Source organism: Sitophilus oryzae, unplaced genomic scaffold (genome assembly GCF_002938485.1).
Source record: "Sitophilus oryzae breed Bouriz unplaced genomic scaffold, Soryzae_2.0 scaffold_1393_pilon_pilon, whole genome shotgun sequence".
NCBI classification, from domain to species: domain Eukaryota; kingdom Metazoa; phylum Arthropoda; class Insecta; order Coleoptera; family Curculionidae; genus Sitophilus; species Sitophilus oryzae.
The window spans coordinates 1,751,395-1,895,573 of NW_022146052.1; the positions used below are offsets into that span (position 1 = coordinate 1,751,395).

The 144,179-nt window shown below is 33.2% G+C and overlaps 4 protein-coding genes and 1 long non-coding RNA gene across 13 annotated transcripts in view; 3 read left to right on the forward strand and 2 right to left on the reverse strand.

Moving 5' to 3' along the window:
* The window catches only part of LOC115875628 (collagen alpha-1(XVIII) chain-like), a 955,759-nt gene extending 949,394 nt beyond the window's left edge, over nucleotides 1–6,365 (forward strand). For all 9 annotated transcript variants that reach the window (XM_030891132.1, XM_030891136.1, XM_030891133.1 and 6 more), the window contains one exon: nucleotides 3,422–6,365. In XM_030891132.1, coding sequence (XP_030746992.1) covers nucleotides 3,422–3,482 — 61 coding nt within the window. In that variant the 3' untranslated portion in view covers nucleotides 3,483–6,365. The remainder of the gene's footprint in view (nucleotides 1–3,421) is intronic.
* Nucleotides 6,366–17,883: 11,518 nt separating this feature from the next.
* On the forward strand, nucleotides 17,884–45,024 carry LOC115875634 (F-box only protein 32). The gene is made up of 5 exons (XM_030891145.1): nucleotides 17,884–18,087; nucleotides 33,384–33,486; nucleotides 36,254–36,533; nucleotides 39,932–40,274; nucleotides 44,166–45,024. Exons 1-5 carry the CDS (start codon nucleotides 17,918–17,920, stop codon nucleotides 44,368–44,370), a joined length of 1,101 nt encoding a protein of 366 aa, XP_030747005.1. The 5' UTR covers nucleotides 17,884–17,917; the 3' UTR covers nucleotides 44,371–45,024.
* On the reverse strand, nucleotides 31,742–33,369 carry LOC115875633. Its single transcript, XM_030891144.1, has one exon. It carries the CDS (start codon nucleotides 33,077–33,079, stop codon nucleotides 31,856–31,858), a length of 1,224 nt encoding a protein of 407 aa, XP_030747004.1. The 5' UTR covers nucleotides 33,080–33,369; the 3' UTR covers nucleotides 31,742–31,855.
* An 88-nt stretch (nucleotides 45,025–45,112) lies between the features above and the next one.
* Nucleotides 45,113–45,652, reverse strand: LOC115875635. Its single transcript, XR_004049037.1, has 2 exons — nucleotides 45,520–45,652; nucleotides 45,113–45,456 (listed from the first exon to the last, which is right to left on the reverse strand). It is a non-coding gene; the product is annotated as an uncharacterized LOC115875635 (long non-coding RNA).
* Nucleotides 45,653–46,741: 1,089 nt separating this feature from the next.
* LOC115875632 (AFG3-like protein 2) lies at nucleotides 46,742–72,649 on the forward strand. The gene is made up of 17 exons (XM_030891143.1): nucleotides 46,742–46,928; nucleotides 47,131–47,278; nucleotides 47,364–47,478; nucleotides 47,533–47,676; nucleotides 47,732–47,825; nucleotides 47,905–48,043; nucleotides 48,110–48,275; nucleotides 48,329–48,447; nucleotides 48,498–48,679; nucleotides 48,736–48,975; nucleotides 49,031–49,103; nucleotides 50,011–50,130; nucleotides 50,193–50,308; nucleotides 64,464–64,664; nucleotides 67,661–67,780; nucleotides 67,842–68,064; nucleotides 72,356–72,649. The coding sequence occupies exons 1-17, from the start codon at nucleotides 46,842–46,844 to the stop codon at nucleotides 72,415–72,417; spliced, it is 2,349 nt and encodes a 782-aa protein (XP_030747003.1). The 5' UTR covers nucleotides 46,742–46,841; the 3' UTR covers nucleotides 72,418–72,649.
* Nucleotides 72,650–144,179: the final 71,530 nt, after the last annotated feature.

Genomic DNA, 144,179 nt, shown 5'->3' on the forward strand with positions numbered 1-144,179 from the left:
AAATTTTATTTTGGGATGTTTTCTAATAACAATTCATAATAATCGCAACCAACAAAAAATGCCACGAGTTCAGTACAAATTAGAATTTCGAAAAATAAACTCTTACGACTATTCTGCAAAACAATTGATAAACTGATAAAGGGTTGTTGTGATACATACATACAATTTGCACCAAATTTAATGAGTTTTATTTTTTACACCAAATATAATAATATTCCAACAGCGCTTTCAGATGGAGGGAAGCGTCCGTGCTGTTCGTCCACGTGTTTTTTTCAAGATCGCCATCGGACGAAATCATCCGGACGGAGCATACACGACTTATGTGAAATTGTTCATATAAACTCATGGTACTTGCTCGAAGTCGCGGACGGTCCGCTCCATCTGAAATGTTGTTAATATTAACAAAATGATGAATGTGAATAGATGATATATATTTTCTTATTTTTTTAATCAATTATTCAATCTAGACAAATGGCGAATGCGCTAATAAAACATTTTTAATTTTGATAAATTATTAAATCTTGACAAAATGGTAATATCTTGACTAATGGCGAATACGTTAGTAAAATATTTTAATATTAGCACAGATATTAGTCAATCTAGACATACTGGTGTACTAGACAAAATGGTGAATGCGCTAATAATTAAATATATTTTTAATCTAGACATAATGATAAATGCTTATGATCTGTATCTTGACAAATGGTGAATGTGAAAATAGGTTTAGGTTATGGGGCAAATTATGGGGCCTATATGGTGTTGGGAGCGAAGCCTGTGGAGACAGTATACTTTGAGACAGCATTAAATGGTCTTGGCCCCCTTCAGTGTCCTTGTTTGGTGGGTAATAGGTGACAGGTCTAACAAACGTTTAACGTTTGACAGATGATGTATGAAATTGACAGACGACGTATTTGACAATTGACAGATGACCGGGTGGATTGCCGGATGCTTAGAGAAATGCGCCGTTGCGAAATGGTAGATTTAGGGAATTTACATATACCCCATATTTTTAGATTTACATTGAGTGGGTCGCTATGGACATAAAAATTTCCCTAAATTTAGAGAGAAAATAGGGTTGACCTTAGTCTAAAGGGACCCTATATCTACTATAGGTATAAGGTAGAAAATAAGTATAGAAAATAAGTATAGGTAGACCGATACGTATTGATATATCCATAATTTTGATTTTATCGTTAACTATCGATAGTTATTGATATATCGGAGAAAAATCCAATTTATAGTGGCCATCACATCATGTCTGTTGTATTTTTGAAAAATCATGGATGTGACATTTCTTGATAATATGGCAGCATATGTAGTAGATTAACTTTACAAGTAAGAAAACTAACATTTTTTTTAATTTTCAAAGTTACATTTCAAAATAACACAACTCGGTTATTTTGGACTTACTTGAAAAACGGTAAAGGGGAAATATGTTTCTTTATTTAGATCTAGTAGCTCTAAAAATATTTGTACTTATTAAATACTCACCCTGTATATCCTCATTTTACAATAACCTATATCTTTATTTTCTAAATAATATCTATACTTTTGTGATTATTTTGCCACTGAAACAGAAATCCCAAAAAACAAAAGAAGAAGGAGAATTATTAAAATTATTCTGCAGGGTGGTCCGGAAAAATTCCGGCATATTCTGCAGATAAAAATAAGTAAAAAAGTTCGTATAAATGTATGTCCTAAAATTTTAAGTTTCGGAGATAGAGGGTGTAGAAGTTTCATTTTTATTTCGATTTTTTCCAAATAATTTCTGAAGTAACGTCAATATTTGGATGAAAATTTGTATCTGGGAGTTTAATTCTGATGTTAATATAACTCCTATTTGTAGGGGGCGCCACCTACATGTGTTTTAATTTTTTTAGAGACTTTTTGTCCGTACCTGTATAAAACTCCTGAGTGAAAAAATATACATTTCCGTGACTTTTTACGTAAAAAATGTCCCTTGGTAAAAATCGCAACCAGCAACCGTTCTCAGGATATTTAGATTGGAAATAGTCAATACCTGTCATTATTGACAAAAAATAAACACGTAAGTACACATAGATAGATAGTTATTTGACTGAAATAATAAATTTGGGAAATTTTTATTTTTTTAAATTAATCATAAATTCCTTGCGGAAAAATGATGACAAAAAACAGTTCCTGTTGAACTTTTGACACAAAAACATTTCAAATTTATGATTTCAGTCTAATAACTATTTGGTCAACATGTTTAATAATAATTTATGTCATTGATGACTGGTATTGATAATTTTGATTCCAAATATCTCGAGAACCATTACTGGTAGCGATTTCTACCAAGAGACATTTTTTACATAAAAGTCACGGTAATGTATATTTTTTTATTTAGTATATTTATACAGGTACGGACAAAAAGTTATTACTATTCAAAACAGTTAAAACACATGTAGGTGGCGCCTCCTACAAATAGGAGTCATAATGACATCAAAATCAAATTTCTCATGTCAAAAAACTCCCAGACGCCAATTTTCATCCAATCATGGACGTTACTTCAGAAATTATTTGGAAAAAATCATTGGAAACTGTTCATTCAAATATTCACGAACTCCTCTTCTGAAATTCGGTGGAGCTCCGTCATGTAGAAACCACATATCCTGCCTTTTATATCCAACATTTATTGGAACATCTTCTAATAATTCTGGCAGATGGTGTCGAAGAAAATCTAAATAAATGTCACCGGTTAGCCGAGCTGGAAAAAGTATGGTCCAATAAGGCATGCCATTTACTACACCAGTCCAAATATGTAATGAAAATCTATGTTGGAAATTAGATCTTATTACGGCATGCGGATTTTCTACTGCCTAAACATGATTGCTGTGAAAATTGTGTATATCATTTCGTGTAAATGTGGCTATATCTGTAGCTAAAATTAGTTTCGTAAAATCTTCATTTCGGTTCAACTGTTGTAAAAAGCACTGGCAAAATTCAACTCTTCTAGGATGATCTTCAGGTTGTAATGCTTGTACCTGTTGATAATGGTAGGGATAATATTGTTCCTGTCGTATTGTTTTCCACACTTTACTATGGGAAACATCGACTTGAGTTGCTATGGCTCTGGTACTTATTGTTGGGTCATCTTCCACCATTTCCAAATATTTGCCTCAATTTCTACCATTTCAGGTGGAGCAGGTCTTCCAGCGTGACACCCTCGTTCTTTCAAGCATCCTATCTCACGAAGTTGAATAACTAAATTTACAAACATCCGTGGGACCGGATTATTTCTTAAAGGAAACCTAACCTAACCTAACCTAATCGACTTCTTTTAACGAGTTCTACAAGCTGTTAAAATAAAAGACTCAACTTTGAAAACACCCTGTATATTTTTATGTATTTTTTTCTTAATTTTTTTTCGTTTCATTAATATATTTTCTTATTGTTTCAGGACCGAAAACAGACTACTAACCCAGGAAGAATACCAACACTTAATCAATTCAATTAATTAAACAACAAAACAATTATTTAAGACTAAATCATGCTCTTTAGATTTTCTGGTCCATCCATCCATGTTATTTGTTACATTACATGACATTACTGCCTAAGCATAAGCATAATCGAGAATAGAATTATTTTTAAGATTTTATACTTGTTTTCTAGTCTTAAAAGAATATTATTAATGATAAAAATAGGATAGGTAATACTCATTTATAAGTGTAAAATAAATGTCAGAAACATTCAACTGTAACTACATATAATGAAAAAAGCATTGGGATACTTTTAATAACAATAATTTTCTACTGTTGCCATATACTCGTATTGATAATTTTGTTTTATTATACATACTTTATAACTATACTTTAAAAAACTATTTTTTTTTATAAATAACAAAAATCTGTGGTTTACCCCAAATAACAATTTATCTACAAATTCTTTTTTGGCGGATTTAATACTTTTTTTCAGTATTTAATAGGGGAAAGGATCCTAAACCGTACCGCTTTGCACAAAAGTTAAAAAAATTACCAAAATTTTCGGACTGCCTTTGAATCACTTCCACACAGAAAACTATCACTTTTTCAAGAGCCTTGCATGTTATACGAACAGGTTGCCGAAGTCGTACGTACCAGGCAGCTCCATTTTAATAAATTTGTGGGAATTCGAAAAAGAGCTGCTCGGTTCTTGCTGCAATCCCACAGCAAGGCAGCTTCAACTAACGTCGCCTTTTATGTACTGTTATATTGAGAGAACTGATTGTAGCGGGAAACGATCGGCCTATCTTTCATTAAAAATCTCATTTTCGAAAAAAAGTGGAGCTGCCTGGTTATTGCAGCCACCCCTTCAATTGCTCTAAATGTCGTCACCTCTCTACCTATAATATCGTCCCAATTTTCGTCATATCTTCTTATTCGTCTTTATATGTCTCATTTCACACAAAAACCATTGTTTTTTACAAGTTTATTTAGGAATTGCGACACATTGCAAAAAAAATAAAACATAAACTATTAAATAATTAAAAAAATAAGCATACAAAATAAAATATTATTTAAGAATATCTCCGATATAAGCTCAAAAATAATGCAGATATTAGCATTTTTAAAATCATAATTATTTTACAGAAAGCCTATATAGGTATATAGCTTACATGGCTAATGGCCTAAATTCCGTCGCAGATATCCAGTTCTCGTCATCCATTTTTAATTGTTAATTTAGGTAGAGTTAATGATAAAAGTGGGTGACGAAAATTGGGTACTTCATATAGCCCATCTTCATACTATCATTTATGGGAAAAATATTTATGGGAAAAATATACAGAAAACTGAATTGTATACTGATTAAAATAACTCTGCCTATAATGACCCAATATTCATCAATGATGACGATAATACAGCACGCTCCGTTGCGACATATTTTTTATATAAATACATATAAAATCACTTATTGCCATAAGTAATCTAAATGTTAGAGTACAGATCCAAAGAATCTTTGATATATGTATTATTTCTGCAAGCACTGGTGCTACTTGAAAAGGTTCTTAAGTATTACTCGAAGTTTTATTAGGCTTACTAAATATACCACAAGTTTTCTGGTTGGTTGGTTATCAGTTATAAGCAATATTTTCAAGATATACAAAGTTGTAGCCTTCGAGGAAACGATTCCTGGTCCTATAAAAAGCCATACAGCGGTATAGAAAATATAGAATAATTTCCCCTTTTTTAGGGTCTTTGCCACTTGCTCCTGGCATGCTCACCAAGTGTCTCGTATATTCCACCGCTCGCCTAGCGATATACTTACTCAACTTTTAGGTGTCTAGCAGAAGCAGTTATAAACTAGATATTGATGAGGTACGATTTAGGAGCTGGTACAGTTTAGGCGAAACCATGGCGAAACGTTCCCCTATAATTATCTTTGTAGATAATAATGTTTTTTGTTTTTTGGTACATGGTAATACAGATTAAGATGCCCTGAATTTTTGAACCTAAAACATAATTTTTGTTAAATCTCCTTATGCTTAAGTAGAACAGATTATAATAAGACATAAGATAATAATTTTTAATTCTATGTAAGTAGCATGATAAGCATCGGTGTCAAGATAATAACTTGTAACTGTCTGTAACCAAATAGTTGTAAATATAAACAAATCGTTATGAGTTATATTTTTTATTTTTATAAATTAATTTTGTTCTTAGGAAAGGATATTTAATTTAGAAGAATAAAGAAATATTTAGATAAAAACGTAATTCCTATACCATTAAAATTTAAAGAATACTTTTTTAACACTAAATTTTTGAATAACTTCTATGTAAATATGGTGTAATATTTTAAAAATTTCGCATATCCTAAAAATGATATCACATCTTGATATATCAATTTCAATTATATCGGTCAATGCTCGTACATTTCTTTCCTACATATCTTTAACATGTGTAAATATAAATTTAAATAATTAAGGCTAATTACATTACAGATATCTTTTCTTAAGACCACATCAGATTAGGAAGTGAGAATTTTGTATAAATTAATTATTACAAGTGTAACCTGTATTTTTTTATGTCATAATATTACATTTTCTTAGTTTAGTACAATTATATACAGGGTGATTCACGCGGCCATGGTACTTTAGATATTTATGGAGAACCGGTGATTTTTTTGAAAATTTGGATTTTTGAATAAAGGCACCTGCTCCATATTTGTATCAATTATTTTCAGCGTTACACTGTTGCTACTTCATACTAAAAGTGGCAGCATTTTTGTTATTTTAAATGGAACATCTGGTAGACATTATGGTATAATATTAACAACCATGACATGAGTTTTTTGCTACATATTTCTAAAATTGTCAACTTAACCAAATTCTTGAAATGAAACTGTAATAATAGAATTATTTTTTTTTACATATTTATACTTAAAAACTGGAAGGTTTATGTATAGGAACATGATATATCGTTGGAAAGTAATTTTATTAGTCTTTTGATTTTTAAAAAAAATATACATAGGCTTGAATTTAATATAATAAAGTTTTGGGCAATTTTATAATAAACGGATATAAATATTTTTTGTGCTCTTCCTGTGTAATATCAAATTGGTTGATTTAGAGAGACCGAATCTATCGACTTTCGTTAACTTATACGACGAATTTCAACTTTAAAAATGTTCAATTCATGATTTTTCCAACTTATTCAAGACTACTATGCATACGAAATCTAACTGAAGAATAAAACTTTGGCTTAATATTTATGTCATGCACAAACAACTTTTCAATTCTTCATTTTTGCAATGCAAACATTGTAATAATTTTAATTACAAAGTATATGGGCATTTAAGGTGATAAAAGTGTCATAAGTTTAGTTTCTCCAAGCAGTAAAGTACCAATTTTTTAATTTAAATGTGTATGGCTTTTGTACGAGAACCAAAATCCTGGTTCACTGTGTATGAATAAACTAAGGAAACGTTTTAAGCTCTGTGACATAAATATTTTATAAATATACAGGGTGTATTCAACTAAATAATACATTTTTAATCACCATATATCACTAAATTTAGATGCAGGCTTTTATAACAACAGTTTTAGTTACCTACATATAACACAACTGCCAGAAAGTTCATATAAACCCTAATATAAGTTTTTCAAAAACCACACCCTAGAGAACACCCTATATATTAACACAGTAGTGATAACACAATATTATGATATTATTTTTATTATTAAATAAAACTAATATTTGCGAAATATATATAGTGTTAAGTGTTTTGTCAAAAATAATGCATAAGAAATATTTTTCCATGTTGATATATTAGTTAAAAATATTATGGCTTTTTATAATTTTATTTGTACTTGTCTGTATTAGTAATGTAATATATAATTAAAATAAATACTGTAAAGCATACTGCTGATATTTAAATTATTATTTTTAGTATGTAACTAGTTAAAAAGTAAATTATACTTAAGTTAGGTAAATTGATTTTATATATTATTTACATTAGATCTATATCTAAACTTTTTGTAACTCAAAAATTTGCCGTTTTGAAAATGAATGAGTGAAGTGAGCTTTTACATTACTTTATTATTAAAGGGAAATAATAAACGTTTGCATAAATATTTAAATAAATATATAATATTGGCTTAAAAAGAACTCATCAGTCATCGACCTAACAACGAAAATTTTGAAATAAAAAAATGTTCAATTTTGTTTAGACATATTCCTTAAAGTAATGTACCTAATTGAAGTGTTAATTGTTTTTTTTTCTAATGTTAGGACTGTATGAATCATAATTGTATGTGCGTACTATATATGTATAATAAAATCATACGTGGAAACAATAAACAAAGATTAAAGAATTAAGTTTTTGTTTATTTATTTATTCATTGATAAAAAACAAGATGAACATCACCTATAAATTTTTTTATCGCCGTGTTAATATAATTGATAACATTAATTTACCCAATCTATAGAAAATATACCGGGTGGTGCATAATCGTTGGAAACAGAAAATCCCATGCAAATTTTGAACTGTCCAAATATTGACCTCTCTGTTGATTTTACAGCGAAGTCGTAAAAAGCTTTTTTAAAGATCTGCATATGAAGAAAATAAAAACACAAATATAATTCATTTAAATATCAAAATTACCGAGAAATACCGTATGATCGAAAAAAAAACGGCGTCCAGTTGGCTGGGAAACGACAATCCATGAAATTTCCCATATATAAATTTACATATAAAATGACAGCGATCTTCATTTCATAGCCAACGCTGACGCCGTTTTTTCTCGATCATACGGTACTAGAAAGGGACGAGGAACGGCAGTATAATACGTTGTGTTTTTGAAATAGTATTTTTGCCAAGCGTTTTAGTGGAGGAGTAATGGGGGTAATTACCCCCCGTAGACCGATCAAACTGCAATAAAATAATTTAGTAAATTTTACATTAACTTAAACGTCAAATTAAAAATTCCTCTTTAGAGCAATTTATTGTTATACCGGATGCGTCTCAAAAGTGGCTCACCCCTATATAACTTTTTTATTTTTTCAGATAAAAAAAACAAGATTTGGTATGTTAGTATATGACAAATTAGGATTGATTGACGTATTCAATTGTTTTTGGTCACTTTCTGTTTCACCGGAAATGACTACAACTTTTGATTTTTAAATGGCACCCTCAGTATTTTTTTTTACTTTATTGGATAGAAAATGACATTCTGAAAAGAATGATATATCATATGTCAACTTTTGACATTCTCGATTAAAACTAAATTAAATTTTAAAATTAAATCTAGAGTACCATAATTATGTTAAAAACATTAATTCTTACTCAAGAGGCCTTGGAAAAATATATTGGATCGTCTAATGTTTTTAGTGTCTTGTCCTGGCCAGTTAGAAAATGCTCAAATCGTATTTTTAATCATATCTCATTTTTTTCAAACGGAATGAGGGTGGCTCGTTAGCATATTGGGAAAAAGCATTTGTTTACGAATAATTTGGTACCACACACTTGGTATATAAAGTCAAATTTTCGTTACGAAACGCAAGTTATAATTTCAAATAAACCATATATATGCGAAAAGTTGACATATGATATGTCATTCTATTCATCGAGTGTTATTTTCTATCGAATAAAGTAAAAAAATACCGAGGGTGTGATTTAAAAATCAAAAGTCATCAATCTTAATTTCCAACAAGCAAAATTTTTATTGCTGGAATATTGCCAAAACTTCGCAAAGCAAGGTGTAACATTGCTTTTTTCATTGTAGGGAGGTTTATGCAAGGTTTCAGGGTAGCTTTATCTTCCGCCAAATAACATTGCAATGCAAGGTTACATTTCACAATATTATTGAAACGTTGCTAATATAACGTTCAAGAAAGTACTAATTTGGGATGTATTAGCAATATTGTTAATTTTACATCAATACAATATTGGTAAAATTATATTATTAATTATAATTAACTAACTTATTGCTAAAATAATATAGCAAAAAATAGATAATGTTTGCACTAAAAAACCATTTCATTCATCAGAGGGAAAATATAAAAGTTATTTTTTAATATTTACTTATCAATTAATGAAACATTATTATTAGTAGAAACATTAATGGATATTAAATTGTAGATAAGATAGGTATAATATACTTTTACTAATATTGTATTGACGAAAAACATAAACAATATTGATAAAAATATGTAGGTATATCTCTATATCCATTGACTTAGAAAAATTAAAAAAGAAATTTATCACTTATTTGTTTCAAAAATATCAAAAATACTGTCAAGTACTGAGAACTTACTGATCTTTTCGGCTGCTCATTGAATAAGGAATTACTCAACTCTGACCTCCGAGTCGAATTTCTAAAAAAAAATCTTAAAGTTGAATGTCTGAAATAATACAAAATATATAGGTACGGTATAAACATTATTTTATATTTCTTATTCAAAAATACAAAAGGAAAGTATAACATTAAATGTATGTATGTAGAAGGAAAAGCAAACTTATAGTTTAATTGTCTTCGCATGTTGAATTGTCTTATTCATGGTTTCAAGTTCTTCTTCGGTAAAGTTTTGAAATCTATATCCAATCATTTCTAAAGTAATAAACATAAAAACAATCAGTTGTCATAAATAAAGCAATGAGAAACTTACCTCTTGTGACAGTAATCTTTGAAGCCCCTTTATGTCCTTATTTTAAAAATTTCAAATGATTCATCATTAAAAAAATTGCTACTTTCCCGTTTGGGAGGTGGGTTCAAAATTGTACCTATATAAAACACCAAATTTTAGTTCAATGTAATTACACAATAAAACACAAATTAACAAGACAGACGTTTATTCAGATGTAGGGTAGCTCATCATTTGAAACAATACAATTTAAAATGGTTTAAATAATTATTACAATAATATAGAGAAATTAAAATGACTATATTATAAATTAAATATTTGCAATAATTGGTAATACTGGTTACCCGTTAGATGACCAGTTAGTGTAACCTAGACTAAAAAAAATTACCTACTCTACTAAAATTTAATATATATGAAAAACGGGGTACCCACGATATAAATGATACTTAAATTACTAAATAAATGGTCTTTACTAAAACTAATCAGAAGCAACAAAAAAATAGGTACAATATTTATTAAGTACGCAGGAACGAGAGGGAGCTAATAAAGAGTTTGGTACTTAGCTTTTATTCGTAAGGGTCCCAAAAATCCCCTACGCCCGGATCTGCCGCACAAACAAAAGGCCCAACCACGTGGCTTCCCCTTAGCTTATCTGTTGGTTTGGAACGTCTAAGGTTTGAACAGGAACCTCGCTAGCCAGTCGTGAAAACCCTCGTGGAATCAAGTTGGTGCGTAAAAGAAAAACCAAACCAAGGTGCCCAAACTGTGGGCGATTTCCTTGGAAATAATACAAAAGATGCGACGCTATTAGTTTCGTCTCAATCCAGCCGTAGTTGTATGATATAAATAATATCAATTAAACGTAGAGAATTATTAACCTTTCCCAAAATCAAATGAAAGGATTTTTCACTCAAAACGTGACTTCACTGCCAGCGTGCCGAAAAGAAAAGAAAAGGAAATCACCAGACAGGTGGGCGCTTGGAATTTTAATCTCGATACCCCCTCCTGTTATAAATTTAGCTATAAAATCCCTAGGTACATCCGCAACCAGTTAAGTGTAGTTGCCAGGAGTAATCCGATAATAAAAGAAACTTAATAATAAATCAAACAATAATAATAAGTTAAATGCAATTACAACTAGATACAATTGATAAGAATTTAAGATCATTAATAAATAAAAGTATTAAAATAAGTTAAACACTAAAATTAATTATTTAGAGACTAAATATGAATGAGGTGAAATATGATTTAAGAAAACTTCAAGAAGCTGGCAACACCGTTAGACCCGTTGATGATTTGACGTTTCTGCCCTAACCACAAATTAATTAATCTAAGTGTGCGAACACAGTGCAAGCAGGTTTGCCGCTTACTGGTAGTCAGCGCCAATCTGGGCACCTATTCTTGACATCGTTCGCAACTTTGCGTATACGCATCACGTGTATTGTTAATTGTTATAAACAGGGTATCCCAGAAATAAGTGCAAGTATTTTAAGGGGTGGTAGATCTCGATTAGAGGTGGGAATTCTAGTTCCTTGGGAGGAACTAGTTCCTTAGTTCTAGTTCCTCCAGAAAAATAGTTGCTTGAACTAGGTCCTTAGTTCGCAATAGTTCCCGACTAACATTGACATCCCCGTTGCTTGCTAATGGATTTCGTTTTCAGTCAGAACTATTCACCCCCCAGTTTACTATTCAAAATTATACAGATCATTATAATTTTTATAATGTACAAAATATAAGAAGACGTGTAATTGCATAGGTTAAAAACATATAGGTAAGTTTTATAGCAGATAAAAAATTTAAAGAAACTCAAATAAGAGTTTAAAAACTATATCACAAATCAATTGGAGGAAATAATATGAAAAATGTACGAAAAAATGTATTTTTCCCCACTTCAAGCTTTTTATTTTCGTCTAAAAATTCAGAATATCTACTTCATTTTATAAGATATTTCTTAATTTTAGGGACCTAAAGTGAAACATTCCCATAAAATATTTAAAAAAATGTGGTAATTACGCCGCGCCGGCTGTGGCAATAGACAAGGCCGAATCCATCGTCGTCGCCTTGTATTATATCGCGGATCTGCCGACTGAATAGATTCCCGTGAACTAGTCTTTTAATAGTTCCTCTAGTCCGGATCCGATAACATACGGCTGGCACTCCCCACGCCTGCCTAGCATCAATCGCGCTGGCTGATCCATACGTAAACTAGTCTTTTATTTAGTTCCTCTAGTTCCTTTAGGTCCGGATCCGATAACATACGGCATACGGCTGGCACTCCCCACTCCTGCCTAGCATCGATCGCGCTGGCCCGATCCGTGCGTACGTAAATTAGTCTTTTATTTAGTTTTAGTTCCTCTAGGTCCGGATCCGATAACGTACGGCTGGTACTCCCCACTCCTGCCTGCTATCGGTGGTACTCCCCACTCCTGCCTGCTACGCGCGCTAGCCGATCCGTCGCATATTATTCTATATCGGTCACAGTCTCGATCCCGGAACAGGTTCTGAGGAACTAGTTTTTTGAGAAACCAGGAACTAGTTCCTTTCATTCCGGGGTCGGAATAGTTCATTGGAACTAGTTCGTTCACGAACTACACACCTCTAATCTCGATAAAATAAACATATTTTCTCATTATCGTTTTTCAAATAAGTCCAAAATAACGGAGTTATTTTATTTTGAGAATTTCCAAAAAAAAATGATTTTTTGCTAAAATTTTGAGAACCACTCGATCTTTTCTGGATTTTCTTTCTTGTAACTTTAATCTTTAAATAAAAACTAAAAAAAAAATCAAAAAATTCCGATTTTTCAAAAAAAAAAATATTTAGAAAAAAACCTCATTGGCGTGTTTCTGGGGTTGAACTATACTAAAATACTTGCACTTATTTCTGGGACACCCTGTATATGGGTACATCGTAGCGCCGCGCCGCGCCGCCTCGCGCTTATAACCTTGAAAAATTAAAGCGTGTTATCAAATCGGCTAGTTCACAGTGAAAGCAGGCAGGCACCGTCAACCAGCGTTCATCGGCATTCTCGCTTTTACCGGAACGAAAATTTATTTATTTCTGCTTTTACACGCGCCGACGGCGCACAGAGGGCAAGAACTAAAAGTTGACCAAAATTATGTTTTATGATTTTTTTGCTTTTTTGTTAGTAATATTAATTATTAATTAGAGGAGAGGTTGCTAATATGGAACCCCATTTTGTTTTTCCTACATAATATTTTTTCCTCTACTCTGAAACCCTTTCCACCGATCAAATAGGGCTATTCTGTGCAAAACCAAGCAATTGGATGAGATTGCTAAAACAAGAAAGTAATTTGTATATTATAGACGATATTTGAGCGAGGATGGGTATTATAGGGTAAAGACTATTTCCTTTAAGAATCTATTTAAATCAATGTTTTTTTGGCAGTGGCAAATATTGGCAAGATTTTTGTACATATTCCAAAGCTGGAGACTTTAAGCATTGAACGGATACTAATTTCCATGCGGAATATTGCCGAATAGTCTTACATCTTATAAAAATGCATCTGATTTTTTAAATATAAAACATTATAAAGAAATAGAATAGAAGGAAACGTTTCAAAATAAAAATATGGCATAAAACAGGACTTGCTAGCTGGCTCTGTATCCATGATGACAGTTATTATAAACAATTTGCAAAAAAAGCACTACAAACAATTCCACTATTTTATAATCTTAGAAATATTCAGAATACACTCAAGATAATTCATACTTATAATTGAAATATATTATTTATTTGATAGTCAACTTACGACTTAAAAAAAGCTAATACATACAACGCGCTTACATTTAGTATTTATAGATTTGTATTCAGTTAAGATAAAAAATGAAAATAAAAATATTTCACTTTTGGCCAGGTTTATAGACCAAATACCCCTATGTGCGGCGTCGGCGCGGCGGGAACGGCATTTGGATATGGTTAGGTTAGGTTAGTTAATCAGGTAAATTTCCTCTTAATTAACTACTTCCGAACCCTGCTCGCATCTCCGAAAAGCCATATAACAATACACGGCATATATGCAAAGTTACGCATCACGTGTACTGTTATATGGCTTTTTCAGAGATGCGAGATGTGAGCGATATTTGAAGATGCGAGTGATCAAGAATAGGTCCCCAGAAACGGCGCTGGTTGCCGGAAAGCAGAAACCTGCCTCCACTATGTTCGTACCCTAAACAAAAATCACAATCAGATTATTTATTAATAATAATTATTGAAGGTATTATTGTTATTAAAAAGGTATGTACATCGTTTCGTATAATATAATTAATATAATATGGTTTCCCTTTGTAGCAACCAAACAACTAACAAAATGCAATGAATATTTCCACTTGAACAGAAGTAAACAAATACCAAAAGTAAGTATATAAAGTGGTTATTATTAATATTACTTTAATTAACTTTAAAAAAAATTATTTTAGATAAATAAGAAGTCTTTACACGATGCATTTACCCTTCCATAACCTGAAGAATAATACCTCAAGATCGAGTCAAAGATATTATTTACAAAATATTACATTTGGCTAAAAATACAACAATATGAAGTTAAATTATGATTTAAAGTTAATGCACATTTACTTTACTTGTAAATAGAAAATAAATAAATAATTAATATGTATTAAGAAATGTATTGTTATATTTTATTAACGTGCCATCTTCAAGGTTATAAACAAAATAATAAACCACCACATTCACCATTTTGTCAAGATATATCAATTAAAATAAATATAAGAAAATTAATTCCCCTTTAAAATATATAACCGTAACAAAATATTATTGAGAATAATTAATACTGAATATTATTTGTTATTTTATCATTAGATTGATATACTCGTATCCTGATTTTATCTTCTTCAATTTTCAGTTGGCTAAAAGCTAACCTAAAACATAAAATTTAGCTTAAAAACAAACTAAACTAAACAAAATTTGTTATACTTATTCATGGCTAAGTATTATTAATACACATTATCAAAATAATTTTTTTTAATGCTGGTAAAATTTCGCTTGAACACAATGTTACCCAGATAAATGGGGCTCATTATAATAATAAAATTATGATTAGGTAGGTAGGTAATAAGTATTGTGTTAAGATGGGTTAATACAGTATTTCTCCATATGAATAATTTATTTTTATTTGTTCCGCTTTTAAAATTCCTATTTATGTGATATATTCCTATTATGCGATAGTCAGAATTCAACTAAACCCTGACCTGCCCTGACTAAACCGATAACGCCGCTACATTGACAGGTGTTACCCGCTCATAAAGGAATTTTTAGGTTAGCCACCGTTTCGCGCGCATTTTGGGAGTCAACCTTCTGGTTGATTTCTATTTTGTGCTTATACCATTACCGTATGATCGAAAAAAAAGACGTCAGCGATGGCTATGAAAAGAAAATCGCTGTCATTTTATATGGGCAATGTCATCGATATTCATTTCCAAGCCAACTAGACACCGTTTTTTTCGATCCTATGGTATATTTGTTATTTTATTAATTAATATTAACTTGCACAGATCTTTCATTTGAATCTTTGTTGCAATGTTGCAGAAAAAACGTTTTAATCACCATTCAAAAACAATGTTTCTGTAGCAAGGTTTCATCAATCACGACATAACGTTTAGAAATCAACATTACAAAGCAAACTGTTTGGGGATTGACTGCAATGTTGCAAATGTAATGTGAGGTTTTTTACTTGGTGGGTTATGTCATATACTAACATACCAAATCTCGTTTTTTTAACTGTAAAAATAAAAAAGTTATAGGGGTGAGCCACTTTTGAGACACGCACCCGTATATAATATTTCTGTTAGAATAGGGGCGATTTGTTAGAACTAACCTTCCTTCGCCGGTAAAATTTATTTTAAAGTACCGAATAAGAGGAGTTGAATTTTAGTGTTGTCTTTTAAAATGAATCCTATTTATAGAAAAAAAAACAAATAAATATTAAGGAGTCAAACATTTCCGCAATATTTAACGAATAGAGGTAAAGTGTAAGTAATATAGCCTCGGTAATAGTTATTTAAGAACTTTTCTAATATCTTGGTACTAAACCTAATAGGTTTGATACCATTAAAAAAAGGATAACGTGTCGCAGAATAATACTTCATAGGTGAGAAAATATGTTCGTATTTAAACAAAATTCCTCATGTAGCCTCATCTTTTTATATAATTATATATCTAATATGTTATATACTCACGAGCCGCTACTGCCACCCTGTATAATTTAGCCATACGAAACGTTCGGATCTCACTATTATTGTTCTTCTCTGTTGCAAACTATATATTAGAAAAAGGTAGCACACGTCTACCTATATCATTTCTATAAATCACTGAACAACGATTTTAAGAGAAATCCGCAGCTGCCACGTTTATTATTTTGTTACCAATTTAAGGAAACAAAATATTAAAGAAAGACCCCCCGCGGTAATTTAAACATAAATACGTATCTTTGATTTGCATAATTTACTGCATAATATTAATATTTTTATAGTTTCATTTTAATTATTAACCAACTAGTAGTTTGTTTTTAAAAGTGTAAACGCTTATTTTATACTTATATTATTTTTGGAGTACTGATTCTGTGCATGTATGAATTTATTAAACCGATATGTTTTTTAATAAGGAAAAATTATTATAATATATGGACAGTAAATAAAAAACAAAGTAGTCTTCTTGGATTTATTTTGTTATATATAGGTATATAATTCTAGCGGGAAAATATTATTTTTTAAAGATCTTCAGGAAAATGACAAAAACATTAATATTTAAAAAATCTTTGAATATTATAAGGGTAAACCAGCCTTCTTTAAATATCAATAGTCAGGTTTCTGATTTGAAATTTTCATTCAAACTTTTTTTTTAATATACCGAGTGGTGCATCGTCGTTGGAAACATAGAAAATCCCATGAAAATTTTGGACTGGTAAAATATTGGCTCCCCTATTGATTTTACAGCAAAGTCGTAAATAGATTTCTAAAGGTTTATGTATGGTAAATACACATGCTAAATTTGAAAAATTTTGGCTCGGCCGATTTTGAGTAATTTATGAAAGATTGCATTTATTTTTATATTAAAACCGAACAGGTAACAATCAAACACCAGTCAAAAACTGACATACCTTAGGTTTACAAACTCTGATTTTGTCATTGTCAAAACTAATTATTTAATTTAAATAAAAATTTTAATATTCAGGGGAAATTAACCGAAACATGTGAGACTCTTTGTCTAAATTATTTCTTGCGTATAGTACCATTTTATAATACTCACTTTTTCTTTATGTGTATATAACCATAAAGTATTTCTAATACAGAATATTAAAATTATGTTACGTTTGAAAATGACGGTGACAACTTAAAGGTATGTCGATTTTTGACTGGTGTAGTGAATAGATGGAGATTTTCTCAAATTACTCAAAATCGGCTTGACCAATATTGTCCAAATTTGGCATGTGTGTTTACCAAACGTAGACCTTTAAAAAAACTATTTATGACTTTGCTATAAAATCAATAGGGGAGCCAATTAATTTTTAAGCAGTTTAAAATTTGCATGTGATTTCCTCTGTTTCCCACCACGATGCACCACCCGGTATATTAACTGTATGTAAACAGCGATTTTTGATATAAAATTAATCTATCAAGGCAAGATCAAAACTAAGTTTGTGTTTTATTTGAAATAGTCTGGATATCTGTATTTCCTCAAAAATTATAAGTTCATTATTTTATTTTAAAAATATAATTTAATATGGGATTAGCTGATATTTTCTCACACTCTGGCAACTCTGCATGCGCAAGCGTCACGCTTCCCAGCCCAGACGAAGTTGATGTTTATACTCTCGGTCATCAGCTGTTTTCTATTTTGCCTGTCTAAGAAACGCAGTTTTTCAAGTATGCCGTTCATTTCCAAGGATTGGCGAAGTCCCGGAGAGGAATGGGTGAAAACCGAGGAAGGTTGGGAAAAGAAAAAAGTGCTGGAACACTGCAAACAACTCAAGTAAGTGATGTTAAACACGTTATGTCCGTAAAATCGACATCGATCTGTGCGAGCGACGAGTTCTCTTTGTTCTCCACTTTCATTTCGTCTCATTTGACGTTTTAGGCCTTGCTTAATTTCTGATTTGCATCTATACCGCGTAATAATTGTTACCAAACGATTATAACACTCGATTTTTACCTTAAAACAGTCTAATTTTAACGTTTCCTGTTCATTTTTATTGAAATTTCTATCATTTGCATGTCCACGATTGTAAAAATAGAAACTGCTCCAGTCAATGACTTCTGTCGATGAAGAGAGTGGTTCTATTTCAGTACAAAATAAATTAGACGATAATGTTATTAATTAACGTTCTTTAGCAGAAGTGCGCACTTAGACGGTTTATTTTGGAGGTCTATTTTTAGGACAATGAATAAATATTTTTGGTACAGTTAGATTTAGATATTTACTAATGTAGGCTTAGGTAGTCTTGCAAGTATTGTCGTTGCAATTGTTTTATCTTTAGAGATCTTTGATCATTATAATAAGCTTGGATTATTTTCTCAATGTTGTATTTTTATGTGGCTTAAGAAAGATAAGTAACTAATTCAGGAAATAAATAATTATAGTTATTTCAAATATTATTTTACCAAGAAGATATAGATATTCTTTCATTTACTATATAGATATTCTTTTTTACTCATTTGTAGATACTTAATTGTTATAAATAGTTAAAATATACAATACAATATGATCAAAAAAACGGCTTCAAATGAATTCAATGATGTCATTTTATATATAAAATTATATGCGGAATGCCGTTTTTTTTTCGGTCATACGGTATTATCTAGGTTTTTTAATTTTCGTAAGTAAAGCCAAGTTATTTTTTCCATTTATGATATATTTCCCATAATTACACTACAAAATACAATATGATCGAAAAAAATGGCTATGAAAAGAAAATCGCTGTCATTTTATATGTAAAATTGTATTATAGGGAATGTCATCGATAGTCATTTCCAAGCCATCTGGACGCCGTTTTTTTTTCGATCATACGGTATATATTTTTTTATATTTTATGAGAATATTATTTAGACCACTTTAAAAAATATCCATAAATTACATTTAAATCTCCCACTTTGCCACTAATTTTTAAGATTTTTTTGTGGCGCATCCACCAGAACGTCAACAATATATGTAATGATTTATATACAAAGTAACATATTATTTTTGTGGCAGTAATTTTAAGAAATTACTTTTTAATTTTAAGAAAAAAGTAAATTTCTTATTTACTTTTAGGATAAAGATAAAATTTATTCTAGCAGAGTCCTAAGATATCCCTTTGATTTCATTAAGGTACACTAAAATTATATAAATTAGTAATACAATATGATGACACAGGGGCGGATACAGAAATTTCTTTAAGGGGGGGGGGGGTAAAAAAGTAATGTGGATTTTGCTTTTTAGGGCGCCATTCTTAACCCAAAAGCCTAATATTTAACTCAATTTATAGATTTTATGGGGGGCCAAGGCTCCAAGGGTCCCCCTCTGTATCCGCCACTGTGGTGTCATATAAAAACATATGAAAAAAAGGGTATCAGCGATGGCTATGAAATGAATATCGATGCCATTTTATATCTAAAACTATATGTAGAATAGCATCGATCGTTATTTCCAAGCTAACTGTCCTAGTTAACTTATATTCTTTATGATTATGATTTAAAATTAATAAAATGGGTGTAAAAATTATTATCGTGGTTTGGCGCATTCACCAAAGAGTCAAGATTAATAAAACAGAATAATAAATATCCTATTTTTTAATTCTTTAGATTAGTTATTTTGAACAATACATAATTAATTATATGTTGTTTGTATATAGTGAGTCGCGAACTTGAAGCTTGGCTGTTTGATTCCAGTATAGCTTGTGTATTATTTAGATGTCTTTCTTCATCGATGCCCGTTTCATGTAGAATAGGTATTAGCCGATCGTGTCTTTCATTGTCAGAGGCTTTCTGGTAGTCAATGAAACATATGAACACATCTTTTTGTTGGTCATAAAATTTCTGTACCGACAGTCGCATGCAGTACTGAACTTCTTTTGTGCCTAAGCCGTTCTTGAAACCAAATTTAATTTTACCAGCCTCCTCTTGGCATTTTTAGTAGAGGTCTTTTATGAATTATCTTTAAAAATGCCTTTAATACATAATTCATAAGGCTGGTAAGTCAGTGGTTTTCACATGTTTTGGCGGTTGGTTTTTTAGGCATGGCGAAATAAAGTTCTGAAGCTTTTAAATTCTGGTGTATTCAGTAATTTTCTCGGTAATTTTGCTCCCCTTCGTTAAAACAAGATTCTATTTTTACTCTTTTTTTAAATATTAAATTATTTTAGTCAAAATTATCTGTAATTATCATAAATTTAATTAGTTATTCCGTATATTCCCAATAATTTATTCTCTTCTAAACTGTAAACTTCTATAATGAAACTGATTCCAGACGAAGCCAATCCAAGACCTAACACATAAAAGGCACTCTGGATATCTTCCAAAGTAAACGGCTTTACCTGTTATTAGCGCCATGGGTTTCAGGTTGAAGTCGTGATTCAATCATGAGAGCGTGAGCAAAATCGTCATACCATTTGTTAAAAAATCCCGCATCCTGCAATTTCCAAATTACCGCATCTAACCTAACAAATATGACAAACCTCTAGGAACTATGTATCCCATATTGGGCTTTAATGGACATTCAGATACGATATGGAGAAATGGTACGCCTTCGCTGTTGGTATATTTGGTTTCAAAATGTTTCAATAATGATTTTTGCATCTATTTTTTTCTTTCAACAGCTGCATATTTGTTTGTGCTGTTAGTCATATCCAAGCTGGATACATTAAGCCAAAATTTTGGTTAAGCTTTTGTATCCTGTATTTCTCTTTGGGAAGGTGTTAATGGATGACTTAATTTGCAAACCACTTTTATCCAATTTTTGTAAATGTCAGGTTAGAATCATATTGTGCTAAGCTAATAGCATTCCTGTTAGAAACTTGCTGTTAAAGAAGTTGGCATCAAGATCATTCTAGATAAATACCTAATATAATATGAATTGATTTTTTTTTAAATGCTCCTGTATGTATATGCTTCTGTAAGTAATATATTTTCCAAAAGTCTGAACTAGAAGGTATGTTAATTTTTGTTTCTTGTTTATGCTAGTTATGATAAGAAAATGGATTGAACAAAAATCTATTTTGGTTTAAAGTTCTAAAGCTTTTAAATTCTGGTGCATTTAGTAATTTTCCTCTTGTTCAATAAATTATTTGAGTCAACATTAACTGCAATTATCATAAATTTAATTCATTATTCGGTATATTCCCAGTAATTTCTTCTTCTAAACAATCTCTTATTTCTATATTTGTAAACTTCTATAATGAAACTGATTCCAGACAAAGCCAATCCAAGACCTAACACATAAAAGGCACTCTGGATATCTTCCAAAGTATACGGCTTTAACCTGTTATTATCGCCATGGGTTTCAGGATGAAGTCGTGATTCAATCACGAGAGCGTGAGCAAAATCGTCATACCATTTGTTAAAAAATCCCGCATCCTGCAATTTCCAAATTACCGCATCTATAGCTAACAAATATGGCGAACCTCTAGGAACTATGTATCCCATATAGGGCTTTAATGGGCATTCAGATACTATATGGAGAAATGGCACGCCTTCGCTGTTGGTATATTTGGTTTCAATAATGATTTTTGCATCTTTTTTTCTTTCAACAGCTGCATATTTGTTTGTGGTGTTAGTCAAATCCAAGCTGGATATATTAAACCATGAAAAATCGACTTTTTTAGATAAGCTTCTGTATATTGTATTTATATTTGGGAAGGTGTTAATGGACGACTTAATTTTCAATCCACTTCTATCTAACTCTTCCAGAGTGTCGACGTCAGGGTAAAATGATATAGTGGTGAGTTCCTTAAATAAACTTGCGGTCAGAATCGTTGAATATACAATAGAAAAGATTAAGCAGGTGGTCAACAGGACCCGTCTAGATATTAAACCATTACTATATAATATACTTCTTTTAAATGCTCCTATGGATATGCAATATATTTCCCAAAAAGCTTCACTAGTTGCTTTATTTGTTAATTTTTGTAAAATAAAGTTAATTATGCTAGTTATGATAAGTAGAAATATTGAGCATAAACCAACTTTAGTTTCCAGTTGTGAGGCTTTGTAAATTTTGTACCAATTAGGAATTTTATTGGATTTGCGAACGATTATACAGATCTCGTCAAAATAGAATAGACAGGTGTATTCCACGGTGTCTATTTTCTTTCCCGAATAGTACCTAGCATTTCCTTGTATATCAATTTCTCTTCTTATGACCTGCCCTGTAATACAAAGTGAAATAAAAAAGTTCGTCAAACATATAATATAATCCTAATTAAGGTGCACCAAAGAAAATATATATTTTTTTAGTGAAAATAGCGTTGACTCAGGATGATGAAAATTTTGGTAAAGTTTGAGCTTTTAACCCTCAACTGGCGTGGTGAATTTTTGTAACGCTTATGGCGTGCTTGGGTCCGACGGACCACAATTTTTTTTCAGTTTAGAATACATGATGAAGAGATTTTATAAAAAGCTTGTTATTTTAACACTGTTTACAATATATTCAAACTTGTGAACAAACAATTTCATTAATTTTCAATGAAATTAATAAGAACGGATACAAAAATAAAGTAAAACATATTTTTTAGGAATTTTTGACAACAGAAATATAACTTGGCTAAGAAACTCATAGAAATTAAAAACATATATATTTTAGGATTTTACCGTATTGTTGCGAGCCAACTTTTATACCTGTCGGTATAAAAGCCGGCGGCAGTGGCCTAGAGAGGGCAGTTATAAATATACAGTTGACGCGCTAAAATTCAAAATAAATTCTTAGTTATAAATCGTTTGTAAATAGTTCTATAAGTCTTTTATCGTTATTATTTTTGTTCATTAGTGTTAAATAAATAGTGTTTAAATAAATTGTGACTTTCTATCCACACGGAACCGACGAAAAACGTAACAGTATTATTAAAAGTACAAACAACTGAAATGTGAAGCTAAAGTAATAAACATAAATTATTTTCAACAAAACTGCAAACCTTGAATGTACATAACTTTTTCAAATACAGTTCATGCTAATATAGGATCTGCATTTGCCGCACATGGATCGTGCACATTTGATTCATGAGATTTTTTTTTGTCATTTCTTCATTGACTTATGGTGCTATATACCACATCTCTTTCTTCTCTGGTAACTCTGCTGGTATTGATTATTCAATTTTCTCTCTTCTATAAGTAATAGATTCAGAATCGGAGTTCTGGTTACTCTTCGGAGAAAAATAAATGTCTCGATGGTCTTCATCTCACTTAAGCCTCTTTATGTTCATCAAATCATTCAATTAATGCTTACTCAAAATTAGCGTCCCAGTGAGGCACACTTTTTAGACTACCCACCATCCTAATAATGTAACATTCCTGGCGTGGTGGTGCCACACAGACCCCAATGAAACTTTAGCCTCCGCTGGTAGGAACTATACTTGATAATATCAAGTGCGCCTTTAACATTTTAGCATATTGGTACGCTAACTTAAAGGTAAATGGCGCGGCGAGGTCTAATTCTTAAACGTAAACATTTTACAGAGGTTTAAATAGTGCTTGGGGTCCGCTGGACCCCAGCACGCCAGTTGAGGGTTATTATTAATATTAAGAGGTGCTCATCGTGATTTTCTGTTTCCCATTTAAATAACACGGGGAAACATTTTTTTTCCTTTATAATTTTATTGCGTTCTAACAAATCAGCGTTTTCTAAAAATCAATACATATTTTTGCAAATTCGGTCTTCAGAAAAGGTCTGATATGAATTTTCATTTAATCGACACGTTTAAAAGTTATTGAAGGTCAAGACTTCAAATCGTATATGAACTTCCACAATTTTTTATATTTTATCAAAAATATAAAATATGATATTTTTTGTTTTTGAGTCATTATTTTGTGATAAAATATGATAGTTTATGTTTATGAGTCAATATTTCGTGATAAAATATAAATAAATGTAGAAGTTATTATTACCATTTGAAGTTCAACTTTAACCTGCATAACTTTCAAACGAGTCGAGTAAATGAAAATTCATATCAGACCTTTTTTGAAGACCGTTCAATTTTCTACAAGAATATGTATTGATTTTACAAAACGCTGATTTGTTAGAAAGCAATAAAATTAAAAAAAAATGGTTTCCCATGTTATTTAAATGGGAAATAGAAAATCAGGATGAGGCTCCTTTTAATATTAATATTAAAAGCTTAAACTTTATCAGAATTTTTTTTCATCATTCTGAACGATATTTTCACGGTAACTAAAAAGACAAAAATTTTTTTTTGGGGGCACCCTACTTAGTGATTTAAAATTTCCGGAGAAATTGAGTCATAGAAAAAAACCGGTTTTTTTTTCCTGAAAAAAAACAGAAAAATCGAAATTGTGTTAAAAATCAGTGTAGAATAGTCTGATAAGGAAATTAGCCCCCATATAAGCCTCATAAAAACTTATATTTTTTTTTAAATCATTATTAAGTAATTTTAATAAAAATTTTGATGAAAAATACACCCTACGTATCCTACGACACTGGAAATCCCCCGTCTGCACAATTGATCTGCGCTGGGATTCCCCTATGAACGTCGGTATTCTCCCTAAATCATTAGATTATTTAGAACAGTTTACACTTCTTCTTGGTCTCGGCGTGAAACGAAATATTAAAAAAGTAATATTAGACGACGTTTCTTGGACTAATTTACAATATGTCAAACAGATACTCCATCCTATAGCCATATCAATAAAAATATTAGAGCCAGATAGTTCTCTGTTATTAGAAGTGGTGTATATATTTAACTACATTAAGAATACAATAGTGGAATCAGAGGAAGGTCATTTTCAGGAAAAAATATTGGAATATTTAGAAAACCGTTTCAAATTTTGTTGTAAGCCAATTTATTATGCTGCAAATCTTCTTGTCCTTGTTTTAAAGGAAAACAATTAAATGTTGACGAAGTGATGATAGCAATAGATTTCATTTCCCAAATGGCAGGTCTGTCAAATTTAGATGTAGGAAAAGTTGTGGCTAATCTGGCCCACTTCAGGACAGAAACAGGATTTTTCAGTCGAGATTCATTATGGAAAAGTGCCACCAGTACTCATCCAGTTATATGGTGGAAAGGTTTGTGTACATCACAGCCGTTTATGAAAATTGCCTCCCGGATTTTAAATGGGCTTCCATCCTCTGCCTCTTCAGAAAGAAATTGGTCCTTACATGGTTTTATACATACTAGCAAAAGAAATATAGATTGACACAGGATAAAGTTCAAAAGCTGGTTGCTATTTAATGTGCTTAAATCTATAAGAAAATGGCAAATATATGTATAATCCCAGACCATTTTCGCTTTTAGAACAGTCTGAAAACGTTGTGGATTTAATTCAAGATGAAGAAGAGAGTAATATGGAGGCAGATTCAGATGCCGATGCTTACTCAGAAGCCGAAGACTCAGGATCGGACTCGGAGGAAGATCTTCCTCTTAGTTTTTTTGCTAAATTATGTTTCTGTTTTTTGAAATGATAATTTAAGTTTGATTTTTAATATTTTTTTTACATTTATTTTGTTTAAAAACTTGAAACCAAAGTTATATTATAAGAAGTAAAAAGTTTGTTCAAAGAAAAACGTTAAAAAACCACCAAGTGTAAAACTTTGTGGTTTTTCAATTTTTCTGTTTTTTCCGATTTTACCAAGGTATGTGAAAAAAACGGTAAAAAACCGTGTTTTCTCTCTCTTTTTTCTCCTTTTTTTTCGAAGCGTTAAATCTCTAACCCTACTACTAATATAACATATTTGGGGTCTGTCAAATTTATAAACTATAGCTACCTAAACTTCCAACTGCTGTTCCATTCTTGATGGTTCCATAAAATTGATTTTTTGTATCGTTGTTAAACTTGATAGAGAAATTTAAAAATTCCGCTATTTCTGCCATTATAACACCATCGAAGCCATAATAAGTTGAAGTATTTTGGATTTTCTCGTAAATCCTCGAATATTTCATACAAGCAGGCAGTTCTTTTATAGCTGTAGGATATCTTGGAAACAGTGATACAGATAAAGGATATTGATTTAAGTCGAACAAAATATTCTGTAACAATTCTGGCCGATTCAAAATCGTGGATAGTTCAAAAATCTGAACTTGCCCGTATGTATTATTTACCACCCAAAAAGGTCGGTATATAACAAACTTATTCCTATATTTTGGTGAGCATGGTATTTGGGCTATTGCATTTAATATTCCAAATTCTTTCCATAGGTATACTAAAATATTGCCCACATCTCCAATTTTTGTTTCATTTGAAGTAAAAAATAGAGTGTGTAATGATCTAGCTTCTTTATTTAAAGCTGATGTAGTAATATTCTTGAAATAGTTGTAGAATACATTAGGATTTTTTCCTAATATAATACGAGCTATGTAGTGATTAATTGTTGTTGCATTAGTGAGATATTTGGAGCTTCCGATTCTAAATTTATGATTTCTTTTTACTTCCATGATGTTACCTATTCCAGACTTGTAGTTTTTTAAAAAATGATTTTCTTCAATTATTCTGTCATGAATAAGTCGACTCTTTAGCCCAGGATTCGGACCAACGTTATATAGTATATCTTCCACATCTAAAAGTGTATAATCTTTATCGTTTTCCGGTAGTGTTTTGAGTCGTCTAACACTCATAGTAGTGGCAAAATGGAAGTGTCTTGCATAAGCTATGTGAGTGTTTTCGACAAAACATTTAGGTTTTTCAGTTGGTAATAATTTGGTCAAAACCCTTCCAAAACCACTGATGAAAACTAACTTTATTAAGATGTTTTTCATGTCTTAATATAAATCTTGTGTGCTTACTATAAAGAGCTTTTTTTCGATTGTGACAATCGAATTGAACTGACTAGAAAATTATAGGGCAATTGAATTGAAAAAAGTGTGACAATTGAATTGAATTGACTAGAAAATTATAGGGCAATTACGGCTTTCAAAAGCTAAACAGGATCTTTAATTCTTTTCTTGGATGTTGACAAATAAATAATATTTCGTGGCAGCTTAATACTTAAAACAATGAAAAAATAAAATCAAGGAAATACGAACAAGAATAGTCTTTTTGTCTTGAATATTATAATATACGGTGAAAAAATGTAAAAGAAATAAATTAACATACAAAAAAATTAAATACATTAAAAAATTAAATTAAAATCATTTAATTAGACAAGTATATGCGCTATAAACAAAAACCATTCCATTGACACGAAGTCTACATACCCTGAGTAATCAAGAATTACTCTTGAATTAACTACATTATATTATGAGAAATAAAAAGGGTCTGCTTCTATACAGGGCGATTCAATAAATATGTGCCATTCCTCGCATAAAATAAGATTTATTTTTCATATCAACATAGGTCCGATTCCGCTTTGTTTCGTGGCTACAGGGTGTTAAAGTCTTAATAATCTTTCGATTTATTATAATTTTCATAAGTACTTTTAGTGATTCGAATGAAATTTTGAGGGTAAAAGTTACTATAAGTGCTACATATTTTAATGCTAAAAAAGTGTCGATAAATTCATCAGGGACGTCATATGGGTCATCACTGGAATATTTTTCAAAAAAACATGTGCGCCAATGACTTTTTTTTCTTTTGATATCACAATTAATAAAAATATAACTAATAAATGATATATTTTACCTAATTTATTATTAAATATGTTATTATTACTATTAGTCCAACCTAGAGCAATTTCAAATTAAAAAATACTGGTATTTAAGATAATTACAAAAGGATTAATTTTAAAAAGTTTTAACATCCTGTAACTCTAAAAGTATGCATTTCCATACCCATGTTTATAGGAACTTTTTTTCAAATTTTTTGATGAGGAATCAATGAGTACTTATTTAAAACTTTTGCAAATTAATGATATTAAAAATTTTAAAGGTTGCTATTAGACTTCAAGACAAATTAATAAAATTGCGTTTCTCATCAAGGAGACCGAAATCGACAAACTATCAAGACACAACTTTTAATCGGCATTAAACTGCTTACACTATTTCGCTAACAAGATAAAAAAAACAGTGGCGTACATGCTTTTTTTAGAAAAATATTCCAGTGACAACCCATATGCACGTCCCTGGTTAATATGTCAACACTTTTTTAGCTTTATAATATGTCTCATTTATAGTAATTTTTACCCTCAAAATATCGTTCAAAACGCTAAAAGTACTTGGAAGAAAATTATAATAAATCGAGAAAATATTAAGACTTTAACACCCAGTAGCTACGAAACAAAGCAGTATCGGACCTATGTTGATATGAAAAATAAATTATTGTAAATTGTTTAAGTACAAATGTAAAGTATGTACTAGGATGTATTTCAATGAAATATTTTAACTTCTACATGGCTCAAAAAAGTGTGAGTAGATCGGGATGATTTTTTTGAAATGGGACACCCTGTATATTATTGCATTTTTGGCTTCCTTTCAGATCACTTTACATAATCAGAATTATACGTCAATTCTCTCGTCTTTTATTTTTCTTAATAAACAACAGTTCGTCGGACATCTATTAAGGTCATCTTGTAAGAAAAACGTTTTGAAATTCATTTAACTATAGACCCTCACTGTTTACTTGGATTTATTTTTTTTTAATATATTAACACACAGTGTCTCAGAAAAGTGCCAGCTACAGTGTGAAGCATTTTTTTAAATGGAACCCCCAGTGATATATGTATTTGGGTGTAAAATCTTCTATGTCTATTTTGGTATAAAACCTCCTATATAATCTTTAGTCGTATATTTGAAATATGGACATCAGAAAGATTTCAATTTTCCTTTTGTGATATTATTCCGAATCCAAACGACATAAGCGACTCAGCTTTCCATAAGCTATCTAATGACACTAACTAAAATTGAATACAGGCAGTCCTCGATTTACGTCGTTTCGTGTTACGTCGTTTCGAGTTACGTCGAACAAATTTTTGTCACTTTTCCTCAAAGTTACGTCCCACTGTTTTGAGTTACGTCATTTTTTGAAAAGAACGATCCAAATTTTAAAAGAACAAAGAGGACATAAACAATAAAATTTTAGCAACATACAAGCAGGATTGACAGATCCTCATAATGAAAAAGCGGGACAGTGTTGATCATGACTTAATTCATCATGAGCAACTATTACGACTTTTGACGATACCCACAGTAAAAGTTCCAACCAAAAAATAAATATAAATATACTTTATAAATATATCTACTTTTTTTTCTTTTTCTTAAACATTTAGAATTATATCCATATATATTTTTTTTTCCTTTCTTGGGTATGAGTTTTTTTTTTATTAATTGAAAATGGAAACTTTTTTTTTTATTATGCGACGTTTCGCCTTGTCATGGTGGGCTTTCTCAGGCACTTTATTCTTGAAGCCGCAGCCGCCTTGCTACCACCAGTCTATATAGAAGAATTATTATATCTACTTTACTCTCTGGTATTTCTGTAGTTGTCATATTTATGTATTATATGTACTATTATGGATAGTTAAAAATACTTTTTTTGATTAGATAGTAAAAAAGCGGGACTAAAAATACTCTAATTATGTTTTTCATAAAAAATACTTCCTAAAATATATTTCGTTTTTTATATTTTACTTTTTTTCTGTTTTCCGTTTCTTTTATTCTTGTATTATTATAAGTTTAACTACATATACTATACACTGTTTCTCATACCTCAATTATTTGAAAATACAATAATATTAATATATACAAACGCACATCTCTTTGTTTTATTGTGTTTTTATCTTAGAAAAGTACCTAACTTCTCCATTTTCTATAGAATCTTATGACAAAATAAGATTCGACTTACGTCGTTTCGACTTAAGGCGCTGTTTTGAAGAACCTAACCTGCCGTAAGTACGAGGACTGCCTGTACTTGGCTTCCGGCTAATTTTACCTCGCAATAAAATGTGTGTCATTCGCTAGCTTACAAAAAGTTAGGTGTAAGCAACATGTAAGTTGTTTCACTGTATGTCGTATCGTTTGCATTATGTAGCCTGTAAGAAGGCAAATTGTTATACGAGTATTTTAAAGACCAATATTTCCGAACTGGTTACAGAGTTTACTCTACTGGTTACGTTTAAAATCTCCAGGATAATTATTCGATTCAGAAATATTCACCATCAGCGGCTGGCACATTTTCGATACATCCTGTATAGGTGACAATATTTTCCTGAAATACGTCCTAGTGAACAACATTCTGGACTTAAATGGAATTCTTAACTTCCTTTATATAATAATATATGCAAAAAATAAGTCACAAATGAAATTGTCTCTTTATAAATATTGAAGCTAAGTCATTGAAGCGTACTGATGCATAATGGTACGCAAATAGTTTTTGAAAAATTTCAAGTTCGAAAATGAGCGTTCTCCACCACTGTCACCGGCAGAATCAACATTATTCTTACGAATTACCATATTCGGAAAGACAAAGTTTAGCTTATTATAAACATTACTCCAAGACTGTACTCCAAGATATCATCTGGTTGGTACGTAATGCATTCATTTTTAATATTTAATGATCTGGATAATATAGTTTTTAATTCTGTGAATGATAGCGGACAATGTGATCTGGCGCCCTAATTCATAACTAATTTTTAACCTTAGCTTCATTAATAGTTATTATTCAGTTAATTAACACTTTTTAACTAAATAAATCTGTTACAATGTTGCGCGATATAATGTATTTAATTTGGGATTGTAAAATTACTGTTATTTTTGAAGGATTTAATGTTATATTATTTAAACAAATAAAAAACCATATATCTACTAGCAAATACAGAGTTTTATTTTGAAACGTGATATGTATATATTTTTTGCTATAATTTGAATAATTTTCTTATTTTTCTTGCTAGTACTTAACAAATACTAAACAACAGCAGCGAAATTTTTTCATTTCTTGCATTTCTGATTTCTAGAGACTAAATGCTCAGCAAGTAACACCACAAGAGAAATTAAATACCCTCCAATCAAAATAAAAAAGACGCTTCTTATGTCTTCCATATTGAATTTCCTAAACATTTCCTTGTGCATACCTTTTCGTTGCTTTCTTGATTCTAAAATAATAGCTTCCGACAAATCCAAATACCATTGCTTGTTGAATCCTGCCGCCTGAAAATTCTGCATAATCGTATTGAAAATATACAAAAAAGGAGATCCAAGAGGCACAATATACACCAGAAACAGTTGTTGAGGACATTCTGGAACGATGTGTATCAAAGGTTGATCATTTTCGTCCAACCATTTAGTGTTTATAATTAGTTGAGCATCTTTTAGACGCTCAAGACCTGCAGTTTTAAATTGGGCAGTCAATTCTATTGAAGACAAATTGTCATCAGTTGTTTCCAAGATTTTTGACCCAAGTCTTTGGTATAATTCAGATGAATTCGTTAAAAATGGATTAAATCCAGATTTTATAACTTTTCCAGTCTTATCAAATTCCGTCAAAGTGTTTATATCTGGATAATAATTGATAGTCTCAAATGTTGAAATCAAATTAGTGGAAAATATTCTTGACATTACAGTAGAAAATATCAAAAAACTACCTAAAAATATTCTGACATTTATTGATTTCGTTAGGTTGCTTTTGACTAAACTGGGTTGGTTTAGAAATATGTTAAAAATGTCCAAAAATTAATTAGCGAATGATATGTTCAATAAATATTTGTATAACACGCTGCTCAGAATTAGGATTACCAAAATATGTAACCCTAAATTTCCTTGGAATAAATGGAAAGTCATCAACCACTTTGGTACTCTTCCAGCTTTAGGTACCACAACACAAATTTGGTCCGAATCATAGAATAAGGTAAATTCATAATTGTTTGTACCGTATATAGTTAAATACCTCAAGTTTGCTTGCAAATCAATATTCCTCTTGATAGTTTCTGCAAAAGTACCAGTAATCGTACCGTTAGATTGTACATTACCAAATGAGTCACTATTCGGACCATAGTAAAGCGATATTGAGAAATTCATTCTTATAGAAAGTTCAGAAATGGTCAAACCATCCACTCCAAACATTTTACTGGTATTCTGAATATTACGGTACTTTCTAGAGTTTCTCATAAACCAAGGGATATTTTTTAAGGATGTTGGGTACCGTTCAAATAATGAAATCCTAAGAGGGTAGCCATATAAGTTTGTTACTTGATTAAATAAAATATGAGGGTAATTTACAACATCGGCGTACTTATAAATATGAACTTGTCCATAACCATGATCTGTTGGAATGAATGGTCTATATATAAAAACAAAATCGCTCAATTCAGAGCTGTAAGGTATTTGAATTACCACACTTATTATAGAAAACTTTTTCCATAATAAAACAAGAATTCTTTGAGCTTCAATAACATTTACATTAGGAGATGATAATATTATTATAAATAAGCCTCTTCCATTTCTGGTGAAAATATACATATCGACAGATTGTAGATAACTAAATATCATATCAGGATCTTTTCCTATAATGACTGTAGATAATTCTTTGTCAAAATAAATGTATTTCAGTGGGTTTTCTAGATTGGCTAGCCTTTCAACATTTTGTACTTTAATTGATTCAAAAGGCTCTATTTTCTCTTTTAAATTACTTTTAGCTGTGATTGTATAATCTTCGATCCACAACGCCTTCCACACAAACTTTAAATTTAGTTCATAAAAGTTTTTCATCAAGTCTTCAGTGTATTGATCAAAATCATCATGATATTTTAATTGGATAATTTTTATATCATGTGTAATAAAAAAATAATTTTGATATATTTCGTATTTGTTTGTAAAATGTCTCTGAATTGTTACGTTTAACTTTGAGGTTGTTGGAGAAATGTAAAATAAAATTAAAACTGCAGGGAACCACATCATGTTTAAGGTGTTTGAAGTTTAAAATTGGATGAAATTATGAATAAACTATTTGTTTTAGTGGTTATAAATCGTATATTTGTCACCCGAAATAACAAGGTAGAATCACTATAAATCTTTAAATACATTAGATGTGATTAATTTGATAAAATTCGATTTGTTATCTAGTTATGACAAATCTTTTTATTGCCAGTCTTTGAAGTCAGAAGTTCCTTTTTATCAAGTGACAAATATTAATTGATTTAAAAGTTTTATTTTTGATGGTTGTGCAGGTGATTGTTAATCGATTATTTTTGCTTTTTTTTAGGTACAAACAGGCTAGTGAAGAAGACGAGAAGGAGAATATAGACTTGACTCAATCTACAAGTCATCAGCCTCATTGTCACATCACAGTGAAGTGTACCAAAGAGGTATAACTAAATATTTGTGTTTTATTTTGGAAAATAATTTATTAATTTCCCATGAACGAATTAAAATTTTAGCGAAAAATGGGAAAGTTACTCAAACTTGAAATGCACGGTTAGCATTGTTAGCATTTTATTTTGGCAATTTTTAACTGGCTATTTAATTTTTGGAGATTGAATATTCATTCAAAAAACAAGTTATAGGCTTTTTAGTCAAGTTTTATTACATATTAACTGATGCCCGCGACGTTGTTCGCCATTTAATTTCCCCACTTCTTACAATAATTAATAGTTTTTTAAATATTTTAATTGTGCTTTAACAATGTGCAATCTTTTTACCTATGGTTGAGCTATTGCGTAATTTGGGTAACTTTTTGGAATTAAACCAAGACAATTGATAATTGCTGGATTTCAACAATAGTATATTTAAAACCGAAAAAGCAAATACATTGCTGCACATTTATTGCAAATCTCTGCCAAGAACAAAAAAAAAGATTCTAAAACTTACGTCTTACAACTTAACTACCTATCTTAAAATACACACATGGCCAAAATTATTGCATATATGGTTTAAAAATATACGGAAAGGAATTTAAAGAATCTTTTTTTTATACATAGCTTTGATAATCTGCAATAAACATTTTTTTTTGTTAAAATGGATATGGTAAACAATGTTTATCGTTCAGACCTAATATTATTACAAACTCTTGCACATTTTGATTTCTGGTCTCTTGGGTTTCAGAAGAAATTTGATCATTGTTTTGGTCTTAAAATGCCTAGAAACATTTCACAGTTTAATAGAGTCAGAATAGTAACACTGTCTCAACAGGGCTACCGGCAAGTTGCAATAGCTGAAATTGTAGGAGTTGACTAAAGCGATGTTTCGCGAATATTAAAAAAAATCAGGGAGACAAACGAGGTTACAGACCGGCCTGGAAGAGGTAGAAAGAGAGTTACTACTGCTTTGCAAGACCGTCAAATATCCCTAATTACACGACGCAATTCCCTGCTTTCTAGTATTGCTATTAAAAATGAGTTAGCTCGCCTTGAAGGAGTAAATGTTTCAAGAAAGACCATAGCAAGAAGACTCCATGACAGAGGATTACATTTAAGGAGGCCTCTACGTGTTCCGAAGCTTAATTTACAGCACAAAATTACGCGACTACAATGGGCTGAGGAGATGAGGGCAAATGGACCTAATTGGAATTTCGTCATGTTTAGTGATGAAACAAGAATAGGCCTAGACTCGCAACGAACTTTGGTCTTGAGAGCATCTGGAAGACGAGCACGCTTGAATGCAGCTCAACCCCGTGTCCCGTTTTAAGGGGGAAGCATTATGGTATGGGCAGGTATAATGCACGGAGCTCGAATTCCTCTTGTTTTTATTGATGACACAATGACAGGTGCCTCATATCTTAGAGACGTTTTAGAGCCTATTGTGCGTCCATTTCGAGGGGCAGTGGGGGATGAATTTGTTTACATGGACGATAATGCTCCTCCCCATCGCACTTTAGCGGTTCGCAAATTTTGTGAGGAAGAGGGTATAAGAAAACTGTGGTGGTCAACGATGTCTCCAGATATGAATGTGATCGAGCATGTTTGAGACATGCTAAAACGCCATATTGCCAAAAGGAATGATCCCCCCCGTACCTTAAATGAATTGAAAATTGCTGCGCGCGAAACATGGGAAGCCATTCCTCAACATCTTCTAGACAACTTAATTGAGAGCATGCCACGTCGTCTCACAGCTTGCATTGCGGCTCGAGGAGGCAATACAGACTATTAGTTGTGAGAAATAATTGTAATTGTTTTCAATATTTTCTGTTTAAAATGAAATTTGTTTTTGTTGATTTTCACTCATTATGAAATAAAATTATAATAATAGCCTAGTTGCACTTAGATTTTTAATTTTATATTAGTCAGTCAATATGTCCAAACAGTAAGCCATTATGTCCAAAAATATAAAAAAAATCATATTAGGTCCAAAATAAAATAAAAATATCGTGAAAGATGCAATAATTTTGACCATGTGTGTACTCTTTTATAGTCTTTACGTGTGTTATAATTAAAGGTCCTATCTTCTCAACAACCCATCTTCTCCCGCTACTGAAATTGCTCCCTTCTCTAGGCCTTGATGAGGAATCATTTTTTGGCCTTGATGAGGAATCAGTCTTTTATTTGTACATAATTTTTACTCTTTGTTGTTTATTGTTTGCGAACTATAATTTATATCTTAGAAAGAGTACATGAAATGTTTTCCATTATTACAAGTATATAGTTATTTACGTATCAAGGGAAATATAGCGGTGTTAATTACCGAGGGCAAAAATTTTCTCTTTTACGCACAAGCTTACTAATAGACGGCATCCTAAGAACTGCAATGATATCAACTGCGCGGCGCGCGGCGTCTTAAACAAAAGTAATTTGGTTCTTCGTTCTTATGTAAACAAACTATTGGCGGTATAATTCCCTGTTGTTAATATTTCCAGTTTTTCGCGTGACATCGAAACCGCGTAAATCGATGTCGCGTAAAGCGGGGTACTCGGGGTACTAATTGATAACCAAAATTGTCATACCCTGTCAAATATTACAGTTATTGGTATAAATAAATAGTAATATATTGGTATAAAATATTAGTTAGAATTTTATTCTGATTTCAAAAATATATCACACATGAAATTTATTTTCAATAGTTTTTTATATAAATTTAATAAAAAATTGTAAACCTACTTAAAGCGAAATATAACATCTTTTAACTTTTTTCTTTATACAGATAGCTGGCTTCAACGAATTAGACGAGGCTGTAAAAAGACTGGACTTCCGTAGCGCTGTGCGCGACGTGAGACGATTCAACTACATATGCGCTCTTTTAGATCACCTTATCGGTCAGCAAATGACCGGAATGTCGGGCTGTACTCAGAAAGCATTGCTGGCGATGCTGGAAGAGGTGGCCAGGCACGCCACTGACAGCCAGCACAATCCTAGAGGTTTTCGTAGGTTGCTGAACAAATTGAAGGCTCTGAGTGCGGCCGAGAGATCAGCATGTTGGGGAGGTATGAAATATATAGTCTTTATTTAAATAATTCTATACAACAATTAATTTTAGCAAGGCATTTGATACTATAAAATATGATGTGTTACTAGCTAACCTTCATTACTTTGGATTATCAGAAAAAATCTTTCTAAATGTCTACATTGCATTCAGGTAAAACATGGGAATCATCAATTAAGTAATATACAAGGTGGTCCGAACTGTATTTCTGAAACTTCGGCGGCATATTCTGCAGATAAAAATAAGTGAAAGAGTTTGTATAAATGTATGTCCTAAAACCCCTAGTTTCGGAGATACAGGGTGTAGAAGTTTTATTTTTATTTCGATTTTTTTCAAATAATTTCTGAAGTAACGTCAATATTTTGATGAAAATTGGTGTTTGGGAGTTTTATGATACGAGAAATTTGATTTTGATGTCAATATGACTCCTATTTGTAGGGAACGCCACCTACATGTGTTTTAACTGTTGTGAAGATTTATAACTTTTCGTCCGTACCTGTATAAAACTACTGACTAAAAAAATATACATTTTCGTGATTTTCTACGTAAAAATCGTCTGTTGGTAAAAATCGCGACGAGCGACCGTTCTGAAGATATTTAGAATTGAAATAGTCAATACATGTCATTATTGACAAAAAATAAACACATTGATTGAGTAGATAGTTATATTTGACTGAAATGATAAATTTGGAAACTTTTTATTTTTTTAAATTAATAAAAAATGTTTCTTCGAAAAAATGAGGATAAACAGTTTTTGTTGAGCTTTTGAAACGAAAACATTTCAATTTTTTTATTTTAGTCCAATAACTATTTACTCAACATGTTTAATTTATGTCAGTGATGACAGGTATTGATAATTTAGATTCCAAATATCTTGAGAACTGTTACTCGTAGCGATTTTTACCAAGACACCTTTTTTACATAAAAACGTCGTACATTTATATTTTTTTTAAACCAGTTTTAAAATCTCTTAAAACCAGTTAAGAAACATGTAGGTGGCGCCTACAAGTAGGAGTCATATTGACATCAAAATCAAATTTTTCATGTCAAAAAACTCCCAGACACCAATTTTCATCCAAATATTGATGGTACTTCAGAAATTATTTAGAAAAAATCGAAATAGAATTGAAACTTCTACACTCTGTATCTCCGAAACTAAGCATTTTGGGACATACGTTTATAAGAACTTTTTTACTTATTTTTATCTGCAGAATATGCCGCCGAAATTTCCTGAATACAGCTCGGACCATCCTGTATAGTCAGATTATGTTTCTATGACACGTGGAAAGGATCCATATTGGGGCAACTATGAGCATTTGTTAGCTCAATAATACCTAACCTCCCTATTGAAGAAATATAAATAAAATACGTAGGAATAAAAATATTTCAGAAAAATATACCTTTTCCTGTTCCCATCGAAGCTACCTGCTTCGCTTTTTCTCTTCTAAACGAGGACAACAGAGAATTTATTTTAGCTTTCATAATGTCCACTGTAGTTTCCATTTTTTCTGCTATATCACACCATGCATCATTTTTTTTAAATTTGTTGTGGTATAAATTATGGGTTGATTTCCATATTTCGGGTTTTAATCTATATAAATCAATCAATTTCAAGCACTTTTCATTATCCCACTCCATTTTTAATTTTTATCGACACAAAATGACACGTTCAAATTCAAATGGTCCCTGTTTTAAAAAAAAGTTTCCTTTAAACCTGTTTCCACAAAACGCGTACAAACAGCAAATCCCTTTGATGTACCGACATCGGCCGGAGCATCGCCAATCGGTTTGCGACCGTTCGCGAACGTTTGCAAACATTCTAAATAACATCACCACCGGACAAATAAATGTGTTTGCAAATATTGCTGTTCATTCGCGAACATTTGCAAACATTATGCGCCCTTGGTGGAAACACACCGGCCTTTACTATAAGATATTATATTCTTTTCCTTTTTATTTTAAATTTATTTTATAGTAATAGTAAGTAAGTAATCTTTATTTCCCATAACTACATAGAAGCTCCATATGGGCATGGAAATATTTCACATAATGAAAAACAAAAGTTATTAACAGTAGGTAATTAAATTAATGATATATGCAAATATCTAAGACTAAATTCTAACTATAAACTAACACTGTAATATTGATAATAATATTTAAAAACTAGAAAAAAAAACAAAATATAAGAAAGAAAAAATCAAAAAGACAAGAAAGAAAACTAAATATAAATGTTACATCACTTCAGAATTTTAAATTAAATCTACATCTGATTCAAAAAACTCATCCAGTGTATTTATAGAGAGCATTTTGGTACAAGAACTCTTTTAAAACATTTTTTATCTTATTACTAGGCAGTTGTCGAATCGTTTCAGGAAGAAAATTGAATATCTTAATTAACATGTAATCAACATTCCTCTGTAAATAACTAAAATTACACTTGTCTGGGAATGGTCTGGGACAAGATTGTATTTTTAAAAACATTCCAGTTATCAAAGACAAACATGACCGAGAACATGACCACATCCTAATACTAGGTAGTGTTAATATTTTATATGTTCTAAAAATTTCTCTGCAGCTTTCACGTGGATTCATATTAGAAATATTACGTAGACTTTTTTTTGTAATATTAATATCCTTGAGCGTCAGAAGAATTTCCCCACAAAATAAGTCCATATACTTTATTCTAGAGGACACAAACGCATGGTAAGAACAAATTGCTACATCAACACCAACCCGTTCTGATATTACTCTTAATACATATCCAAACTGTGCAACTTTGGTTGCCACTTTGTCAACATGCATCGTCCAATCCAGACGTCTATCAATGTCTACTCCCAAGAAGGACACACTATGCTCTGAAATTATTGATTCTCCACCATACTCGAATACAAAGTCATTTATACCTCTGTTGTGAAACAAAAGACTCTGACTTTACAATACTGTATTTTTACATTAATTAGCCTTAGCCTAAGCACATCAGTTATTATGTGTATGTGTTTGCTATATGTGATATTCTATCTATATAAGAAAATCTAATTTTAGTAAGTACTAAGAGCTATTAGCCCTGGTAGCTGATGCTCCGATGTGGTTTTTAGTCAGTAGAGAGGGAGAGAAATTTGACATAACCAGCGACCATCTCTGGTTTCTTTAGAAGATACACCGCACAAAAAAATAATTCATACTAAATTTTATTATGTTTAATGGCAAAACAACTATAAAATAAAATCACGATATTTTTTGTAAAATGCCGCAATAATTGAGTAACAAAAAATATGTCTCTTTGTTAGACATTATTTTACAAGTAAATACGAGCTACCGTGAAGCTGATTCTCTTTCTTAATAAAATAAAAAAGTAATAAAAGTAATTACGTAAATAAAGTAGTACGTATCTTGTTTCAGGACCTCTAGGATCACAACTGTTATGGAACCAGCACACCGCCAAAATCAACCGCATCCTAAACATGGCGTCCCAATTCCAAATTCTCGAGCCCCATCCAGACAGCCATCCGAAATTCCTGAACCTGCCCGAAGAGTGCATCCGGGAGATCATCCTGCGACTGTCCGACCACAAGGATCTGACGGCCAGCGCGCAGGCGTGTGCCCAGATCTCCACCATCGTCAACGAGCAAAGGATCTGGAGAGAACTGACCAAATTCCATTTCAATCCGCAGCAAATCGACCTAGTCGTACCAAAGAACAATGAAAAAATCGACTGGAAAAAGACCTTTCATTCTTTAAAGAAGTAAGCTGGGGATAACTTAACTGCTAAAGGGTACTTATCGTAACTGGACTATTCTAAAGCGTCCGCCACACGGGTCGTCTGGCTTTCGAAATGGAAGCGTCTCGAACTCGGAGCGAATCTCCCTCCACTCTGCCTTCGTAGCTAAATAATAGTATCAGTTACTTAGTATCATCAGTCTCACAAACGACCCGTTCGTGGACCTACTATTATTTATGTAGAAAATAGAGTGGAGGGAGATTCGTTCCAAGTTCGAATCGACCCGTGTGCGCACGCTCTTAAACGTTTCACATACTTATAGGCTTGGTTTGTGCATACGCCGCCGGTGCTTCCACCATCGGAAAATACTGTAAACAGCCGACTAAAAAAATACACGGGTTTAAATAGCACGTACACAATTTTTTTTATAATATTATTTGAAAAGTATTGCATTTACTCGTAAAAATTCTAAAAAAATGTAATTCTTTTGATATCCTCAGAAAGTCTAATGTGAACTATAATTTATTACTTATGATGCGCAAATACAGGGTGGCGCACCTCATTCGCCTCGGTTGATTATACGAAAACGAAAAGTTGTAGAAACAAAATATTTTATGAGTATATGTGGGGAGGCAATGTGCAGAATTTAAAATTATTTTGAAATATACAGGGTGTTTCAGAACTAAGATCCATAGCAGAGTTATATTTTTTTCTTATTTTCTTTCTATTATTTTTCTTACCTGGTATTCTATTTCATTTTTGGATTCTTGGGACCAAAAAAAGGCATTTATTATAAGGGTTAAATATGTTTAAAATAAAAACACCCTGTACATTACTTTTCAGAATTAATTCTTGTGCTGAATTTAAAGGTAGAGAAATAAACTTTACAGAAAAATGTTATTGCTTCCTTAAATTTATACAGGGGTATCAGAAATTGCTGATCTATTTTAAGAATATAGTTTACATTAAAACTCCGTTATTTGAAATACAACACCCTGTATTTTTTTAAATAAATCGAAACAGATTCAAATTATCTTTCAAACTATATTAGCGTTTCCTATACCTATCTAGTTCAGATTTTGAATAAAGAGCAATTTTTCAATAAAATGGCAACCAAGAGGGCTAGTGTCGTCATGGCAAGGTTCTAGTGACAGTTAGCAGCTATTTTCAAAATCGAAATTAGTTTATGGACTTATTTAAATTTATATCAGTTTACTTTTATTTAACTTACCTACAATAGTTTAATAAATAATAAATGATATTTATTAAATATGTATTTATTATTGTATCAAGAAAAACGAGGAAGAAGTTCTTTGATTTATTTTACGATGATTTGTAGATATATGAATTTTCTATAAAAGAGCCAATTACGGCAAATTCATTTTCTTCACTTCCAACGACAGGTTTCTGCCTAATACACTACCAGCTCTGCGAAATAGGACAAGTAGTTTTTCAAAGGAACGTTTATCAGGAAGATTCCTATTTTGATATCTTTAAGTATAAGTCCCTGAGGCCAAGAAGCAATTTTCCTCACAAAATAAAATCACTAGTAACATAATATCTATTCGTTCTGCCAGCAGATAGTACTTTATTTTTCTTGATAAAATAATGAATACTTACTTATTAAACTCTTGTAGGTACATTTAAGTAAAGTGTTATAAATTATATATAATAATATCCATAAACTAATGTCGACTTTGAAAATAGTTACTAACTGTAGAAAATTGCCATGGCGACATCAGCCATCTTGATTGCGATTTTATTTAAAAATCGCTTTTTATTCAAAATCTGAGCTAGATAGGTATAGGAAACCCTAATATATGTAGTTTGAAAGAGCATTTGAATCTGCTTCGATTTATTTAAAAAAATACAGGGTGTTGCCTTTAAAATAACGAAGTTTTTATATAAAATATATCCTAGATCAGCAACTTTTGATAGCCCTGTATAAATTTAAGGAAGCAATGCCATTTTTCAGCAAAGCTTATTTCTCTACCTTTAAACTCAGCATAAGAATTAATTCTGAAAAGTAATGTACAGGGTGTTAATAATCTATTCTATTGTAGCATGCAAATTTAAATATCTTAAAAACTAAAGATTTTAGACATATTTAACCCTTGTAATAAATGCCTTTTTTTGGGCCCAAGCATTCAAAAATGAAATAAAATACCGGGTGTTCCATAAGAAAAAATATAACTTTGGTATGGATCTTAGTTCTGAAACACTCTGTATATTTCAAAATAATTTTAAATTGTGCACATTGTCTCCCCACATATACCCATAAAATATTTTGTTTCTACATCTTTCCGTTTTCGTATAAACAACCGAGGCGAATGAGGTGCGCCACCCTGTATATGGTTTAATCACCCTGGGAAATTAAAACAACTTTCGTTGCCCGTCATCAGTGACACCATGCGTCGTCTTATGGAGTTTGCTGGTGGTCGTATTATGATGTGCAACCAAAGTTATTTTAATTTCCCATGTTTGAGGAAAATATTTTCACTTCTACAGGGTGGCTTAAAAAGTGTGTGTGGATCGGGATGATTTTTTTAAATGGATCTGTATATTATTGCATTTTTGGCTTCCTTTTTCGATAGTTTGTGAGATAATAAATAAATAAACAATATATTTTTCAACCTTTCTTAAAAAAATTATTATAAACACAAGAATTGCCCTGAAATCAAAACTATTATAGGTATTTACTTTAGATGGTCTGTACTTATCTACATAATATATAAAATGCTAATGTTTATCTGTGTCGTCTCTACTGAAGTAACAACTTGCTCTAGAAAGTTGCTTTTTTACTAAAAGATAGCTAATTGGCTCTTCTAAAAATTGTCGTCGCCGGATTTTTTGTTTTTCATTTAATTAAACAAAAAATAAAAATCTGTGTCGTCTCTACTGAAGTAACGACTTGCTCTAGAAAGTTGCTTTTTTTTACTAAAAGATAGCTAATTGGTTCTTCTAAAAACTGTCGTCGCCGGATTTTTTGTTTTTTATTTAATTAACCAAAAAATAAAAAGTATTTTTTTCCTGATTTCGTGGCGAATGCGCCAGGCTTCAACTAGTTTTGCTATAAATATCGTAATCTTAAATCACACAGGATGTTCAAAATTCTACGGCAAACTTTTCTTCTTTTTTTAAATAGAACACTCTGTATATACAAAAATTGAAGCACTCTAAGTACAAAAAATATTAATTTTTAATTCTGCAGCTAATAAAAAATAATATACAGGGTGTTCCATTTAGAAATACGAAGAAAAATTATTTTATATTTTAGAAAGTTTGGCTTAGAACTTTGAACACCCTGTGTGATTTAAAATTATATTATGACATTTATAGCAAAGTAATATAGACCATCTGAAATAAATACCTAATAGAGTTTTGATTTCAGGACAGTTCTTCTATTTGTAATATTTTTTTTAAGACTGAAAAATATATATTTTTATTTTTTTTTTATTATCTCTCTATTGAAATATATTTGCTCATATCTTAGGATCTAGATTATATAGATAGTTAATAGACTGATCTGAAAGGAAGCAAAAAATACAATAATATACAGGGTGTTCCATTAAAAAATCATTCTGATCCACTCATTTTTTGGAGCCACCTAAAAGTTAAAATATTTTCTTCCAATATATCCTAGTACATACTTTACATCTGCAATTAAACAAAATTCCCAAGGCACTAATGAATTTCCAAGTTTTTATTCTAGGAGCTACAGATGCCCGACGTACTTTTACTGTACCCTGTATATGTATGAAAATATTTCTAAAATACGTGCTATTATTATCTGCATATTTATTAAAAAAAATGAATTGAGAATGTTAAATAGAAAACCAGATAATATATATTTTTTTGGACCACTCACATTGTACATTTTAAATTCTAATTTTCTTTTTTTTTTCTTTTTTCCAGGACGTATGGTTTGAACGAAGACCGCCAATACGCTGAAATGCTCTCCCTATGCAAATATTGCCGATGCCTATTCTGGAAATCTCTAGGACATCCGTGTATCGCCGAACAATGTCCCGATTTTAGGGCTCGATTGCAAGAAGCCGGCGGCATAACTCCCCCCGCGCCCGTCCCACCCGCTGCGTTCCTTAAATTCTTCTCTTTATAATTAGTTTATAAGAACAAGTCACACTCGGTTCGTTACGCTAAGGTAAAAAATCACTTACACAAACATGTTCTGTATCCTTAGTAGCACCCTTTCTCAAGTTGTTGTGTTATGTGTAAAATTATCTCAAAAAAATAATTTTAGTGTATTATCTTCGTTATTTTTTAGGTTTTATATTGGTTTATGGAAACGTTTAATGTTAGTATAACAAGTTGCTTCCTATATGAAATTCTCAAAAAATGTTTTTTTAAGATTATGAATTGTGATATTGGCATTTCACTTCATAAAAAAACTCTGATCTGCCTGCATATTCTTTTAAAAACATTTTTACTGTCCAGTGTTTTCTCAATGATCGAAATACAGTTTTATGCAAATTTAATAAAAGCTCTAGTTTTGTATACTAATACTTTTGATGTAAGAATATATTATGTATAATATAAATTTTGTATGTGAATGATTTTTTAGAATTTCTGTTTTAATACTAACTGGATGTTTATTTAACAATGGAAGATTTCGTTATGCTTGTATTGCAATGTGATATGTTTTATATTATAGGCTGCTAGTAGTGTTAATTGTTTCGAAAAAGTATTTATTTTAGATATAAATTACTATATTCAAAAATTATAACAAATTAAACTATTTTTACTTACCGGCTAATTAAAATTGTTTTATTTTATTCAATCTCCATATACACATCTTTAAATCCAAACATAATTACTATTAAAACAAACATAATAAATATTACAAATCCTTTATTACAGACTGATATTTACAAAAAATAAACGTTTTTAGGTTTAGAAATCACAAATTCTTCATTGAGGACAATGAAACGCTTATATTTATTATTTTAAAGTAAACTGAACTTAGAACTACTAATAGTTACTTTTCTAGAGGAGCATAATTAAGTAATTTTTCAATTAAGTCGACATGACCCAACAGCATTCTTCTGCAACAGTACCTTTTAAGACCCAGTGCATCAAGGGCGTCACCTTCCGTATATTCAGCCTGTAGAAGCCCTAAATAAGCTTCCCATTTGTTTCCAATTACTTTTCCACAAGTGAAACAACGCACAGGAATAATCATTTTATCCTACAAAAAAAATAATTTTTAGTTGGATAAGATATACAACATATATCTTAAAGTAAAAAATACCTGTTTATTTTTTTATTAGCATATGTATTTTAAAATTTATATTTGGTTTGGGAAATGTTTGGAAATCAAACAAAACGTTAAGTTTACGGCAACCTATCTCCTCAAATTTTGAGTTTGAGGTTAATCTTAAAAGAATGACAAGCAGATGACATAAAAAATGTAGTTCAATTGATATAACCAACAAATACATTAGAACTATTAACCAATTTTGGTCGTCACAGTTTAAAAATTAATATTTTCATTTTTTATTCTAAAAGATTATGTAACCCTGAATTACCTAACTCCTCTAAAACATTTTATTATTTGATTTTACAGACTCATAGATGATTTCATGATGATTAATTAGACCCAATTAGCAGGGCTCGGAAGCAGGGTTCGGAAGTAGTTAATAAAGACGTAATTTACCTGATTAACTACGTGTAGTTTTTCTTCAAAAACTACGTCTTTTCCCGTTCATTAACTACATGAAAACGTTAATAAACTATGTATTGATATTATGAATAATTTTCCTTTCTATGAGGTGTAATAGAGATAATATGATGTAAATATTATATTTAAAGCCATATTTCTTCTGTTTTCTTAAATTCATTATGTGTTTTTAAAGCTTCAACTTATTATAACCTCATCTCAAACCTTTGATATTTGAAAGTTACATACATAGGTTACATAAACTACACCCTCTACATAAACTGCATTAACTACATGTAATGTAGTTTATGTAGTTTTTAAAAGTAACATGTAGTTTTCCGAACCCTGCTCGGAAGTAGTTAATTAAGACATAATTTACCTGATTAACTACGTGTAGTTTCTCTTCGAAAACTACGTCTTTTCGAGTTCATTTAACTACTTGAAAACTACGTTAATAAACTACCTATTGATATTATGAATAATTTAGGTTTGTATGAGGAATCTACATAGTATGATGTGAATTGTTATATATAAAGCCATATTTCTTCGGTTTTCTTAAATACTTTATGTTTTCTAAAGCTTCAACTTATTATAACCTTACCTCAGTCACCTCAAACCAATCTCAAACCTTTGATATTTGAAAGTTACATACATATGTTACATAAAGTACACCCTCTACATAAACTACATTAACTACATGTAATGTAGTTGATGTAGTTTTTAAAAGCAACATGTAGTTTTCCGAACCCTGCCAATTAGACCTTAGCCAACATCCATTGATTAAATACCGGAATTAAACCAAACCGGTATCTTCTCAAATCAAACACTCTTAACAGCTGATATAACAAAAAATTAGGTTAAAAATGATTTTTTGAAAGTTATGTGATTTTTGAGAAAAAAATATAATTTTTGACATGGCATACAGGCTTCTAAGTAGTGGTAGAAAATTAGAAAAGTTAGTGTGGAACACTTTGAGGAAATGTAACACGGATATTCCAAAAGTATGTTTCAATAATCTACTTAACCTTACTTAATTTAGGGCATATAGATGTAATATTTTTCATTATAAGTATTTGTGGATTTTGGGGCTCTCACATTCACAGTCTGTATTTTTTAATGTTAGCGATAAGACAGGATGAAAATTTTGTACTCTTATCTACATATTAAACTTTCACAATATTATAAAATCACATTTCATTCCAGAATAATTCGACATTTAAAAAACTAGTTTTGGAAGAGTTCAAATTATTTTGTGAAAAACCTCCTAAGGGATTTGAAAAATATTTCAAAGATGGAAAACCTAGTCCTAAAGAATCTAAGCCAGAAGCAAAAGAATCTAAAGAGACCAAAGGTATATGAAAATAATAATTGTATTTTAGTTTGTTAGATTTTTGAAACTATAGTAGATACCTAAATGTATAATGCTTGTTTTGAAGGTAAAGAGACAAAACCAGAACAAAAACCACCAAAACCTTCATTAGGAGCTCCGCCAGGCGAAAAGAAACCTTACGATCAATGGTCATTTGGTCTTTTTGGTGGCACAGGGAACAGGTGAGTTAACTATGAGCTTTATGACTTGTAATATTATTTTATTTTTGTGCTTAGAGGAAGTGGGGGTAAACCATTTAATGATTACGAACAGAGCAAGTGGCTTCTTGCTGCTGCAGCAGGAACCATTGCATTTTTAGCGACAATCACAATGTGGGAAATGGGTTATAGAGAAATCGGATGGAAGGATTTTGTTTATAAGTAAGCAGCTTGAATTTTAAAAGATATCTTCTATATTAACCAATTTATTTTCTAGTTATTTGGCAAAAGGTTCAGTAGAAAAACTAGAAGTTGTAAATAAAAAATGGGTTAGAGTGAAATTAACACCAGGGCAGTCATTTGAAGGATCGGTAAGGATTTTGTACTCCCTATATTATAATTGATAGGATATAATAGATAAGAGAAGATATTTTTCATGTATATTTTTAGACTATACTGTGGTTTAACATTGGTAGTGTTGATTCATTTGAAAGAAATTTAGAAAGTGCACAAATTGAAATGAATATTGAACCACCCAACTTTATTCCTGTTATATATAAAAGTGAAATCGAGGCGGCTAGTTTAACAGGTACAATATAAAATTACTATTATATTTAGGTTTGATACATACATTTTCAATTTGTTTATGTTTTAGGCTTGCTACCGACTCTCCTAATCATTGGTTTTTTAATCTACATGATGCGAAGATCTGCTGAAATGATGGGAGGACGCCGAGGCAAAAAAGGGGGTGGTTTATTTGGAGGTGTCATGGAAAGTACCGCAAAACTAATCAATTCAAATGAAATAGGAGTTAAATTTAGGTATGTATTGAGTTCAGGGGGATATTGTATACTTACAATACATTTTTTTACAGAGATGTTGCAGGATGTGAAGAAGCTAAAATTGAGATTATGGAGTTTGTTAATTTTTTGAAGAACCCACAACAATATATCGATTTAGGAGCTAAGATTCCTAAAGGAGCCATGCTAACAGGTAAAATACACATTATCTTAAATTGGTAATACCCTAATAAACTTTTCTAGGCCCTCCTGGAACTGGAAAAACTCTTCTTGCCAAAGCCACTGCTGGAGAAGCGAATGTGCCCTTTATAACAGTCTCTGGCTCAGAGTTTTTAGAAATGTTTGTTGGTGTAGGTCCGTCGAGGGTTAGGGACCTGTTTGCCATGGCAAGAAAGCATGCACCCTGTATTTTATTTATAGATGAAGTAAAATAGTTTTTTTTATATTTGTTTGAAATTTGTTTCTAAAAAAATATCTTTAGATTGACGCTGTAGGTAGGAAAAGAGGAGGTAGGAGTTTTGGAGGTCATTCAGAGCAAGAAAATACTTTAAATCAATTGTTGGTTGAAATGGATGGATTCAACACTACTACAAACGTTGTAGTTTTAGCGGCGACTAACAGAATCGATATTTTAGATAAAGCCTTGTTGCGTCCTGGACGTTTTGATAGGCAAATATTTGTGCCGGCTCCTGATATTAAGGGTAGAGCTAGCATATTTAAGGTAAATAAGTTATGAAGTATTTAAGAAATATATAATATAATGCATTATTTGCTAGGTTCACTTGTCTCCATTAAAGACAGATATAGATAAAACTGATTTAGCTAGAAAAATGGCTGCTTTAACACCAGGTAATACATAAATATTTTATTTGTGTTGGTAAAAATTACTTTTATATACAGTGTGTTTCTCTCGGTATTTCTTAAATGATGAAACAAACATTCCTATTTAGTTTTTTTTTGCAAAAACAGTTAAAAATTTTTTTTGAACTAGAAGATTTAGATTTATAAGAAGCTTTATTTTTTTTTAAACTATTTTTTGAGGTATATTATGAGGTAACTATTTTATGTTTGATAAAAATGCAAAAATATTTATAAAAATATCTTGATATACTATGTAGAGCTTCTCTATTAAGTCTAAGCACTGACATGCAATTTCGGGCCCATTATTTAGTTAGAAAAATGAAAATAACATATTCTTATGGAGCTGATAGGCTAACCATTTGATTGCATATGTGCGCAGCTTCATAAGAATATATTGTTTTCAAGTCTGGTAACTAAATAATCAGCTGACTCAAATTCGCATATCAGGGCCTAGCCTAAACTCTCTGTTAATTGTTAATAACCACTAGACACTATGTTTGGTAATTTTGATAATACAATTTGGGAGATATGATAATAATACAATTTGGGAGATATGATGATAATGATAATACAATTTGGGAGAAATATAAGTAGAAACAATAGAACTGTGCTGAACTGTTCAAAAAAAAGATACATATAAATGCACATCCTTAATTTTATCACAATATTTTCTTGGCGTGTATCATTGAATGCAATGTTGCCACTTGCTTTATAACCTGCTAAAAATTTTGTTAGTGACCACATTGAAGGCTTATGCGATTTTTTTTAATTAATTTTCAATTTTAAATAACACGGCAATTTTAGACTTATTTGTAAAACGGTAAATAGAAAAAAATTGTCAAGTTCTCTTTAAATCTTTTAATGCTCTCTATTTTAATAAATAGTGTAATTTTAGGTTTTACTGGAGCAGATATTGCAAACGTCTGCAACGAAGCTGCGTTAATTGCGGCAAGAGACCTGAATGATAAAATTATTATGAAACATTTTGAACAGGCTATAGAAAGAGTTGTAGCAGGTATATATTCAGTCATATCAAACTTTATTTAGGAATACTTGTGCTTAAATTTTTTTTTCGAGGTATGGAAAAGAAAACTAATGTTCTATCACCTGAAGAAAAAAGAACAGTAGCTTATCACGAAGCAGGACATGCAGTTGCTGGCTGGTTCCTTGAACATGCAGATCCATTGTTGAAAGTATGTAATTTTTATTTTGTATAAACTAGCCCGACGCGATGTCCATCCCCAAGATTTGTCTATCATAATCTTTCAATTGAATTCAATCAATTCAGAATTATGTTACCTTAGAAAAAATAACAAGTGGAAGCACAGTGGTACTAAAATAGGTATAAAAAGGTTGAAGGTTTTTCAACTTTTTTTTTGGAAGATATTTTCTACCTTAACATACAAAAATTATTGAAAGAAGGGGTATATACAGTGATCAATAAGTTGTAGATAGGTACAGAAACGATATAATTATCTATAACTATCTTTAAAATATATGGTAATTAATTACAAAATGGAGCATGATGGGGCCCGGCGAATGTTTTGTTAAAATTGTAAGAGGGTAATCAATTCTTAAAAAGATTCATTCCTCTGAAAAATACACGAGTTTTTCGGCAGAATGAATATTTTATAGTTTCCATTATACAGGGTCTTCCTTAATGACATGCTGATTTTTAAAGGGATAATTCTTGGACCTAATCTAAGAAAAAAACTTCATACGAACGATGTCCTAAATATCTTAATTTCTGAGATACCGGGTGGTATAATTTTCAAAAAAAATGTATTTTCATAATAACTCTTGATGATTTTATTATAGATATCTTTATGAAACTTAATACACGTCTTCTATGCATCCAAATACTTTTTTTCGTGTACAAATAATTTTATTTATGTCAACCAGTGCCGTCCATACGTGTTTTGAATTGAATATTTTTGGAGAAATAAGTGGTACACCACTGACTTCTCTTCAAATAAAAATTATGTTTTATCTTTTGATTTTTTCATCCGACGCATAGTTTTTCTTTAAAAAATTAAAGTTTACCTCAGGACCTAATGCGGTAACTGCCGTGTGAAATAATTTCTGCATCGGCGGAAAGGAAATTAAGAAATAAATTTGTTAGAGATATTTTGAAAAAAAAAATAGAAAATTTTACCACCCTGTATCTGAAAAGTTGAGATGTTTAGGGCATATATTCATATGAAGTTTTTTTCTTAGAATAGGTTTAAAAATCACCTCCTTAAATATCAGCATGTCATTAAGGGACACCCTGTATTTTTTTAAATTTTTAGTTTTATTGTTTTTTGCAACAAAAAAAAGCGCTGTATTTATATCTCGACTTTCTACAATGCAGTGCCTCTAAAGAGCGACCGTGCTTTTAGCGGCCGACCGCAACGGGTAGTACAGCCGCTTTGACGGTGAATATTATGGTAAAGTGACATTAAATAAATACAAATACAAATACTTTATTGCCGACAAAATGATCTTCCCGATCACAAAGCAACGTCACAGAACAGAGTATATTATCCCATTACAGAGTATATTATCTTAGAACATTAAAACATAGTAATAAATACACAAATATAACAATAATAAAAATTTAACAATATTCAGACAAAGGACATAATTAAAATTCAAAGTTAAAGCTATAAAAACCGCGTGCGTGTAAAAATTCCAACACCGACCCCCTAAAGTGGTAATCGCTACCTACAGCCCTAATATTTGCTGGGAACATTTCAAAGGCCTTGACCGCCCTGTAGCCTGTGCCCCTCGAGACGAGCTATGCAGAGGTATGCTCAAATCATCCCGCCCCCCGGTAATCCGTTCCATATCTGGACCATAGTGACTCGAGTTCGTAGCAAAAAGGGCGGAATGCTTCTTAACGAACATCACCAGGGACAGAAAATATAAAGAGGGCACAGTCAGGACATGAATTTTTGCAAAATATGGCCTACAAGATGTCCTCGGATGCAAGCCGAACATATACCTGATCATTCTCTTTTGGGCCCTGAAGATCTGCTCTGCTAGAGCCGATGATCCCCAAAACATAACGCTATACATAATTAAGGATTGTGAAGTGGCGATGTAAAGAGTTCGAATGGTGTCCAGAGACAATTGGTCCCTTAATCTTCGTATTATCGCGCAGTTACTGTTTAATTTAGAAGTCAAAATATCTATGTGTTTTGTCCAGTGAAGCGTAGGATCAATGTAAACACCGAGAAACTACATAATCGGCCAGTGGTATAGACTTGTTACCACAGCTGACATACAAGGACTCGTTATCTCTGGTTTTACCAAAAGTAAGAAGTCCGGTCTTGGAAGTGTTCAATTGTAGGCTATTTTTCCTACAGCACTCCCGCATCGCCCCCACTGCCTGCGAACAAGCCCCAGAGAGCCCCCGCAAAACTTGGTCTGTCAACACCAGAGAGGTGTCGTCTGCATACTGGCAAACCAGCCCCGAGACAAACTCCCCATGAAGATCATTCACATACAGTAGGAACAAAAGCGGTCACAATATAGAGCCCTGTGGAACTCCCTGGCTTACTGTGACGGACTGAGAGAAGTATTTTGACTTTTCATGAGTGACACAAATTTGTTGTTGACGATCAGATAAATATGATTCGAGTAACCGCGCGGCAACTCCCCTTATTCAATATATATTCAACTTATTTAACAGGACGCCATGATTCAAGGTGTCGAAAGCCCTAGATAAATCAAAGAATATACCTGCTACCTTCTCACCTCTGTCGACCCTTTCAATAATAAAATTCAGCACAATATTGCCAGGTGGCATGACTTTTTTGTCCTAAACCCATATTGAGTATTGGATAATATACTATTTCGATCCAAAAAAGATGCAAGTCTATCACAAAGAGCCCTCTCAAACACTTTTGAAAAAGATGACAGAAGTGACACTGGACGGTAGTTGTTCATGAGACAAGCATTACCCCCTTTAAGGATCGGGATAAGTTTAGCAACCTTCAAGGCCGAAGGAAAAACCCCAGATGAGAAGGATACGTTTATGAGTGCTGCAAGAGGTGTACATATGAAGGAGGCAATGCGTTTTAACAGAAATACCGGAATATCATCCAGACCTGCGGAATGCTTGTTCGGAAGATTCATTAGAATGTTAAAAATTTCCTGTGAATTAACAGGATTGAGAAAAATTGTGGGTGTAATGGATTCACCAACATCCACATAAGTATCGTTGTAAGAAAAGGGGAGGTTGAAGTGTTTACTAAACAGTTACGCCACCGTCTTCGGCTCACGAACCTTAGTGTCCTTGTACTTTATTGAAATATCCTTATGCGAATTTGATTTATTAGTTTGCTTATTTATAATATTCCATGCAGTTTTTGATTTATTTTTTGCATTTAAAATTTTGTTCTCATTAAGACTTTTTATAATTAGATACATAGCTTCTATATTTCTTTCTTTCTTGTTTATAACGAGAGTCAATTATTGGACTATTGGTTTGTTTGTATGTAACGTAAAGATCTTTAATATGTGCCGAGTAGTGCTTAATTTCATTATTCACCCAATCTGGGATCGCCTTCTCCCTAGCGTTACAAAAAGGAAAGCTTAGTTCAAAATAATAAGAGAAAATTCGGAAAAAACATTCGTACTTACTATTTACATTAGATATGAACAGAAACCGAAAATGTTGGTATCATTGAAGAATCTCTTCCGCTTATAATTTACCTTGGAGTGGGAAGTAGGAGTTTGGATAGTTGTTAGTTGACCATAATGGTCAGATATGAATGTCGTCACATTCCTACACATTAAATGACTCTGGTCTATGTTGGTTAAAACGTTATCAATTCTGCTAGCAGAGTTCGCCGTTACCCTGGTCATCCAATTCACCAAGGGCCCCATGCCAAAGCTGCGGAAAAGTTGAACCAAGGAACTACTATTATCCCCAGTGACAGAAAAATCGGTGTTGAAATCTCCACACACAACAATAAAATTATTTGGCGAGTATATACATTTCAAAATTACATCAAGCATACTAATAAAAGTGTTAAAGTCACCATTTGGTGACCTATACAAAGTAACAATTACATATTTAATATTCTGTATTGCAATTTCACAAGCTGAGTATTCACAGACTTTCTCCATTGAAGATACGCCCAAGTCCAGACCAGTAAATTGGTATTCTTGCTTTGAGGGGATAGCTGTACCTCCCCCACGAAAATTACTTCTTGAATTGTAGCTCACCAGTTGATATCCTGTTAAACTGATCTTCTCCATGCCAAGATCCTGCAACCAGTGCTCAGAAAGACATACCAAACTAGGGGATATATCAGAGAGTAACACCTCAAGCTCAAGGATCTTCTGGTTAATGCTCTGTATGTTCAAGTGAAGAATTGATATGTTATCATCGAGTTTATTTCTTACTGACTGCATATTTTGATGAACTAATTTTATGGTGTTTTCAGATGTTGAATTTTCACTTCGCTGTGTTAATCCCGTGAACCTATTCGGTTTGTTTTCTCTAAAAAAGATTCACTCTGTTCGTTATTTTTATTTCTTCTGAAATTGTACCTTCTGTAAACAACACCTTTTGGCCAGAAATTATTTTCATATACTGCTTCTTTTTGATCATAGGGTACTCCCACCATAAAGCTGTTTTGTTCATTACTATTGTTTAATTTTATAATATATATATATATTATATATATATATATATATATATATATATATATATATATATATATATATATATATATATATATATATACCTACGACCTGGTCATTTGATTACTGTGTATAGGATTTTAACGTGTAAGACAGAGAATAATATAAATGACCGGTTGACAGACAGAGAGACAGCATCAAAGGGGCCGGCGAGGAGCCGGTGCGACCGATACAGTGTTGCCGGTTTTTACGGGTGTGGGCAAGTAAAGCATAAGCATGGTGGGAGAACGCATTGAGAGGGGCGGTGCTTTATGTTAAGGTTCGTATTCACTATCCGAAAGAACAAAGGAATGAAATTCGGTATATTTGGACAGCAAACCGAATGCATGCGGCCGTTCGCCATTCGGTTCGCTCCCTCATCTGTTTCCATTCGGTATATCAAAGACGTTCGCAAACGAATGAGAATTATAGAACCGCGCGAACAAGACTGGACGTTCGCTCGTTGGATAGTAGCATTCGTTCGTTCGGATAGTGAATACGCACCTTTATGTAGATGAAAAGGTGGGGAAAGGAAATAGATCACCTGAGATCCAAACTATTTTTGCATCATTCTTTTCGCCTAGCTGTTTCGGTGTGTACGTTAAGTGTTTCAAAAATGGCTATTTATACGACCGAAGAGAAGGTGCATATCGTTAAATGGTTTTACATTTCCTCAAGTGTGGAAGAGGTCATTGGGCGTTATGTGTTCACCTTTCAAGATCGCCCTGTGCCTTATGCCACAACTGTACGCAACATTGTTCATAAATTTGAGCAAACAGGCTGCATTGCGGCGTGCAGAAATTGTGACAATAAGGAAGGCGCAGAGAAGGTAATTCCCGACAAGGAAATTAATATTTGTGCCGCTGTCGAAACAAGCGAACCTTGTTCAAGCCGAAATATAGCCGAACAAGTTGGTTGCAATGCTCGAACGGTGCGCAGAGTTTTAAAAAGGCATGGATATAAGTCCTACAAAATCAGTACCACGCAGGAAATTTTTCCCGCAGATTGTAACAGACGTCTGGAGTTTTGCGAGGCTGTAAGAGAAAGAGCCGATCGGAATAACTTATTTTGAAAATATATTATTCTCAGATGAAAGCTCGTTTCCCTTACATGGCTACCACAATCCTTCGATAGTACGTTATTGGTCTCGAGAAAATAAGCACCTTAGTATGGCACTGCGGACACAATATCCACAAAAACTAAATGTTTGGGCTGGCATGCTGCAAAATCATATCATTGGGCCTTTTTTTATTGATGGTATGTTAACAGCTGCCAAATATTTGGATATGCTACAAAACCAAATTGTACCAGCAGTTCGAAATTTGCCAATCAATTTTGAGGAAGTGTGGTTTCAGCAGGATGGCTGTCCTGCGCATAACGCGCGGAACGTAAATCTGTTCCTTCAAACCACATTTCCCAATCGGCTAATTTCCACACAAGGCACAATTAATTGGCCACCACGTTCTCCTGATTTGTCGCCCAATGACTTCTTTCTGTGGGGATATGTAAAAAACTCCATTTATGGCCATAACCATGAACGACCCATGAATATTGACGAGCTGCGATTAAAAATCGTTCAGTCGTTAGAAAATATCCCCGCTGTTATGTTAGCTAAAGTTAGGTCAGAGTTTTATAACCGTCTTGGCTATTGCGAAGCACAACAGGGAGGTATTTTTGAACCTTTGATTTAATTTTTTATAATTATTTTGCTAATTGTCCTTTTTTAAAGTTGATTTTTAGTCATTTTTTTAATGCTTGTTTTAACTTATGCTGAAACAGCAACAAAAACATGAGCAGTATAGATACAACCGGACGTTTAATTATTTTTATTGTTAAAAGATTAAACGTCTCGAGATGTATGGATAACCTTCAAAATCGTAAATATATTGTAGAATGATGTACACCCAACCCCTTTCAAAATCCGACTGATTTGATAAATGTGTCAAAGTATGTCTACCGTTTTAGGACTTCGATACTGTCAGTGTTGCCAGATGAAGTTTTGAAAATTTCCTGAAGCCTGGTTGGCACGGTCAACCTACCAACAAAAAATATTCTTTTAAAATATTTATCTGATGATACTTTTGGAAATGCCAAGTTTGAGGAAACAAATTAAATACACACACTAAATTGTGTCCAAAAATATGCTTTCTAAAAATGTATTTCCTGGATAGAAACCTTAATGTTAGGGAATATTTCCTAGACCTGGCATCTACGGCCATATTCTTTCCCACCACTTGATTTGTCTTAGCTGATTGGTCTCACCCCGCCTCTCGAAATGTGGAAGCCATGCATATCTCTTCGCACGTGTCGCCACCAAACCAAACCAAACTCTTGAGTCATAGGCGTACTAATATTTTATTTTCATTTAGATTTAGTTTTACAGCCAATTTTAGTTTAAAAGTTTTGCTTATGAATTCTGTAAAATTTCATTTATTAGAATTTTAATAATAATCTTTTTATGACAGCTGACAATGTTTAAGATGCGAACAGTGGAACAACGCCTTCACGCTGCTTCTTAAGCCCTATACATACTCAATATAAAAAAAAACTCATCGACATGATCAAAAAGTTTTATGACCAAGCGGGTTTTGTATCATAAATAAAAACAGATAAACAATTTTTATGTAAAACGACCTTTAAAATTAACATTATAAACATTATATAACTGTTAAGTGGCATCGTATTTATGATTCTAATTGTGCTACACTTTAAGGGGTGTGAAATAAATTACTTATTTATAATAATACTGAATTTATGCGGGGTGGTATAACTAGTGTTATAACGGTTGTAGCTATAGTATTACGGGCAACCAACGGTCCAGCTACGTCGAAACACCGGTTCCCATTAGAACACCGAAGTTAAGCGACGTAAGGCGATACTAGTGGATAGACAGGTGACCAGTTCGAAACTCTGTATCGTGCAGTTGTCCAATAAATGCAAAAGTGTAAAATATATTGACACACACTGCTCATTCACGCCGGTTCGAGGCCGGATGAAATCGGATATCTCGTGTGTAAGAGTCGATTTAGACACTTGCTCGGTCATTGACCGAGGACCGCTGTTCGGATTCCGCGTAAACAAAGTAGGCCCCGTCCAAATTAGCCCTGCCAACAAAAAGGAGACGTTAACTTCAAATCTTTTACTTTACTTTATAGTATTACATTATAACATTATCATGTCATATGAAATATCATGTCATATTATGAAATAATATTTCCTACTACCAATTTTTTTAATATTGGTACAGCAAACTTATCAGTATAAAGTTTTACTTATCTTTATCCTTTTTATTGCTATTTATAATTCTGAATACGAGGATAAGAAATTTTAGTTTTCAGTACGCCTATGACCGAAAGCGAACGTCTACCTCCCGCTTCATCAGCGGCCATAATTGGATGGAATCAGGGATGTGTAAATATAAAGGACCCTAAAATTAATAAATTTTGCTCATCTGCTGCAACACGTAAGAAATATTTATTGATGGATCAGTATGACAGAGAAGTAATAAAAAGGCCGTTTTTATGAATAACAAAATGGTATTTGAACATCATATTATAATCATATTGAATTGACAATAGATTAATTTATCAGCTATCCGCAGAAAATTGACAATAATAATATAAACATGACACATGGCAGTTAATATAATTCCAAATTAAAAATCGATAAGAGTTCTCATTCATAATAGTAATATAGATATATTTCAAAGAACTTTACTTAAAATTAACTTTTTTAATTTTGTACTAGTTTATAGCACTTGGTGATATAACTTAACAAAATAATATCAATCATTAAATAAAGCATAAACGAACCAATAAATAAACAAAAAGGTTAATTTATTTAATAAAACGTACAACGTACGGCTTTGTATGCCGATTGTCGTGTGTATGAAGAATAAAGTCAACGTTTGTTCAGTACAATTCGATATACTGAAAGAGAAAAGACTATAAAATACGGGAGAAAAATGAGAAGTTTATTACCTATCCACTTAATCCGGATCGGTCGACAATAGAATTTGTGATATTTACAACATTATGTAATTAATTGATTATCGGTCCTATTATGTAACTGAGGATGTACGTAACTACGTAATAGAGCATATGTTTTGGTTAGTTTATTTAATGAAGCGTACACACGGCGTTGGTTGCTGATTCTCGTGTGTCAACGTATTCAGTACAATACGATATATTGAGAGAGATGCTGATGCTCTATTACGTAGACACGTACATCCCTAGTTGCATAATAAGACAGATAATCTATTAATTTCAAAACGTACTAAAAGCGCAAATTCTGTTGTCGAACAATGTAATCAGTATGATTACAGATTAAATAATTATGGAGGTGCATATGAAACATTAAACGATTCATCATTGTGTTAAGTTATACCACGTAATTTAACAAAAAGATCAATCATTTAATGTCTCACTTCACACTGGCTCACTCCATTATTATTTAATACTGATTAGAATGGTCGACAATAAATTTGCACTTTTTACTACGTAATACAGCATATTTTTTGGTTAGTTTATTTAATGATATAACCGATAATGTACACACGGCTTTGGGTGCCGATTGTCGTGCACAGAGTCTATAGACTCTGTGATTGTATAAATGAACAAAGAGAAAAGAGCAAGAATTTTTCCAGGCGTATGAAGTTGAGCTCCGGATTAAGTGGATAGGTAAATGATGACTAAAATAAACGACCCAAGATTTTCTCTTGCCGACCAGTATATTATCGTAGTCTTAAAGAAATTAGAATAAAATAAACTATGTTAAATTTATGATTATGATTAAGTGGATAGGTAATAATTTTCTCTCCCCGACTTACAAGATTGCCATAGCGATTCACTTCTAGACATGTAGGTAAATGATGACTAAAATAAACGACCCAAGATTTTCTCTTGCCGACCAGTATATTATCGTATTCTTAAGGAAATTAGAATAAAATAAACTATGTTAAAAATGTTCATGTATACTACTGAAATGAAGATAATATATCTAAGCTAAATGTAATCTATTACAGTTGTAGTAAAATGAGTAACTAATTGTCGAAAATCCAGATCCAACCCTAGATGCCACATTTTTTTGGAACGTCTACTCATGCGGTTTGAAATTTTGATGCAAAATCTGGCAATACCGCTCAGAAGAAATGTACCCACCCATACCCACCCAACTTTTTTCTCTTTTTAATACATTTGATTTGCCATTAAGCTGCCTACATCACTGTCTTACACGTTAAAATCCTATACACAGAGTTGACCTGTCTCGATGTGTATATATATATATATATATATATATATATATATATATATATATATATATATATATATATATATATATATATATATATATATATATATATATATATATATATATATATATATATATATATATATATATATATATATATATATATATATATATATATATATATATATATATTTAATTATTTTATATTAAACAGAAGAATTTTCTTCACTGTTTCCAATGTTCTTTTTCTGATGCTTCATCTCTTCCTTTTGATTATTTTTTTTTAGTTTAGTTGCATCCTTCCTTGATTCATTGTTCTCCTTAGATACACTGGGTGGTCGTTTACGTAAGCCTTGATGTTTTGACCTTGGAATTTCCAAAATATCCTTTCATTTGATTATTTGCATTATCTGCATTATTTGACGAACTGGACGCCATCTGTGATATACTAGATAAGTTATTTGCCTGTTCGACTACAGTGTTCGCTACAGCCAAGCTATAGTTCATCGTTTTCTCGGGAGATTTCGCAGTACTATTATTTATTCTACGATTGTTTACAATGTTTTTTTCGCTCTTGTTTTCCAAATATTTAATTTTTTCTTCCATATATGATATCCTTTCCCTTAATAAAACTCCATTTTCTTCTAATATTCTGTTCTTACTTTGTAACTCCTTTACTAGGGTCTTCAACAGTTCATTTTCATTCCCAGATGTTTCATTGGTTACTTGTTCGATTTCAGCTTCATGAATGCAAACAGCGGTTTTTTGGCCGGCAGCTTGCTTTAAGCATGCTGGATGGAAGACACCGTTGCACTTTATACACTTTATATCGCTTTCAACCTTTTTATTGCAGTGATTGCACACTTTTTTCAACTTTTTTGTGGCACTGATGCAATCCGACGTGTCGCTCGCCCTTGCAAGATAACCCATACTAAATAAGGAGGCGTTAAAATATTACCGCTTTTCGCTTTGGGTTAGTTCAGATTAAATAATGTCTACCGTCAAAAAACATGCTTGCAAAATCCCACCGTACAGAGCGACCGATCTGTGGCGACCGCTTTTAAATTTGGCGCATTACTAAATTATATAGGGTGGTCCGAACTGTATTCCGGAAACTTCGGTAGCAAATTCTGCAGATAAAAATAAGCAAAAAAGTTCGTATAAATGTCCCAACTAGCATTTATAGTGGCAGATACGTAACAGCTACTATCAAAGCCACTACAAAGTGGGCGGTGACCATCGGCGGCTACGTCGTATATTCGTAGCTGCTAAGTAACTGCGACCAAAATGGGGAAAGATTTTGAGTAGCTGGGTAGTGTCTTGGGTAGTTTTTGCCACTTAAAGAGTTACTATGATGTGTTACTATAAAGTAGCCTACTGGTGAATGCGACTTATCCGTTACGAAGCTGCCTAGTCGCGGGTTCGTGGCAGCCAAGTGTTGCAATGCCACCGACATGTGGAACTTTCGTTAAACTGTTGAACTTTATTCGCAGCGACCTCTTCATGCAATTTCACATTTCATAAAAATAAATGTCATGATGGAAAATAATTATGGAAGCCATTATTATTTTTTCGTTATTTGTTATTTACCGTGCGATTTTAACGCCTTTTTTAGGTAAATTCCAGAACGCAATCAACTTTACTGAATAAAATAGTGGGTTTATATAACAAAATTTTCTAGCGCCTCTCAAAATATTTCAAATTATTATATTATTTGCAATAGAAACTCATGTTTGTAATTAAAAAAATAATAATAATTTGCTTGAAACCGGGGCCAAACTTTAAAATATTAGTCCACCGTCAGAAATAACAAAATAACTAAGGAAAAAAGCTTTAATCTAGGTATATTTAGCTTAAAAACGCATAATGTTTGAGCCATTTGGCTGTTCGTCTAAAAATTCATGAAAATAATATGGCCGTTTAATCCGAAAAATACTTTATAGTTCCATATGCTTCCACAAAGTACCGGGGACAATAACATATTAGGCCAACCTACCCGTTTGGACCTTTACAATCTTCGGGTTGATAAAGTGACAATTGTAGCTATCCAAAGGTGACTTTATAGAAACAATAACTTTTTTGGAACTACATGGTCAACGATTCTTTGGAACCATAAAGTGATTTTTCAAAGAAAGTTCCCTGCGCCACCAAATTGCCACTTAATTGGAGCGGTTTTACACCGATCGCGGTGGTGGCGACTATACATTCCATAGATGCCACTATAACGTTCCGCCTTGTCCTTTGAAGTTATTTTTTACTTATTGTGCATTTTCTATTATTAGTGTTTCTATATTATTCAGGGCTACATGAGGTATAGAGTATTTTAACGCCCACTGTTTTAGCTTTTGTTTTATATTGTTGTTGGTTCTCAAATTAGTTCTCCTCTGAGATTCAGTTTCAGATGAATAACACTACACTCATCTGCAGAAACAGCTTCAATCACTATCTGATTTATGATGTTCATCAGTAGGACTATAGAGAGATGTAGTTTTTGTTTCTGATGTTGATGCATCGGCTCGCAGTGATTCCTTTTGTTTAATTCTTTGGTAGAAAGTACTAGAATATCTAAATTTCTTTTTATTCACCTTAGGGATTTTTCAATTTTTTAATAAAGCTTAAAAGCAAGTAAAAGAAAACACTAAAACAGAGCAGCACCCGATGCAATCTGAGGCAATTACATTTATTAGGTTATATTAAGTTACGGTCACTATAAAGTAGCCGTTTTTGACCCCCGTGACTTTTTAATGGCAATGGATGAGCGACGGCTACTTTATAGTGACCTAGGAAGGTAGCAGTAACCATTTTGCTACTTTCAATGCTACTATAAATTAGAAGTAACTAGGTGTCGTGGCCGCGACTACCCCGTAACTTAAATTGTTACTACAAAGTAACAAAAACTTAATGGAGGCATTATGGTAGCACTTGTTGGTAACCCTTACTTTAAAAAGCTACTATAAAGTTTTTGGTCTTTTATGGTGTCATATTCGAAAATTCGGGTAGTTCCAGCCACTTCTTTAAATTACATTTTTGTGACTTGCAATCGGGGTGTTTATTTTCCATTTTTATGGTAGGTAGGGACTAACCGGTCACTCTCGAAATATACTTCAAAGTGACTATTCCTTATAGAGTAACATTTTAAGTGGCAGAGTGGACCTAGGAACTATACTTTAGGGGCAGTGACATTTTAAAAAGGACTCGGAACTATATTTGCTAGTTGGGGTATGTCCGAAAATGCTTAATTTCGGAGATACAGGGTGTAGAAGTTTCATTTTTATTTCCATTTTTTTCAAATAATTTCTGAAGTAACGTCAATATTTGGATAAAAATTGCTGTATGGGAGTTTTTTGACATGGGAAATTTGGTTTTGATGTTAATATGACTCCTAGTAGGGGGCGCCACCTACATGCGTTTTAAATGTTTTGTTCCTGTATAAAACTGCTAAGTGAAAAAATATACATTTCCGTGACATTCTAAGTAAAAAATGTCTCTTAGTAAAAATCGCTACGAGCAACCGTTCTCAATATATTTAAAATGGAAATAATCAATACATGTAACTATTGACAAAAAATAAGCACGTTGAGTAGATATAGTTATTTGACTGAATTTATAAATTTGTAAATTTTAATTTTTTAATTTAATCATAAATTTTCTGCGAAAAAATGATAATAAAACAGTTTCTGTTGAACTTTTGACACAAAAACATTTCAAATTTATGATTTCAGTCTAATAACTATTTGGTCAACATGTTTAATTTATATCAATGATGACAGGTATTGATAATTTCGATTACAAATATCTCGAGAACCATTACTCGTAGTGATTTTTACCAAGAGATCTTTTTTACGTAAAATGTCGTATATTTTTTACTCAGTAGTTTTATACAGGTACGGACGAAAAGTTATTACTCTTCAAACCAGTTAAAAATATGTAGGTGGCGCCCCCTACAAGTAGTAGTCATATTGATATCAAAATCCCCAAATTTATCATGTCAAAAATCTCCCAGACACCAATTTCCATCGAAATATTGACGATACTTCATAAATTATTTGGGAAAATTGAAATAAAAATGAAACTTCTACACCCTGTATCTCCGAAACTAAGCATTTTTGGACATACATTTATACGAACTTTTTTACTTATGTTTATCTGCAGAATATGCTGCCGAAGTTTCCCGAATACAGTTCCACCCTGTATATTATAAATAACTAAAAAAAATTTCGAGCATTCTTAAACACTAGTTGTAACCAACAACATATATAAAGCGCTAAGTGCCACGGCTATTGAATTGTATTGTAAAAAATTCTCAATAGAGACACTGCCCGTTCGTATACTTTGGTTACATAACAAAAAATGTTGTTTATCTCGAAATAATGGTTTTGGCACTTAGAATATTATTTTCTTCAAATATTATTTATTTTTTAGGTGTCTATAATTCCAAGAGGTAAAGGTTTAGGTTATGCTCAATATCTGCCCAAAGATCAATATTTGTACTCAAGGGAACAACTTTTTGATCGCATGTGCATGACTTTGGGTGGTCGCGTTTCTGAAGAACTATTTTTTGGCAGAATAACAACTGGTGCTCAGGATGATCTGAAAAAAGTCACACAAAGTGCCTATGCTCAGGTAAAAATACATTTTTCTCATTCCTACCAGTTTTCAAGGATATCAGTATTTTTGCATTGAAACATTGTATACTTTTTGACAGGAAATATATAAGGCTTTTTTTAAATACAGGGTGTTGTAACTTCAATTATGTCACCTTATTTCTAATGTATGGTAAGAATTATTTGTATTTTAAATATTATAATATATTGATACTGCAAGAATCTTTCACTTTTTACTTATTTCTAATTAGAGATAAATACTTCAAAAGTTCCAGGAGCTACAAAAAAAAACTAACCATTATTGAAATTTCAACACCTTGTAGATTGTTAATGAAGCGTTTGCAGACCTAAGTTGACTTGAGATTTTAATCATAAAATAAATCAAAACAGCCTTTGGTTTGTATATGATATTTTAGAACACCCTGTTCTGAAATACAGAGTGTTCCGAAATATTAATTACAAACAGAGTGTTTTGGTTTATTTTATGATATATAACGGTTATATATCATAATATACCGGGTGCGTCTCAAAAGTGGCTCTATACCTTTTTAATTTTTTCAGATAAAAAATCGAGATTTGGTATGTTAGTATATGACATAAATTAGGATTGATTGACGTATTCAATTGTTTTTGGTCACTTCCTGTTTCACCGGAAATTACTTTAACTTTTGATTTTTAAATGGCACACTCTGTATTTTGTTACTTTATTCGATAGAAAATTACACTCTGAATAGATTGACATATCATATGTCAACTTTTGATATTTTCGAATATAGTTTTATTATTTGAAATTGCAACATGCGATTCATAACGACAATTTGACTCGAAATACCAAATGTGGGGTACCAAATTATTCGTAAAAAAATGTTTTTTCCAAATATGTTAATGAGCCACCCTTGTTCCAGTTGAAAATATTGAGATATGATGAAAAGTACGATTTCGGCATCTTTTAATTGGCCAGAACAAGACACTAAAAACATTAGATAATCAAATCTATTTTTCCAAGACTCCTTGATTAAAAATTAGTGTTTTTAATATATTTTTGACAATTTTGCTGAAAGTGAAAATGTCAAAAGTTGACATATGATATGTCATTCTATTCAGAGTGTCATTTTCTATCGAATAAAGTAAAAAAATACCGAGGGTGCCATTTAAAAATCAAAAGTTGTAGTAATTTCCGGTGAAAAAGAAAGTGGCCGAAAAGAATTGAATACGTCAATCAATGCTAATTTATGTCGTATACTAATATACCAAATCTCGTTTTTTTTTTATCTGAAAAATAGAAAAGTTATAGGGGTGAGCCACTTTTGAGACGCCAATGTAATTACAATGGCGTAACTTTATTCCAAATTTGAGATGATAAATATCTGAAAATTTGCAAGATCTATGAAGAAAGAAGAGTTATAAAAATTATTGCAATTTTAGCACCTTGTAGATTGATAATGAATAGTCCAGTTATCTTAGTCGAAATAGGGTAGAAATCTCGGAATTCAAGATAACCGGCTGTAAACTCATATAAACCTTTATTTTAACATCCTAAAACATGATAGCATGTACGCGACTTGTAGATAACTGAGGTCAAAGGTCAAAAAATCGGATTTTTTGCGCATTTTTTGCGAATATCTCGTTCCCTTTCACATTTACGCTTTTTGTATTCATTATAAATATTGTAGAGAATAAAATTCTCTACAACTTTTGTTTCAAAATTTTTTTTGTACCTCAAACCGTTTTTGAGATAGAGGGCGGTGAGCGCGCAGTCTTTCATTATGTACGGTATCATTCAAGTTCAACCTGTAGCCTCGGTCAAAAACACGCCGTATAAAGTCCGTTAATTATTGAAAAATATATAATTATAAATAATTTACATTTTTTCATAAAAGATCATATTCAATATAATAATTTTTTTCATAAATTAAGTATATCTTCATTTAATAACACTTACCTCTTTGTACAATTACAAAATTATTAACAGAAATACTTTAATTACTTTTTTATTATAGTTAGATTTATACTAATTACATTTTAAGTAAATAAAAAGACAAGAAATACACTTTTAATTTATATGTCTATTAAAAAATACGATTTCATACATTTCTCATGGTTGAAATTAAAAAAAAATGAATAAAATTAAAAAGAACTCCATGTTCTTATTTTTAGTTTTCTTCTTCTTCATCATCGTCGTCTGGTCGTTGTGAAATTTCAAAGTCTTCTTCATTTTCATCTTCAACGACATTTATCTCCAAGTCTTCTAGGATTTCGAGGCCAAATGTTCCACCATCTTCATTGGCATCACTTTGATAGGGTGAAGCATTGAGACAAGCTTGCCCATTACACTGGCCACAAGCTAAAGAGCACGGCAACCCTGATTTCCTGCGTCCACATCGCGAACCACAATCATTCTTGCAGTTGCAGAATATTGTGTTCAGCAAATTTATTTCAGCAAAATTATTATATTCAATATGATCTTTTATGAAAAAATGTAAATTATTTATAATTATATATTTTTCAATAATTAACGGACTTTATACGGCGTGTTTTTAACCGAGACTACAGGTTGAACTTGAATGATACCGTACATAATGAAAGACTGCGCGCTCACCGCCTTCTATCTCAAAAACGGTTTGAGGTACAAAAAAATTTTTGAAACAAATGTTGCAGAAAATTTTATTCTCTACAATATTTATTGTAAATACAAATAGCGTAAATGTGAAAGGGAACTAGATATTTGCAAAAAATGTGCAAAAATCGATTTTTTGACCTTTGACCTCAGTTATCTACGTCGTGCACACGCTATTATATGTAGGTTTTGAGACATGTTTTAGGATGTTAAAATAAAGGTTTATACGAGTTTACAGCCGGTTATCTCGAATTTGGAGGTGAAACCCCTAAGATGACTGAACTAGAAGTGTTTTTGAATCTAAGTTTATTTTAAAATTTTAGTCATATCATAAAACAACTACTTTGTTTCTTTTGTAAATGATCTTTATGAAACACGGTTTATATTTACATCTTTAGGTGGTGCATTATGGTATGAATGAAAAAGTAGGCAATGTGAGCTTTGACATGCCCAAAGATGGAGAGATGATGATTGAGAAGCCTTATTCAGAAGAAACAGCCCAATTAATTGATATTGAGGTATATTTTTAAGCTAGAATTATGATTATTTTCTATTTTGTTTTTTAAATATTTTTTTTAGGTTAGGAAACTTATAGAAGCTGCACACAAAAGGACCAGAGAATTGCTGACTGAACACAAGGATCAAGTGGCCAAAGTAGCTGAAAGATTGTTAAAACAAGAGATAATCAGCAGAGATGATATGATTGATCTCTTAGGCAGGAGACCTTTCAAAGAAAAGTCGACTTATGAAGAATTTGTGGAAGGAACAGGTTCATTTGAGGAAGATACAACTTTGCCAGAAGGTAAGAAAACTTTGAAAATCATATTGATGAACACTGAGATTTTTTTTAATAATTTGCGAAAAAATTGGATATTTTTCAGTAATTTTTCTTGGCTGAGTGGCAAGTGTCAGAATGCTGATCTTGATACAATAGTTTTTAGAAAACAACAAAATATAAATCAACAAATACTTCACACAATTACACATTCAATATTATTCTAAAATATCTCTAAATGATTTGATTATTTGAAAAATATCAAAATAAAACACTAATTCACCATAACATACCAAATAATTTTACTTTTGCACTCGACGCCCGTTTCGCTAACCATGTTAACCATTAAAACGGTTTTAATCTTCTGCTAAGATTGTGGTGAAAAGCCAAAAAAAAATCCGTTTCATGTAATAAACATGGCAAAGAGAGAGTGACAATATTTGACATAACCGCCAAGGATTGAAACGTGTCAGTGTGAAGAACAAAGCATATGATATGTATAGGTGGCGCGTGATCGAATACGTGAGAGTGCACAACATTAGAAAAAAAATTGTCAAGTGTCCACATCGAAAAATCTCTTATATATTTATATATAACTCAAATATTTGAACTCAAGTCGTCAATCTAAAGTTACAAAATATATATGTTACGGTTAAGGTCCGATGTCCGGTTGATGTCGACATTACCCGGTTAATCTCCAGAATAACACAACAAAACAACCAAAAACATAACCTAACCCAAACATTAACGTGTTAATGTCGACATTAACCGGACATCAAACTTTAACCGTAACATATATATAAATTCGGGTCAGAACGTTCTACGACGTTATCCGATGCCTAACTTCCACCCTCTGCGATTTTCCCATTGATCTTCGGTCAGATTTTTCTCGCTCATCGATCTTCTTATTTCTTCCATCCATGTTTTCTTGGGACGTCGTCTCTTTCGCTTACCAGGTGGTATCAAATGAATTACTTGTTAAGGAATTCTTTCAGTGTGCATTCTCTGAAATTTTGTTCTATATCATTTACTATTGTTCCCTAAATAATTCCCATCTATCATTTAATTTCTGATTTTATCCTTCCGTGAAATTCTCATTGCTCTTCTAATCGCGTCCATTTCTGTTGTCTCTAAAGCGAGCTGTAAGTTAGAAAGTAAAATATTTTATTTTATTAAAAAATTAAAAAATAAAGGGACCAAACCAAACTAAATCACCCACCTGTTCTTAAAGTTTTTTTTTTATATATTGCACGATAATGTCACTTTTGTAGTGCGTGAACTCAGACCATTCAATACAACGCTGAAAATTCCAATCGCGAGCTGTAAGTGTAATCGCGAGCTTATTACATGTGCACACGAGTCAGCTTATTATATCGCACGTCGCTGGAGTATCGGAGGAACCGAGGGTTGTCTCGTTGTCTCACTTGGGTAAAAAATGTACAGTGCTGCCAAAATTTCATTTTACTGCCAAGTAGACTGCCTATGTCTGCTATATATTAGTCCACTGATGCCAAAGACTGCCAAAAATTAATTACATGTAATATACAGAGGGTATCCCAATATTCCGTGGACATAGAACTACTTATTTTTGGAATCAAAATAGATTCATTGAGCACAATTTACCTCTATACAAAAGTGCTTCGTTTGTCCGTTGGGGGGCATCAAACAACACAAAAATAAACACATTTTTTCAGATATTGAACTCTGCTCAGGTAACACGCATTAAGTATATAGAGAAAGTACAAAACAAATTTTTGAGATATTTGTACTACAAAAAATACTCACAATATCCCAACTACGATATAGTTCGCTCCTCTGACTTGAGAAATGAATTTAATATAAATACATTAGAAGTTAGACGAAACTATTATTCAATAATGTTCATTTTCAAAATTCTTATTAACTTCATTGATGAACCCCGACTGATATCACTATGTGGAATGAATATACCTCCTCGCCAGCTCAGACCAGTTCGATCTTTTTACGTGCCTTTTTCTTCCATGAATCGGCGTCCTCCGATTTCCCGAATGATAGCCACTATGAATAATGCTATTGAAATATACGATCTTGATATATCCGATAATATTTGTAAATTTGGCCTTAAATTTTTTCTTCGTTTTTGACAATTATAATAGTTAATTATTTATAATGTCAAAACAATTTATAATGTCCAAACCATTATTTTTATTGTGTTTCGAAACCCCCCTGCAGTTTTGAACTCCAAAGACAATATTATTTAGATATCTGAAAATACATTTTTTATTGTTTGTTCTTTAATATTAGTTATAGCAGAGTAAGTAGATCGCCGAGTAGCAACAGAAACCTTCGGCTCTTTTGATGTGGTGGGATCAAATTTTCTTTCTCTCTCTTTTGACGTGTTTGACAGATAGACTACGTATTTAACTGCTCAACTTATGAAGTGGTCTTATAAACATGGTATACACTGCTCATAATTTGAAGTGGAATTAATTATAAAGTTTTATACATATTTTTTTTGTTTTGTTTTATCCTTATTTCTAAATTTGAATGTATAAAATATCTTACAGCTAATAAATAATTTAAAAAACGATTCGTTGCCTGAGGTATACTTGAAATAAAGTATATAGAGATATTTGATAAATGGCAACAGTGGCAACTTCGCTTCTTCATATGACAGATAACCTACTTATTTCGCGCAGCCGCAAAGAAAATTGAAAACGGGACTGTCGCTACTCGTCGGTTTACTTACTCTGGTTATAGGTACTGAATGGTATGTTTATATTTCTTTTTGTCATTTCTATATTTTTTTTTGTTGAATTGTAATGTTATATTATCTTGGTATCTCATGTAATTACATGATTTGTGTGTTTGGGATAAATAGATAAATAAATAAATAAATATTTTAAGAGCTGTTATCCCGATTTGAATGAGATTTCATGTTTGGTTTGGTTTGGGATGAGATTCTGGATGTCATGTTTTGCGAAGTGCTTTAACGTTTGACTTTTACAAAAATCAAGAAAAAGTACGGAAAGGGTGGAAACTTACCCCACCTTATGATTGCACATCATAATACGACGACCAGCAAACTCCATAAGACGACGCATGGTGTCATTGATGACATGCACCCAAAGTTTTTTAATTTCCCTTTATTTTGATTCATATAATACGTACTTGTTCTATGTCCACGTAATATTGGAACTCCCTGTATTTTTTGTGCTTTAAAAAAATAAATTCTCCACAAATTTTTTTCTCAAAAACTATGCGATTTGGGTTTTTTTACAAGAAACAAGAAATGTAGTAAATACTAGAGGGACCACTTTACGAAAAAAAAAAAATCAACGACCCATTTTTTTCTCGTTGAGTTGGAAAATATTTATACTAAAATGTATGCAAGGGTGGGAGTAGTTTTTACCCTTCTCGTACTTTTTCTTGATTTTTATGAAAGTCAAATGTTAAAGCACTTAACAAAATATAGACACCCAGAATCTCATTCAAGTCGGAAATAACGGTTCTTAAAATATCTGAAAAAATGTGTTTATTTTCTTAAAGTTTGATGTCCTCTAGCGGACAAACGAAGCATTTTTGTATAGAGGTAAATTGTGTCCAATGAACCTATTTTGATTGCAAAAATACGTATAAGTTCTATGTCCACGGAATATTGGGACACCCTGTATATATATAATGTTAAAATAAATTAACGCTCCTTTTGATTTGTATATGATATTTTAGAACACCCTGTGTATTCTCTTTTGAAAGGAGATTTTAAAAGGATTTTTAAATACAGGGTGTTCTTAAATATGAATTACAAATAGTGTATTTTGGTTTATTTTATTATAAACTATAGGGACGCCAATGTAATTGCAGTGGTGTAAACTTTATTCCAAATTTGTACATGTACTGCCAAAATCTCATTTTACTGCCAAGAAGACTGTCTATGTCTGCCATATAATTATAGTCGACTGATGCCAACGACTGCCAGTGACTGTCAAGAAGACAGTTGAGGCCGGTTGAGAGTTTTGTTTAGATAGTAATAGAGAAGTTTAAGCCTTAACACCAGATAAGAAATTTGCTGAAGTTTTTGTGTATCAATTTCCAGTACTACTAATAGTAGAATTAATGAAAGAATTATAAACTTTAAATTAGTTTTTTTTTCTTAAGAAGATGCATTAAATTAGGAACTTATTAAGGCACTTGTTAAGGAACATCAACTGTTCATCATAAACTTTTCTTAATGACAAAATGTGCTAAATGTAATATTTTTTCCAGTTATTGCAAACATAATACTTTTTTTAGTACACTGTATATTTCCTAACTTTATTAATCTGAATTTTATTTTCAGGGTTGAAAGAATGGAACAAAGAGAAGAACAACACTAGTCCACAGGAGAAAGCGCAGGCGTAGATTCAATAATTTATTAATTTTACCGAGACGTGGTTGTAGTTATACAAAATGTGCAAACAGTTTGCTCCTAAGCTATTTTTTACTATATGCTGTGAAGAGTGAATCTAAAAAGAGTTATAGAATAAAAGAACGTTATTAAAAATCAGTTTTAATTGTCGATTTTTAAGTATTCTGTTTTTTTTTGTTGATCAAAAAAACATGTGTAAAATAAATTTATTAGAAAAAAACACTAGTTTTTTCTTTATCTGTTAAGTCCCGTCTAGACGACAAGTTTTATCTGTCAGGTAAGACAGATTAGAAACTAGTGCTTTACCTAATATAGAAATTTAATAGTGTCAAGGATTGGTGGTGACATCTTTCGGGGAACGGCGGTTTTCGGGGAATTGCGCGCCATTTCTTTGACGTTGATGGAAAAAACCGGACGAGGAAATTACTAGAAACAAGAAGAAAGAAGAATTGTGATAATTTCGGGAATGGAAATTACCACCAGAATAACCGCTAGGGTAATAATAAAGTGGGAATCGTTAGGAACCGTTGTAGAATGTTTAGGAGGGGGTTAATCACCGCGACCTTATAGATCTATTGTGTGTTCACTGTATGATGAGTCATAACGAGTTATAACTCATCATACAGTCTCAGGGCTTTAACAAAAGCCAGTACCTGAGACTGCTTCATAGAGGCCAGCTCTCCATCCTCGACCTCAGCCGTACCAAAGTTCATGGCATGAACGGTCGTCATCTCGGCGCACTAAGTGATAAGGATGTTCTGCTGTTTCCTCATTTCCCCACAGAATCTGAATTCGCCGTTGGTTCTCAGCTTCAGTCTACTGAGGTGTTCGTTGAGGAGACAGTGTCCTGTTCGAAACTCCATGGACAATCCGAAGATTGTTTTTACTTAAATCATGGAAAATCTTTATTTTTCTCGGTCCTAAGTCCTGGGGAACTTTTTCGAGTGTCTTAGACCGTTAGAGGACTCACAAAGCAGGATACGGATGGGATCTTCCAGGTTCTTCAGTTCCGCTTTTAGTTGGTTTCCGCTTGGAAAGCAGAACGGTTCTGGTCCAGTTAGTGTAGTGTTCGCTCCTTTTCTAGCTAGATCATTTGCTTTTTTATTGCTTTCTATCCCTTGGTGGGCGAGCACCCAGAGTAGGAGGACATAATTTTCTTTGTCTAATTTGTTCAGCATCTCTAGGAATTCTTTGACCAACTTCGAAAGGAACTAGGAACAGTTAGTCACTTTTAAACAGAATTTTAAATTAAGCTAATTGGCGAAGGAACTAGAAAATCAGACGAAGAGTTATTAGTGTGTTGTATTTAATTAGTTATTGGTGTTTATAGACGTAGAATAAATTAATTTAAGTGTTTTATCGTGTATTTTAATTACAGACCCACAGAATCCATAACGCTAGTTTTAACAATATAGCAATATTTAATTACATATAGCAATTTGGTAATTGTGGCAAAGGCAATTGTAAAAGAGAAATTAGACGCAGAATACACTTAGCAAAAACTGCCACCACGCGTCTTACAAGAATATGGCAGAGCAGAGTGATAACAACCCACACAAACAAGAATTTGCTGCATACAATTGTCTTCTCAATATTTATGGAATGGAATCATATGGACCATCAAATCATCGGAAAGGCGCATGATAGACAGCTTTGAAATGTGGTGCTACAGATGTATGCTGAGAATACCTTGGACAGCTAGAAGAATTAATCTGTCAAAAAATGAGCTTAACATAAGCACCCGACTGTGGTCATCTGTCTGAAACGCATCCTCGAGTACTTTGGACACATTGCTCGAAGACCTGCCGACAACATGGACAAATTATTATAACGGGTGATGTCCAAGGAAAAAGATCTAGAGGTCGGTCCCCAACAAGATGGATCGATGAAGTAAGACAAACAACGGGTCTACCCCTACATTCAGCTATCTATCGAGTTCAAGACATATTAGCCTGGAAAGATATTATAAAAAAAGTATTCTCATAGAAGTCACAACCCTCAGCTATGAGGAACGATTGGGGAGAGAGAGATAGCAATTTATTTGTTTAGCTAAGTTGAAAAGAAAAAACATGGCGTTTTACTATAAAATTGTATTTATGCTTTAAATTTCATTTGTACACACCCAATTGTGAAAATAATATCAATTGATATAATCAGTAATAATACAAAATTACATGTTTTGAGAAACTTTGCAAAAATATTAAATTTTTAAAAGTCGCTTATTGAGCATGCTGTAATGTATTCACGTGTTAAGCTTAGCTAAGAAACGTGTGTAAGAATGTGTTTAGGGTCATGTAAATGATTACTCGATTGCTGCCATACTAATACTAATTTATTCTACCTTTGTATAATATAAATTTATAATGTTCGATTGATTATTGCTATGGTTGTAAAATATTAAAACTAGGTTACTTTAATACTAATTATTGTTAATAGCATTATTAGAGTTTACTGAATAAGCATTTGATTTGGTTGCACCACACGTGAATATATTATAGCATGTTTTCATGCAAATTATAGAAAATGTTTAATTCCCTGAAAGAACTAAATTCGGACTTATTAAATCATCTTTTTTTGCCTAATTTGTATACATGAAAACTAGCTTTAGTTCATCTTAGAAATTCAGATGTGATCGAAAGTTTGTATTTATTAATTACATTCATTTGATTAATAAATAATAATTTAATGTTAAGAATTTTATGCTATCCCTCTACCTTAAAGGCAGGTAACCATGTACAATTATGACTGATTCGGTCCATTGTCGGTGTATTATAACGAAATTTGTCCGAACCCGTAGTTTGTAATAAGCACCTTGGACATTGTTCATACGCTTTGATGTACCGCCCTATTAAATTTGGTCGGCCACGGCCAGCTAGCGCTTTGTCTTTCTCCCTCGCGTTGCAATTGACGTAAGTGACATGTCGAACAAAAGCCTCTAGTTATCCCGCAATTTCTCCTAATACGCGTATATAGGTATTATCGCGTTTGCGTTCACTGGTCAATACCGTTTGATAAATTTACGCGCTAAAGTGCTAAACGTTTGATAACGATAATATCCAATAACGCTTACCAGCTTGTAACGATAATAGAGGGTAAATCTCGTATAAAATTTGTCGCTATAGGTAAAATCAAATTTGAAAAAAAAAATAAAAAAAAAGTTTTAAGTGACGAACAACCCGAGACCTCTACGAGCAGAAATGAGAATAAAATTCAAAAGACTACCGGAAATGAAGTTTGTCCACTTTACTGAATTGTTCAAACTGCGACATGAAATTTAAAATGAACCCAAAAAAAGTTATTAAATAAAATAAAAATAATATTTGTTTATAGTGTCATTGTTAGTGGTCATATTACTCTGTTAATTACTGTAAACCTCTCTGTGCTGAATTACTTTAATAAACATTTAAATAAGAAGTTCAATTCGGTCGTAGAAAAGACGTGTGCAACATGTGCAAAACGCATATTTGTTGCACTCAGCATGATTGCAGCAAACTCATGCGTCGTGCAACAAATATGTGCTTTTTGCACTAGTTACACAGTATAAAAAACTATTTTAAATTGCTATAATATTGCATTATAAAACAATTTTATAGAAGTGTCATAACGCTGTATAAAATAATACTATACGATTTGTATACACTTTTATAATTTTTATCCAATTTAAAATAAATTTATCTTATCTAACTGCTATCACTAAACTGTTGTATAAAAGTGCATTTTTTGGTTGTAATTTTAAGGATTATTTAATTGTTCTGTAACACTTTCAAACAAAATTTCAATATTATTTAAAATATATGTCTTATAGTTGCTTATAAAATCCATATCGAATGTATTTTGTTACTTCGGAGTGGTTTTTAAAATATTTATTGATGGTAATATGTGCGAAGTAGACAGTTAAGCTTGCCACGCACTTATGTGAAGCCCGGCGCACACACAGCAAAATGCTATCTTTAGCTTGACAAAAATCCAAATTATTTTTTTTTCATATATTTATCCACACTTAATTAAACATTAAATAATATAAATTATTCCGTTCAAGTAGAATAGTGCAAGCGTTACTGAAAATTGATGTAGTTTGCACCTTTCGTGGAGCGCAAAAGAGTGTCATTTACACCCAGCACTGCCATTTGATTTTTTTTCTACTGTTAATAATATATAAAAAAAAGCTTGTAATAAAGTTAGAAATTCATAATTTAGAATATCTGTCTTTTTAAAATTAAAAAAATCCTTTCTTGATATTGCAGGACTGGTATAGAAATCAGTGCGACTCCATGCAAATAAAGGGCTATTTCAAAAAAAGGGCAACTTTGGGAAAGCTGATCTTTTTATACCTATATCAACATACATTAAGGATTTTAATTTTGATAAATTAAAAGCGGAACTCCGTGGAGCTCATTACTATAACTCATTATGAAAACAAAATTATAAAAAATAAACACAAAATCGTGTGTTTAAAATATATTTTATCTACATTCAAAACCACATGTACCACATGTCTGTGCCATTATCCATAATGATAATTAATTTTCAAATGGATGTGCTGGGTGTAAATGACACTCTTTTGCGCTCCACGTTTGTTCAGCGCTCTCCTCAGAAAGTGCGGACTCCATTAACTTTTGGTAGCGCTTGAGCCGTTTTAGTTGCTGGAAAAAAATATAACAATTAAAATTAGGTCCACAGATTTAATAAGACCAACAGTTAGTGCATGAACATACAAAAAAATATTTGTAATTTGGATTTTTGTCAAGCTAAACATGGCATTTTGCCGTGTGTTTTGCCGTGTGTGCGGGAATGATCGTAAACTAAAAAGTCAATTACACTTTATACTTTTTAGTTTAACCACTAATTTATTTCACTAATTGCAAGGTTCTAAATGAAGCTTTAAGCTATATTCGGAACCTCGAAATCAGTGGAATAAATTAGTAGTTTCAATTAGCCGTAGAAGTTTGTTTATCTAATTTTGTAGGCATTCACAACGTCATAATTAGTGGTGGTAATTTTCAATTAGTGGAAAAAGTTAACAAACTTTTGACTTTGTCACTAATTATTCTTCAAAATTTGCGAGGAATGTCATTTTGGCCTTTGATTATCACCCGTCAAGAAAAATGTTGGTTAGAAATCAAAAGTTTATTGTTTCATAAGCTAAATATTAGTCTTTCTCTATGGATACAACTGACTACAGCTGTTGCTAGGATATTTTATTAATTTTAATTGTGTTTTTTAGACATTGTGAATGATCGTAAGCTAAAAAGTATAAAGTGTAATTGAAACCACTAATTTATTCCACTAATTGGGAGGTTCTGAATGAAGCTTTACACTTTATACTTTTTAGCTTACGATCATTCACAATGTCCAAAAACACAATTAAAATTAATGGAATATCCTAGCAACAGCTTACGGTAATCAGTTGAATCCATAGAGATAATATTAAGCTTATAAAACAAACTTTTGATTTTTAACCACATTATTTCTCTAAAAGGATGACCATCAAAGGTTAGAATGACATTCCTCGCAAATTTTGAAGTATAATTAGTGGAAAACAAAGGTGGAAAAGTTAGATGTTTGTTAACTTTTTCTACAAATTGAAAATGACTACGCATAATTTTGACATTCTGAATGCTTACATTGAAATAAAAAAAAAGCTTTACTTTTTTTGATAGTTCATATCTAAAAATATCGTTTTAGATATTGCAAAACTTTAATTTATATAATTCTGTAACCATAATATAGTATTTAGAAACAAAATTCTAAGTTTAAACAACTATAGTAATAAAATGACACAAGTTGTAAGTGTATATTAACTTTAAATACCTACTCGGTTACGGGGCTATACGCTTGACTATAATTTACTCGTACTGTGCTTGCTACAACCTTTACCGTTTAGAACCTGAAGTTTAGGTATGTATTTTATGAGTAAGAGTGGCTTAGAGAACTTAGATATATGCTCTATTTAAATTATATTGCATGAATTAATCTATGGATTAGTATTAGTTTAATCGCTCTAAAGTGTGACTGTGAATATACAAGGTTATCCAGTTAAAGTATACAAAACTGGATATGTTTTTATTACTATTAAGTTTTCTAAATTATGACTATTATTACTATTACTATATTTATTACTATCTTTTTCTAAATTATTAAAAGGTAGAAAATTTAAAGTCGTATTGTAAGAAGCGGTACGTAATACAATATAAAGTATTTTAATTTTAAGTTGACATTTTTTTTGCTCTCAGGTTAATTTTTAAGAGACCTGCATAGAGCTTGAACCGCAGTCCTTAGTTTTATGATGCTCTACCAACGTAACGATTATCTATATTGACTTAGGAGATATCCGTTATTCTAGTACGTAATATAACTTGTTTTCAAATGATACATGCTTTATTTTTATTATATTAATCATAATCTGTCAGTATCTGATACACATATTGTTATAATTTTACCATAGGTTCAAATATTTGATTTGGTTTGGTTGGTTGATAAACAAAATGTACTTTTTGTCTAACGTTCGAGTAGAAACTACTACAAACTTGTTTTTCACCACTTTGATACATTTATTAATATGAAAATTATTAATTCTTAGCGTTTAGGTTGGATAACCTTGTATTTCTACTTAGATAGGTATATTACAGCAGGGAGTCTGATAGTGTTACTTCCGCCCCTTTGGTCCTGAATACGACACACGTTCGAGGGCGAATTTTAGAGGGTATTAAGAGCGTATGTGTAGGATTTCAGTGACGTAGAGTTGGGATAGTAAATTCAAAGAAATATTTTATTTTTTAAAAGAAACAGGTGGTTGAGGAAGAAAAACGATGTAAGTGACTTGTGTAGGAAGAAATTCATATGCTCTTTCTATTACCCAATTTTAAGGAACTGTGCTATTCAGGAAACACGAACTGTAAGGCTTATCTTGTTATCTTTCTATATCTGCACTATTCTATCTTAGTCTCTCCTAGTCACTATCTCTGTAGCTCGCACTAGTTTGTGCATATACAGGAGACACAATGTAAGCATAGTTCCTCCGGTGCTTGACTTGCTACCTAAATAGAACAGCTCAGGAGCAACTCTTTCAGGAACTTTATAACATTATATCTGCAGCAAAGACTTTCTTGATACAGGTTGAGCTTGCATAAGCACCTAAGTGGCACTTGACAGTCATATGACAAGAGACCTGTTGTGATCTGTTCTTTATTCCTGTGGAGCATTAGTGGTTATTCTTTGTAGTTTCAGAATTCCGTTCTTGGCCTAGGTTATTTCTGTGTCTTATTTTCCTTGATCAAGAGTTTTATTGTACTACGAGCTATACATCTGGATATTCCCAGTACTAGCTTTGGGCCGTGATAGGGTTTCCAATCCATGTTTTGCTAGTTTTGGGGATTTTTCTTTGTTTTGACGTCGCTCTTTCTTGGCACCCAGAATTATTTATCTCTATTTTCTGCCAGATTTTCAAGTTCATCAATGGTTACGAGACAAGTCTCGACCATATCTTTGGACTTAAATACTGTCTGAGCATAAGCTTTCCTGGGTATCCTCTTCTACTGTTTTGTCTCCCCGCGTATCATAGAATGGCGAATATTTTACTTGGGTATTTACCTAAAGGAAAAGGATCAGCTTGTTCTTGGTCTTTCCACAAATACTACAGCTCTTGTTCCACAAGCGGTCTTTGATACTAAAAAAATCTACTCTTATTATTTCTTAGATTTTGTGCACCTTATGAAGAAGTGCATAATTTGAACATTACAATGATACTATACAGGGTGTCAAAAAAATAGCGTTATAATAAATAATGACGTTCCCTTCAAACTCTATTTAACAATGATACCTAAAAAATTATGATAAATTGAGGTTTTTAACCAGTCAAGACTACCACTGTGACGTCACTGTTGCGAACAATTTTGTCACATATACAGCCGTAGAAAATTAGTCGTATTTGTCCCATAAAGCCGCGTACACATTCAGCAAGTGTTCAAAATTAATCGTTTTAGGGGTGGAGAGAATACAGCAGCAGTAGCAGCGGCAGTGCCTCCCTTCGGTGTTATTTTGCATCAAATTTAAGTTACTGGTAGCGCGGAATATTAAACGTGTAGATTTGTCTTAATGACTTAGGTAGGAAGGCATTATTCTTAAGCACTGCGAAATCTGTGTTAATTTTGTGGCGTATATTCGAATCGTTTGTAAGAGATTCTCTCTGGAAGGGGAGGAGGAGTGTCCTTACAAGAGGAGAGAAATAGATGAGGGTGGAGTGTGGGTTGAAATTTTAATAGGGTTGTGGGTGAAATATTGCAGTTTTGTAATAAAGTTTTATAAGCCTATTAATGAAACTGTTAAATGAAAGTATATTATCTATATATTATGTATAATATGTTAATATTAAAAGGGATCATCGAAGTCCAGTTCTAAATTTATATAAACATTTTTTAAGGCCCGATGGCATTAAAAAACTACCTAACCTACTTTGCTTTCAGCTTCATTTTCGGTTACGTAGATGAAGCAGGCTTGATTTTCTAGTAGGCCGCTGGTTTTATTTGGTGGTACGATTCGTACGATAAGTGCGATTGCCGTTAGATGGCGAAAGCGTCTAGTTCTCGCTATTGTAGTAGTACCTTTGGTTTTCAGATCGAAGAATCCAGTAAAGTCGGCCTGATGATGGGGCCATAGATAAATGCAACAAGTTTAGATTGGAAAGCCCGTAAAAATTTTAGGTCACGAAATTATTTTGGGTCGCGACCGTTATACGCGATCTGGCGCTGCTATAGCGGTCGGCAAACAAAAACAGAAATAATTTTCTCTTGTCAAAGCATAGATAAATGAAACAAGTTTAGATTGGAAAGTGCCCATAAGGACAATGTAAACACTATTTGGCGCTATCCTTGCAACGGTCGCGACCCAAAACTTTTGAAAATTTCGGAGCGGTTCGGCTTTTTCCGGAATTATATCGCCAAATATTGTTTATTCAAATTTATTATTATTTTCGTTTAATTTTATAAATAAAAGACAGTGTGTTGCATACAAGAAACTTTATTTTATATAAGGACGCATGTATGAAATACCTATGAAACATTGGAAACCGACGTTATGCCGCGATCCACGATGGTTTTTGCAGTTCACAGTTCACAGCACGACTTTAAGTTTTTAATGCCACTTTTTCACAATTATCACCGGTTGGAGTAAATAAAACTTGAATTAAACTCACAAGATAGCAATTATTACTTTAAAAATGGACGCTATAAACACTTCGGAATTTCTTTAATGAGAGCGGTTTGGATTTTGAAAGATTATTATGATTTTTGAAGATTCTGTCGCTGACAAGAGAAAATTATTTCTGTTTTTGTTTGCCGTTCTTAGCAACTGCTATAGCAGCGCCAGATCGCGTATAACGGTCGCGACCCAAAATAATTTCGCAACCTAAAATTTTTACGGGCTTTCCAATCTAATGTGTCAAAGTCAGAATCTTCAAAAATCATAATAATCTTTCAAAATCTAAACCGCTTTCATTAAAGAAATTCCGAAAAGTGTTTATAGCGTCCATTTCAAAGTAATTATTGCTATCTTGTGAGTTTAATTCAAGTTTTATTTACTCCAACAATCGATCGCGAAGCGGTACCAGCTCCATTAAATGAACTTCGTTTGATCTTTAAATAATGGGAAAACATAATGCAATATGATATATGCCTCCTCAATGACAGTAAGAACGGCCATATAGGCAGTTATAGTAGCCAAGGGTGGGCAATACTAAGTTAGGGTATTTTTTACAAGTTTTTTTTTCCGGTTTTGTATACTTCTATTACAGATGTTTTCTATAATATCGTTAGTTCTGTTATTGGTTATTATTTTTTTATTAAAACCAGGTCTCCTTAACGTTTTTCTTAATTAAGTATAGAGTATTCAATGCAGCGTAATATGACGTTATGATAATAATCACCAAAGTCACCTCGTCATATTGAAAAATAACATCAAAAAGTAATAACTGAAAAAAATTGCAAATTATTAGCAGCAAGTTCATTTCGCTCTTAAAAATTAAACAAGGCATGTGTTGACATGGGACAAAAAATGCTCAGGAGACATGGTTCTGACAGAAAAATAATGTTTTAGAAAAATTTCCTCATGAAATTATTGCACAGGGCGTTTTAAGTTTAAGGTAAAAAACAACCGATAAACCCTATATAATAAAGCCCAATACTAAAGTTTATAAAAAACTGAGGTTAAAAATCAGTGTTGATACAAAGGTTGATACATACATTTTGGGCTATATAAAACTGGGCTATAAATAAAAAAATATGACACTTTGGGCAGTGTGAATAAACATTTAGTAAAAGCTAAAACTTACATTTTCCTATCAAATGCTTAATTTGCAGTGAATAAAAATAAGTATTAGCTTTTTCTAAATATGCAATTAGCAAAAGCTAAAAGTTTTTAGCATTATCTAAAAATGGTATGAATAAAAGTAAGCAATTACTAAGAATATTAAGGAAAAGCTTACATTTTTGCAAGCTTGTTAAACCCTGGCTTAGAAATTTAATATTGTTAAACAGTTTGGCAGAAATGGCTGCTTTTATGAATATTAGATCTCTAAATTTTAGATTTATTATCCCGAGAGAAAAGAAAGTCGTGCCAAAGAATACCACGTTCTGTATAGATTTAGTGAAGATTGTTGAGTGGATAGCTAACCATTTTTTGGAGCCAAAAGTATAAACTAGAGGTGGTACATTGAGTCCAAAAAAACAAATGCAAATATTTTTGCGATTTTTAAGTGATCTTGGATTTCAAATAAGGATCGGAAAAGAAGAAGGAGTTTATAGAACAACAATATGTAAAACGATATCTCACGTTTTGCCAAAAATTGTTGAAAAGGCAGGAATTTGGATTAAAATTTCCTACAGAAAACTCGACTGACCAGGTAATTAACGAATGGGCAGAGTTGTATAGATTTCCCTGTGCTTTTGGTGCAATTGATTCCACTCATGTACCAATAATAATGCCATCGCTACATGGTGACGAGTATATCAATAGGAAAGGTTGGTGTAATATAAATGTGTAAGCAACTTGTAACGGAAAAGAAATTTTTACATCCGTAGATGCTCAATGGCCTGGCTCGGTGCACGACAGTCGTATTTTAAGAAAAGCAAATAGTTTTGGTATGATGAGAAGACGTCAACAGAATTATGGACTTATTTTAGGCGATAAAGGGTACGGCATAACACCATGGCTATTAATACCATGGCTAAATAGCACTCGTTAATGATGCTGGTTTAAAAAGTTTTCATGTGCTCGATATAAACTCCTTTTTGGAGTTTTTTGCACGTCGCGAACCATTCAAGTCATAAAAATATAAATATGGGCCTTATCAGTATAAAAACATGTTTTTTCAAATGATTTACCAAATAAGATTTTTAAGTAAATACTTCAAATATCTAGATTTTGCTAGTAAGTAAAAGCAAAAGGTTATTCACTTAAATTTCAGCAAATGCTATTAGCAAAAGCTAAATCTACCTAGTACAAGTTAAAGCTTTTACTTAATACTAAAAGCCAAAGCTTAGTTTTTATTCACTCTGTCCTTTAAATTGATGATTTTTCCCTTGCGTTTTTTTGCATCTGATTATATAATAGACAGATAAGCAAACAAAACAATTAATTTAGGTGCAAATTGCTTAAAAATCATCAAAATCGACCAACTAGAACAAAATATTCAGTTTTGAAGTACCTACATGAAAATTTTAACGTGTCTGATTTTCGTGCCGGTCAGTATGTTATTAATAAATAAATAAATATAATCTAGTTTTACTAAATAATTTTTAGTACAAAATCATAAAAAAATTGAAAAAAAATTACAGCGGCTGTTGTTAGTATCGAGCAAAAACGCATAAAAATGCCGAGCTACATTTCATACCAAACACAATCAGACGTCATTTTTCCATAGAAAGGGATATAAATTTAATTCAATGGGACCATTATGCCCTTTCATATGAAGCGGGCCCAACGTTTATGAATAGGCGCCATTGTTTTTTAGGAAAATAAATCACCTATAGTATCTCTACGGGGGTCCGGTATATGTGTGTGGATAAATAATATTGGATCACGGGTTAGAAAAGATTGCTCCACATGTAATACACTGGGTGTTTTTTGAATACTGCAAACGCAAAAATATTTCAGATTTCTGTCAGGCTTTTTTAATCAAGCAGCACTAAAAGCAATCAACTCAGTAACCATCAATTCGAAGTTGGCCAAAGAATGCCTAGAGAAGCTGAACAAATGAGGCAAAGAAAATAACCTCCTCCTACTGTGAGTGCCCAAGGGAGAGAAGCTCTATTAATCAAAAAGATAACGATCTAGCTAGAAAAGGAGCGAACACTCCACTAACTGACCATAGCCGTTCTGTTTTCCAAGCGGAACCCAACTTAGAACGGAACTGAAGAACCTGGAAGACTACATCCGTAATCTGGAATAAAAATCCTCCAACGGTCTAAGACACTTGAAAGAGTTCCTCAGAACTTTCAATACAATCTTCTAAAAATACTCTACAAATACTAAAAACAATCTTCGGATTGTCACGGGGTTTCTAACAGGGCACTGCCTCCTCAATGAACACCTCAGTAGATTGAAGCTGAGAAACAACGGCGAATGCGGATTCTGTGGGGAAAATGGGGAAACACCAGAGAACCTCATCACTGAGTGCGCCAAGACAACAACCGTTCTTGCCATAAACTTTGGTACGGCTGATGTCGTAGATAGTGAGCTGGCCTCTGTGGAGCAGCCTCAGATACTGGCTTTTGATAAAGCCTTAAGATTGCATGATAAGTTATAACTTAATAAAGGCGAACACACAATAGATCTGTAAGGTCGCGGTGATTAACCCCCCTCCTAAACATTCTAGATTCTACAGGGTATTTTATTTGATTATCTATTATTTTACTGCATGTCTTTCTGGCACTTGAGGGCAACGGTCCAGCTACGTCGAAACACCGGTTCCTGGTAGATCACCGAACTTAGCCGACGTCAGATGATGGGAGTGGATGGATGGGTGATCATCTGGAAACTCTGTGGTGCTATTGTTTGATGGGAAGAGTGTAAAATCTATTGACACCCACTGCTCATTCACGCCGGTTTGAGGCCCGATGTGACCGGATTTCACGTGAGTAAGAATCGATTTAGACACTCGCCAAGTCGGTTGGTCATTGACAATGATATAGCCTAGGACCGCTGTTCGGATTCCGCGTAAAAAATTAAGCCCCGTGCAGAATAGACTTAGCAGCAAAAAAGAGATGTTAACTAATATATTTTTACTTTTGCTCCAGTGTTTGGCGTTCATTCGGGCTTCAACTGCCTTTGAATAAAATTATAATTGAGGAAGGAACATAAATGCTAATTACGGTGTAGCCTCCCTCACATACTCTCTTTGTAGTTAGGCCAATGTTGTCTATTGTTAGCTATGCGAGCAAATCAGCAGGGCTTTATCCCTGCTAATTTCCTAATATCATGTTTCCATCTCAGGTTCGGTATCCTTCTAGGTCTCTTAATTCCTCTGTAAGGGTACCATGCTGTAATGTTTGTGGTCCATCTGTTCCGTTTTTCTTTCAAGGTGTCCTGCCCATTGCCGTTTGAGGGATTTGTTCTGTGAATGACATCATTTACCTGGGTCTTTTGTCGTATCCACTCTATTCTTTTAACGGTCTCTCTTCAATTGAGCGTTGTGCCACCTGCAGTTTTCTTATAATGTCCGTTTTAACTCTTAACTTCAAGGTTTCGCATGCATAGGTCATGAACGGTAGTATACATTGGTCGAATGGTTTCTTCTTTAGATAAAGTGGCATTCTAGATTTGAATATGAATGAGTTTCTTCCATAAGTACTCCATGCTAACTTAATTCTTCGAATGATTTCTGGTAGTAGAGATTCCGAGCTGTGTAATAATAGTTGTCCCAAATATAATATGTATTCTTCTATTATTTCCAATTTTGTATTATTTGTGAATGTCCTCTACTGTCTAGGATGTCTTTTGTGTTATTTATTAGAATGCTGTATAAATGTATGATAAATATCAAAATTTCAGGAAATATGTGATAATTGTTTAGAGTAGTATAGGTATTTGCTTTAAAATATAGTGAAAAATTTATATTCATATTTTTTAATTTTTCATGGGATTTACATGATGTAATTACAGTAAGATGACCAGTACTGATAGATTCATAATATGATACGATAATGAGTATTGATAAACTTAAAGATCAATTTATTACTGATTTTATTCAAGGAAATAAGTTCCGTAACTTAGAGACATCTTACAAATATAAAGAAAGTAAAGTTACAGCTCTTAAGGCGAAATAAGAATCGTTTAAAATGCTGCAATCTGAAATGTTTCTTATTACTCTCTTGTGCATATGTTCGCGCAGCAAAAGATTTTAAATCTTCGTTAATTCAAAAACACTTTAACCTCTAGAGAATTTCTTTCCAGGATAATAGTTTGTGGAATACTGAACGAGACGGTGGTGGATAAGTTAAAGTTATATTATAAAATAATCTAATTTCTATTTTCTTTAAATCAGCTTTAAAAATGTTATGATATTTTAGGAATTAATCAAAATTTGTATCGTTTAGAAATGCAAATAGATAGATAAGAAAAAGACATTGGCGTAAAAAGATAAACCTTCAACTATTAACCTTTGCGCAATTTATCAGTAGGTAACTATCTTAAAGATTAAACAAAAACGTGCTGCGTAAGTCGCCTACCTTTACCTAATTTATTTAATTCTCTTCGCAGGTATCATTACCAGTCCTATTTAAAGCTTCGAGCGTGAAATATAATCGTCAGAAGTTTCTTCCTCTATCATTAATTTTGTTTTCGTTTGATTATTCCTCTGTTAATTTATCAACGACGAGTTTTTGGTCTCTATGTGTGCCATCTAGGGTTGGGCATGTAGTAAAATAACAAATTGTTATGAAATAAGTTAACTTCAAGAAAGGTTCTTCGAAGAATACTGATTACAAAAAATCATAAATATAAGAAATAACCTACAGCAAAAAAAATATCCCACAGGTTTGACTGAACTAAAGAGAAAGCTCATGACAGGAAACGCTTTACGTAACCATCTTTTGATGCGTGTCAAATACTCATCAGCGAGTAATGGCAGTGAGAGTGAGTGAGTGACAATCTATTATTATAGTGAATTTATTCACCATTCTAGATATTTGTTGGCCACCTACAGTTTTATAGCCATTCTTGTAACTGATTTTGCAGCAGTGCAGAAAGGTTCTTAAATAGATAATTATTTGGCTGTCTGTGAAGATGGTTGGTATTGAAGGGTATATTCTTTCATGATTATTTCTTCAACACAATAATGAATTGCCGGTAAAATTTTAACAACCCCCCTGTAAAATGTTGACAAACTTTGATAGGCGTACGGGGCATATACCTTGTTTCAGCTCTATTATTCCAGCTCCTACGCCTTCCGACGTTCTTGAGCTCTCTTTATATCAGGTTAACATATATATGGAGCATTGAACATATAATATATAATAATAGCTCCCGTATATAGCGTTTAACGCCATGGTAGTAGCAAGGTACAGTTTGCCATACTAGAGCCGTTCGGTATACAAGGAAGGTAATGTGGCTAGCACTACGCTTCAACCGCCTATTATTACCTCAGGATTGTGAATCCCAAGTACTCATGGAGTCCAATCTCAAGTACTCAGGCTGAGTCGACCTAGGTACCCAAACTATTTTTATTTTAATAAAAATAGTCGGCTGATGCAATGCCGGGTGTGGGATTCGAACCCACTACCTTGAAATTGGTAGACGAGAGCCTGTACCTCTACGCTACCGGGCACTTAGCATTGAACATTAATTTATTATTAATAAGGTGGTCCGAAGTCAGAAGAATTAATAGAGAGTAGTACTGATTTAGGAAAAAACTCAATTCGGCAACCTGTACGCACAATAATCTGCACACATAGACTTAAAATAAAATATAGACTGAGCATCTCATTCATAAATAGCTGGAACATGCGGTCAGACAATGTCTTGTTATTGTTGTGTTATTGTTTTAGGTTATAACGAGTGCGACACGAGCGATAGATAGGTTGTCTCTGTCGTAACGGTCGTTCTCTGACGACTCTGCCGAGAAACACAACACTGTCTTTCGTTTCTCAAGTACACCTGAACTCTTCGTATCATAGCCGGGTATTTTTTTTATTTTAATGAAGCTATAATTAAATTAGAAATATATCGTATTTAAACTTTTTTATATTTTATTAAGATTTAGGACAGGTTTTTTAAATAAAAGTTTAGAAAAAACGTCTTAGAGTCCAAAAAGGATAAAAATAATAAAATACACGTTATAGAAGAAATTTTATAATCGAAATTACGTAATTTTTGAAATTAATAATAAATTATTAATTTTAGCCAAACATTTACAACTCCTAATATTAATCAAAACAGGATCTATTCCAGAGATATAATAGAATCGGCGACAGGGAGAGAAAAAAAAATATGATTGTTGTAATTTTTTTCTGGTTAAGTGATGTCTTATGTAAATTAGAGAAAACATAAATCTGTTCCATTACAGCAGGGAAGGTCATAGGAACTGGATAAAATGAAAACTACATTTATTTAACTCGGTACTGTCTTTATTATACCGGGTGCGTCCCAAAGGTGGCTCATCCCCATAATTTTTTTATATTTTTAAATAAAAAAACAAGATTTAGTATGTTAGTATATGACATAAATTAGGATTGATATTTCTACTTTCTTCGATAGAAAATGATACTCTGAATAAAATGACATATCATATGTCAACTTTTGACATTTTCGCATATGGTTTAATTGTAATTGTAACACGCGGTTCATAACCAAGGACTGTATATATTCTAAAGGACTGTTCGATCGCGTAAAATCGCCGCTGTCGTAGTCGCCGTGGAATGCTACGTCACGCGCTGACCAGCGCTCCACAGTGCGGCGGATGGTTATTCTAGCGGGACAAAATCTCAAGAGCAATGTTTGGGACTTAAAATCTAAGAACGTAGCAAATGGTCTAATATATATAGCAACTATATGGTTAAATTTATTTATTTATTAACAACTTAATTTATTAATAAATAAATACAAGATAATAAAACTATGATATTATTCGTACATGACACACAAAAACCGTATTGTAAACTATTGCCAAATACATAAAATTATGATATCAAAAAACTCTTTAGCAGTTTTTTTTTAATTAATTAGTAATCTTGTGACACCCCCTATAATTTATTTTAAAAAAATATATTTTATTTTGAAAATAACAAATAAGATAGATATTTTAATTTTAACACTGCAGAACAAAGGCACGAAGGATTTTAACAAATAATATACTTACAGGCAATCTTCAACATAATTTGGCTTTCTAATAAAATGTATAAGGACTTGTAAATATTTTGTTTTCGTATGATCTCTGCCTTGCTGAGCAGAAAACGACCAAATCCTTATCTCTATATAGTATCCTTGGTTCATAACGACAATTTGACTCGAAATACCAAGTGTGTGGTATGGTTTGGTTTGGTTGCAATATATTCATAAAAAATGCTTTTTCCAAATATGCTAATGAGTCACCCTTGTTCCATTTGAAAAAATTGACATATGTATGATTAAAAATACGATTTGTACATCTTTTAACCGGCCTAGACAAGACACGAAACCTATTAGACGATCAAAACTATTTTTCCAAGGCTCCTTGAGTAAAACTTAGTGTTTTTAACAACACCATGGCACCCTGGATTGAAATTTAAAATAGGATTTGTTTTAAGCGACAATGTCAAAAGTTGACATATGATATGTCATTCTATTCGAAGTCATTTTTTATCGAATAAAGTAGCAATATACCGGGGGTGCCTTTAAAAATCAAAAGATGTAATCATTTCGGTGAAACAGGAAGAGACCAAAAACAATTGAATACGTCAATAAATCCTAATTTATGTCATATACCTACTAACATACAAATCTGTTTTTTTATCTGAAAAAATAAAAAAGTTATAGGGGTGAGCCACTTTTGAGACGACCCGGTATATTAAAAAATATTGTTTCATAATGTAATATCATTTTAAAATTATTGTATGTTATTTTAGATTCTGAAGATAATTTTAGAATAAACCGGAATATATTTTTTAATAAAAACATTATTAATTATTAACAGGGTTATAATTATGATTTTGTTACAATGTAAGTAGGTAAATAATGTAATGTAAGAGAAAAAATTCAGATTTTACATTTTACTAAAATATGATCTAAATAAGCGCCTTTCTACAACAACGCCACTGACTCCCAATGGGTAAATTGAGAGTTGCCTACCGGTCAAAAGTCGTTTCAAGACTTAAATGGATTATTTAAGTCAAATTTCTTCTTGCAATTTGGCACTGGCGAACCATATTTTATAGTTCTTGAACAGAAAAAGTCAATAAAATAAACACTTAAGGACTACAAGCTAAGAAAATGCGTTAATACAGCCGGGGAGATAGCGGCAACAAAGCTTTACCGCACACGTGCGACACGTACTACAAGGTAATAAATGAATGAATAGGCTCCCTCGCCTCTAATCGGTGTTGTCATATTGTAAAGAACTTATCCTTTTTAAACAGTATCTGACTTATAACTTAGTAGTATAAGGACTATTTAATACATCTATGGAATATTAAAATCTACTTTATTAAACTGTAGTATTAATATCTCAATATATGTGTATACAAGAAAAAAAATATTGATAATATTAAAGACGTGACAACATAGGCTGGATGAGGAAGACTCGGTCGACTGTACCCAGAAGTAAACATGTGTACAAAAAATATTGTCTGTCCGCGTTGAGATGTAAATAGTGTAGTCTATATTTTATTTTGTCTATGTCTGCACATCTTTCCAGCATTGGCATCAAAAACACATAGAATTCCTCATCAGGAGGCTGAAGGAGTTGAGGCTATAATAATTTAGTCCGTAATCCGCCAGTTTTTTTAACATGGTTCAGTAACCTGGGTTTTATGGAACAGGCATATTAAGAACATTACCAGCAAAGCCACGAAGGCTCTCATGATAAACCGAAAACTGGCGGGAAATAGATGGCGCTGCGCCCCTAACATTTTGCGCGGGGTATATACCATGATAGGACTGATGGAGAGAAAATGAAGACCTATAGGGCAGTTGCCAGGTATACAAAACTAGATCAACGTACAGCAAGGCAAAATCTGTGCAAAGTACAAAGACGGCATGCATCTGTATCACAGGTGCCATGAGAATATGCCCAACAGCAGCAATGGAGGTTAGAATTTTTTAGAATTTAGAAGAATTTTAGAACATAACATTCTAGACATAACACCACTGCACATTGTTGTCGGTAGATATGACAATTATTAGAATGGCCACTGAAGGCTTACAGGGAGAATTTTCAGGTCAGGGGCTTGGACCACCCTCAAAAATAAAATTCCACTTCTCTAACTCCCAGTAAATGACATACCGAGAATCCGCAACTTTGAGAAACACCTCACTGTAGTATTGAGCAATAAAAAGAAAAGGAAGAGAGAAACGTTTGTTTAGCATGTAAAAATGTGGTATACTGATGCTTTCAAAAACCAAATCTGGGACAGGGATAGGAGATTTAGACCGAAAACTAAATACACCACTGGGTACCCAGGCACCTACTTCAGCATCCTTCGGGCAGAAATGTACGCTATCGAAAGATGCGTATAATTTATCCTTGATGGGACCTATCGCAAACAGGAAATAGCCATCCTATCCCATAGTCAAGCAGCACTAAAAACCATCATCTCAGTAACCATCAATTCGACGCTGGTCAAAGAATGCCTAGAGAAGCTGAACAAATTAAGCAAAGACTATAAAGTCCTTACTCTGGGTGCCCACTCACAAGGGATAGAAGGCAATGAAAAAACAAACGATCTAGGTAGAAAAAGAGCGAACACTCCATTAACTGGCCCAGAACCATTCTACTTTCTAAGGGGAAACTAACTTAAAGCGGAACTCAAGAACCTGGAAGACTCCATCCGTAACCTGGAATGGGAATCCTCCAACGGTCTAAGACACTTGAAAATTTTTCTTTAAACTTACGGCCTAGAAAAATCAAATATTTTCATTGATTTAAATAAGAACAATCTTCGAATTGTCAAGGGGTTTCTAGCGGGTTCTTCAACGAATACCTCAGCAGATTGAAGCTGAGAAACAACGGCGAATGCAGGTTTTGTGTGGAAAATTGGTAAACACCTGAGAGGACCTCATCGCTGAGTGCGCAGAGACGACAACCGTTCGTGTTAAATTTTGGTACGGCTGATGTGGCAGATGGAGAGCTGGCCTCTGTGGAGCCGGCTCAGATACTGGCTTTTGTCAAAGCTTTGGGAATGTATGATGATTCATAACTTGCTATAACTCAAGAAAGGGGAACACACAATAGATCTGTAAGGTGGCGGTGATTAACCCCCATCCTAAACATTCTACAAGCCACCCTAATATTTACCTTATAAGGACTGCTGACACATACAAGTCGAAACATCGTGGACTACATTTGAACATAAAAGACAACGTCGATCTACGAATATGTTTTACTTCATAATTCATCAATCATTGACTATTCTTTATTTAAACAATCGCTTATATTATTATGTAGATTAAGTACATATATTTGACTTCTAACATAACAGAAAATGTAATGCTAGAACATACTTTAAAATCACATTTGTATAGTATTTTACATGGATATGATAGCCCATCCCTGATGATTCTGAACCCCCTAACTAACCTATCACCTATCTCTATAAACAAAAACGTTTCCAAAATGAACTTTTAACGTGCCAGTAACGTGTTTATTTGGCCGATTATTTTTAGCACTCTCTAGTTTTAGGCTTTCCGTGCGAATGGGCGGTAAGCCTTCAAGGTCCCTCTAGCTTTTTGCTTTTCTGCCGTTTATGTGGATTTATAAACACGGCCGGTGTAGGTAGTTTATACTCTGGAGTATTTTTACTTCTGTTTAACAGGTGCTGTGCATACATAAAGGGCAGGTCTAGATGAATGTTTGTTTCATTGAATGTAAGACCTACAAGGCGCGTTCCTTGAGTATGTTCTATAAGTTGCTATAGCAAAATATTAATACTGGTCTTTGGGCTTGAAGAATCCCCGAACATATTATTATTACAGGGTGACAAATGTTATAATAGATATTTACGATACAAGTGAGTTAACAGCATTATTAAGATACCCGTGTGAAAGTTGCACAATGAGTGCGTTCTAGTATTAGTAGTTATAAAAAAAATGATGGAATGTTTTAACATTGAAAATGTTTCTGTTATCCTATATAAGGGAGCCCAAATCGAATTAAAATGCTACATTTGCCACACCATGACGTCATATATACAAGGGTATAGGAAATCTCGGCGCAGCGGCGGCAGTCGGCCAGCGCGCGTAAAAGCCATTACATCGCTAATTGTTTATTGATATATCTTTATTAGTTTAAAAGCAAAAAATATGGGGTTTGCTTTGACACCTTGTTAAGACATAAGCGAAACTTTTAAATTGTCTCTTTTTTTCATTTAAGCCTTCGTTTTTCGTTAAATGAAAGTTATATTAAAAAAAATCTATTTTTAAACCAAATTTTCGCATGATTGAAATGATTATTCATGTTTAAAGTTTTTTTGGTCATAAGCGCTAATGGAAATGTTTTTTTTGTAAATAATTATAAAAAATTACTCCCTACGAAGACTTTATTGTGTACTGGATCAAAAAATAAGTATTTGTTTTCTCTATACGGTGGTATTAATATATCGATTTTTGATGATAGTGCCCTTTTACCCTGTCTAATTTTGTACTACTTTCGGAATAAGGGTCCCCATATCATGTACTGCAAATGTACTGTACTTCCATCCCTGACAAATTCAGCTTGTGACACCGAAGTGAGAGGTAACGTCAAAATAAGCTTTAATCTCCCTACATCATAGGTAGGTGTAGATACTCTAGGTAATATTCTACCTAGACAGTAGCTGAACTAGCTGACAGTAGTAATTAATTTGTTATCCGATAAGTAGTTGTCATTATATAGGTTTAATCATCTTATACCTCCTATAACTGTAAGTTTTGGATTTTTCCTGATTGGTTTGTTAAACAAAAATATACTGGGCATATAAATGTCTGTTACAGGTTAAATTATAACACATACATATGTATGGAATGTACTTATTTTAACCAATGCATTGTTTTGTTTTTTTATCTCACAAATAAGAAATATTTTATAGTTTTTATTATAAAAAACAGTGATTATACAATTTATTTACACCCCTTACACTGTTTTCTGTAAGGGGTGTAACCAGGAGTATATTTCGTAACCTCTTACGATATAAGAGGGCACAAAGTGTTTTATTACTTAATGCTTAAAATTTAATAATATATTTGTACGTAAAATAAAATAGACTAGAAAGTCAATTAATTAATATTGACGTAATTACTAAATAAGTACAAGATTTTTTTTCAAATTATTTTAGTGTATTTTTAGTCACCTAATTATAAAGGAGAGATATCCAACCATTGCATTATTTTACTCACAAATAAATGTTTTATGGTTTTTATTATAAAACAACGATTAATTTATACATAAATACATATATATATATATATATATATATATATATATACTTACATATATTCACCACACACCTTAACCCAAACACTCCAAGGAGGATATTTCGTGACACCTTATTTAAAGTGGACAAGCTTTATTAGTCAATGTTTTAATTACCCAGCGTCTTTAATAAAAATCTAATGTAATTTTTCATAGAAATGATCTGACATAAAAAGCAAATTTTATCAAAAAACTTTTTGATTATCTACAAGGAGTAAACCGCTGACAAATGTCTGTATACTAATGCCAAAGAAATGCCAAAAATACAAATTAAATACCAAAATTTCTCATATAATGCCCCACTAATGCCAAGCTGATTCCAATATAATACCACTAATACCACGAATAATATGTAACACATTTGTTTCACGAATTAACCTGTAACAATACTGGTAGGTACGTGCACAGATTTTTTCCTAGGTAACTTAAAAGTCGTTAAACAGTCTAATTATATTTAAAGAAGATAAAATTCCAACAAATTACATTATAAGGCCAATAATGCACAAGTAATACCATTAAAATTTTAGCGTTTTTAACTTGTGTAACATATTTCTTTAACGAATTAACCTGTAACAATAGTAGTAGGTACGCGCACAGATTTTTTCGCTAGGTAACTTTTTAAGTCGTTAAACAGGCCTATAAAAGCTATAACAACATAGGTAACTAATATTTATAAATTAATTCGAGTTTTAATCTCAAATAATAAATGTTTTTACTGTGTTCATTATTAAAAGTAGATATTCTTCAAGTTATGCGAAGTAATAAGTAATGTTTCCGGGGAGACCGCGTATATGTCACCGGATTCTGGTTAGTATAAAGACTTTTTCTATAGAAAGAGTTTTTTTCTATATTTTCCTTTCAAAATAAGACTAATTTCTTCTTATTCTTTTAAATATTACAGTGTTTCTTTTTCCTTAAATGTTATACTTAATTTTCGCTTAAAATTAAAAATCACAAATGGAGGAGAAAATATACGTTATTGAATAAAGTTTATACAAATCACTTTACCATAACAAAAAAAGTAAAAACATGTCATGGCGGAAGATATTCAGGTGGCATTTCACACATTTATCTATTAAAATCGAGATTAAAATAATAAACTTGCGTAACATGTTATACACACGAGACAGAAAGTTTCAGAATCGATTAATACGCAATATGCTACGCAGTCAACTTATTCCTATGCGCAGATGAGCGTCTTCAAGACTCTTCCTTCGGCCAGGGTCACGACGCCGCCGAAGAGGAATCGGCCTACGTTTGGCTAAACAGGCTGGACACGGTGGAGTACGATATTGGCGAGTCTGAATATTTATAAAAATTTGCAAAGTAAAATATGTTGGAAAAATAATTAATCCATACATAAAATCCATACATATAATAAATCCATACATAAAAGCTCAAAGGGTTTTTTTGTTGCATCCATCCCGCCGAAATCGCTTTATCAATCTTGGTGATTCTTTTTTTAAATGAAAGGTATATATGTGTAGATTTGTTATGAAGTATTTTTATAGTGCTTAATGGCTATTTCTTTGTGTAAGACGACTAAATACTAAAACATACCTGAAAAACACCTACACACAAAACCTCCAGAAATAAATTATTTGTCATTGTCAGTGGTCTGTCAGTTAGATTATATATTACGTTTTTAGATATTTTAGAGTGAGTTCATGCCGCCAGCTTTAGATACATAAATATTAGCATAAAGATTCGTTTAAACGACATTAGTGAATTAGCTACACAAAGCGATTTTAGGAAATTCATCCTCTTAGAGAGGAAAATTATCTCGGAACAGTTTGTTGTATGAAAATTTCTTACTATTTGGTCTAGAAGAATGAAATCCTACAAAAAAAAATTGGAAGAAATTTTTGAAATTCATCAACCCAATGGGTGAAGTTAGTAAAAATTTATATAAAACTTGGTGACATCTGGATTATACACATAAAAATTGGCACAAAGGTAAAGCGAATTTATGAAATTTATACCCTTGGGGAGTAGAATAGGGAATGAAAGTTTGCTGTACGAAAATGCAATACTATAACATTATAAACCAGACAGTATAAAATTTTATACAAGGGTTTATTTAGTGACATCATAACAAAATATATCTTCCTCAATTATCCTTCAAAGAATAAAAAATAACCTATAAAGAGAGTATTAGTGCTCTTAATAAATAAAAAAAAAGATAAAAAATAAAAAACATCTATCTAGCTCTCTATAAAGAAGTAAAAAATCATTTAAATCAATGCATGAAGGATTCGAGGTGTAACGCGAACGTAGTCGTGAGAAAAAGCTAGTAATTTATTAAATTATTTTATTTAACTCATTAATTTTCATTGAAAAAGATTTTTTGTAATTCGCCACTATATTAGTTAAAAACTAAGAAACTCATATCAAATTTAAGTTTTGCGATTTTTACTTATACTTTTTACAAAATATGAACACATTTTAAAAGAAAAAAAGTTTTTGATAATATTTATGTAGATTGACTACAAGTTGTATAACATAAATTTCTACGACCGGTCTACCTAGTGGTCTGCAGCATCGCATTGTGGTGCAAACGTGGGCCTGTTAATCTGTGACGTGACGCACAACAGCCAAGAAAAACAGAAGAGTGGCTAAGAATTTAGTAATTTAAAAAAAGTCTTTTAGATACAGTAGTAGGTATTAAAAAGTTTTGTGTTTAAATGGGGTTTGCCTTTAACAGTTAAAAAATTATATCGTAAAGTGTAACTTTCCGTAAGAATTCTTTATCTGTCATCGATCATGATCTGTCATCATGTTAACCTGATGTGCGGTAAGCCTTCAAGGTCCCTTTCTGCTTTTTTTTTTCTGCCGTTGCTTGTTTTACGGATAGGTGCGATCGTATAGTTTATTATTGATATGTTATATTTAATGTTAAACATTACTACTTTTTCAGTGAATCTTTAAATCTGTTGTTTTTTGTTAAGTTCGTTATTTAAACATATGTATGTAATACACTCAGTATTAACACTAATCATATTTTACGTTTTTATTCATCATTACTCAATGCCCCCTTGAAGCATCTTTGTAAAGGACTGTGAATTTTTTATAAGAATTTTCTTTGGAAAAATATTAAAACAACTAATACTATGCGACGGAGCTGTTCGCCGGTGAGCAATGGGTCGTAAGCTAGTGAAAATTAAATTGTGATACTTACGTCTTTATAATATCTGGGCGCCACTCAGTTTTCCATTTACTTTCGAAAACTTCTAAGTTGAGAACTGAGAAATCAACTCAGAATATAGGTATTACTTATTTTAGGAATTACACAAATGAAACGCTGAGATAAACTAATAACTAAGTATAATTAATAATTAAATGTTAAGTAGGATAAAATAAGACTATGAAAAATTTGATGTTTGAAAATATTTGTTGGTAAATTGTATGTATCAAAATAGATCATTCAAAATGGTAGTTAAATCTGCACGCTTCTGAATATTAATATTTTATTAATTATTCCGCAAAAAGTCTGGCGATCTTGGTACCAAAATGTAGGGACTCTTTATATTAAAAAATTCACAGTTCTTTACAAAGATGCAACCGGGGGGGCATTGAAAATGATGAATAAAAACGTAAAAATATGATTAGTGTTAATATGAGTGTATTACATACATATGTTTAAATAACGAACTTAACAAAAAACAACATATTTAAAGATTCACTGAAAAAGTAGTAATGTTAACATTAAATAAAACATTATCAATAATAATTATGCGATCGCACCTATCCAAAATAAGCAAGCAAGCAAAAATCGAAAAAAACAAAATAACATAAGTCTTTTATCAGGTTAACATTTTGTTAATTAGTGTTAAATAAATAGTGTTTAAATAAATTGTGACTTTCTATCCACACGGAACCGACGAAAACGTAACAATTGGTGTCGATCATGATCAATGACAGATAAAAAATTCTACGGAAACATGGCTCCGATATAATTTTTTAACTGTTAAAGTGCAAAATGCATTTAAACACAAAGGGAATTTAATACCTACTACTGGATCTAAAAGACTTTTTTTAAAATTACCAAATTCTTAGCCACGTTTTTTTTCTTGGAAGGTGTGCGTCACGTCACAGATTAACAGGCCCTGAGTTTGCACCAACCTTGATAGTGCAGACCACTAGGTAGAAGACCGGTCGTAGAAATTTATGAAAATTCCAACTTGTAAGTCAATTTACACAAATATTTGATCAGTAAAACTTTTTTCTTTAAAATGTGTTCAGATTTTAAAAGATAAGTCAAAATCGCAAACTTGATATGATTAATAGTTTTTAACTAAGATAAGAATTACAAAAATTCTTTTCAACAAAATTAGGCCAGTTAAATAAAATAATTTAATAAATTAGAAGAAAAGATAACAGAAAATTCCAGGGAATTAGAAGAGAAGATAACAGATACACAAGACATCCTTTCCATGCATTGATTTAAATAGATTTCTTACTTCTTTATAGAGAGCTAGTGAGCATAGATGTTTTTATTTTTCATCTTTTTTATTTATTAAGAGCACCGAAACTAATATCTTTATAGGTTATTTTTTTTCTTTATGAAACCTAACTGACGGAAGACCGCTTTCGTTAATGATGTCACTAAATAAACCGCTGCAGAGCGAACGAAGCTGGACACTGTCTGGTTTATAATGTTATAGTATTGCATTGTAGAGCAAACTTTCATTTCCTATTCTGCTCCCTAAGGGTACCATTTTATAAATTCGATTTCAGCAATTGGTACCAATTTTATGTGTGTAATAATCCAGAGGTACACCCAGTTTTATATAAATTTGTACTAACTTTCCCATTTAAAATGAATTTCAAAAGTTCTTCTAATTCTTTTTGTAGGAGTTTCATTCTTCTAGACCAAAATAGTAAGGAATTTTCATACAACAAACTATTCCCGATAATTTTATGGGCGCTTAAAAGTACAGGCTTTTATTGATGGTTTACGTGACAACGAGACAAGGCAAACACTTCTTTAGCTCATCCATTTATGTATCTAAAGCTGGCGGTATGAACTCACTCCTAAAATATCTAAAAACGTAATATATAATCTAAAACATTACTTATTACTTCGCATAATTTGAAGAATATCTACTTTTAATAATGAACACTTTAGAAATACACCAGTAAAAACATTTATTATTTGAGATTAAAACTCGAATTAAATTATAAATATTAGTTACCAACGGTTGTTATAGCTTTATAGATATGTTTGAACGACTTAATAATTTACCTAGCGAAAAAATCCTTGGTAATAGATACCATTATTGTTACAGGTTAATTCGTTAAAGAAATATGTTACACAAATTAAAGACAGGCTAAAATTTTAATGGTATTACTTTGTGCAGTATTGGAGGAAGTTCATAATGTAATTTGTTGGAATTATATCTTTTAAATATAATTAGACTTTTTAACGACTTTTGCGTGAACGGTTCTACTGGGTACCTACCACTATTGTTACAGGTTAATTTGTGAAACAAATATGTTACATATTATTCGTGGTATTAGCACTAATTAACTATAGTATTAGTGATATTATATTGGAACCAGCTTGCGATTAGTGGGGCATTATATGAGAAATTTTGGTATTTAATTTGTAGTAGTGGTATTACTTTGGCAATAGTATACAGGCATTTGTCAGCGGTTTAGCCATAATCAAAAAGCGTTTTTGATAAAATTTGCTTTTATGTCAGATCATTTCTATGAAAAATTCCATTAGATTTTCATTAAAGACACTGGGTAAGAAAACATTGAGTAATCTGTTCTTGTCCACTTTAAATAAGGGGTCATCCGCAATCCTCCTTGGCGACTGCCAAGACATGTACAATAAATTAATCCTTGTTTTATAATAAAAACCATAAAACATTTATTTATGAGTAAAATAATGCAATGGTTGGATATCTCCTTTATAATTAGGTAACTAAAAATACACTAAAATAATTAGAAAAAAATCTTTACTTATTTAGTAATTACGTCAATATTAATTAATTGACTTTCTCTAGTCTATTTTATTTTATGTACAAATATATTATTAAATTTTAATCTAAGCATTAAGTAATAAAACACTTTGTGCCCTCTTATATCGTAAGAGGTTACGAAATAGGACTTCCTGACGTACACCCCTTACAGAAAATTGTGTAAGGTGTGGTAAACCGAGGGTAGTAATCAACCGTTTCTTATAATAAAACTATAAAACATTTCTTATTTGTGAGATTAAAAAACTGCAGCTTTGATGCATTGGTTAAAACTAAGTCCATTCACGACATATGTATGTGTATAACATAATATAAGCCATTATTATTATATTATTATTATTATTAAAATAATATGTAACGATATTTCTTTAACGAATTAACCTGTAACAGACATTTATATGCCCAGTGTATTTTTGTTTAACAAACCAATCAGGAAAAATTCAAAACCTAAGTTATAGGAGGTATAGAACTACGATTAAAACTTTATATAATGACAACTACTTATCGGATAAATGCACATGGTCAAGCAAGACACATCTTCTACCTGGTCACAACAACATTGCACGTTCAGCTACTCCCTAGGTAGAATATACCCAGAGTACCTACAAAAAAAAAAGTACCTACACCTACCTATGATGGAAGTAGATTAAAGTTTATTTTGACTTTACCTCCTCACTTCTGCTGTCAACCCAAAGCTGAATTTTCAGGGATAGAAACTGTACATGCTATGAGGACCCTTATTCCGAAAGTGTACAAAATTAGACAAAAGGGCACTATCATCAAAAATCGATATATTATCTCGGGACGAGCATAGAGAAAGAAATACTTATTTTTTGATCCAGTATACAATAAAGTCCTCGTAGGGAGTAATTTTCGGATGATTTACAAAAAAACATTTCCAACATCGCAAAAAAAAACTTTATGAATCATTCGTTTGAGAAAAATAGATTTTTTTAATATAACTTTCACATAACGAAACATTCGAAAACCTAAATGGCAAAAAGAAACAATTTAAAAGTTTCTGCTTCTTTCTTGACAAGGTATCAAAGCAAACCCATTGGCCTATTTTTTGCTTTAAACTAATAAAGATATCTATAATCAATAATCATGATTGTAATGGTTTTTGCGTGCTGGCCGACTGCCGTTTAAATAAATTGTGATTTCCTATACCCTTGTATATATGACGTCATGGTGTAACAATATTAAGTATTTTATTCGATTTTCCGCAAAAAGTCCCGATATAGGTACCAACATGAAACATTTTCAATGTTAAAACCGTACTATATAGATATCAGAAATACGCATAACATGAATAAAATATTTGAATGTGACTCTAAAGCAATCAAATATATAATATGCCTGAAGGGCTTAATGCATTCAAATGAACTTAAATTAAATAGATATAAAATGAAATGATCTGGCCTTTTTTTATCCGTTCTGGTCACAATCTGGTTGTGGTGAACTGCTACTGGAACTGGATTGTGATAAAAACGTCTCTGCACAGGCAGGATCGAAAACTTGTGTGGATTCAGGAGATTCCTCCGTTCTTCCCGGTGTGAAATGTAAGGACAAAACGTGGCCCAAATGCCAGGTAAAAAAAACAAAATGGCGCCAGAAAATGCTACCATAAAATAAAACCCTGTACAAAAAAGAAAAAGGTATTAGGAAACGTTACGTTTAAAATAAAAGTCTTACCTCTGCTCAGAGGGTTTTCCCAAACAAATTGGCAAAATGCCAACAAACGCCGATAGCTCTATCGGTTTGAGCCTTTACCACCAATATGGCGAGGGAAGGTAGGCACGAAGTGTGACTATACACCGTCAGATATAAAGTGACCAACAAACTTCGACCGGACTGAAATATTTCGCCAGAAATAAACTTGAAGAAAAAAATAAAAGATAATAGCAGTACTTAGAATGCCATCTCGGTGCGAGGACTTAAACTTGATTAATTTAAATAAAATAATCCTGTACATTTATATAAATTATGTGTATTTTAAATAAAATCCTACAGCGTAGCACGAGTTGTGTAACCACAATAGTATCTTAATGGAGTTAACTATTGTACAATATTGTAAAATATTTTATCTACGTCTAACTATAAAAACACACAATGAATTTTAAAAATGATTGTACTTAACTATATATCTATCCTAAAAATCAATTACCTTAATACCTTTGTTCAAATAACACCACGCATGGCAATGTCAATATGACAGTAAATAATACTGATGTCACTAGTTTAAAAAATGAGCGATTCGGAAAGTTTTCCTCTGACATTGAAGAAGAGGCATTCAGAGCCATTTCTGGATTGCTTCCAGCAAGATCGAAACAGAAATATGAATATACATACTCTAAGTATGAAAAATGGTGCACCGAAAAAAAGTACACAACTATGGAAATGAAAGGTACATGACATATTTTTCCAATTTAGTGCAAAATAAATGTTTTACAAAATATTTTTTTCTCTTTGGTAGTCATCTAAACAAGGAGTGCGGTAATGAAAATGCGTGAGTTAAGAAGCTCTTAACTCACTCAAAATTTAATTTTTAGTTACATTACAGTGACAAAGTGTTTTGAAAAAGCTCCATATCATGTTTTCTATTTGAAATTTTCACTACAGCCTTTATTACGAAATACGCAGGAAGTGGTAGCAATGTCTATTTAATGAGCTAGGGAAAATTACATCCAAATGACACCCAGAATATGTTTTCTGTTTTTGGTGTTTTCTGTTTGTGGTGTGGCCTTAAGTTGTATCATCATAGCCCTGTCGGACATAGGAATAAAGTTAAGGACCGAAGGACCAGTTCTCGCGTCCAAAAGAATTCCAACGCCGTTCGGGTGGCTAGCGCTGTTGTTTCCGGAGTAATAAAGTGTTGAGTCGACAACCTTTATTTGTCCACTATTCGGCCATCTTGTCTCGCTTATTCCCAGTATATTGATATCCAGTCTGTTCATTTCCTGTCTTATGTTGTGAAGTTTACCAGCCACATACATGGACCTGACATTCCATGTACCAATCTTTACTGTCCTTGCACAGTTGGTTTTTAAATAGTTAGAGTTTTTCCACGCGGGGATTCTTAGCACCCCTTGACCATCGAAGGTCTGCCGCGGACTAGGGGCCATTGACTTTTGTTGCGTTGCTATGTTTTGTTTGTCTTGAGAAATCTCTAGAGATCTTTAATATGGTGGTTTCTCCTTGCCTTCCATATCCTTATGCCGTTGACTTCTTAAAGTTCATCCGCCTTTTGGGACGATTTCTCACCCCATGGCCAAAAGAGTGCCCTTTCACACTCCGCTCTTCCGCCCTTTGAGAAAAGACCGTTGGCAGAGTGAGTGCGATCGCTTATCCCGGCGATCACTCGGCTCATTGCTCACCATATCTTTTTTTTTTTTTTTTTTATTTAAGAGGTGAAGGGGGAAACCTGCAACAGGTACTCGCCTGGTAAAACCTCCTATGTGCCAGACGAGTTATGTAGGATTTTTACCTCACTAAAACCTAACCTACACCTCTGTCCTCTCTCCAGGAACGTTCTTTCCCCGGCGGCACTCTTTGTAAATACTACTTCGCTGGGGCGTTCTTATTTGGTGTTACTGCTGTCTATTCTTCGTAGGTGGTGCGAAGATCCTTAAGTATGGTCTCAGCATACTCCGCTACCTTGTTCCATGCCGATTGACTCTTCAGCATGCAGTCCACTATATTTTCTGGGCTGATGGACAAGCCCAGATTTCTCTCGAGTTCCGTCCTTATCTCCTCGTATAGAGGGCATCGGAAGAACACGTGCTCCGCATCTTCGGTCACCACGCGGCAATGGTGACAGTTCGGGGAGTCACTTCTCTTGAATCTGTGCAGGTATGCTCGAAAGCATCCATGCCCAGTCAAGAGTTGGGTGATGTAGAATCCAACCTCCCCATGCACACGGGTGATCCATTTGGTGACATCCGGGATTAGTCGATGTGTCCACCGACCTTTCGTCGAGCTGTCCCATCTCACTTGCCAGAGACGATGACTTTCAGGCCTCTCTTCTTCGCAGAAGACCTATCGCTGCTCGGCTTTCTTCTTACGATGTTGTCGCTGGCGTTCTCCCGCCAAGATGTCGATAGGTAGGCATGATGCCACTACACTCACTGCATCCTGTGATACCGTCCGGTATGCTGACGCCACTCTGATCGCTGAGAGTCGGTGGACTGATGTCATTGTCCTGCGATATGTTTTTAGTTCCAGCGATTCTGACCACACCGGTGCTCCGTATAGCAGGACGGAGGTAACTACTGTTGCAAGTAATCGTCTCCGGGATTGCCTGGGGCCTCCGATATTGGGCATTATCCGTGAGAGTGCGCCCTGAACTGCTCCCGCCTACTTGCTGACGCTGGAGATATGCTCCTTGTAGTTGAGGCTCTCATCCAAGACCACTCCAAGGTACCGGATATGGGGTTGCGACTTGATATCATCGTCGCCTACTCTGATGGTGATGGTCTCCATTTTCTTCCGGCTACTCACTAGGAGTGCTTCAGTTTTATGCTCCGCCAGCGACAGGTCTGCCGATTGCATCCACTGTCTTATCCTCCTGATGGTGATGGAGAACGCAGCTTCTAGCTCCTCCAAGTATTTCGCCACAAGGACAACCGCCACGTCGTCCGCGAAAGCCACGAGTGTTGTGTTGGCCGGTAATTCAAGGTGGAGCAGACCGTCGTACATAACAATCCACAAGAGTGGCCCCAGGACAGAGCCCTGAGGTACCCCTCCCGTGACCCCATGCACCGCTGCTCCCTGCTCCGTCTCGTAAAGCAGAAGTCGATCGCTGAAATATGATCTGACCATCCTTCGTAGGTAGTAGGGTATACCCATGTGCTCGAGAGCCTCCAAAATGCGATCCCAGCGGGCTGAGTTGAACGCGTTCTTGATGTCCAAGGTGACGATGAAGCAGTACTTTTTGGAACCGCCTTTCCATCTCTTTCCTGAGATGGCTTCCTTTGCGATGTTCGTGACGAGTTCCAGTGCGTCGATGGTCGATCTCCCCTTCCTGAATCCGAATTGGAATTCAGAAAATTGAGGATCGATGTATTGCTCCAATCTGTCGGCCACTATCCGCTCCAAGTTTTTCCCCTCTGAATCCAGCATGCAAAGTGGACGAAAAGAGGCTGGGTCGTCCGGTGGTTTCTTCCCTTTTGGAAGAAGAACCAGTCGTTGTTGCTTCTATCGGGTCGGAAATACGCCTTGCTGCAGGCAGGCGTCGTACATGCTTATAAACATGTCCGGTCTCGCGGCAATTGCACTTTTGAGTGCGATGTTGGGTATGCCGCTTGGTCCTGGTGCGTTGCCATTCTTCTACCTAGTACAGGCCTTCGTGAGCTCTTCTATGGTTACTCCGGGGATATCCACTTCTCCATCCTCTGGGTGGAATTCGGGGAGTTCTGGTTTTTCCGGGAATAGGTGTACCACTATTCTGTGCAGCTTGTCGGGACAAGTTGGTGTTGTTGAGGGTAGGCTTTTAATCCTATGCATGACCGTTTTATACGGTCTGCCCCACGGGTCCTGGTCCACTTCCGCACAGAGTTCCTTCCAGCATTCTGGCTTACTCGAGCTGATGGCGTTTCGCCAGGAGACGCCTTTTCTCTTCCTAAATCTGTCTGAGCTCCTCTGTTGTGGCCCTGTCGCGCTTTCGGGCACGCTGGTGTTGCCTTCTTGCATTGAGGCACTCTCGCCGGTGCTGGGCGATGGTTGCGTTCCACCAATGAACTGGTGGCCGGCCGTTGTTCTGTCCACTCCTCGGCATCGACGCGTCGCAAGCTGCCTCCAAAATGGCTGCTACTTCTTCCGTGATCCCCTCTGCAGTTGTTGTTCGGGGTACTGGTGAGGCCCTCATCATCAATTGTAAGGTCTCCGCATCCAAACGTTTGCCGTTCCAGCCTGATGGCTACCTCCTTGTGATCCCCTGGCGCCGACCGCTGCTGGGATGGGTGTTGATTTCCCAGATTATAGCCTGATGGTCGCTATTTGTAAACTCCTCATCGACTCTCCATTCAGAGCCTCCTTTTGAGAGGACACTGCTAATGAATGTTAGGTCGATGATGGAGCTCGCGGCGCCTTTACGGTAGGTGCTCGTATTTCCCTCATTCATAAGAATGAGGTTTAATGATGAGAAAGCCTCTTGAATGGTTTTACCTCTTCTGTCCGTCTCACGGCTGCCCATTCAATGGACCAGGCGTTAAAGTCACCAGCGATTACGACTGGGTCATGTCTCCTCCTCACGTCTTCCACGAGAGTGTCCAGAAAGGTCTCGAATACTTCGATTGGAGCACTCGGCGGAGCATAGCAGCTATACAAGTACACTCCCCCCATCTTGGCCCTAACGAACCATGAAGTAGGGTTAGTTGGTAGCTGCTCGAAGGGCAGTCTACCGCATGCCCATATGGCTGCCTTTTTTGTACTGTCTGAGACCCACGGTTGGGTTTCTAGGTCGTAGTATTGCTCACAAAGCATGGCTACGTCGGCTTGCACTTCTCGCACTCGTTGTGTCAGCAGGTCTTGGGCTGCCCTGCAGTGGTTCAGATTAAGTTGTAGAACTCTCATTTTCCGTGCTCTGGACAGCTCTTCTAGCATTCTGGAAGATGGGACATTTCCATCCCCCAGCTGTATGACTACAGTTACTCTTAGGATCCTTCTCTCTGCATAGAATGCAGCTAGGAATTTCCTTGCACGTTGGGGCCTTGTGGCCATCTTGTCCGCATCTAAAGCAGGTTTTCTGCGATCCACTCCCTTCCTACAGTCGAGAGCTTTGTGCCCGAAATGCCAGCACTTGTAGCACCTGTTGGGTGATATTTTCTCCCGAATGCGGACTGTTCCCCAGCCCACTTTCATCTTCCCCAGCATCGCCGCTTTTCTAGCATAGATGGCAGGAAGGCAGACCACCGCGGTCTGCATCGAGGCCCAGCTTTTTCTCAGGGATTTCACCGCATCGGTAGTGAGGCCGTTCAGGTCTGGAATGTGGTCTTTTAGAAGTTTCACTACCTCTTCCTTATTTGTCCACTCGTCCAGGTCTCTGATTTCTATTTCCGACTCCGGGATTCTCATCTCTACTGTCGCCTTATCTTTGAGTGTCTCCCTAATAGACGCTCGGTAAGTCTCCATCTCCTCGTCCTTCGCTTTCGCAAATACGATGAGCAGGTTGTCATTTGCCGTTCGCCTGATTCTGTCGACTTTCTCCCCGATTTCTTTCAAGCTGGGGTCCGACTTCACCTGTTGTATTATTTCGGCGTAGCTTGTTTTTTCTTGCGCCTTATGGATCACTAATGCATTTGGCGGTAGTGGTTTCCTGCGGGGTTTTACAGGGGGCTTCTTCTTCCTCCCACGGCCAGCCTGCTGCCACTCTTCTCCGTCGTGGGACGCACCTTTTGTCCTACCCGATTGGTGCAGTCGAGCATTCTCCAGGTTTGATGCGGGTTGTGGAGGTATGTTCTCTCTCCGGCCCACCTTCTGTTTTGTTCCCCCTCCCGTAGTTTTTGGGGGGGCCATATGTCCGGTGTCGAGTCGCCCCTGTACTTGCTTGGCCTCCCAGAGATTGCAAGGTGAAGACGAGACCTTCCTCTTCTTCTTTTGGGGGCCATCCTGAACGCCTTGCGCGGTATCTGGTGTGCATGTGACCTGCGCCCAATTCCTCTGTATGCTCGGAGTGGTTTGTGTTTCACTGGAAACGGTATTGAGTTCCACTCCGAGTCTGTCGTAGGTGGTTTGTAAATTGGCCACCATCTGTTTAATGTCTTTATGGACATTATGTCTGGGACCAACAAAGTCATCAGCTTCTTAATTAGATGGCCCATCTTCATGTACTGCGGCGTCTCGAGGCGAAGCTTCGCACTCGAAAGGTCTCCTTCGCTGCCGCTCCTATTTGGGTGTGTTGGTGGTACCAATCGCTGACCCGGCGCTATGAGTTTGGGTGCTGCAAGCCCCAAGTTTGGGAGAAACCCTTCTGTCTAGGCGCCTGATTCTCCTGCTTTTCAACTTCCATTATTTCACTGCTAGGCAGTGGTGCCGCTTCATCCTTCTTCTCAGTGATAATTTGCTCCTCCCCAGAATCCTTGGAGCATGCAACGACCACCGGGGCTTTCACCCGATCGGAACCGTTGGTGAGATTGCAACTCACCTGGGGTAATAATTCCGGAATTTGATTATCACTCATCATGGTTAATGGTTTAGTTTTACAAGGGTACCTTCCCTAATGTGTGTCTAGATGTGTATTAGTGTGTGAGAGTGTGATTTGTATTCTTCTTTGTCTGGCCTCTCCTCAGAGACCTGTTCGGCCTGGGAGACCCTGCCGGTAGTTGCCTACCGCCGACATAGCCCTCTGAGTCATTGAAGCACACAAGCCCCACCGGTCCGTCAAACCGAGAATACATTGCTCACCATATCTGGCTACCCTCACTTGGTTTAGTCTGTGGGTCAACACAGTGTACCGGGGTGTGGCGCTTGGAGCCAGCAAGTGAGAGTTGGGTGTCTCGTGAGGACCAAGTTTTCTGCTGGTTTTCTGTGAACTAAAGCGAAAGACAATAACTGCCACTGTCATGTAGCCTATTGTTGGACAGACCTTTTACATCAAGCATTAATTATTTTACTACACATACAGAAAGTCTGAAATATATTTTTACACTGAAATTGTACTTTTTTAAAATTGGATACTTTACACTTTGTCACTTGGATTTCTCACGTGGATTTGCAATAAATTTCCTACTCCTAGAATATTATTATGTCATAGCATATACTGAATGGTTATTAAATATGGTATATGACCTTTTTTAGACTAAATGTTTTGGACATTTAAGGCTCACCCAGTTTCAAATTAACATTGTAATTATTAAATTGAATATTTTTTAATAGGAAAAAAAGGATTATTCTTTCCTTCTTCTCGTCCGTTAACTCTCGAAAGAGTATGGTGACATCATAATAGAAATTGCGCGGATCGTTGTTCTCCATCCCTCTATGTCTTGATTGGCTAGAAAAGCTTCTTTTAAACCGTGACCAATAATTTCTTTTGTTTCGTCCACACCGGACGTCGGAGACCTTCCTCTTGGTCGTTTGCCATTAATCATCCCTTCGATGATGATTTTTTCCAGTTCATCTGTTCTTCTTGAAATTCGCCCAAAGTACTTAAGGTATGACTTTTTTATTTTGGTTGAAAGTCTTGGGGGTTTTCTTCTGTAGACCCACATTTCGAAAGTATCATATTTCTCTTTTGTTTTTTAGTTTTCAGGGTCGAAGTTAAAGATACATAAGTAATGACAGGAAAGATCAATGTGTTCAGTAATTTTACTTTGTTGCGCTGGGATATTGCAGAGGCTTTTCATATTCGAGACAGTTTTATTGTCGAGTTAGGAGCTATTACCAGTCTGCGTTTAATTTCTTCGTCCCTTGCTTGTTATGGGCAAGTGACATATGTTGATAAGTCTCCCTTGCTTGTTATGAGGGGCCCGACGTAATTAAACTTTTCGACCACTTCAAAACTATCAATCTTCCTATCAATGTACATTACAGGAATCTCGTAAACCAGAGAGAAAAGATAATTAAAGAGAGAAAAGTTGCCTCTTGCTGAAACCTGACAGTCATGTTTTTTAAATCTAAAATAAATCCGATTACGTCGTATGGTAGTTAGAAAAAAAAACACATTCCGATTTTGTTTTTATTTTGTTCTATTTGAACTTATAAAGCAATGGAAAAATTTCACATTTCCTTTCTATTTTTCCTGATCTACAAGGTGATATTATATTTTCAGTCTGACGTTTTGTTTCGGAGATACCATCATCAATGTGTTGGAGAGGAATTGATATACGAAATCACATTTGTAGAGCAGAAAATGTGTTGGTGGGGATATGAAATTTGTATAGTCCTGTTTATTCAAATACAATCAGAAAAAAAATATAAACAAAATCGAGAGAATTATTTTTTTTTCTAAATATTTTTGGAAGTAATCGTTTTTTTTTTGAAAATGCTGTGTGCTGTTTTCACACCTATAAAATACCCGAAATGATTGTGACATTCACGACTCACAATACGAAACTGTTAAGGGGAGAATCTTTAGCATTACACAGTGGTGTCGTTTTCAGTCCCTTTAAATTTCTGTATTTATTATGCCTATAAAGACGGTTTTTGAGTATGCTTCACAGGAAGAAGTTGTTGGGCGAAAGATCCTGTGGAAACTGTATTCCCAATAAACGAGTCAATGTTTTTTTTATCTTCAACATGAAGAATATTCAAGTCATTGTCGTTTTCTTCTTGTTCAATTATTTTTGTCTTCACACTTCCATGTGCTTAATACCTGAGTGTCTTTAGTTTCAAACCCCCTGTTTATTTTTTAAACTGTTGACTTATTCGGTATAGGCTTTCCGGAGACTGAGCTGCGAACAAATCTAATACAGCGGAAATACTATTTTCAGCAAAATGCCGTTTAACTATCATAACTGTTTCAGAAGTTGCGAAATTCATAATTATTTTATACAAAATTACTTTGTTTGGTATCTTCAAATTTTTGTAAACTAAATGTGACAATGATGTGACATCGAATTTGACAATGACACAATCACATTTTTGCTGGTATTTTAATTGTAGCTTTCTCTGGTCCGTATTACAAATTTTACTAATTTGAAGGCAGTTTTTTGCAAATAACTTCTAAATAACTGTTCCAAATGAAATTAAATTCTACATAAAAGTACAACTTTAACGCCTCTTCAAAAAAGTCTAAACAGCTTTTGCATAAAATCATCTAGAGGAGATAATATATTTGACTTTTTCAAAATTAACATGGGATGTGTTCTGACGTACCACACGGTATAGGTACCTATATTTTTTTTCATCATTTTAGAGGGAAACCCCTAAAAACTGTAAAATTTAATTTGCCATATTTTATCTACATTTACTTAGTTTTCCAGTTTTTATAACCAGAATCGGTAAGTATCGAAGCTTTCTTACGGAAATTATCCGTAGGTCTAGCAATAATTTAAAGTATTTCGCCCAGAGACTCGAAACGAAAAAGAGCCCCAGCCAGCGCAAAGAAAGAAGAAAATAAGTCCGACCCTTATACCTTCTCGGGAAAATCGTTAAAGCTTTGGCGACACATTTTCGAGGATTTGTTACTGCGATAGGTTTCCTCTATTTCTAAACCAAATCCGCAATCGGCTTCGGTGCGGGTCACTCGAATTGAAAGAAGACTTTTCAAAGGATTTTCCCGACGTGCGCGGCTCTAGTTTTCCGTTTATGGACGAAAGCAAATCGGGTCAATGGTATTGTTGAATATTGAGTTAAGGGAAAAACTGCTTTCTATGATCGACGTGCTCGGATTATTCGAAGATACAAATGTACTGAGCGTTTCAGAGTTAATTGAAATAAACTAAATATATTTTCTGTATATTTTTTTATCTAGCTTCTGGAGCCAATACATTTAGTAATTATTCTCATAACTTTCGTGTTAAATATTATAAAGAAGTCCCAACCAGGATTCGGAAGTAGTTAATTAAGACGTAATTTACCTGATTAACTACGTGTAGTTTATCCTCAAAAACTACCGTTTTTTCCCGTTCATTAACTACATGAAAACTACGTTAATAAACTATGTATTGATATTATGAATAATTTTTCTTTGTATGAGGTGTAATTGAGATAATATGATGTAAATATTATATTTAAAGCCATATTTCTTCTGTTTTCTTAAATACATTATGTGTTTTTAAAGCTTCAACTTATTATAAACTCACCTCAAACCTTTGATATTTGAAAGTTACATACATAGGTTACATAAACTACACCCTCTACATAAACTACATTAACTACATGTAATGTACTTTATGTAGTTTTTAAAACTAACATGTAGTTTTCCCAACCCTGGTCCCAACTGACAAAGGAGTGCGAAAGGGAGACGCGATATCCCCAAAGTTGTTTACAGCAACATTAGACGAAATCTTCCGTCAACTGGACTGGGGCAACAAAGGATTAAAAATAGATGGAATATATCTTAATCATCTCAGATTTGCTGATGCTATAGTCCTAATTGACAATAGTCCTAAAGAACTACAAGCACAAATTAATGAACTAAATACAAGAATTTATTAATTTATGATTTAACCAATGTTTATTCAAGATCATGTTTTTGTCAATTTTACACATCATGTTTTTTATTTTAATCTCGAAAACTATTAAAGATTGGTATAGGTTAGTATAATTGAAGAGTGGAAATACCAAAAGAGGTAAGTGCCAAATTTTTCAATATTAAGTTATTGCATTAGAAACGTAATAAATACCATACGGCATGTCCTAACAAAAACTACAAGAGCCTACAAAAGCCTCTCATGTATATTATATGTATTTTAAAAGATATTTTAAAAATTTATTATTTTCAGTTTTACTGTGTTTTTCTCATTTATCTCGAAAAAATAATTTTGACACTTACCCCCTTTGGTATTTCCACTCTTCAATTGTAGTAAGTAGAATTTTGATATATTCATTCAACTGCAGTTTGGTTTCGATTATGATGAGCTCAGTTTAATGAGTTTGGTTGTGTTTTGTACCTTAATCTTGGTTTTTATTGTCATCTTTGTTCAAATATTTTTTTTCATTGATATTATTTTCTGTTTAATGTTAACCCTTAACTCTCATAAGAAAACAAATAAATTTTAAAGTTAAATATATTTTACTGCTTTATGCATACTCTAATAGGCCTTTGTGTATTCCTATATTCCTAGAGGCAATATTTAAAAATACAATAGACTTATTATGATATTATGAGATATATATTATTAGAATATATATATATATATATATATATATATATATATATATATATATATATATATATATATATATATATATATATATATATATATATATATATATATATATATATATATATATATATATATATATATATATATATATATATATATATATATATATATATATATATATATATAGAAAATTCAATATAATATTAATTTGTTTCGGGTATATTATAAACAATGCATCCTCTGTTGTCTCTACGGCCTGAACTATACTGGGTGCGTCTCACAAGTGGCTCACCCCTATAACTTTTTTTATTTTTCCAGATAAAAAAACGAGATTTGGTATGTTAGTATATGACATAAATTAGGATTGATTGACGTATTGAATTGTTTTCGGTCCCTTCCTGTTTAACCGGAAATGACTACAACTTTTGATTTTTAAATGGCACCCTCGGTATTTTTTTACTTTATTCGATAGAAAATGACATTCTGAATCGAATGACATATCATATGTCAACTTTTGACATATTCGCTCAAAAACAAATTGCATTTTAAATTTCAATCTAGGGTGCCATGGCTGTGTTAAAAACACTAATTTTTAATGAAGAAGCCTTGGAAAAATAGATTTGATCGTCTAATATTTTTAGTGTGTTGTCCTGGCCGGTTAAAAGATGCCCAAATCGTATTTTTAATCATATCTCAATTTTTTCAAATGGAACGAGGGTGGCTCATTAGCATATTTGGAAAAAGCATTTTCTTACGAATAATTTAATACCAAACACTTGGTATTTCGAGTCAAATTTTCGTTACCGCAGGTTACAATGTCAAATAAACCATATGCGAAAATGTCAAAAGTTGACATATGATATGTCATTCTATTCAGAGTGTCATTTTCTATCGAATAAAGTAAAAAAATACCGACGGTGCCATTTAAAAATCAAAAGTTGTAGTCATTTCCGGTGAAACCGGAAGTGACCGATAACAATTGAATATGTCAATCAATCCTAATTTATGTCATATACTAACATACCAAATCTCGTTGTTTTATCTGAAAAAGTAAAAAAGTTATAGGGGGTGAGCCACTTTTGAGACGCACCCGGTATATGCCCTAGGTAAAAAAAAACAGACACTAAAAACAACAACTATATTTTAATTGTTCAGACTATCTCTTTAAAATATATGTTCAGACATTTCCAAGAATGTGTGGAATGAACGTTTTCAGAATGGGTTTAAACATTAATAATAGAAAGACTAAATTTATTGGCTATTAGCAGAAACAACATTCCAAATACCAGAATTTACTTAAATGGAGGTTATGAAGCAGGTCACACAATTCAAATATGGTTAACCAAACGTGGGATCCAGATCAAGAGATCAAATGCAGGATCGAACAAGCAAGAACAACTTTTCTAAAACTTCGAAGGTTTCTCACAGTTAGGAACTTGAACTTCGACTTTAGATAAAGAATGGCGAAGTGCTATTGTCTGGTCCGTTTTGTTATACGGTGTTGAAGCATGGACACTGAAGGTAGCAACAATAAACATAATTCAAGCCTTCGAAATTTGGACCCTATGGCGAATGCTAAGAGTGTCCTGGGTCGACCGTGTGAGGAATGAAGACATTCTCAGAAGAGCTGGTCTAGAAGAACGTGAACTTTTCGAAATCATCAAGAAGAGGAAAATAGCCTATTTGAGACACATATTACGTGGAGAATGCTATCACTTTCAGCGTCTAATTCTCCAGGGTAAAATCGAGGGGGACAAAAGGGGAACAGGCCGAAGGAAGCTATCCTGGCTGAGAAATATTGGTCATTGGACAGGCATACAGGGCTCCCAAACACTCCAAGTCGCTACAATTAATAGAACCATTTGATGAGGAAGGAATGTCTTAAGAAGAAGATCGTCTAATAGTTTGAGGGTCTGGGCCAAAAATTTAGTTTTAATATTTTTGGTTTTTATTCCCTGCTACTCTTAACTTACTACACAATTTCGATTGTGAATTTACTACCGTAGTTATCAACTAGGGAAAGAATATCTTCTTCTCATATATATATGCCGAAATAAGAACACCGTGTGATTAATGGGGTGATAATATTAACAAAAAATAACAGAAAATGCATTTCTAATTTTACGGTACTCTATGTGGCTGAAATATTTAATATACAAAAAGATTACATTTATGGTGGAAGAAAACCAGATAATTTGCAAAAACTCTAATCATGTTAAAAGGCCATGTGCTTGTTGATTTAAATGCATTATTTCGTTTCTATTCGCGCATTAAAAATTAATACAAATACCTACCGACCTACCGCATCCATTATATCCGAAAATCTCCTAGTCAAAACCGTCTCCTGTCTAGTGAAAATTTAATGATAAAATAAAAGCCTGTCCGGTGGAAAATGGTTGGTTTCTATTTTACGAGGGTTAGTTTATAACCAAAAAATATTAAAACTAAATTTTAAGCTGTATGAAATATAATTTCAATATAAATACATATTGTATAACTTTTAGAAGTCAAAATATATAAAATATTATTCTGTATAATACGGGTAGAATATGAATAACTTTAACAGCACGAATTTAAGAGCAAATTCATACCTATAGATAGGACAACTCAGTCAACCGGTCATTGACATTAAGAACATGTGGAATGCATTTTTTATAGGCCATCTTATATAACATGATTCAGTTATCCCTTCTAGAATTTAAGGAGTACCTTTAGCAATTGTAGTTTAGTTTATACTTTTTCTTTCAATAATAAGGAGCCAAATGTCCTATGCCCAAAATATTTCGACTTCTAGGACTTATTGTGTTTGTCCCATTTCTATGTCTGCACACAGTCTCCTATGCCTGTGCCCTGTACTAGCTTGAGCAAATGCTTGAAGGATGGGAGCATATTTCCTCCGATACTAGCCTCGTTTTCCTAGAATGAAGCAAGAAATGTCGCTTGCGATACAGAGCCTGCTGTTTCAGGGCCTTTATCGTAGAGTCTGCAGCAAAGATTTTCTTGATGCTTGCTCAAGTAGCGCATGACAGCCATATGACCTATCAGAAATGAGCCTCTAACATTTTGCGCTGGATGTATATCATGATAGTAAGACCCATGATTACATATCTAAAGCAGTTGCTTGATACACAAAACTAGAGTCACGTACATCAACAAAAAAACATGTGCAAAATACAGAGACTGGCGTGCACTTACATCACATTCGACACAAGAATATGCCCAATAGAGGTCATTTTAGACCTAACACAACTGCATGTTGTCGTTAGATATACCAATGCGACAATGATTAGTATGGTCATTGACGAAAACAGTACGGGGAGAATTGTCAGCTAAGGGACTTAGAACACCCCCAAAAAGAAAATTCCACTCCTCCAACTCCCAGTGTATAACATACCAAGAATGCACAACTTTGAGAAACCCCTCACTGTAGTATTGAGTAATAAAAAGGATTGGAAGAGAGAAATGTTTGTTCAGGCAGGTAAAATACGATACAATACCATAACATAGTATACTGATACTTTCAAAACCAAAGCAGGGATAGGAGTATTTGGCCCGAAAACCAATGGGCATCTACCCTAACGTTGTTCAGGCCGAAATCTACGCTATCAAAAGGTGCATACAATTTATCTTAGGTAGGAACAATCGGAAACAGGAAATAGCCATCTTATCCGATAGTCAAGCAGCACTAAAAGCGATCAACTTGTAACTATCAATTCGAAGTTGGTCAAAGAATGCCTAGAGAAACGGAACAAATTAGACAACGAAAATAAAGTCCTCCTACTCTGGAAGGAACCTTAGTTCCTAACCTAACCAAGAGATAGAATGCAAGACACAGAAAGGAATAACTGGATGATACTCCAGTGCAAAGCTCTTCTAACTGGATCGCAGCCATTCTGCTTTTCAAGTGGAAACCAACTCAAAGCGGAATTCACGAAGCTGGAAGGCTCCATCCGGAAGGCTCCATCCAAACCAAACCAAACCTGAAATTTCTCAGAACTTACGACCAAAAAAAATATTTTCCCACATTTAATTAAAGACAATCTTCGGATTGTCACGGTTTTTTTTAACAGGATCCTTATCCTCAACGAATACCTAAGTAGATTGAGGCTAATAAACAACAGCAAATGCAGATTCTGTGGGGAACATCACTGTCTGCGCCGAGACGACAACTATTCAGGCCATAAACTTTGGTACGACTGATATCGGAGATAGAGAACCAACCTCTGCAAAGGCGTCTCAGATACTGTCTATTGTCAAAGTCTGTATGATGAGTTATAACTCGTTATAACTTAAGTAAGGGGAACACACAATAGATCTGTAAGGCTGAGGTAATTAACCCTTCTCCCAGGGATTACAGATTTACAATATACATTCTATCACAAAACCTTCTAATTCGCACTTTTTTATGCTGAGCTTTAGCACTCCCTTTGTGGTTTTAGAATTAGGATTTTTGATGAAGGCCTTGATGAAGGCCCTGTACCTGTGCTCCCATCTGTTTCTCCCATAGAAGTTCATTGATATAGAGTTTTACTGCACTACATTTGGATATTCCCAGTACTGGCAACCCTGATTCACCAAGCTCTACACAGAGAGCCATACGCCATATTAATCGCCAACCTCAACAAAGAAGGCACCTAGGAGGAGTACTGGCTCTGAACAAAGATAGGATTCCGATGATCTTTGCCTTGCTAATTTGTTGGGTTTTTTCATTGCCTTGAATTCCGTTATATGTCTTGGCATCCAGAATAATTTAATTTTTGTTCGATTCTGGCATTTCAGACATTCTTAGACGAGGCTCAAAGACTCATTAGCGCCTTACGTACCGCCTGACTCTCTGAGCATATTGTATTGATAATTTTTCCTGAGTAAGCTTCTATTGTTTACTCTCACGCGTAGAATTGAGAAGATTTATTGCCTGGAATTTGATTAGTAATTTAACCCAAGGAAAACAGTTAGCTTAACCTAAGACCGAGGACCATGGTGCGACTCATTTGATACAAAAGTTGCAAACTAGTTTACTTTACAACCAGTTTCCAACTAAAATAAAACTGCTGTACGCACACGGATGCAACTCATTCTGAATCAGTTTCAATAGTTGGCCCAGCTGTTCAATTTACTAATTTCTACGACGGCAAAAATTCAGACTATTCATGATCAGATGATGAAGACATCATTGATTTATATTTGATATTGTCAATGCCGCAGACAATGCACGACTTAGAGGAAGTTTTGGGTATCACGGAAGAATATAATTAAAGAGTTTCTCAATCTCTCTGCCAAATTTTGTGTTCAACCATTTTGTAATATATAAAATGGACATGGAAATCACTTGTAAGCGGGCATCTTTAAAATTCCAACTAGAAGCACAGATGTCTGACTTATTGCAAGCTAGTTTCATGCGTATCGATTCGTGTGCAGCTTTACACTACAATACGTTACCGAGGTTGCAAAATAGTTGCAAGCTCAACCAATATACAACTTTTGTCTCAAAACAGTCGCATCATGGGCGGTCGGCCTCAGTTTCTTGTCAAAAACTCGCGCCTATTCTATCAGCGGTTTTTAACTCGACTGTATACCAGGTCAGTCCGTCCTAAAAGAATCTCTGTTTTACTAATAACCAGGTGATAAACATAGAAATCAGCTGATTTACGTGTAATTACAAATGGGTAAGATAAGTATCGATTGGCACTGAGCCTATAAAAATGCGAGTAGCTGATACGAATATACTGTAACAATTTATTTTTGAATATTAGAACGATAAATAATTAGTAGTGCTCTCTAATACACAGGGGTGACTTAAGTACAGGATCTATGAAAAAATAAATGTAGGCTGAAAAACTATTGCTATCAATAAATTTTGTTTTATGGGAAAAGGACACCAGGAAAGGAACTAAATTGCCTATTTAAAAGACTACTGTATAGATTATTCTGACATATGGTGCAAATATATAGCATACAAGTAAAATGAAAAAAAAAGGTAACCTTAGGAATGAATGGATGAAAGAAAGTTTAATATACAGAGTTTGAAAATAAAATAAATTGTGTACTCATATGAGTGTAAAATAAATATGAATGAAAAAAAACGCAGGAAAAAAAAGTGCAGTACACGTGAATAAGGTCGAGTCTATTGTCCTGAGAAATAATAACAAAGACCTAAAAGGATTCTCCTTGAAAGTGTAAAATAACTGTACTAAATTAAGTTCAATTATAGTTACTATAATGTCTAAATACCCCTATGTTCATTTTTTCAAAATAATCCTGGGTTTTCCCCACTGGAAAAAAATATACAAAATAAAATAGCTATTTTTTCAACACCACTGCGTTGATCTAACGGAGACTAATTTGGCAGTGATAAATAATTACTAATAAGTAGAACAAATTTGCCTAACTGGCAAAAAAAGTTAAGGTTTCAGGAGCTATATCTCATCCCGTCGTCGGATGTAAAAAAAAACATAGAACAATGACAAATTTTATTTAAAATATCGAAATACCTACAACTATTCAAAAAAAAATTAAAGTGGTATTGAATAGTTGTATTTAGATATTTTAAATAATATTTTCTTTGGGTTTTTTTCTGCTTCCGATGAGGGGGGATATACCTTCTGAAACGTTAAGTTTTTTGTCGATTAGGCAAATTTGTTTTATTAATAAAATACCGCTGACCAATAACAATTAGTCTATGTTTGATTAACGCAGTCGTGTTTACACTAAATACCTTTTTCCATTTTGTAGATTTTCTTCTAGTGTGAAGAAAAATATAGATTTTTTGTCATTTCGATCATTGGCATGATTGCGTTTAAAAATGTCATTGTATATTTAACTTATTTAATAATAATATAATACTGTTAGAATAACTATTATTTTCTTAATCGCAGATTAAAAAAACAAAAGATGCCGTTTTCTAAGTGAAAGGTCAAAAGAGTCTATTTTTTATTAATTTTGGAATATAAAACTTTTATATTTATGTAAATGTTTCATGCTTTCCATTTTATATTCCACAATAGAATTAATTAGATCGCGTAATATAAAAATGCATAAAAGTTATACATCTACTGCATTTTATAGTAGCATTAAATAAATAAACTTAATAGAAAAGTCTTGTCATAATGTGTTTATAGTTCGAGATAAGTATAATTTGTTTTATTTCGGTTTAAATATTATTTTTATGGTATTTATTTAAACTCCACAGTTATTGTAGAATTATTAAATATTTCTACGTTTTTATAAAGCAATAAATGTCAAAATTATTTTATAAAGCAGTAAATGTCAAAAAATCAAAATTAAATCAAACTAATTTATTGACTTAAAACATAACGAAACAATAAATAACAAAAAATATCCAAATAATAACCTTTTTAACAAGATAACATTTTTCTTAGAACTCAATGAAGGCCAAATTTTGCTGTGTAAATTTAAAGAAAAGTGCTTAAAAGAAAATTCAACCTGTTTAAAAGTAAACATAATTTTCTTCATGTTAATTGAAGCGTTATTCACTTTGACACATCATCTGATGTCTAAAGCATTGTGTTAAAATATTTCTTTCTATTGGCTTGGTGCATTCTCCGCTGGTGCTGCCACCATCGGAGAATATCGTAAACAACTAGTATATACAAATACACGGGTTTAAATAGCGAGTATAAAAAAAAGTGTTTGGAAGTATAATTTGCGAAACGAGGGGCAAACCGCTGGTAGTATTTATTGTACAGGGTGGACCATTTTGGTTGTTTCTATAGGGTATCTAGGAATCCGTGAGAAATGTTCAAATTTTGGTACTGCACTCTCGGGTTCTTTTTTTGAAAAAAATACAATGGCGCAAACGGATCGTGGCTATCTTGATCGGTTTCGAAGCTACAGGGGGATTCTCAGACTTTTTGACGGTGTTCGATAGTTTGTTTATTTCAGCAACCACGGAAAAATGAATTATACATTCTAAAGGCACTTTTCTGTGTAGAATACAGTGGCGTAGTCAGACTTTATTCGAAAAAAATATTTTTTGAGATATTAACTATACTTATGTTTTTTTTAAATAGAACCCCCTGTATATTTTTAAATTTTCTTATTCAGCTTGGCATGGGCTTCTCGAAAATATATAACACTCTATATTTATTTTCACTATTAACCTCAACATTTCAAATTTTTCTTAAAATATCCACTTGTAGATAGTAGGCCGCGCCGAGTAACAAAGTAAACGGTTGTCATGGTGATCGAAACATACCTTTGATGGATCTGGTGCATTTCATTTCGACAGATTGAAAAAATATTTTAAATAATAAAAAAATGAGTAAATTTGAAAATTTTGAGATATATAATATGTTAGCAGGTTATATTGAGTCTAACAAACATAAGCAAATGGCAGCTGATTTATATTTTGTGCGGTATCCAGAGCGCGAGCAACCAAACCCAGCCGTTTTTAAAAGGTTAGAAGATAGTTTAATCCAATTTTGGATCATTTCAAAAACCGCGTCCGAAAAATTATCAGAAAGAAGATGAAGAAAATCAATATATTAATGTCCTCGGAGCCGAATATATGAATTAGCAATTAAATAAAATCGAACAATGCAAAGCAAATAAAAATAAGGGTGACAGAAACAAAAGAACATATTTTAATATAAACTCGAGAGGTTACTTCAGTCGGGCTTCTCAGTTAATATAAAAAACATAAAAACACAAAGACTACATTAAATGTTCAGACTGCTGCCCATTATTATCTAGACAGAGTTGGTACCGTCTCCGCACGCCGCCGCTAACAGCATTTCAATAGCTCTACTTGATGTCGTTGGATCTAGTGTTACGGCTCCGAGGACATTAATATATTGATTTTATTCATCTTCTTTCTGATCATTTTTCGGACGCGGTTTTTGAAAAGATCCAAAATTGATTAAACTATTTTCTAACCTTTTAAAAATGGCTGGGTTTGGTTGCTCGCGCTCTGGATACCGCTCAAAATATAAATCAGCTGCCATTATTGCTTATGTTTGTTAGAGTCAATATAACATTCTAACATATTATATTTCTCAAAATTTTCAAATTTACTCATTTTTTTATTATTTAAAATACACACACTTCAATCTGTTGAAATTAAATGTCCCGCATCCATCAAAGGTATGTTCCGATCACCATGACAACCGTTTACTTTGTTACTCGGCGCGGCCTACTATCTACAAGTGGATATTTTAAGAAAAATTTGAAAGGTTGAGGTTAATAGTGAAAATAAATATAGAGTGTTATATATTTTCGAGAAGCCCATGCCAAGCTGAATAAGAAAATTTAAAAATATACAGGGGGTTCTATTTAAAAAAAAAACATAAGTATAGTTAATATCTCAAAAAATATTTTTTTCGAAAAAAGTCTGACTACGCCACTGTATTCTACACAAAAAAGTGCCTTTAGAATGTATAATTCATTTTTCCGTGGTTGCTGAAATAAACAAACTATCGAACATCTTCAAAAAGTACAAAATTTGAGTGTCCCCCTGTTGCTTCGAAACCGATCAAGATAGCCACGATCCGTTTGCGCCATTGTAATTTTTTCAAAAAAAGAACCCGAAACTGCAGTATCAAAATTTTAATATTTCTCACGGTTTCCTAGATACCCTATAGAAACAACCAAAATGGTCCACCCTGTACAAGCACTTGGTAATACTGGTATTATTTTGGTACTTTTGGTACTAATTTGGTATTTTTGGTACTAATTTGGTATTTTTGGTACTAATTAGGTATTATTTGGTAATAAACTGGTATTATTTGGTAATACACTGGTTTTATTTGCTATTAAACTGGTATTAAACAGTTGTTTTGTTGGACATCTGGCCACGGCGGATGTGGATTAAACGCACGTGGCGACGGCCGGGAAGCTGATTGCATCATTTCTAGCCCATTCGCATTGAAAATGAGCCGCCTTCGCGCTTTTTACGCGATCAAAAATTTTTGGTGTTGGCCTATTTTATATGAAGTATTTTAAAGTTTTTATATTTAGTGTCCAAGATAAGTACCTACTTAACAATAAAATATACCTCGTAATATACATACTTAAGAATAATTACTTGTGTTTCGAGGTCAGGTTGCTGGCCTATTTGAAAAATAGGTTATTTTTACCCGATATTAATAGGCAAGCTTGCAATTTTTCAATGCATAAAAATGGTTTTTACGAAAAAACGGTACATAGCGTCATACGAAAAAATGTCAAGAAATTAAAGAACTCGCATCATGGAAACATAATATGGATCTCGTTAGAATTTCTTATTTTTCTTGTACATATAATTATTTTTGAGCTTATAAGAAACGAATAGTGCAAATAACAAGAAAATTAATTACTTTTTATGTCTAGTTTTTATTTTATAAATTTTTGAAGTATCGATGTTAATGGAACCGTTAAAATGACTTTTTAAACGTGTCATGACAGTAGCTTTATTCGAGTTCCCAAAAAGTACGGTTCTAGAACGGTTCAAAACACTGGCACAATATGATTTTTTGCAACTTTTGACATGAATGATTGTCGTAATTAGACTGTGCGATTGTTCTAAACCGTTCTAGAACCGTACTTTTTTGGAACTAGAATTAAGCTTATATATGTTTTTCTGACCTAATTATCGTAGTTTGACATGAATAATAGGCCCTAAAGCTCCAAATATCTTAAATTCTTTAGATACTAAAAAGAATAATACTAATTTGGTATTTTTTTGGAAATAATTTGGTATTTTTGGTACTTTTTCTCCAAAATTGGTATTTATTGTACACCATTTTTGGCAGCGGTTTGCCCCTCGTTGCGAAAATTCTGAAAATAAAAATAAGAAGTAAAAATTTTGATATCTTCAGCAGGTTTATATACATTCGGTTTACAACGTTCTACAATGGTTTCCGATTGATAACTGCCACTTTTCTCTATCTTGTCACATGTTATCATTAAGCTGTCCATTTCCTTCCTTATTCCTTCTCCCCAGCTTGTTCTTGGTATTCCTCTTGATATACCTTGAGGTTTCCATTTCAGCAGTTGTTTTGGAAGCCTGTCGACTGACATCATTTATACATGCCCGTATCATATCAACTGTTTGGTTTTTATATCATCGACAATCGTAGATTTAGCTCCCTTTATTTTAGGCAAGGTCAGGAGGTTTAGGCATTTTCAGAAGGTCTAACTTGTATTATAATTTGTTATTCCAGTTAAAAAAAAACTTTTTAGATGGGTTCAAATACGGTAGCGAGCATAGTTTTAATCACCGGTTTTGTTAGTGGGGCATAATTGGGGCTATTTTGGCTATAACGAAATTTTTTAAAGATAATAATTATAATTTTAGCAGATGTTCATAAAACATTTAATCCCTAATTGATTAAAAAAAGTATACCATTAATATTGCAAATTATATTTTATCCTCTTATAGCATATGTCTATTCGGTAATATTTAATTTTTTGAATATGTAACGAGCACTTTGTTTACTCACTTATTTCGTCGAACTGCTTGAATCTTGAATCCAATTTTGCTTTTGATCAAATCGGTGCGAGAAACTATGAAGCTATAAAATGTTGTTTCGGGAGAGTTGAATATCCGGGAAAGTTGAGTTATTGAATTAGTGATGGGTTGTTATTTAACTATCTGTTATTTTATAACAATTATTTAGAAATAACATAACGCAACCGTTACTACTTCTAAAAAATAACAGATATAAAATAACGACAGGTATAGTCGACCGCTCGTGAAACGAAGTTGGCGCTCTGCACCGCCACGAAATTCTATGCGGCTCGAAACAATTTCAAAAAACAACTAGTATGGACGAAAAACATATTATTTCGACAACCATCGATACAGGCGGCGAGATACAACGGACAACGGAGTGGGGAATGCGCAACGGCGAACGTAGCTGCATCGATGGTTGTGTTGGGCTTGCAACAGCTTAAAAATAATAGGATATAAAAGAAGCAGCTTTTTTGAAATAGTTGCCGGCATAACACCTGGCGGTCGAGATGACAGGAGTGGGAAATTAACGCTGCTTAGAGCTGCTTTACTTTAAGAAATTGTGAATGGTGCTTAGAAATTTAGTGATTAATTTATTTATTATAATAATGAGTAGTACATAATAAAAAATGGAAATAACAATTTAATTAATTATTTAGTAATATGTATATTTTTCTAAAGAAATGCTTTAGAAAAAAAAAGTTTTGAATTTTTCTAAATTTTCCCAGTTTTAAATTATTACAATACAGTAGTTGCAAAGTAATAGTTTTGTATTTTTCACCACTGTCTAAGACTATTACTGTTATAGATGGTGATAAGAATAAAAACACTATGTTAAGAAAAGACTGTTTAAAAGGTAGCAAACACATTGAGTATAATATTAATTTTAAATAATGTATATTCTTTGGTTTTGCTGCGATTTAAAGATCTTCAAAAAACAAATTTACTATTCAGAGATATAATCATACAACAAACGAGAGATACTAAAAATACACTAAATAAAGATATATTACTTTTCAACCACTAAAACAAGTAAAGGCTAAATTATACACTTCAAATTATTTGGAATCGCCTAAGAAAAATTAATCTCTTGAAATACTATAATTAGATATTACCCTTGTTTATACAGTATGTCCCCGGATTGTCTTTATAAGAGGAAATAAAGAAACCTGTTATTTTTAAGCTGTTATTTTAAGCTGCTTTTTATAAATAACTATAACAATTTCAACTGATATCTAAAAATAACAGTTTTGCCCACCACTATATTCAATGTTATTGCACCCAACAACGCCCTACTTACGCTCTCTTTTACGCGTTAACATTTTTTCGGCAATTTTATTAATATTTGAAATTGTCACAACACAACACGATGCCCCGTTCGAGTTCTTTTTCACTTAATTTTTACAACCCCAATCAGCGTTATATCATACAAACCTCGTAACTGAGTGTTTTATAGTTTTAATAACTGCACTTGCAAAAAAACTAAACTATTTAAATATTATGATAAAGCCACGACTTCAGTATTATTTTAATGCGATCAACATGAACTGTAAACGGCGTGAAAGACATAATGAAAACATCTGATTTCTGCCGTATACAGCGCTACGCTCGGAATTTTTTGAAATAAACTGAAATGCACTAAGCCTATTCCTCCTTAAACGTTAAGCATTTTTTTTAGCCAAATTTCTTTTACTAGTGAAATACCACTAATAAATTAGTCTCCGTTGGGTCAACGCAGTGGTGTTTACAAAAATAACTATTTTTTTCAAACGTCAAAAAAGTATTAATTTTTGCGACGTTGATTGGCAATATAAAATAGTCATTCTAACGCGTGGGCATAAGAGTGAGGCACTTTTACCCCTAAGCACAAAAGTACGAAAATATATTATTAAACTGACGTAAAGTGTCAAATTCAACAAACATAACCATAGTTCATATACAGGGTGAGTTTCCTACGATGTTCTCTATGGGTATCTTTGAAACAACTGGAGATAGAGAGTCGGTTAAATGGGGAAAGAATTGCAATTTTTAAATTATAAATAACATGTTCTGTCTTTATAAGTTATAAATCATAACAAAATAAGAAACTCCATGCTAGCTAAGTGAAATTAGTAAAGAAAGCTAAGAATTGGCTATAACTCAGTAATTTTTCGAAAAAATGGCTTTTTGTCATATGTCAAAAATGACAGGCTTTAAGAATAATCGGAGAACACAAACCCATTAGGGATGTGATTATCTACAATTTTTATCTGAAAACTTTTTGTCTAAAATAGAGTATAATAGAATTAGGGACAATTTTTAAAATATCCAAAATTTGTTTTTTTTTCGAAATATCTGGTAAGGCATGACCTCACAAAACTGCAATTCTTGCCTCATTTAACCGACTCTCTATCTCCAGTAGTTTCCTAGATATCCATAGAGAACATCGCAAGAAACTCACCCTGTATAATTACATACAAGGTATAACTTTTAAATTTTTTTATATTATTTGGAACGTTTGAAACTGTTTAAAAAATTATTTGTAACGTTTAAAAAAATAGCAATTTTGGCTTATATGTGGGACTCGCTAGCGCTCGTCCGTCAAACGTACCTACAGCCTCGCACCGAAAAGTGTCATTTTTACTCCTAATAAAATAATATACTATAATTTTGTATATTTTCTTCTAGTGGGTCGAAAAAGAAAACAGAACTTTTTTGAAGAAAAAGTTAGGTATTTGTTGTTATTTTCTAACCAGATTGCAGTATTTAACTAGCTATTTGTTTTTTAAACACCACGAAAACACACAAACCTTACATTATCCATGTCTCTTTACGACTCCCTCGTAGAATCAATCATGAATCCGACCTGTTGAACCCACCCAGACTTCACCCTTTGTGACGACCGGTTTCCAATTAATGTCAGGGAATATTTCACGTAGGTGCTGGATGCATTTTTGGACGAGGGTCGCACCGCCACGTCTGGGGGTTCTTTCTGTCTCTCCCGTGGGACACCAGAGCGTCAGCTTAGCGAACGGAGCGAGGGATTATCGGGAACGGGAATATCTGACGTGTTTAGCGAGGAATTGGGAAAGCGCCATCGGTCGACTTAGGGCCAATTAAATGCTCGTTATTTATTTAGCTGAAGCAATATAAGTCTGTGGGATGTTTATCGATATGGCTTATGAGGTAGGTATGACAGGGAGATCTTTTTTTCTCAACTCCAAGGAATATCTTCTCTAAAACAAATAACGTTTTAAGCTAAACGGTTTTATTTCAAGCAAGTAGTTCATTAAAGGTCTTTTAGAACCTAATTTAAATACAAATTGATTTTTTTAAGTTAAGGTTATGTCCAAGTGTACAGGGTGCTCCAAATTCGAATTCCGTTATTGAGATATCGGAAACTAGAAGGGATAATCAAATGGAGGTAATGTTTCGAATACCTTCCAAGATTTTTGGAAAACGTATATTGGCAATTTAATTTTTATTTTTTTTAGGGGGCAATGACCCAGCTACCTGAAAACACCGGTTGCCGATAGATCACATGCTAAGCGACGTCAGATGACACGAGTAGATGGACGGGTGACTGGCAAGAGTGTAAAATTTATTGACATACAATGCGCCGATTTGAGGCCGGATGAGATCGGATATCTCGTGAGTAAGCAGAGTAAGAGTCGATTTAGACACTCACCAAGCCAGTAGACCATGAGAATGAGGACCACGGTTCGGATTCTGTGTAAACAAAGTAGGACCTATCCAAATTAACCTTAGCAGCAAAAAGGAGCCGTTAACTTAAAACACTTTTTGAAGTGAAACTTCTTTACGCGCGATAGGAATAAAAATACAAGGCCCCGACACACGAGTTACCGTTACGCGAAGTGTCACGCCAAGGTCGCCAAGCGTCACAAAAATGGTATCGACCTTGGGTCGTAACTCGTGCCCTATGTGAGACAGGGGGCTGAAACTTCAAATGCTGATGGGCTCAAAGAGCCCCATCTTTTCGTGATATCAAATCATTTGAAAAACATCATCAATGAATCAAATCAACCCAAATCAAAAAATCGTCCGATTTAAATGAAACTTAGTATGTCAATAGATTGGACTAAGGCCAACTTGACCGTGTACGACACGTGTAACTGTGACAGTTTTGACGCAAGAAACGTCAAAAGTTGATGTCGTCTGATCGCACCCAAATTTGGTGGGTATGCTATGTGAACGACGGTGCATATGGTCCCACCCTGCAAAGTTTAATACGACGTTTCGTTTACATCTTTGTCAGGGTGGGACTAACGATTTGATATTGAAGAAAAATGTGGGGCGATTTTGGCATAATTGGATGACGCTCTCGACGTTTCGAACCGATGCGATGCCTCTAAATGGACGAAATCATCAGGGTTTTTCTTAATTATGGGTCGATTGGAGCCAAACTCGGCAAGTGGATAGAAGAACCCGAATGGAGTCCTCAGACGGACAAACAGATGAAAGTATAAGAAGAAGTTTCACTTCAAATATGCGCACATAGCGCACAGAGAATTTTTTTTTTATTTTTTAGGACTGTATTTGAATAGATATCGCAGAATAAATTTCACATTCTCCTCGTTCCTTTTTTCTTAAGATGGTGTTATCAGATTTTCAAACTTTCGTGATTGAGTTACTATCATTTTCTTTAATATAGCCCTGGACTTTTTATTACGGAATTTAAGAGTAGAGAAGTACCAGAAAATGAAATATCTTAAAAAGATAGAACACCTCAAAATACCCTTAAGTTGAAGATTTCAATTTTATATCAACATTAGACCTCAAAGAATTTTTAATGAATCAGTTGCCAGAAACACCCTCTATGCATAGCTACTGAAAATTCAAACTGTTAGATAAATGTTTTTTGATAAAAAATCTGTTTTTTGCCACCGGAAATTATTGAATCTACAAAATAAAAAAGGTATTTTTTCGAAACACCACTACCTACTTTAAATCCATTCGGAGTTTGCACAAAAGTACAAAAATATATTATTAATCTGACATAAAATGTCAAATTTAACAAGCCCGTAACGATATCTTCTCCATATATAATTACTTACAAGGTATTACTTTAAGTCTTTGTATTATTTGCAACGTTTGAAAATGTTTAAAAAGTTATTTGTAAATTTGAAAAAATAGCACATTCTATACGTAGTAAAAATTACTTTTTGTGCCTATAATGTCAAACGTACAGCCTCGCCACAAAAAGTGTTATTTTTACTCCTAATAAAACAATATACTATTTTATTTGGTAGATTTCTTCTCCATAGACATAACAAATCCACAGTTTTTCAAGGTATAGACAAAGACAAAGGTAGAGACATTATTTAGATAAATTTTACTTAAATAATACAAAAATTATTATAACAAAATTCGTACCTTAAGACTATATTTTAGTTAACATGTTCTTGTTATTTGATATATAACTATACTCAGTTTCTTTGAACACTACATGTGTGGAACAATTACTGTCGTCTGTCGAATTGCTCTATACCGCAGGGACAGACTAAGGACCGCGTAAGCGTATGTACAACGTGTTTATAACTTCGGATGGCTTTTCTAATTACACGTAGTTATAATTAAAACCGTCTTTTGTCCTCGACCGACGCTTTGCTCTTTGGAGACTCTCGCTCCGCAGTGGTATTCTTGTTTAATCTTAATGATGTAGGGGTGTGGGGAGGTCAGTAAAGATACGAACATGATAACTTACATGCAGCAAAAGATGCTTTGTGTAAACAAGACGTTGAGTTAGGATTACCGGTTTCTTTCAAGTCTAGATCGTAAATTTTTATTTTTTGTTATTTTGCTTTCACATTTTTTGTAGGAGAAATTACCAGCAAGCATTATTTTAAAATCGAATCCAGAGAGCTTTTGTTGTTATGATAACTATGTTGTTTAGTAGTAACATAAACAAACGCTTGATAAAAGTAAAATTCAGAGCTTGGGACATAAGAATTTGAACAGTCTTTTTACAAACCACGGAAATATACAAAAAGATTATGATGGGATATTCCTGCAGTCATTTTTGCGGAAGTTTTAGAGTCACCTACCCATTTATTGCTTGCAAAGTCTAGAGAATGGAACAAAAAAGTGTTTTTGTACAAAAAGAAGTTTAATCGCGAATAAGAACAAATCAGTTTAGCGTCTTTAGCGCCTATTGCATGCACATTGTTGGCAATGCTTTCCAAACAATTAAAAATGATATATTTTAATGAAAAGATATATCCACAGTATATAAGATTATTATAATATAGGATTCTACACATAGAGGCCACAAAAATAACATTATTATAAGTGAATGTGGAAAGAAATCAGCAATATCGTGAACAATGATGGAAAAATTTGCCATGGTATTGACGCAATTGGTAGGAAAATGTAGGGTGTTCGCCTTTTGTGTTCCTTTTTCGATTTAATTAATCTACCCAAAAAGATTCGCCATCAAGTTTAGAGCGATTTCAATAATCTAGCGATCAGATTAAAAACGGCGCGGTTTTCTGTCATCGCTTGTGGTACTCGCAACTCGCAACGCAAGCCAGCAAGCGCGCGTTCCTTCGAAGATGAGTGGCAAACAACGAGACACGCGTGATTCGCTCGATCAGAGTGTATCACGCGGAGACTGGGTCATTTATTATGAGTGCTGAGCTACAAGTGAGGTGCCAGACGTGAGCGAGAGTGCTGCAAGGTTTGCAAGGGATGTTTCGCGAGAGATGTATTTTTTGGAAAAAGTTGACATGATATTTCATTCTATTCAGAATACAATTTCCTATTATGTAAAGTAAAGGATATAGCGAGGGTAGTATTTAAAAAAAAATGCAATCATTTCTGGTGAAACAGGAAGTGCCCGACAATAATCGAATACGTCAATCAATCCTGACTTATGCCATATGCTAACATACTAAATCTCATTTTTATCTAAAAAATTAAAAGTTGCAGGGTGAGCTACTTTTGAAAAACAACCAGATTGGGACTTTATAGCAGAATATAGAATATAGCAGAATGTAGAATGTAGAATGGCATGGGAGAGGTGTTAATCACCGCGACCTTACAGATCGAATTAGACTAGATAGTGTACTCCCTTTCTTGAGTTATAATTGAACATACAGTCTCAGGACTTCGACAAAAGGCAGTGTTTGAAACGGTTTTACAGAGACTATTTATCCATCTCCGAGACCAGTTGTATCAAAGTTTATAGCACTGGAAACGTTGTCGTCCCGGCGCACTCAGTTATGAGGTGTTTATCCATTTTCCCACAAAATCTGCATTTGATGTTATTTATTTTCATCGAGGAGACAATGTCCTATTAAAAAACCCCTTAATAATCTGAAGATTTTTTTTACTTCTTTTCAAGGAAAATCTTTGATTTTTGCTAATCGTAAGTTCTGAGAAATTTCTTCGAGTGCCTTAGACAGTTGGAGAATTTCCATTCCAGGTTACGGATGGTGTCTTCTATGTTCTTGAGTTCCGCTTTAAGTTGGTTTCCACATGGGAAGCAGAACGGTTCTTGTCCAGTTAGTGGAGTGTTCGCACTTTTTCTAGCTAGGTTGATTACTTTTTCATTGCCTTGTATCCCTTGGTGAGCGAGCACCCAGAGTAGGAGGACTTTATTTTCTTTGCCTAATTTGTTCAGCTTCTCTAAGCATTCCTTGACCAACTCCGAATTGATGGTTATGAAGTTGGATATAATAGCGAGAGATAAATCGTGGATGATTGAACGACCACCGAGAACAAAAATTGTCAAACTGATTGAATTTCGTTGCAGGTGGCCATAACAATGAGATATAAATTTATTTCATCTTTTTATCGCTTGTCAATCGTAATTTGCATCAATCGTTCATAGTCGAGTGATGTCGGTTATTACAATAAACTCGAGCAATGTTTCGTGTTATCCAATTACTACACTAAATCCTTTAGTCGCTAGCTCTGTGACCGTAGACTTACTATTAAGCATGCGTTAAAAACTGGATGCGCCACTGCTGTCTGTCAAAATTACCACTCCGACCACCGCCACCCTCGTCCCTGATTTCACTATAAAGCAGGGCCCCCTGCCAGCCCCACACGTGATATATTCGCGGGCAGGCCCATCCCCGGCCGTAAATCACGGCGGCATATCGGGCCGTGGCGCGCGTGCCGGTCCTATCAGATGACCTGCGTGATCCTTTGACGAATCTACGAGCGCCGCCCGAGAGATTACCCGGCCTGCCTGCCAGCGAGCCCAGGCTTAATTGCCCGGGTAATTTCCCTCCGCAAAAGTAACGTGGAAATGAGCTATTTTTTCTCGGGGCGAAATCGCTTAATTTCGTCCTCCAACGGGTTCCGTGCCGTTTGTCTATTTAATTCGAAAATGTCAAGTGTTTTAAATAAGTTTATTTAAAAGGCTTAAATTTAGGCGGGCGGTGTTCCAACCTATCGGCTAGTTTTAGAATATTAAAGCGTAAGTAAGAATAATATAATGCGACAGATTTAGTTTAAATGGCGATGGTTGAAGTTAAATGATTTATATATCCTAAATTTAATTTTGGATTTATTATCCCATTGGATTATTCCATTTCATTATTGAAGGTCAAGGATAATCATAGACGTAACAGTTACAAGGTATATAAACGATCTTATGCAAAAACGAGTGTATATCCGATCACCTAAATGATCAAACAAATCAGCATAAGGAATCGCAACGACATCTTCAGGTAGCTAGGTGGGTGCAAGAACACACTCACATAGTCACCAACATTATAATATCAGTACTAAGAATCAGCGTCATCATACTTTTAACGGGAGTATGGTATATAAAAAAACACGTCAACCCAGCAAACAAGCACTTACAGTAGAAGAATTCCAATTGGAGCCATCAGTCAGCACTGGCTATCTGCAAGACGATGCCAGCAGTAACCGGAGCCAGAATGCCTAAAAATTAAATTTCAATTCCAATTATTCTTTGACCTTATGAAATATATTTGAAGTAAAAATGTTATTCTTGGTCAGGTGTGAATGAATATTTTAGAAATTTAATCCATTAACTAGTATCCTTGTTTATATATTATTCTCCAGTATTTATTGAGAAAAACAAAGTAATTTCATTGGCGTTTCGACTCTTAAGGTGGTTTTTTTTTAAATTAGTAACTTAAATTTAATCTTCGTATTAAATGATATCTTCTACTTGTTTCATCTGTCAGAATTTCTTCATACAGGTACCTTACAGAAATACGATTTTCAAATAGCCCGATAGACGACTATTCCAGTACTGCCTGATATAGTTTGCTAATGTTATTTCTTTCTTTTTTTATCATTTACCACGTAGGTGTTTTTTTGGATAGCTGTGGGTTCTAACAGTTCTCTTTTTTTAGTATTGGACTCACTCTTAATAATTAAAAGCTCCACCACCACCCTGTAGTCTAGAATGAGATTTTGTGCGTGTGGAAGAACGTAGAAAAATACTGGGTCATGACGTTTAGAAGGGAAACAAAAATCTTCAGCAGATTGAATGATCAAACAAGATTTATCAATGCCACTCATGGATCTAGAACCCTTTTGAAGTACTACAAAAACAGTGAGCGCCAAAAATGTCTAGAATGTTGGTAAAATTTACCAGGACAGAGGCAGACGGAATAGTTCATAGTAGAACATGAACTATTCCAACACAAATTTTACGGTAATTCTGAAAAGTCAGAACAAGAAAACTCTGAAAAATCTAGTGATTCTACTAACAGGGCATTCCCAGTGAGCAAAGTTTTGTCACATTTAGGGAACAGTTACGTATCTACGTGTTAACGCATGCGACTAATTGCATACGCATGTTTCGAAACAGTTACTTTTATGTTTCCGGTATATGTGGGAAGTGAAGCACGGTGACACAACCCATTTTAGGCAAAAATTTGGAATTTTTTTAATGCATGTGTGAACTAATACACAAATAAGACACTTATAACTCTTTTTTATAACACTTGTTTTCTTCAAATTTACCAAGAAAAGTATTCTCTCACACATCGTTGTCCCAAAGTATACACATCATGGCACTTATTTCTTACTAAATGGCTACACAGAAAAAGGAATTTATTAACTTCTATGTTTTAACAGTACGCTAGGCGTATTAACTTGAAATTTTCCTCCTTCAGTAATCAAATTACATGCGCCGATAACTTTTGCGTGTAGTTTTTTTATGCATAAAAGATATTAACGAGGGCCTCAAAACAAATATTGTTTAACAAAAATATTTTTTAATAAATTATTTTTACAAAAAAAATTGCAAAGTTGCGATTTAAGTTGTAAAAATTATTGTCTAACTTGATTAATGCAATTTTTTTTATTTTTTTTGCTTCCGTTTTGATAAAACTAGCTGTGATCGGCATTATAAATCAATCCGCCAATGATTTGGTGGATACCGTAGGGTTCCCTCATTGCACCTTATTGTGTCTAGAGGCATTATTAGTCTCTCGCAATTACTAGCCTGCATCATGATTGACATAGACGAGGAATCTTGTAACAATATTCCGTAATTGCGTTGTCGATATCGATCGATGACGCAATGTTTGGAAATTATTCCTACTTTGTGAGCTGTCCCGAGGCGAGAACGGCATAGTGTCCGCGTTGTCTTATGCGTAGTTCCAATATCTATAGGAGTATTTACACTCACTGAGTTGCTACTGGAAACCTTTTCATTTGTTTCATTTACACAGTTGGCTGATCGTCTGGTTTCATTCATTCCATATTATTCAGTCAATCAATTACCACCAGATTTCCAAAAAATTTTCACTTCACTGTTAGACGGCAAAAGTTAACCGGGTCGCATTGCAGCCGGGTCATCTAGTTTCAAACAAAGAAGACACTTTATGTCTTATTTGATAGTAAAGCTCTAGATTGAAATATTGATTATAATTAATCATTTATATGTTTTTATTGATGGTTTATATTGATTTAATATATATTTATTTCTTTACTGTTAAATCGGTAGAACATTTTAAAATATATTATCAACGTAATGTCCATATAAGCGGCAACTCAGTACACTTACATCCTACTATTGCAGCTATTTTAAAATACTGTTAGGTCTAATTACAATGTATATTTTAGGACCGAGGGTGGATATTAAGCTTCCTCTTCTCGAGGAAGGGCTTTAGAACGGATGCCCGCTACACAGGAAATGTGCCCTATCACGTAAATGTAACAAAGCCGGTGATGGAGAGGTTAATATGACGTAATAAATTATCTTTACGTTTTATTTGAAGGGCACATGGGTTAACTTTAAATCGAAGTATTATAATAATTTGAAATTAAGGACCATGTATGGAGCGAACCATAATGATTGAAACATTGGTTGAAGGAATTTTAGGACTAGTAATTGGTGTCAGTGCTAAAACAAACAATCGATCAACAAATTTTAGCAAATTTTGTCAATTTACTGAGTAATTTTTTAGATTTTTTTATTCTGAAAAATTTACAAGTTTCGACTTTGTTATTTGTGAAACACACAATATTTTTCATTGTAAAACATCACTGTTTTTTAATACAATTATGATGTTCAACATGGAAAAGAAATACTACACAATCTTGGCTTAGTTCGTTCCGGTATTTGGATCAGTAACTGAACTTAGTCGGCGAAGTAATATTTAATCTATACAGAATCACATTGTAGTGCACAGTATAGTTATTAATTTAATATCAAAAATGTCTAGTTGCCAGATTTCAGAATACTGTTAGCCAGGATGTACGAAAAAAGATGGAATCATATAAGCCAATATATAGAGTGATTTACGGCGATGGCACGTTAGACGTTGATGGAGAACGGAGAACTGGTGATAGAATTCATGGAGTATATGGTGATAGGATTTGTTTAAAAATTTGGATTTTTACATAAAGGTCCCAGCTCCCTCTTTCTAAAATATTTTCAGTATTATGGCGTTCCCGCATTATTTGAAAAGTGGTAGCATCTTTCATATTTTACATGGAACACCCAGTATATTATTACATTTTTGGAAATTACTTAATACTTAATAATACATGCCTCATAATTTTTTATTATACTAACCTATACTTATGTGTAATAGTTTTTGAGATAAAAAATAAAACCTGAAAAATTTTTTCAAAAAACTGATTGTGAATAAACATTGGTAAAATAATGAATTAAACATTTGTAAAGTTGACATTTGGACTATAAGTTTACGAAAGTCGATATATTCGATCTGTCTAAATAAACCCATTAGATATTACACAGGGAGAGCAACAATATTATTTATTGTTGTTTTTATAAAATTGCTTAAATCTTTGTTATGTTAAATTCAACCCTATGTATATTATTTAAAAAATAAAAAGGCTTTAAATTTTTGCTTTTCAACGATATATCATGTTCTTTTACCTAAACCTTCAGGTTTCTTAAGTATCCTATACCGGTTCCCCATAAATATCATCACCCTGTAAAGGTCTATTGCAATATTTTGCAAATATTTTCAGGGCTGGTAGATCTCGATGAAACATATTTGCTCTTCACCATTTTTTAAATAAGCCTAAAATAATGGCGGAGTTATTTTACTTTGAAAATTTGAGAACCACTGGATTTTTTAGAATTTTCTTTCTTTATTCAAAATTTACTCTACTACCTATATATTGCCATATTATCAAAAAATTATGTTTTTAACTAAAAAAATTCCAAAATTTTTATGAAAAAAATTCAAATTTAAAAAAAAAATGCGAAAAAGAATCATAATTTTATTGTGTTTTTGGGGTCGAAATATACTACCCCTAAAAATATTTGCACTTATTTAAGACTCAATCTGTATTTACACACTGGAGTAGAGATGATACTGTGGAACATGATCTGATATTTTCAAAACAGGTTTAGATTGGAACAGGTATGGTTATTATGTTCTGTCTGTCCCAGTTGTTCCAAAACACTGCGACACAAATTAGAGGTAAATGGTAATGGTGACGAGTGCATCAAAAATTGTTGTATTCGTAGAATGCTTTAGTACTAATGAAATCTGAAACAGACGTGAAATCCGAAAACATCTGAAAATCAGAAAACATCTGAAATCAGAAATCAGAAATTTTCTCTATGAATGTTACGGCCTTCCGGTTACAGCTCATATGTTGACTACATTAAAATAATATTGAAATCGTGGCTTCGTCACAATATCTAAGTATTTTAGTTTTTTTGCTAGTGCAGTTATTGAGACTATAAAACACTCAGGAACAGACTCAGGTACGAGGTTTGTATGATGTCACCCTGTTTCGGGTAAAAATAAATGAAAAATAATTCGAACTATGCGTCGTGTTGTGTTGCGACAATTTCAAATATTAATAAAATTGCCGAAAAAATGTTAACGCGTGACGGAGAGCGTAATTAGGGCGTTGTTGTGAGCAATAACATTCAATAACTCTGGATATTCTTTATACTTACCCGGATATTCAACTCTTCCGAAACAAAATTTTATAGCTTCATAGTTTCTCACATTGATTTGATCAAAAGTAAAAAAGGATTCAGCAATTCGACGAAACAAGTGAGTAAACAAAGTGCTCGTTAAATAATCAAAAAATTAAATAGACATATACTATGAGAGGATAAAATATAATTTGCAATATTAATGTTATACTTTTTTTTAATCAACTAGTGATTAAATGTTTTATGGACATCTTCTAAAATTATAATTATGTACAATTAAAAAAAATTATTATAGGCGAAATAGCCCCAATTATGACCCCACCAGCAAAAACGGTGATTAAAACTATGCTACCTACCGTAGTCGAACTCTTCTAAAAAGTTTTTTTAGCTGGAATAATGAATTATACATATTTAAAAAATTAATAATTTATATAATAATTATAAAATTGTACAAGTTAGACCTTGTGAAGATATTAAAATAGTTCCTTTTTTTGGTTTTGAGAATTTTCACAAATTATACTTCCTAACACATTTAGAATAATTATATAGTATTTAGAATAATTATACAATAAATTTTTCGTATACTCACTATTTAAACCCGTGTATTTGTATTGTTTACGACATTCTCCGATGGTGGCAGCACCGACGGAGAATGCAACAAGCCTATAATGGTAAAAATGTATAATATTTAGGGAAATAATTAAAGTAATTAGGTAGAGATAACAACACAAGTATAATGAATGACCATCACAAATCTAGTTTATAGTCATTATTTTTAAATCTAATTAACAAAAATACTGTTTTTAAATTTCTAATTAGAAAAAAAGAAAGGGTCAAATTAACTGGGCCATGGAATAAATAATTGCATAGCAATAAAACGAAACACCCAAGGGCGTAAACAATACGATCCATCAGAAATGGAACATGGCGCAGGCCGCGATAAAACAAGCTTCAAATTAATGTTCTTGTTTTTGACTGTGATGGCCGTTTCCATTTTACAAGCGGCATGGCAACCGGGCGGCGGCAAAAACAAATTAAACTTAACACTAACTAATAGAAATAAAATTCGCAAAAATCGATTCTCGAACGCCGCTGATGGAGGCCGTTGTTGCATAAATCACTCAACAGATGCATTATGGCTAAATTTGATCGGACGTTTAATAAAAAATAAAAATAACGCGAAATCTGACAACGAAATATTGAACAAAATGTGAAAATAAATATTTTGTTCTTTATTCATTGTTAATTTATTTTTTACTAGCTAACCCGGATTAGATTAGACCAGATTCCTAGAGGTGGCTACCGGTCTGATCCATTACGGCATTCTCAGATGTGGTCCGCTTCTGTAACATTCTCCAGTCCTATCTTTTTCACAAAGTCTAGCAGCTTGAAGACTGATCCCTCCATGTAGCTTCCTGGCAAGGGCCTATCATTGTCTATTACAGAGAACCGCACATTTGCCAGAATATCGCACCGACATAGAATGTGTTCCGTCGTTTCCTGTTCAGATTGGTTTGGATGCAATACCCTGTTAGCAGACCCACTATATGTTATAGTATGTTTCTGAATTGGAAAATGCTATTTTTCACTATCTTCTGTGTCTATAGAAATTTTTCTTCTTCCTCTTGTTCTAGTCTTCCTCTTTTTTTCGTTTCTTGTGCATACTCAGCATGTATCCACTTATTCACTTATCCACTATTGAATCACAAGAGTATTATTTTTGCTTTACAAAATGTGGATATAGCGTCTGGTATCTGCACCATATATCAAATATTACGGTGCCATAAATGCTGCTTCCCGGTCCTGCTTCCTTAAGTATAATGTATTTCGTTGCTTTAACATACTTTTTTTACTTCTTTACGGAACCTCCCTCTCTACTACAGCGTTTTTAAGACCTTATTGTTTGAAACAAGTTTGTGCCGTTAGAATCGAAGCATTCTTCGTAATATCCACATTCTATCTAACAGTTTATTTATTTTTTCTTTTTCTTAAACCTTTAGAAATTTATATATATTTTTTTTCTCCTCTCTTGGGTATGAGTTTTTTTATTAATTGAAAATGGAAACTTTTTTTTTATTATGCGACGTTTCGCCTCATCATGGTGGGCTTTCTCAGGCACTTTATTCTTGAAGCCGCAGCCGCCTAGACTGGTGGTAGCAAGGCGGCTGCGGCTTCAAGAATAAAGTGCCTGAGAAAGCCCACCATGATGAGGCGAAACGTCGCATAATAAAAAAAAAAGTTTCCATTTTCAATTAATAAAATAAAACCTCATACCCAAGAAAGGAGAAAAAAATATATATATAAAATTCTATCTAACGTTTTCACTTTAAGCCACCATGTTTCTACTCCATACAATAATATGGGCCATACATAGCATTTAATGAGTATCGCAACTGAAGTTTGAGGGACAAAGTTCGTTGGAGAAATCTATTGTTTTAATTTAGTTAAAGTACTTTTTGCAATTGCGATGTGCATTTACACTCCTTTTTCACAATTCTATTTCTCTTTAAGAATAGCCCGGAAATATTTAAATTTAGCTACTTTGAGAATGACTCCTCCGTTGATAGTAAGGTGCACGTGATCAAATTCTTGTTTGCTTATAACTTGCTTATATTAACTATTAATTTGGTTTTCTTGATATTGAGCCTCAGCTCAAACTGATTTCCAAGCTCGTTAATTTTGTCTAGAATGTTCTGTATAAGAAAAACCTTACCAGTTCTCCAGGTAACGGATCAGCTACGTCGAAATACCGGTTTCCGATAGATCACCGAAGTTAAGCGACACTAGATGATGCGAGCGGATGAACGGGTGACCGTTTGGAATATCTGTCATGTTGTTGTTCCGACAAGAGTATAAAAATTTATTGACATACACTGCTCATTCACGCCGGTTCAAGGCCAGATGAGATCGGATATCTCGTGAGTAAGAGTCGATTTAAACACTCGCCAAGTCGGTAGGTCATTGTCCATGATATGGGCGATGATCGCGGTTCGGATTTTGCGTAAACAAAGTAGGTCCCGTACGGATTAGCCCTAGCAAAAATTTACTTTAGAAGTTCTCCCTAAGAATCTAAACTACGAACGTAAATCACCCTCTACAATTAATAATACCATATTGTTTATTAAAAAAACTGTATACATGTAATGCCCTTGAACGGAGGCAACTATAAATAGTGACACCTACTCGCATAAAATAAATTAGTTAGTTTCCACTTTTTCTAACTACAATCTGCAAGTGAAAAGTGTTTTATTATGTTCAGTCATGTAATCTTTTGCCTAGATTCCTTAATATTGTTAGTAATCCGTTTAAAGGTTACCGTTCTTCGTGACCGAGCTTTTTTCCTTTCGGCGCGCGGTTGTAAGATCCTTAACTTATTCCGGAATTTACTTTTACTTTATTTTCTATTTGCCCATTAAGAAACTAGTTTAAAAGTGACTTAATTTAAATGGAAAACAATTAAAAGCTTTGTCGGAGTTCGTGTCAGTATAATCCGCATGGTTTTCCTTAAAACTGAAACTTTTTTAAATAGATTCTGTTTTTGTTTTTCTTTTCTATTCTGTTCACTTATCGATAGTTTTTCTTCGCATTTTCTTTCATGACTTTTATTTATAGATATCTATTTACTCCGTTAATCTATTCCGTTATCTAAAACCGTTTAAAAGTGTCATTTTATCAACACTTGAGATAAAATAACTTTATTCCACTAGTTTTCTTAGGGTTCTCTAGACTTCGCAGGCTGCAAATGGGTAGTTGCTTCTTGAGCTTCCGCAAAAGTTGCTGCAGAAATACGGCATGATCGAAAAAAACGACGTCAATGACGGCTGGTAATTGACAATCAATGAAAATTTTGGTTAATCTCTGACGCCATTTTCTAAAAATTAGTATAAAATTTGTCAAAAATTAAAACTAGTTATTGAAAGATTAAAGAAATGATAGAACGTTTCCATATATACAGATCTATTTTCAAAAATTATTTTTTCTCGAAGTCAATAAACACTACACTATTTATAACAATATAACATAATAAATTTGGCTCGAAATACCAAGTGTGTGTGGTATCAAATTATTCGTAAAAAAATGCTTTTTCCAAATATGCTAATGAGCTACGCTCGTTCTATTTTTGAAAAAATTGAGATATGATATAATACGATTTGAGCATTTTCTAACTGGCCAGGACAAAACACTAAAAATATTACACGGTCAAATCTATTTTTCCGAAGCTCCTTGATTAAGAGTTAGTGTTTTTAACATAACCATGGCAAATCTAGATTGAAATTTAAAATGCGATTTTTTATTACGCTAGAATGTCAAAAGTTGACATATGATATGTCATTCTATTCAGAATATCATTTCCTATTGAAAAAAGTAAAAAAAAAAATACCGAGAGTCACATTTAAAAAATAAAAGTTGTAGTCATTTCCAGTGAAGCAGGAAGTGACCAAAAACAATTATTGAATACTTACGTCAACCAGTCCTAAATTTGTCATATACTAACCTACCAAATCTCGTTTTTTTTTATCTGAAAAAATAAAATGTTATTGGGGTGAGCCACTTTTGAGACGCACCGGTAATAAATAACTATTAACAACTTATGACAAATTGACAATTTGTAACTGATTGGATTCTCGTAAAAAAGCTGGGTACGTACAACCCTGCAACATAAGTGTAGGAATGTAAAATGCCACTCAGTTAGAATCCAAAAGGAAACCAGTCTCTCAGTAGCTTTTTACTTCTAAACAAAACTGATTTTACAAGAAACAAAAAAAGTATTTTTTTTTGTAAAATCTATTTATTTAGAAACCAGCCTTTCAGAATTTTTTTATTTTCTATTTCACTCCGTTTTTATTCTGTCAAAAGGTATGTAACTTATAAAAAATGATCCTATTATTATTTTCATTATATAAAGGAATCTAGAAATATTTTCCTTTATTTACATTTCGTATTCAACCATTTCGAAATACGAACCGAAGAAACGATACTACGAGAAAATTTTTAAAGGGAATCGAACAAAAATATGACTTCTTCTTAAGAGTCGTTTCGTATTCATAGAAAAAAATAAATTCTGAGCGACCTTGTTAAGCCCGAGCTGTTTATGATACACTTTAGGGTCTCGAAGGCACTGCTAGTCAAATAATCATTACTGCTACATAATGGTAAAATATACTTTCTCATGAATTTTAAATTTTTGCACCTTGGGATGGCTTGGCGTTTTTGAATATAGCTTCGGAATTTATTGAAAAAGCATTCGCTTATTTCTTTGCTGTTTATTCCTGCACGTAAGTACGGAACAGTTTAAAAATTTCATAACTGTATTATCATTTATTTTTGTTAGAAGATAGCGCCTTGGGATACCTAAAAATTTACGTAAATATTTTATGTTATTCTTCATATAACATGGTAACAACGAAATTGTTATAGAAAGCGCCATTCAATTTTTTATGGTATTAATTTGGTACTTGTATTCACAAGTCGCATATACTATACGGGCATCTAACCATACCTCGTCAGTATGTGACTTATAATAATTGCATTGGTGAGCCACCTTGTGGTTTATTTTAA

Coding starts and splice junctions, on each gene's coding strand:
- LOC115875634 (XM_030891145.1), top strand. CDS start 17,918: ATGTTTATACTCTCGGTCATCAGCTGTTTTCTATTTTGCCTGTCTAAG. Junction 33,487..36,253: donor CAGTGAAGTGTACCAAAGAG/GTATAACTAAAT, acceptor TTCTTTATACAG/ATAGCTGGCTTCAACGAATT. Junction 36,534..39,931: donor GAGATCAGCATGTTGGGGAG/GTATGAAATATA, acceptor ATCTTGTTTCAG/GACCTCTAGGATCACAACTG.
- LOC115875633 (XM_030891144.1), bottom strand. CDS start 33,079: ATGATGTGGTTCCCTGCAGTTTTAATTTTATTTTACATTTCTCCAACA.
- LOC115875632 (XM_030891143.1), top strand. CDS start 46,842: ATGGCATACAGGCTTCTAAGTAGTGGTAGAAAATTAGAAAAGTTAGTG. Junction 48,044..48,109: donor CGAGGCGGCTAGTTTAACAG/GTACAATATAAA, acceptor TTTATGTTTTAG/GCTTGCTACCGACTCTCCTA. Junction 48,680..48,735: donor GTATTTTATTTATAGATGAA/GTAAAATAGTTT, acceptor AAATATCTTTAG/ATTGACGCTGTAGGTAGGAA.